The 144,179-nt window shown below is 42.7% G+C and overlaps 3 protein-coding genes across 9 annotated transcripts in view; 1 reads left to right on the top strand and 2 right to left on the bottom strand.

Moving 5' to 3' along the window:
* Positions 1 to 42,753, top strand: part of fam49al (family with sequence similarity 49 member A, like) — a 48,265-nt gene extending 5,512 nt beyond the window's left edge. The window contains exons 2-13 of one of the 5 annotated variants that reach the window (XM_085263481.1): positions 13,480 to 13,570; positions 17,708 to 17,787; positions 19,761 to 19,840; positions 23,501 to 23,622; positions 25,242 to 25,347; positions 28,043 to 28,179; positions 28,311 to 28,388; positions 28,678 to 28,794; positions 30,100 to 30,179; positions 30,474 to 30,600; positions 40,671 to 40,741; positions 40,842 to 42,753. In XM_085263481.1, the coding sequence (XP_085119607.1) occupies positions 19,768 to 19,840; positions 23,501 to 23,622; positions 25,242 to 25,347; positions 28,043 to 28,179; positions 28,311 to 28,388; positions 28,678 to 28,794; positions 30,100 to 30,179; positions 30,474 to 30,600; positions 40,671 to 40,741; positions 40,842 to 40,905 (975 nt within the window). In that variant the 5' untranslated portion in view covers positions 13,480 to 13,570; positions 17,708 to 17,787; positions 19,761 to 19,767 and the 3' untranslated portion in view covers positions 40,906 to 42,753. Of the gene's footprint in view, positions 1 to 13,479; positions 13,571 to 13,596; positions 14,922 to 17,707; positions 17,788 to 19,760; positions 19,841 to 23,500; positions 23,623 to 25,241; positions 25,348 to 28,042; positions 28,180 to 28,310; positions 28,389 to 28,677; positions 28,795 to 30,099; positions 30,180 to 30,473; positions 30,601 to 40,670; positions 40,742 to 40,841 lie in introns of those variants that run through there. The other 4 variants (XM_085263482.1, XM_085263485.1, XM_085263483.1 and 1 more) reach the window with 4 other exon arrangements.
* Positions 42,754 to 62,795: 20,042 nt separating this feature from the next.
* On the bottom strand, positions 62,796 to 111,651 carry trit1 (tRNA isopentenyltransferase 1). 2 transcript variants are annotated; one of them, XM_085262564.1, is made up of 11 exons: positions 111,334 to 111,650; positions 86,983 to 87,123; positions 81,212 to 81,310; positions 80,668 to 80,825; positions 80,010 to 80,152; positions 79,778 to 79,889; positions 75,031 to 75,143; positions 74,790 to 74,867; positions 64,891 to 65,000; positions 63,887 to 64,004; positions 62,796 to 63,545 (listed from the first exon to the last, which is right to left on the bottom strand). In XM_085262564.1, the coding sequence occupies exons 1-11, from the start codon at positions 111,490 to 111,492 to the stop codon at positions 63,340 to 63,342; spliced, it is 1,437 nt and encodes a 478-aa protein (XP_085118690.1). In that variant the 5' UTR covers positions 111,493 to 111,650; the 3' UTR covers positions 62,796 to 63,339. The 2 variants fall into 2 exon arrangements, with proteins under 2 accessions (XP_085118690.1, XP_085118691.1); XM_085262565.1 differs by lacking the exons at positions 81,212 to 81,310; positions 86,983 to 87,123 and having other exon boundaries at positions 111,334 to 111,651.
* An 885-nt stretch (positions 111,652 to 112,536) lies between these two features.
* On the bottom strand, positions 112,537 to 119,274 carry myclb (MYCL proto-oncogene, bHLH transcription factor b). 2 transcript variants are annotated; one of them, XM_085262659.1, is made up of 3 exons: positions 118,995 to 119,274; positions 117,406 to 118,090; positions 112,537 to 115,636 (listed from the first exon to the last, which is right to left on the bottom strand). In XM_085262659.1, the coding sequence occupies exons 2-3, from the start codon at positions 118,040 to 118,042 to the stop codon at positions 114,858 to 114,860; spliced, it is 1,416 nt and encodes a 471-aa protein (XP_085118785.1). In that variant the 5' UTR covers positions 118,043 to 118,090; positions 118,995 to 119,274; the 3' UTR covers positions 112,537 to 114,857. The 2 variants fall into 2 exon arrangements, with proteins under 2 accessions (XP_085118785.1, XP_085118786.1); XM_085262660.1 differs by having other exon boundaries at positions 117,406 to 118,087.
* Between the last annotated feature and the right edge of the window lie 24,905 nt (positions 119,275 to 144,179).

Genomic DNA, 144,179 nt, shown 5'->3' with positions numbered 1-144,179 from the left:
GAAATCAACGCGTTCAACTTGTTTTAGAGTAATTCAGGTGTTCTTCAGGAATTTTCTCACGACATTTTGAAACGAACAGGAGAAATTATAAGAACTTTAAGGCCCATTAGAGGGTAAAAAATCTCGACTAACAAGTTATCAAAAGGGCTAATGTAACACGTCCTGAATTCATCCACTAAATCAGTAAAAAACTAGATTCAAGAGCCAGTGAGATTTAATTCTTTGTGACTAGGGAGCCGGGATCTGATAGGTCATCGATATTGCTTTATTCTCAATGCTTGATTGCACTTCTGAAAACTGCTGCGAAGTCTTATTAAACTCTGTTATCATCCTTGTTATGGGTGTTCTGCTGAAACTCTTTGAAATTTGTGCTGTTAAATCCGGGAAGACACAGAGACGAGCCACAGTGAATCCTCTCCAGCTTCTAACTTCGACATGACTTGGCTTGTCAAACTCGTTTTCTTCTGTGGTAGCGAAAGATGATGTAATCAGATTACTTTAGTTACGCTCACCTTGGGTTTACAATAAGACCGTGGTCTGTTGTCTGTTGATGAGAACAGTGAGCCTCCACTAACACCAACGAAAAGTCCAATTGCTCACCCTCTGGTCATATTTAAGGTCAATAAATGAAAGGTGAAATCAATTTATGCTGGTGGGAGGCTAAAGAGAGCAGAGCGAGGGGAGAGGAAGCAATACTGTGTTGCAATTAGTGTGTAAAAAGTGAAAGACAAGTTATCTACTCTGCAATGGCTCTAACTTCCTTTATAAGGTCTGCTATAAGGCTGTATCCTAATGTTTGGTTCGAGGCTAAAGGTAAATATACTTACTGTGGAGTGGAACACTTTCCCTGTGAGAGAAGAATGACTCAGTGATTGTGTATTTACTTTAGCAGCCATTATGCGCAGCGTAATCGAGCATGTCTTTGATCGTTGCTTAAACCTCATCCCTTCGTTTACTCTTTCTTAATTGTTAGCATGTAGCCTACAGCTAGAAAGCAAATGGTTCTACTTCCAAAACCAAAAGACCTTTTCAGTACCAAACTACATTGTTGTGTAAGGGTACACGTTATGGTAAAAAGCATTTACTTACAGTTTGGAAATCCTTAGTGAAACTACATTGGAATTTAGGCTAACTTTAGGAGCTCTTTCCTGGGAAGGTTTACACTTCAGCAATGAGACAAGACACCATTACATTGCCACATCCGGCAATTACTTTTGTCAAAGACTTACAGTTTATAGCATAAACATAAAAATAATATAATTTAAAAAAACACAACAACATTAAAACTTGCCCAATATTGCACCAGTTTACCTTGTACTGCCAAAACAACTTTAGATCCATCTAGGCATGGATGTGGGGCCTCGGGGATGTACTAGGATGTAGGCAGCTGGACCTGAAGGTGGTACTGGAATTTGGAGGTCCGGTGAGTGTCCTGGATTCTCTATTGTGTTCCTCAGGCCATAGGACAGTGTTTGCATTGTGGTGTAGAGCATTCGAAAGGCTGTGCCATGACAGGGTTAATGGGTGGAGTTTGACCTAGTCCCAACAAAGCTTTTAATTCAGCTGCACTCAAGGTTCAAACCCCGATGGGAGAGTTTGGACTTCGTTAGTTTTTTCCAGAAAAAAGAAAGCATTTCCAAACCATGATTAACATTCTGAAAACTTTAACCCAACACATGACCTATCCCTAAACCGAGTACTACTGTTTCATAAAACCAGTAAAAACTGAAGATGAAGAAGAAAAAAAAATCCAGCTAAGCCTGGAAATTCACTTCCAAGGCATGATAAAATTTTGATTAGCAGGCAGCATGAACTAAGCTGGCTGTGACTACTTTTGGTTATGTACAGCATATTTCTGTTTCTTTTAATGCAGTCTTCACTCAGTTGATGATACTGTGTAGCCTCTGTTATCACTGTAAAGCTGGACAGGTGGGCAACAGTAACTATGGCAGATCTTAGTAAATGTCACTGCTGCTTGTGTGTGTGTGTGTGTGTGTGTCCTTCCATGGGCAAACTAAGATGCTGGCAGCCATACTTTTATACTGTGTTTGATCAGGCTTGCCAGATTGTACACAGAAACTCCCCCCCCCCCCCCCCCCCCCGCCCCTCCGCCAATATGCACATAGACACTGAGATATCCTCACTAATTAGTTTAGCAAGGATTTGTACGACTGTATATATCACTCTTTTTTAATACATCAAACAGCACTGAAAGAAGCTTTTAAGTCCAAAATAAATCACCGGACAGAAATAAACCAGGAAAACAGCCAAGAGCTCAAACTTTCACACCAGGGATCCACCAACATGTCCCAAATGTGCTCTCTTTTTTGTCTGTTCTTATCCTCTTCCATCAGTTTCTCCTTTTTTCCATTCTTTGTGTCAGCTTGAGCCCATACCTCAGACTGCAGCCAGTCTCCTACATTTAAGAGCCTCTGCCCCTCCCAGTGGGACGGGGAATGGTGAAACACCCACCGCATCCTCTGCCATGTGAGACACACTGCAGCACGGTGTGCACAGCAGAGGTGTCAAGGTCTGCTGGCAGACTTTGATGCTAAATATAGATTGGCTCTGTGTACATAAAGGTCAAATTGGGGTTAGAGGTCACCTTGTTCATTTATTCTCTGTGGCCATGTTCCAATGGAGTGAGACACATAATATCTCCCAATTCCAAGCATCACTATTACTGTCAGTTTACCATCAGCACGAGCTCTGGCCTCTTCTCACTCTCCTTCTTGGTCTCTGCATTATGCAGTCTGACATCAAGGTGCATTCATGTTAGCTGTTTTTTTAGCAATAAGTGATGCATTTGCTACACTAATGTCATTTTCAGTTAACAGAGAATTTATATTTATAGAGAATTTATATCCAGATTTAAAGCCTGCTTAGGGGCTCTGTGTCATTTAGGTTGGAGTTTAAGGAGCTTTTATTTGTAAAGTTTCACTTTCAGGTATGTGCACTGCTCCTTCCATCCGCTTCATGTTGCCTTCATTTGCCATTTGGAGCAATTTTTCTTTTACTATTTTTATGCACTTGCACAGGAGGATGACGTTTCCATTTTTAGGCACCTCTAATGGGCTCAGTCGCTTTTGCAAACGCAGCACAACTGCCAGTAGACACCAGATCTGCTGGAATCTGCTTTGCTGTTTTGTGCTAAGGAAAAATTGGGCAAGATGTGCATCCGTGGAAATCACTTACCCGGAACTCAACATCAAAGATGGCGCTGAACTCTTCTCTAATTTCCTCTACTTAAGCAAACAGCAAAAATTGTGCAATCAGAAGCATTTTTATCAGGCATGCAGACTTCATGAAATTTACTGTACTGTCAATTTCTCAGTATTTATTTGTCAATAGGGCATCCTTCTGCCCATGCCATAGCTTCTGTTTGATGAAGGTGAATAAGACAATAGATACTGCTTATATACTGGAGCTGGATCACAACTACAGAGTTTGGAGTTTGAGGCTCAAGATAAGGAAGAGTTTTGGTGCTCGAGTGCTACTTGAAAACAATTATTGTTAAAGAACAGAACAGTGGCTAGTGGGTGCAGGCAAAGAGGGAAGTGGACTAAAATATACAGCCAGACGTGGAATGAGTGGAATGAAAGAGTGAAGGAGAGTTGAAGGGGAGGGGAGTATCACAAGACAGCGAGACTCCAGGGACTTGACTTCAAACTGCCTTTACGTACCGTTTTATAGTAGTCCTCGTCCTTGTGACATTCACTCTCTGTGTTTTACACACACTGTGTCTCTCGCTGCCTCTCTCACTTAAATCCCCTGACTTGACTACACAAGTCAACAATGATAAAGAAATTATACAAAAACAAATTAAATATTTAAAAAGAGATTAAGTTATTTAAGGTATTAAGTGGAGAAGATAGTGACAGAATTTTTTTGTGTTAAAAAAGGAAGCTCTGTTAAAAGCTTTGACCAAATCACATTTACGCCCATAAGCAAAGACAGTTTTTGTTTGGCAGGATTTTTGTCTATAGCCAGTCTTGAGCATCAGTATTATGGGATATTTCATTTTAATATTAAACACAAAATCTCTGTGTGTTTGTTTCTTTGTCTACAAACTCCTGCTTGACCACCAGGAGTCCAGTAAACAAACTTTGCACACAGATAGAGCTTAGGCCCCTGAAGGTTCTCATCTACATCACGCATTAGGATGTCAATATGCTGCCTAGCAACCACCTAGTAACAGGCTAAAATAACCCATTTTTAGCATATAAAGAACATCTACTGCTTGTAGTTTTTCATTTTTGTCAGTGAGGCTTAGTATTGTCAGTTTGCCAACTGCACAAACAGGCCTAACAATGGTTGGGTACATTTTTAGAGTCATATTAGAATATTGTATTGATGACTTACAAAAACAGGTTGAAGCATGTGATGATCTCCTTTTTAACTACATTTTAAAACCATGCTCATCTTCTACCCATGCTTCCTTACTGGTCAAAACAATTTTCAAATACAGTCATATTTTAGCACCTGTGAAGCTGAAATTTTTAATCTAGTTATAACAATGCAATTACGATAAAGCACGCCTCATTTGGTCCAGATAGGGTGGACAGAGGTCAGCTGAACAGGTAAAACAAAGCATTCGACTGGTTCTTACAACCAAAATTTTAGGTCCATAAGATACATTATTACTCAGTGTAATTAAAGTCCATCCTGACTGATGTAGATGATGTTGATTCAGCCAAATGCACGCTCACTGCATGTGGAGGCATCTGCTCTAATGCTCACGCTGTTCACGTCTATCCTTGCAGTTATCGTCACATGTAAAAACACAAACATACACACTCTCCTCTGACCTATATAAAACACAGTGCAAGCAGTCCATCAAGAACAAAGAGCGCCAGCATGCACGCACGCATATTCTGTCTGTCTTTGTTTACAGGTAGTGGGTGGTGGGGAGTTCTAGAAAAGGGGGTTCAATGGGGGAGGGGGACCACAATAACTAACTACCACACACACACACACACACACACACACACACACACACACACACACACACACACACGAGCCCCCCTGCGAGTGCATGTAGAACCCTAAAAGCCTATCCTGTTCTCTTTGATGGCAGCTAATTGGCATCCCGCAACACAAATACAGATAACAAGAGCTCGCAGATACATTCCTTTATGTCCTCTGACAGCCGAAGCACAGAGACAAAACCGCTATTAAAACTGATATATAAAGCTGTAATTTTTCCAGATCTGCTTTGCCAAGTTTGAAAATGCCCCGGAGCCAAGTCATGGTATTCAAATATTAATGACCACATTAAATATAAGGCATATATTAATCTGTGCTGAGAAAGAAAAGAGAAAGAAACTACAGAGGAGAACTCAATTTAATTCCCAAGATTTTCCCATGTTCAACGCTTCAGCAAAACGAGCTGCCGCAGCAAAGGCAAATACACATCAGGTGTTTTTTTTATCCACCTCTGAACAAATAAGCTATGAAATCCCCCAGTCGCTGCCCCACTTCTTTATTTCACTTGAGAAAAGATCACACTGAAGGATGTTCCACTGTAGAAACGGATTCAAGTGCAACTTAAACGAGCCGCACATCTGCCTGCCTGCCATTTTTTTCTGCCTCTCATTATATCCTCTTTTCTTTGTCAGCAGCGCAGACTCACAATGCTCATTTGCAATCGGCCTTTCACGAGGCACCGTGCTCTCCTCCGGACTGGTGTGTGTGAAAGAGAGCGAGAGAAGGGGGAGGGGTAGCGGTGGAGAATCGTAACCTCCTCCTTTGATTTCCATCCCTCCTTTGCACTCCATCTTTTGCTCTCACACTCAGCCTCTCTCTTCTTTTCATTCTCCATCCCACCTCACTTCAAGGAGGGACAGCGGTATCTATTATTGTATATGAATGTGGATGGGGAGGGCCTGAGGCAAATTGGCTGTAACATTCCTTCAGTGGTCAATCTTTGGTGATGGTCTGGCCTTGTCTGATGCTGCTACCTCCCATTCTGCTCCTGGAAAAGTCTCTTTGTCTCCTCTCGTGTCCTCACACACTGCTTGGGCTCTCAGCAGGGTTCAGCGGCCATAGCCAGAGCTGTACCTGTTTCTCTCCAAACCTTAACTTTGAAGCGTTAATAGATCTTTAAAGCTTCATCTAAACACGCTGCCTGACTGTTAAACACACACCTCACTTGTGCACTTGAATGCAAAGTGTTTCCTTACTGAGGCGTGTAAGTTATTTTGAAAGAATTCACACACACAACATCAACTATTCAGCCATTTTTGCCCTTCCTTCCTGCTTGTAGGTGCATGACGGGTTTCTGTGGGCTGTATGAGAAGTTGACATGCCACGCAGTGGTCAAAGTTCAACCAATCTGACAGTGTGAGGAGCTCCCAGAGCACTTCAACATACAAGAGCTCCACGAGGATGATGCAAGCCCAGCATCACTCTGGTTGTCTCAGTAAAATAGCTAGCGGTATTTTTTTGACAGGCTTTTTGGATTCTTGGAGAAAACAGGCGTTTTACTGAGAAAGATAATCTCCATGAAGTGACGCCACTTTTGATCTTCAAAGCTTGAATGCAATCAGCACTGAGACTAACGAACTACTTGAGCGTCATCGTCGCTAAGCTGCTGTGCTCACTGTCACGGTGTTTAATATCGCTTGCGGTCATGTTTAGCCACTTGTTAGCAAACTCCTTTCTGGGACACATAACACCTTTGAAATTTACAGGTCAATTATTTACCTACATATTTAATGTTGTAGTGCAAAGCTTAAAAAAGTCACAGGTTTGAGGTCTTCTCTTTCTAGATGAAGAGAACTGGAAGTACAAAATGCCAAATTTCTTGGTTTTAGGATTTTGAGACACATGCTCCGTTACTTTTTGCGCGAGATCGAAATTAGCAGCCATGATCATAGAGACTACTTACAATTAATGTTAGTATAAAAAAAACAGATGTATCCTGTGATACCACACTTATCTGCATCTGGCAAGAAAGGACAAACGAGAAAGTGAACAAGTCAAAATTGCAGGTGGTGAGAAGTGAATGATTGGCTGCATAAAAAAGAAGGTTGCAGAAAAAGTGGAATCTGTGAATCTTCTAATCTGTGTCTTCTCCTGCCCCACCTATAATCCTCTAGTCTGAGTCTCTACATATCAGCTGTCAGGTTGCTGAAAAAAGCAGCTAGAGTGCATTTAAACACTGTCCCCTCCAGCTGGCTCGTCTAACAGTGTCTGCCATCTGGAGACGGCAGAGTAGTCTGATATTTGATTAACATGACACTGATTCACGATGAGGCTCATGAAGGGCAAAAAGACGAGTATTCATTGATTTGTTTTGACCGTTTCCAAATGAGGACGGAATGATTAGCACTTCATAAAAATTTGTTCCCAAATTGTGTTAAACAGAAACACAAATTTTTCAAATAGCTTTTCCTAACCTCATTTTTTGGGGGATGCTTACATTATTTTACTTTGAACATAGAAACGAAATTATTTCACAAAAACCAAAATCTACCAGGGTCAAAATTATTAGCTTATTGCTAATATACAGTTGTGTATCCTTTTTGCTGGATAACATCCTGCAGTTGTTTGTTGTAGTTTTTATTTGTAGTCTCACAAATGTTTCCTGAGCAATCCCAGCCCAGTCTTCTTTGGTGAATCTCTCAGGCTCCTCCAGATGTGCTGGTCTTCTGGCATGACCTTGGTCTTCAGTTCACCCCACAGATTTTTAATGATTCAAGTCAGGGACTTTGTGCAGGCCAGTCCAGAACATTTACTTTAATCTTCTGCAGGTAGCTCTTCACCAATAGCATGTTTTGGGTCATTATCGTGCTGGAAGGCAAAGTGACGACCCAGAACCAGTTTTCCTGCTGACAGCTTGAGGATTTCTTTTAAAATCTTCACGTCCTTTTTTCTTTATGATTCCTTCCACTTTGTCGAGATTTCCAGTTACAGAAATCCTAAAGCGTTTCATTGTAGGGATGCTGCTCTTTAGCTTGTACACCTCTCCCTTCTTTCTCTAAACTTAAGCAGCACCTCCCTGGCAAAAAAAAAAAAAAGCTTTATGAGCATCAACAGTTCTCAATTTTAAACTAATTTATGTTGTTTTTGCCGTGATGCTTTCTCAAGCTTCAGCCCAAACCCTTGCTGAAGTTTTTATACTGTGTGTAAATAGTAGATAACGCTCAGTTTGACCTTGATTTCACGAGCTTTGAGCATTACAAAGTTAAAGCACATCATTGCACAGTGCTGGTTCATGCTATTGCTCAATAAAAAGGTCTGTTTTTTCAGGTGGCTAATTATAATGACCCTGGTAGTTTTTGTTTCTGTGTCCAAATATAAACAAGTTATGCTTTCTAAAGAAAACTAGTACGATTAGAAAACAAATGTGGCCAATAATTTTGTCCTCTGTATATATATTAACACTGTAATAACACAGATCAGATTTGTGTAAGTAAATTCATCCATAAAGTTAATCATATGAATTATTTGCTCAAATCTTGAAACAGTTTTACGAAATTTTGTGCGTGACATGCTAGATAGCATCCTCATCTTACTGAGTCCCTGAGACCATTTTTCCTTCATTTTTACTCATCTGTATAAAAAAATAAACTAAATGTATTTACTTAAATGTTAATCAAGCACATTAGTCATGAGGACCATTTTTACGCCTCCTGTAACACTGCAGTATTACTCACTTAGTGGTGATTGGATTTTGAAATGAAAAGTTGTGCACTATAAAGGTGGATGCATCTTAAACCCTCGAGCTGTAAATATAAACATGTATGCTGGAAGTAGAGATGAAAACTGAAGTTTGTGCATGGTGAGAAAGCAAACAAGTGGCATGTAGCTTTAATGGAAAAGTGGACCATTTGATTAGCAATTAGCAGATTTAAAAAAATAGTTCTCCATCAAAGTGTGTACTTGAGGCCCTCAAGCAGGGGTAAAATTAGATATCTATTCTTGTCTGGTAAAGGCTCAAATAGTTACAGCTGCAACAAAAAGGGCTCGTGTGAGAGCTCCACAGTTAGGAGCAAGAATAAAGTTCACAATAAGTCTGCAAACTTAAACTGCGCTTGTTAAGTGGATAAATGTGTAAAGGCTACTCACTGAGTTTTCTGTCTGCACCGAGCTGCAAACTCACCAGATGTGACTTTGCATATTAAATTCTTCTACAGTAAAGACGACAGTTTAATACAGATGAACACTAAACACTGCCACAACACATTTAATCTGTGGTTTTTACATATAGCGCCTGTGGATTGGGCTTTAGTCTCTTGGGTTTAGTCTCCTTTGAAAGGCTTGACCTTTGCCCTTTCACTGACAGAATAAACATTAGACTCCTGAATTAGTCCATGACTCCCCGATAAGGTAGAAGACGCGATTCCATGATTGCACAGCACTTTAACACTGCTACAGGAAAGTAAATGCTTTGGTGTCCCCTCGTGCTCCAGATATTGAGCGAAGTCCATCTATCCATCCCACCTCATTGATAACACCAAACTGTGCGTTGCCATGAGAATAAGAGGCTGTGTTTCCCTGGCAACTATTCTGCAAATATCCTGCCTTCCTCCTGTCTGCACTCTCCCCTGATTCAATTCAATTCAATTTTATTTATATAGCTCCAAATCACAATGACAGTCACCTCAAGGCGCTTTATATTGTACAGTAGATTGTACAATAATAGATACAGAGGAAAACCCAACAACCATGTGACCCCCTATGAGCAAGCACTTTGGTGACAGTGGGAAGGAAAAACTCCCTTTTAACAGGAAGAAACCTCCGGCAGAACCAGGGTCAGGGAGGGGCGGGGCCATCTGCTGCGACCGGTTGGGGTGAGAGAAGGAAGACAGGATAAAAGACATGCTGTGGAAGAGAGACAGAGGTTAATAACAGATATGATTCAATGCAGCGAGGTCTATTAACACATAGTGAGTGAGAAAGGTGACTGGAAAGGAAAAACTCAATGCATCATGGGAATCCCCCGGCAGCCTACATCTATTGCAGCATAACTAAGGGAGGATTCAGGGTCACCTGGTCCAGCCCTAACTATATGCTTTAGCAAAAAGGAAAGTTTTAAGCCTAATCTTGAAAGTAGAGATAGTGTCTGTCTCCTGAATCCAAACTGGAAGCTGGTTCCACAGAAGAGGGGCCTGAAAACTGAAGGCTCTCCCTCCCATTCTACTTTTAAATACTCTAGAAACAACAAGTAGGCCTGCAGAGCGAGAGCGAAGTGCTCTAATAGGGTGATATGGTACTACAAGGTCATTAAGATAAGATGGGGCCTGATTATTTAAGACCTTGTATGTGAGGAGCAGGATTTTGAATTAAATTCTGGATTTAACAGGAAGCCAATGAAGGGAAGCCAAAACAGGAGAAATATGCTCTCTCTTTCTATTCCCTGTCAGTACTCTTGCTGCAGCATTTTGGATTAGCTGAAGGCTTTTCAGTGAGTTTTTTGGACATCCTGATAATAATGAATTACAGTCGTCCAGCCTGGAAGTAATAAATGCATGAACTAGTTTTTCAGCGTCACTCTGAGACAGGATATTTCTAACTTTAGAGATGTTGCGCAAATGGAAGAACGCATTCTTACATATTTGTTTAATATGTGCGTTGAAGGACATGTCCTGGCCAAAAATGACTCCAAGGTTCCTCACAGCGTTACTGGAGGCCAAGGTAATGCCATCCAGAGTAAGAATCTGGTTAGATACCATATTTCTAGGCTTTTCAGGGCCGAGTACAATAACCTCAGTTTTATCTGAATTAAGAAGCAGAAAGTTAGCGGCCATCCAGGTCTTTATGTCTTTAAGACATTCCTGCAGTTTAACTAATTGGTGTGTGTTATCTGGCTTCATGGACAGATAGAGCTGGGTGTCATCTGCATAGCAGTGAAAATGTATGCTATGTCTTCTAATGATGCTGCCTAAGGGAAGCATGTATAATGTAAACAGAATTGGTCCTAGCACCGAACCCTGTAGAACTCCATAATTAACCTCAGTGTGTGAAGAGGACTCTCCATTTACATGCACAAACTGGAGTCTGTTAGATAGATATGATACAAACCACGGCAGCGCAGTACCTGTAATACCTACAGCATGTTCTAATCGCTCTAATAGAATATCATAGTCAACAGTATCGAACGCTGCACTGAGGTCTAGCAGGACAAGCACAGAGACGAGTCCACTGTCAGAGGCCATAAGAAGATCATTTGTAACCTTCACTAAAGCTGTTTCTGTGCTGTGATGAGCTCTGAAACCTGACTGAAACTCTTCAAATAAGCTATTCCTCTGGAGATGATCTGTTAGCTGTTTGACAACTACTCTTTCAAGGATTTTTGATATGAAAGGAAGGTTGGAGATTGGCCTATAATTAGCTAAGACTGCTGGGTCTAGAGATGGCTTTTTAAGTAAAGGTTTAACTACAGCCAGCTTGAAGGCCTGTGGTACAAATCTCTGATGAGATTCGATGATGCAATGGCAGCAGCAGCAGTGTTAATAGTTACACCAGTCAGCGGGTAAGAGTGCTGGAGGTGTGCAAGACGCTCAGTCAGTAAGATGAGCTTAACAAGCTTAAATGAAGACATAAAAATGGAAAGAAGAAAGCAAGAAGCACCATTCACGGGCTCCCAGACTGAACAGATTGTTAAGCGTCTGTATTTTAAATGGTATTACTCCATCAAAACCACCCTGGGACATAGAAAACGTCTATAATCCACAACTGTGTGTGGATTACAGCTGCTTTTAGTGTATGGTCTAAATATGTGAATCAAATATATATAATGCTGTGCAGTTGCTTATGGTAAAAAGAATTGTTACCCGACTCTGCAGATGCTCATTAAGGCAGCTGGAGTAGATTGTCTACCAGTCAGAAGGCTGGTGGTTTGACTCCTCCATGTCTGAATATCCTGAACCCCAAGTTGCCCCTGATGCATCTATTGGAGTGTGAATGTTAGATTAGGTGCTTATGTAACAGAGGTGAAGGTAATTTTTGCACAAGTGTTACTAAAGGAGGGAAACCCTCCTCAAAAACGGACGGTGCAGTGGAGCAGCCAAGGGAATGCACTGAATTAAAGACTGTATAATTAAAATATAATTTATTATATTTAAACAGTTAAAAATGTAAAATGAATTAAAACAACCCTGGCCAGGGAACAACACAATAAACATTAATAAAACACAACCTTAAAAACCCAGTGGCGTCTGCCACGGTATAAAAGTCACTCAAAATTAAAATTCCAGGCAAGCAGTGTGCAAGGGGGAAACCCGGCGGCGTCCTCGCCTTCCTGTCCGTGTTCTCCACTCGGGCCGAGCTCTTAACTCTGCCCGCCGCTTCCTTGTAACACGCCAATCGGCACCGGCCTGTCTCGCCGCGGAAGGTAGAGCACTGTCTCACCGCCTATAGTTCCCCGCAACAGCGTGATCTGGCCTCCAGTTACTCCAGCAGCCGGAGCGCTCTCTCCGATCCCTGCTCGCTGGCGTCGTCTCCTCGTTCACAGCCCACGCCAACCTTTACCAGCCCTCTGGGCTTGCAGGTGCCACCGCCTGACACCATTCACTCCACCACTGTTGCCTGTCTCTCAAGCCTCCCCTCAAGCCTCCTTCTCTGTGGTCTGCCAGGCCCTCTTATTGACCTCTGGGACCTCCCAGGTGTGATCAGGTTCATAATCAGGTAGGGGCGGAGTCTTTCCAGGACAAGTCACCAATAAATACCATAAAAACATGCAATAAAACTCATAAAAATAAACCAGTGTACAATATTAAAACATTAAAAAGGTAAAACACAGCAAAACATGCATAGTAAAAACCCCTAGATAACTTGTCCCTTTTCCACCCCGTGACACAAAAAGCACCTGTATGAATATGTGTTTGGGTAAAAATCTAGTAAAAAGTGCTGTGAGTGCTCAGTTAATGTAGAAAAGAAATATACAAGGCCAGCTATTTATTCTGCCTTAGCCTGCCAACAGCAGTATGCTCTGCAAGCCATTTTGCAACCCACCCCTAACCGAGCTCCATGTTAATGCTTTATCTGACTCACTCAGGCAGTTTAAATAAATACAGATTAAATTAACAATCTTCTTTGACTGTCGTGGTCTTGACTGACCTGTTTTCAGTTTCTGGTCAAACCAAGGTAGCCTTCATCAGTTAAAAACAACTAGATACAAAGTTACTGGCTATCTAAAGAAACAAGCATGGTTAAGATAAAGAACAGAGCTGAAGGAGAGTGAGTGTGTGGCGAAAAATCTGTTATTTGTAGGTTTAAACAAAGGCTTGAACATTTTTTGGATGACGTCACATGTTCAGTCTGGCCAATTATAATCATATCACAGTCATATTTGTTCCTAATTTGTTGCCGTTACCAACTCTTAACATCTTGATATCCAAATAAACAACACACTACATTCCTGTTTTTCCCCACATTGTCTCCACATGTAGTTGAAATTTACGCCGACTCCCCTCCCTCTGCTTTTTTCTTCTTCTTGTTACCCTCCTTAATCTGTTTCTCTGTCTTTGTCAGGTTGTGGGTGCTGATGCTGTAACCACTGTTTGGAGCTGACAAGCCCTGGTTGATGCAGTGAAGTGTTCCAGTGGGATAAACACAAGCAAAGGTAGGAATGCAAGCAGATAACTCGGAGAAAGAAAAACAGAAGCATACAAAACACCATTCGGGGAAAGAGGAGAGGCAGATTTTCTGAATAAAGATTGGTGAAGATGAGAGCTGAACGAGTGCAGTCGCTGCATCCGTTGCATACAGTACAGCTGCTAAAGGGTTTGATTCACAGACCACTGAATACTCAGTTAGTGACAGAAAGATTGTGGTTAGAGACAGAGAGGGAGAAAGACAGAATAGAAAGGGAATGCGGATGGTATTATTGGTGAGTTAATAGAGGTTAGGCTTGGCAGTGCCATTCCTGTGCTCACTAAATCCACACTGATGAAGCTCCTGGGCTGTAACAGGAGGAATCTTTCAGTGAGAGCTGAAAGGAGGCTGGGAGGCTTAGCGCTGACGCTTGGCTTCCAGTCTGGACCAGATTTGCTTTTCAGGCCCATGTGGGAGCCGGGCTGCGTCTTTATTAAGGCTCGAGGAGCCCCTCGCTTTGGTGTCTCTTGCCGGACTACAGATGAGAGCTGTGTGTGCTGTGCGGTTGCATAAGAGAGGCACTTTCATCCACTCAAACGCCGGCAGACTGCAAACACTGTGCGTGTGAGAGGAGCTGCAACCGGTGGCCACCAAAGACACACTTCCTAATTCCACAGAGTGCTGCGTCTCAGCGCCCAGAGAGTCCATCTGTGATGCATCCAGTGGCTTCGTGGAAAGTTTTAATAGCAAACGTGTGTTTGCGCTACCCTATCACCATTTCCATTCTGCCACTTGGATTTGTTTGCGCCCGAGGGCCACCAGTGAGGCCGAATGGCACCTTGACAGAGATGTGCTGCGACAAGACAAGGCCAAAGAAGCCGGGAGAGTGCTGCTGAGTGGTGAAATAGGGAAGTGAAGCAGAAAGGAGAGCTGAAGGGGATATTTTTGAGGAACCCATTCTGACGTCAGAAACAAAAAAAGAGAGAAGAGACTTTTCTCTATTTGAGTAGAAATGATATAAACGCACACACAAAAAAAGAGAGAGAGAGACATCTTATGTTCTGTAGACTCACAAGCTTACAACAGCAAAAACAAAACAAAAAAAAGCCCATAGAGCAAATAGAAAAGGAAAAAAAACCCACAGGCCTTTAAATAGGTGTCTAAAAAAAAGAGAAGTGTGAAGTGGACAGACTGAGGGAGAAAGAGCGAGAGCAGAAGTTTACATCAGTCTCTAAGACAAGCCGAGAGTGGAAACTGGTGGAAACCATCGTGGGACTCCCGTTGTCACTCTGGGATTTACATACAGGAGGCGAGGACGTGCGAGAAGAAGCTGAGGACCAAAGACAAACGAAAAGGCCACACACTCATAGGAAAGCAGGGTAAGAGGAGAGAGGCTGGCTTTAAAGCTTAATGAATCGCGTTTACCATCCGTGCCACAAAATAAAGACCAATCTCATGAGTAGTAACAAGTGAAGCATCGGATCGCTGTTGTGAGCGATTGACCCGGTGTGCGAGTGAGCTGGATGCTGTTTTTTTTTTTTTTTTCCTTTTTTCTTCTTCATCTTCAGCTGAGAAGATATTACCAGGCCAACAGTATCCTGGCAACCATCAGCCCAGCTCTGCTCTCGGCACGGACCACATGCTGCTCCAGACTCAGTGTGTGTTAATGTGTGCGTGTGTGGCTGTTGTGAGGCTGACACGCACCAACACTTCAGAGAAATCTTTCTTTGCTTTATGCGAGGTTGTGACGTGGATCTCAGCTTGATTTCGCCTTTGTAGTCACCTTGTCAGGCCGAAGATGAGGATCGGTTATTCATATATTCACGGTGTCGGCTCAGTTTGCATCTCTCGGAGCAGGTGGTGGAAAAGTCAGGTCGGAGACGAGGTGCGTTTTGGGCCAACGCTCACAGGTTACAGCCGTGACTCAGCACACAGCCGCGTTTAAGCAATTTACCTGCAGATGGAGCAGACACAGAGTACGGCAGGTAACTGCAGTCCTCGTGTGAAACTGTCTCAGCGACCGGACAGTGTAACCCCATCCCTTCCTCTGTGCTGCAGTGCAACACCCGTTCTTGCTGAGTAACAGGGAAAAGACTGTTGATACATTTAATTTATTTTCTGCAAGATGGCATCTAGAGAACATGCAAATGCCGGCTGTAGCTTATTCTTGAAGCCGGAAACTGATAGACCTCAGCTGTGAGCTAACACAGCACATGCACAAACACAAAGGGCACGGCAGAGGAAGTGAAACTTGGCAGCCGCTTACCTTCTGCTACCAAAGCGAGCAAGAAGCAGGAAGACGATTAAAGGCGACCTGTTATGCTCATTTCCAGCTCCATGCTTTTACTGTAAGAGCAGATGCATGAGTTAAAAATAATCGTTATTTAACTTATATTGGTTATGAGGACAGATGTCTTGTGATTGGATGCCCCTCCCAGTTAAGGTTTGAACTGGGAGGGGCATCCAATGCACATCAATACGTGCCATTGCCAAAAGGTTTGTGGTTCCTCCCAGCACAGTCTCAATCAGACCTGATCTGACCAAACAATCATGAGGGTGGCTCCTGAAGCCAGGTTTGCATTTGCCATAGAATACCAGGATTAGCAGGTCCATCACTGGCGCTCTGTGATTTTCACAGATGAGTGCAGGTTCACCCTGAGCACATGAAATAGACATGAAAGGAAGTGGAGAAGCTGTGGAGAACATAATGCTGCCTTTAACATCATTCAGCATGACCGATTAAGTGGTGGGTCAGTGATGGTCTGGGAAAGCATATCCATGGAGGAACACACAGACCTCTACAGGTTAGGCACTCCCATTAGGTATCAGGATGAAACCCTTACTCCCATTCCCAGACTTTATGCTGGTGCAATGGGTGGTGAATGACAATCTCCAACTTCATGTGGCACGAGTATGGAGGCAGTTCTTGGAGAATGAAGGACCTGACACCACTGACTGCCCCCCTTGCTGTTATAGGCAAAATAGAGTAATCTGCTCTATAATTTACTTGGATAATTTACTTTGATTTTCAGGGTGTCTTTGAATTCAGCTCTCTGTAAGATGATCATTTTCATTTCCATCAAACAATGTGGGATGCTTTCATGCCTAACACACTACAGAGTCAACATCAGCATAGAAACATCTGATGTGTTTTTTAAGTGTTCACTTAATTTTCTTGAGCGGTGTATATACAAAAATAAGGAGCTTCCTTAACGGCATAACAGGTCCCCTTTAAGGAGGATGACTTTTTTTGGTGTCTTTTGCTCTAAACTTCCTGTTTAAGCAGTTTTAACATTTTAAAAATCTTCTTGTTCCACAGTATGAAATGTTTTGTGCACGTGTTACTGAAGCTGTGTGTGATTCAGTCAGAGGTAAATCATCAGCATCATTTCAGACACAGAAATAAAATTCAGCTGGCACATCTGATATTTTCATTGAGATGTGGACAACTTAATGCATATGTACTTACTAGTAGTTTGGAGCATAGACGCTCCTGTTAGTGTGATAAGTGGCAGAAAAAGAGCCTCACCAGTTGCCAAATTGATCTTAAATGGGCCAGACCAGTAAAGCCGTTAAACACCTTGAAATTATTATTTTTTAATTCTATGAAATCATTCTGAAAACCTCTGTATTTCATGGAGAAATAAGCTGAAAAGCCCGAGACTTTATAACGTACCTGTCTGACCACAAATTTTATCTCTTGAGCTTGGATCCTTGGGTTCACGCTCTGGCATCTGGCCCTGTGGTCTGAAGAAGTATCTATAGACTGCTGTATATAAAGAGCATTAGAGGGGAGCAGTCTGCACATGGCAGGCTTTTAGTGGGTTACTATAGTAATGTAAATGGATTAAAACCACCGCTCAGCTCGAGCGACTCCCAATGAGTGAGCTAAATGATTCATGGCTGGATTTGGGCCGTGCTGTAATTGAATACAGCATATGCGTATCGGACACAAACTGCGATCGGTGTCATCTGTGACTGGACGTCCGGCTTCGCTCTGCACATATTGCTTAGACAGAAGGATGCAGAGGGGAAAATTAGACAAGTGCAGATGGGTAAGAAACTAAAGTGCGTCTGCTGCGTCCTCCATGTGCCGGTTGTGTATTTTGATGCAGGTTGCCAGATCCAGGGTACTGTATGCATTTTGTTGTTTCCTCCCGTCCAGGTCGCCAGCCATGGGGAACCTCATTAAGGTCCTTGGCAAGGATTTAGAGAACTGTCCACATTTTTTCCTGGACTTTGAAAGTAAGTGGGCGCCAGGGTTGCGTGCGTGTGTCCGTGTGGTTGAATTGTGAGTGTGTGGAGTGGAAGTGTGTGGCGGGGAGGGGGTGGGGCCAGCTGGTGGTGATTTGATGGAGTGTTGTTGAGGGTGTGGTTTGTCATTAACAGACACTCTTTAGTCCCACTCTCCACACGAGGAAACCTTTGTTTCATGAACTTGTCAGCCGTCCACAGAAATCAGATATGATAAGAAGCCAATAAACAGAAACAAACCAAACCAACAACCTCAGAGACTTGACCGTAAAATAGAGAACAGTGACCACAGGTAATTGAAAGCAGCACATGGGGTTTTTGTCTCATAGAAACTCACCTTTTAAAAATAAATCTGTTTCACTGCTCCAGTTTTGAGTCACATACATGACGCGCAGCTTTCATAAAGCGGATGCAAACACTCCGAGCTGCACCAGTGCTACGCAACCAGCTGTACTTTGCATCAAATTATACCAAACTAGAAACAATCTGTTTTTATTACACAGTAAACAAACACAGTCATATCCTAATTACACTGCAGTTATGGGCTAATTAGAACCTGTGCATAATGTTTCTGGATCCAAAAGTATTAAACCTAATTACATCAGGTTTGGCCTTTATTACAATGGGATGAAACACAGAGCAAGACTTTATTCTTTCACTTCATTTTACCGCACGGTTCTCTTGTAATGTGTTTCATTCACACTCTGGATGGGTCCAGTGTTCAGACAACAGAATTATGATAGTTTGGCATTTAAAAAACTGTTGTTTCATTCTCAATTTTCTTTGTATCAGTTTAGTTTTAGTTAGTTTCCAGAGTGGGCAGGGTGAACATTTGTTTTAACACTTTACAAAGGCCCTCGCAGTACTGCAGACATCACAGGCTCAACAAAGCCTCATCAGGCAAGCTGTTAGTGGTTTATCAATGAGTGTATTCCTGTTTTACAGTTTATTTGTATTTTAAAATAACTGATTTTTTTAATCACCTAGTTTTAGCTTTTAGTTTAGTTTTAGTTAACTATAATAACATTGCCTGACTAGTTTTAGGCCAGTGTTAGGCTGTTGGAGGTAATCCTATAACACCAAGGGCAGCATATTTTATACACGAATGTTTGAGATCAATAAATTGCATGTGGAGGCAGAATGCAGGAAAACTGATACGAGCTCACTAACTCAACAGGACTTGAACGCATCAAGATGCATGTGAAGCAGTTATAATGAGCAACAAATGGCCTTGTAATAAAGTAAAAACATGGTCAACAAAGGCCCAGTAAATGTCCTCTGAGTGCAGTGTTTTCAGTGTCAACCAGTAGAACTGGATACTCTGGATCTGACAGTATATGGAGTTTCTAACTAGATCATAATTAAGGTATTGTGTCTAATCAGAACATATTATTCCTAGTGTTTGTCTAATTTGATAAAAGGAAGCACAGCTGATTAAGTGTTATTAATGCAACAAAAATAAAGTGCGCCCCTGAAGTATTTTTTAAGTTGTTATCTTTATATTTCATGACTTTATTGCAACTTTTGATTTAAATTTTCTGCACCAGACTCAGGTAGTTTCTTGTATTTGAGTCTTAATGAGTTTCCTGTCTTCCAAAATAAATAAATTCAAACTGTTCTTGTGACAAACTGTCTTGAGTTTGAGGCTAGTAGCGCATTCCTGCGACCTTTGATCTTTAAGTTTGATTGCTTTTGGAGTCGGCACCTCCTCATGAAGGACTATTTTATCTCAGAGGAAACAGTGAGAGTGGGATTAAAGACGTTCTGCGTCCACGTTGTCACGCTCCACCCAGGACATACTCCCATCATGCCATTCCAACAACGTCCTCTCATCCACCTCGACACCCTCACCTCTCGCACAACGCACACCCGCCTACACCTCACAGGCACGCACACGCGCGCACAACCCCTCCCAACACCCATCCCCTCATCACCCACAGACTTCTCCCCTCTCTCTGTTCCAGGGGGCTCATGGGAAACCTCCTGAAAGTGCTGGCTTGCACCGAACTTGAGCATGGCCCAATAGTTTTCCTTGACTTTGAACGTGAGACCATCCGCTTCTTATTTTTTTGAGTTATCCCTTTCTCTCTGTTGCTTCCCCCCTCCTCCCTTTTATTTTTTGGTCATATCATCCATCTTAGCTGACCATTGTGTCATCTTTAGGTCCTTAGTTATATTTTATTTCCTCCTCAGCTCTCCCCCTCCTCACCCCTCCTCCTTTTCTTTATCTTTTTGATTTCTGCTCTGGGGACCGGCATTTGAAAGGCATCTGGCTTTTTTCTGAAGGGTCTTACTCACGCACGCTGCATCCTATTAGACGCAGACAGATGCACAATAGCAGGGTGGCACTGCAGCAAAAAGAAAATAAATTCATTAATGTTAAAAACTGACAACAATAACACTTTGCTCTCCAAAGCTACAAAGAGCTGAGGAGAAACAAACAGAGAATGCCAGTCCTGTGTGGGTTTCTGTTGCTCGGGGATGACGATGGCTAACAAAAAGTCTATCGTCATCCCTCCACCTCCTCATCTCCTCATCCCCTATTGTACGTCTAATCTATTTGTGAGTGTGAGTGTGCGTTAGGAGAGTGAGACTGATAAAGAGAAGCTGAAGTATGACTGCGAAGAAAGGCTAATGATTTCACCTCTGTCCCCTCTTTTCTAATTTACCCAGTCAGTGAAGTATGAACTTTGCAAAGCATCCATCCTAACAAATCTTTTTTTTTACTTCATTACTCAGTGTTAAAATCTTTTTGTAGTTCATGTCAATTTATAATTTACTTTGTTAGCAGGCTCGGCATTTAACACGAAGTTCAGTAAGCGAGCTGACATGTTTAGAGGTTTTCTTGAATTGTTGGGTATCTTTGAGATTCAGATTTTTTTGTTCCTCTTTTGATGAGTTTAAAAAGCTGTGAAAAAACATCTCCAGTGAAGATCTTAACACTGATTATGAATTTTTAAGATGTAGATGTTTTGCACTGTATCCCCAACATGCTCTGCACCTCCTCAAACATCCCCTTCTCCCTTTTAACAGCTGCCTTCCTCCCCCCTCTTTCTTTACCCGCTGTTACAGTGGGAGTGGGAGAGCTCACTGCTGGCGAGAGACGTCAGCCGTCAAATAGGTTGAATTTCCCCTTCGTGTGTCGGGCCTGTGATTCACTTTACTTCAAAAGCGAGTTGGGATGAGTCAGACTTGGGAATGGCAGCTTTGGGAGCGTCTCTCCCCCTCCTCATCCACCCCCCTGTGCCATCTGTGAGCTCTCCTTCTCCACCTGGAGACACACACTCACCTCTGTCACACAGCTTCAAGTTTGGTTTCTCGTTAAACTATTTATAGCTCGGCGCTGATCGCACCTCCCTAACACCCTTTGAAGGATAAGATGCAATTCTGACCACTGACAAAAAGATTATCAGGATGGATGTCTGGACTGAGCTGCTGTCTGTGAAAATCATCAGTCAGCTTGAAGTCATCCTCAGACTGAATTATAGCAACCTCTGTGTCTTAAAACATCTGAGGGAAATGGTTTGAGAATCAGGGAAGATACTGCTCTCACCGTGAAGCTGTAATCAGCCAACCTCGGAGAGAGAAACAAACTTGCACACATTGTAAAAATCCCCCTGGGAGCACGACTAAATACAAAAATCAACAAGTGAAGCTTGAGGTTTATCAGAGTTGTGTAATACTGTGATAGTTATGGCCAGATTTCCCATATCCATAATGAGACTTCTGTCACAAACAGTGTGTGCGAATCACTCACTGCACTGTGTATTATAGTTAGGGTCGTCCATTTTATTCAATTATCTAAATTTTGTGTCATTAAATTTATATCGACGACTCCCCGCAGTAATTCCATCCACTGCATGAGCTTTATATATGCAAAGTAATAAAATTAAGTAATTTAGCTCAATTCATTTTAATTTTTATGTTGCTAAATTACAACAACGAATGAACCATAAAAGTGAAGTCGAAACCTTAGACCCTATCCCTGGCTTTTTTCGTTATACTAGCGCATGCTAACACATTCTCTGCTCCGGGTTCATATCATTAACTGTATATTAAAAATGGACATCACAACTGTAATGCAACCAATTGTTTTCTGGAAAATAATTTTTTTAATGCCTCTAATTTGGCATTTTGACTGTCAACCTTCTCTGCTGATCAGCTAATACTGACTGCTAGCTAGCTAGCTTAGCTAATGAGGTGCATCTGTTATTTACTTAGCCGTACTTGGGATGCTAATTTGGCTAATTTGGCTAGCAAAAGACAGGGTTAAAACAAAATAAAGAAAACTACACAGCAACGCCTTTTAGTAGAACCAAAAGTGTGGGCTGGATATGAATGAGAAAACTATATGATCACAATGTAGCCTTGCCTGAAGTATACTATGCTGTATTGTTTGAACTACAGCTTACAAAATGAAATCATTCTGTATTAAGGAAGACTTTAAATTTGCAACTCAGACCATAAATAGTTCTTTAGCTAATAAATCAAATTAGCAGCAGGATAATTGTCTGTAAAGATCTATAATTGATTAATTTTTTCCAACCAAAGGCGTCCCCCCTGCTGGCCAGTATAAAGAATGCAGGTTTAAGGCAGTTCAAGACTGATACCTGAATATGTCCATCTTTTATATAGAACTAATTTAGCTTACAAATATGAGGGCGTTATCAATCACAAGATCTTGGCATAATAACTGTATTTAATACAAAGCAATTATGCTATACTTAATTAATACCAAGTAAACATAATGTGTTTTTTACCAGAATAATGAAGGGGGGCATTAGAGAGAATTCACTAATGTTGCACTGCTTGCTGTGCTTATAATGGCAGCTGGTGTGCACGCAGGACAGCAAATATACCTTGATTACTATTTCTCCGCAGGGAAGCAGCGCCTCGGGGTGCAAAAATAATCAGCAGAGCTACCACATGTAGCGAGCTGCCTGGGCACACTCCCACTCTTTATACCTGAGTCAGAGGCAAGAAAAACCAAACACATCGCTGACTCAAGAGAACCCCTCCTAATTGTGTCCCTGTAAGCACTTCATCTGTCCTGCGTGCATACATGAACGAAGCAAAAACTATGACTGGAAAAAAACTGAGATAAAGACTGAGCATGCCCAGAGGTTTCCCTCTCTGCTGCTTATTTTTTCTCACAATTAAACTTAACAGTCATTAAAAAAATCATTTCACAGACGTGTAAAGGGAAAAGGAGAGTGAGAAAAATCTATAAGACTATTACATCAGTCTGATTCTGCTGTTACACCTACCCAGGCTTTGGTACATTTATGCTGAATGGGCAGTGGACATGAATGGTTGCTTTTACAGCGACTGCAGCCCATCAAAATGCAAAACTCTGTTCCCTGACACGAAGCCGACTTGTTATATGAGTAACCACAAACCTCGCTGTGTGACAGAGCGCTCTATGAGTGTCCTGTTATTGTTCTACCTGTAGGTTGTTTATTGGCCAGATTTTAACCTTAGATATTTACACATGCAATGATTACTCGTTGTCTTTCTAATTCTTTGCTAATCTCAGGTTTCTATCTGGCCTTCTAGGACATCATCATCTAAGCTCCTCACTAATACTCGCTCTCCCTTTCCTCCCTCCTCTCTGTATCCCATCACCTCTGCTCTTGATATTTTCATCCCGTCATGACACTTTCACTTCCCACTCCCCGTCCTTCTTCCCTCCCTGCCCTCACAGATGCCCAGCCCACAGAGGCAGAGACGGCCGTGTGGAACCAGGTCAGCGCCGTGCTGGAGGAGGCTCACGGGATCTTGGCCGAGCTGCAGTCCTACAACGGAGCGGGCCAGGAGATACGAGAAGTGAGCATGAATCAGTCGAGCCCCCACTGCAGCATGGGGAAACTAGCGCTCATGTGTGATGCCAGGGTTGGAATTCTGCCGTGCAGCAGGCACCGAATCTAAATCCAAGCAGAAACACCAGAAACATTTCATGCAATATGTCGTTTCCATAAATATAATCAGCTACAAAGCTGGTACACTGGTCCTGATGATCACATGGCACACAATTAACTGTCTTCAGAAACATTAATGAGAACCACTGCTGATAGCTTAGCTGTCAGGATAACTACATTTATAAGTGCTGAATCATTTCCTTTCCTTGCATCCTAACTCTGAGGACACAGATACTGTATGCCGGGGGCTATAGAGAAGATAATGTATTATTAATTCCACAGCAGAGAGAAACTGAGGAGAGTATTATTACCAAACCTGAGTAAAGATAACTAGAAATATATCTTTAGTGATAACATGCAACCAACAGATATCCTGCTCTGCATTTTTTTTACACTGAGGCATTTGTGAAATATTAATCTTGACTAAATATGTGTCAGTTTGCACACTTTTCCAGGACAGAAATGGGAACATTTAGATGATCCGGGTTCAAAAAGTCTTCTTTCATATTGTTGGCAAATTGGAGTAAAAGGGGTTTTTTTGCAGGAGGGATTTTGGAAATCTGTGTTTATCACTCCATAACAGCCATTAAAAAGTCAATTTTCACTGTGTTTTAGCAATGAAAGGGGCCATAAATCAGGCTTTGAAGGGCTATATGAACAGCTGATTGTGTAAAAACCATCAGGATAGAGACAGAACAGTAAAGCTGTTCGAGTGGCGCTTTTTGGCTCAGAGAATTAGAAAAACTCATAGTTCTTTCTTTTTAAAAAAAATTGGGGATATCTGCTGGCAAAAGAAAGTGCCGTCACAACAGGATTATATGTCTTATATATTCAATAGAATAATTTACAGGAAAACAAATAATGACAGTCATAAGGGCTTATTATGGAGCTGATATGTATTGATTTGCTGCTGAAAATAGCTCTGAGCAAATGCACCAATTTCCTCTTGTTTAAACAGCTTTAAGCACTGAGTTAGCCTCTGCAAAATGTTTTTGTGCCCTATTTAAAGATTTACACCAAAAGTAGGCGCAAAACGAATATATATATCCACACAATGCTGACTTTGACAAATTTGATTACATGTAAATTTTACCTCTAATTTTTTTTATAGGAGTACAACATAGAAGGCACATTGGCTTTAATGAAACTCGAGGAATGACTAATTAAAAATGAATAATAATTTGAAGAAATAAATGCTTGATTTTATACATTTCAGTTACATTTTACCCAAAATAATTATTTAATGTTTATGAGGGCAAATAATTGTTGTTGTTTTCTTTCAGTGTAAAGAAATTGAGAGTTGGGATTAACATGTTTTGATTTGATTTATTTATTGATTGTTATTTGTTGATGCAAAGAAATATAAACCATTTATACTTTTTCTTATCATATTGATCAGGTGAGATTATTTGAGGCCAATTTGAGTGTGTGATACTGTGTGTGAGATCACTGGTCAGAGGAAAGGACAGGGAACAAAAAAGATGGCAAGGTTTTTAAAAGTAACATCTGTCTGTTACTGGGCTGCAGGCCATCCAGAACCCGGGCGACCTCGCTCTTCAGGAGAAGGCCTGGAACGCAGTGTGCCCTCTGGTGGCCAAGCTGAAGCGGTTCTACGAGTTCTCCCTCCGACTGGGTGAGTGTGGCCGTTGCAGTCTATGAAAGCATTTCAGAGAGTGATGTAACCCCATCTCTGGTGGCCATGTTGGAGCTGAAAGCATCTGTAACATGAACCTAAAATCTAAAGAGACGGCATTTGCTGTCAGCTGCTCATTTATGAGCGAAGCAGGGTTGTCAGCTGGGTGGATGTGCTGCAGAGCCAGAAGAAGGCAGGAAAATGAGTGGAGATGAGGTGATGGGTGCACCCCTCAGATTAAAGTCTCTGTCCTCTGTTTATCTCAGTTTGAAACAGCTGTTTTGGTATTTAGCATCTGTGCTTCATTGCACAGGCTAGAGCTGATCGTACTACAGCACTAGCTATTATACTGCTTTTTCTTTTGTTGTTTTTTTAAAATTGGCATCTTTTCAGCAATTTCAGGATGTGATAAATCCTGTTAAGACTGACTGATGAATGCAGTCAAAAGTGTCCACACCGCATATGTTACCTTAAACAGGAAGGAGGTCCGTTTAAAGTGATAAAAACGGGCCTTGGCATTGCTGAGAGCTCCATCAGCATTGTGCCTTTCCAGGCTTGACAGCATTCCTCAACAAACACACACACACTCACATTCATACTCCATGATGTCCTCTCAGCCATCTCTGCAGCATCCTGACCCAGCAGCAGCCAGGCAGCCGTTGCTACGGAAACAGTGGTCCACAGTGGTCCAGCGCAGAGAGAAAGAGAGAGAGTAGAGAGAGGAGTATGAGCAGAGAAATAGAGTTCAGCTGCCGCCTCTGCGCTGCCTTCCAATAATACTTTCAGTCTCAGGGACATTGTGTTCTCAGATTACCATACAATGGGAGCTGGCCAATAATTGATGATAATGTCTGGCGGCTAATGTAGCTATGAGATTCAGTACAATAGAGATCACATACTTCCATCATGCTGAAGAGAAAGGGTGGCAGTATGTCCCAGCACCACCTTTTGCTTTATAGTTATTTGATCAAAGGGGGAAGTAAGGGGTGGAGAGGTCCAGTTTAACATTAACAGCTGCTGCATCTCTATAAGCTGTCAGAGGATGGAGATCGTGCACTCTGTGCTCTCGGCAGGAGCGAGACTGGGGTATCAGCCCAGGGCCTCAGATGAAACAATTCCATGTTGTATTTATAGAAGGCACTCGTGCATTTTTAATGCAGAGGAAGGGATGGAGCCCCAGGAGCTTTTGCTTCTGAGGCATCAACACCACTGTACGTACAGCCTCTGGAGTCCGGCTATGGAGTGTGATTTGTTGCAGACTTAGTTTAACATCATGGATGACACGGGTGGGATAACCATGGCCACTGCCTCTGCAGTCACAGCCACACTCAGGCTGTGTGAGCAGCTGTAGCTTGATCTGTGAACATGCAACATGCAGTCTTTGTTTTAGCAAGGAGCGCTCTGTTAAGCCTGTGGTCACTGAGGGCAAATAAAATCCTGCTGAGAGCCTTAATGAAAGTGAAACTAGCAAGACAATAGCAAGGAGAGCATGCAAGTGGGTATTTTGGATTTCATGCTAAGCAGAAAAACATTCATCATGTTCACCATCACGACCGATGTCTGTTTACCAGTTCAGGGAGGTACTACTGCATTTGCTTCCAAAAAAATAAATACATAAAATGTTGGACTGATCTGCCTCTAATCATCTCACTCACGACCTACAAACTGAAACTGCTCCCTGAGAGCTCTGCCTCGAAGTGTAGCTAAATATGCAACATTAAAAATGCAACAGACATGCTGTTTCAAATAAAAGATGGAAATTGCCACTGTGACGAAACCTGTTGGTTTGTTGAATTCAATTTTGGAACTTTATGCAAAGAGTAAAAGTATGGAACATAAAACTTCTTGCATGTCCTCTTAGGTCACGAGACTGCAAATAGTATAGATCTGTCAAATTGTGTATAGCATATAGTGTTTGTGGGAGCTGCCAGCCACAAGTGGCCTGTCTGCTGAACCGCAGTCTTCAAACGTTCTTTCTGCTGTGATAAAGCCATTTTGGTGTTTATACCGTGATAAACTTGACCCCTTGTCCCAGGTGCCCACGCTGAGCTGTTGCATAAAGAAATAAATAAAGAAATTCTTTCCTTTGCTGTCAAAAATGATTTCAGTGTAGAGGCAGCAGTCCTTTACTAAATTTACACCTTTGTGCATCCTAACGGGACACACATCAGAGAAAGACTTTTAAGGCTCATGCAAAATGTAGAAGACACGCTGGTAATGATTTCCTTTTAGGAAAGCAGCTTTTCCGTTCGCATACTTTCACTTCCTCTCAAGCTTTATTTCTCAGACCAACTGTTTGGCTCCAATTCTAAATTTTTGGACACCTGAATAATACAATAATACAGAGAAAACATCCAACAATCAAACAACCCCCCTTTGAGCAAGCACTTGGCGAAAGTGGGAAGGAAAAACTCCCTTTTAACAGGAAGAAACCTCTAGAAAAACAAGGCTCAGGGAGGGGCGGCCATGTGGTGTGACTGGTTGGGGTTGAGGGGAGGTAGATAAGACAAAAGACACGTTGTGGAAGAGATTGATGACAACGATGATTAATTGTATGTATTTTAGAGAAAGAAAAAAGAAGAAACACTCAGATCCTGGCTAGATTAGAGAGGATTACATAAATCTGACCAAACTAAGATAAAACAGCCAGGTCCTAGCTGGACTGGATGAATTTCTGACTTGGATCCATTTGCAGAGAACGCCTTGCGCAGCCTGCTGGAGGCGCTGACGAGCCCGCCGTATGCTCCCATGCAGCACCTGGAGAGAGAGCAGGCCTTGGCCAAGCAGTTTGCCGAGATCCTCCATTTCACCCTCAGCTTCGATGAACTAAAGGTGAAGGAAATCTTTGTTGTTGTTGTTCTAATTACAGCCCTCAGATGCTGACCTTTACTGTACTGAAACATCAATACGGTCGTTGAGCAGCCTTTGTGAAACTAAATGCCACCTTCTCTCTCGCCGTGCAGATGACAAATCCAGCCATTCAGAATGACTTCAGCTACTACAGGAGGACCATAAGCAGGAACAGGCTGAACAACCAGCAGGTGAGGCAGGCCTGGCTCCGGCTGTTTGCACTGCATACATGATCAAATGGTTCAGCGCGGCTTCAGTTCCCCTCTTTAATCATTAATGAAGTGGGGGTGTCCGTTTCCTTCCAACGACGCAAAGACGTGTACAATCAATATTTCATCTAACTTTCGAGTTATACAAATTAACACCAGGGTTGCCTCCATCATTACGCTCTCCTTTCACCAGCTGTGTGACATGATTATCGGATCGTCTGAAAACAAACGTTTGTTTTAAGTGTGACATCTGTTTTGTTTCGGCGCGCAGCTGGAAGCGGAGAACGAGGTTAACAACGAGATGGCAAACAGGATGTCGCTGTTCTACGCCGAAGCAACACCAATGCTGAAGACTCTGAGTAACGCCACCACCAAGTTTGTCTCAGAGGTACACGTCATCCACTCACTGCTTACATGTGTTTATGGCTTAGTCCACATTTCCAAGAACAACATTCCAATCAATAATATTGAATAAAGTAGTGGTGACACAATTCATCCTCAACAATGAGTAAAAGACCAAAAGTATTCAATGCAGACAAGGTTTCTGGTAGTATTACCCCATTTTTTGGATAAAAGTCAAATGTAGCTCTTTGGAGGATAATTCTACCAGCTGTAATTCAGTGAGTGAATCTGATCAGCATCATCCCTTTAAATTTAACTCGATGTCTTTAGTGTAACCTAACACTGACCAGGAACACCACAGCTGCTCTGCACCAGTCAGCCATGTCAACACAGCACTGTAGACCAGGGGTAGGCAACTCCAGGCCTCGAGTGCCGGTGTCCTGCAGATTTTAGATGACTCCTTGATCCAACACAGCTGATTTAAATGGCTAAATTACTTCCTCGACATGTCTTGAAGTTCTCCAGAGGCCTGGTAATCAACTAATCATTTGATTCAGGTGTGTTGACCCAGGGTGAGATCTAAAACCTGCAGGACACCGGCCCTTGAGGCCTGGAGTTGCCCACCCCTGCTGTAGACTAACCACTTTAGCAAGTTTCTTGAATTCTACTGTATTAATTTGCAGTGAAACTTTCATATATGACAGTAAGCAGGCCCCAGCTGATGGGGGATAGAGCTGCTCCAAGTGTGGGGCGACCAAGCAAAAAACAAAAAAATAAAATAATGATTTTTATTTAGAGAAATTAAAGAAACAAGAGTACTAGATGTCTCCTGCTAACCTGAGAGCAAATGAAAGGACTGGGTTGTTAACTGCTTTTGGGTTCTAAAGAGGGGCTAACCCAAGTTACAATGACCAGTATAAAAGGGAGTCCTGTTTCCCTCACTGTGGGGGTCTTAGTCGTAGACGTGGTCATTGTCAAGACATCTGGGTGTAACTAAAGTAGAGTCAGTAGAGTAAAGTAGAGTCTGTCAGCACAGAAGTGAAGCTCAATAAAGCGAATAGAAGAACAGAGCCCTCTATATAGATTAGATCCGAATTACTGTGTGTCTCTATGTACAGTCTGTTTTTGCAGAGGTTCGTGCCATATGTAGAGGGCGTGCTGGGGATGAACGCCTTCCAGCATAGCAGCTGCACAGTCCTCATGCTTTTTGCCCTGCTTTGTCGCCACCTTGTGGCAGAACATTTTGGCGCAGGCAGTGCAGTAAAGTGTAGAGGACTTTCTCACATTGTCCGCTCATCCAAATGGAAGCCATTTTTACATCTTCTTTCATTTCCCTTTTGTCTTTCATCAGAATAAGACCTTGCCCATAGAGGACACCACAGACTGCCTGAGCACCATGGCCTGCGTGTGTCGCGTCATGCTGGAGACTCCGTAAGTGCTTCTTGTCTCCCCATCTTCTTTCGCTCAGTCCATCTCCTTGAATGTCAGAATCCTAAATTCGAATTAACAGGCTCTTTCACTGTGCCGTATAATATGTCAGTAGTTCAATAGATCGACGCTCAGAGTCCTTCATGCTAAATGTGAAATGTTTAATCTTTATTCTGTGTGTCTTTGTGTGAAGAAACTCTCATCTATAACTTGTTCACTGGTATTTGGTGGACACCCCCAACCCCCGCCGTGCCCTCTGTTAAACAGAGCAAATATTAACTCCCGTTTTTGTCCCAGGGAGTACCGCTGTCGGTTCACCAACACAGACACTATGCTGTTCTGCATGAGGGTGATGGTGGGCGTCATCATCCTGTATGACCACGTTCACCCCGTCGGGGCTTTCGCCAAGACCTCCAAAATTGATGTGAGTACAGCAAATACTTGCATACTTTGAAAATAATGGCCCTCTGTTGCATGTGTAAAGCAAAGGAGGTTAATCTAGTGTACCTGAGGGGTCCTGCTAAGCCAACAGTTTGGTTAGGCTGGTCATCAATCACAAAGCTTTAGTTGACCAGTTGCATTCATTTCAATCTCCATATTTTTATTACTGAGCTCCACCAGAGAAGATCTGCACGACTCAAAGCTCAGAATAATCTTTTTATGTCATAACAGCTCAGATTATCTGCTCTCTGGAGCATGTTTGTAAAGAAGTGTGATGAATGTTGAGTAACAGACCTAGAAAAAAATGAAAATATTTAAATTTTGCATAAGATGGATGGAGTTGTTAATAGCTGGGTATTGTGAGCATGAATGTAATGTGGGCTTTGTTATGATTGATGCAAATCCATTAGCTTCAAATCCCCAAGTTTCATACCAAGATGAATGCCTCTCTTAAATGTTTTTGTCTTTTTCTATCCATTTATTACCAGGACAAACTGATAATAAGGAATTACAAATAGACGAGCACAGAACTGATACACGCTGTCCTTTATCAGTGACCCACATCTTCAGCTTCAGTTAATTGACGTTGGTGGGCATTTGTTCATGCACAGCTCTCTTTAACTCCTGTTGCACTTTGATTGCAGCACATTTTCTTTTTCAGACCTTTTGTTGTAGAGTTGCTGCTGTGCTTGGGAACCAGCTGTTTTGACAGATGGCCTCACATTTGACTGTAGAGTACTTCAATATACAGAGGAGCTCATGGTTGACTTAATGACAGCAAGGTGTCATTAAGGGCTGCAAAACAAGCCCAAGTCATCACCCCTCCACCACTGTTCTTGACAGTTGGTTATGGGGTGTTTGTAGTGATATGCAACGTTTGGTTTTCTCCTTTCTGCGCATTACGTAGTGCTCTCCACCAAAGTAGAGATATCAAACATCTCCACTTTGGCCCTGTCTGTCCAAAGGGCATTGTTCCAGAAGTCTTGTGGTTTATTTGGATGCAACTTTGCAAACACAAGACATGCTGAGAGCAGAAGCTTTCTCATGGCAAACCTTCCAGTCAAGCCGTACATGTTTAATCTTTTTCTAACTGTACTGAATTTTAATGAATGCTAAAATTTAACATTCTAGCCGAGGCCTGTAGAGTCTGAGTTGTCAGTCTCAGTTTCATTTATTTGCTGCATTTCATTATAGTTCATCTGAGTGTGTTTACAGTAGATAAAAAAACCACCAAATCCTGTGTAGGTTTAAGATGAAAATAAAAGCTAACACACACACACTCGTAACTGCAAGCCTGCGAGAACTTAGTCTGTTTTTAAATGCATGCAAGGATTTGACTGACCTCACATCAGCAGGACAAGATGTTCTGGGGAGCTAAAAGGTTCATGAGAAGGAATTCAAAGGTAATTCTGTAGTCAACTGGGAACCCGTGAAGTCACTTCAATAATGGGATAACATGTTCACATTTCTATGTACATGTTAGGAGTCCAGACAAGTTAAAGTTGTCCTACTGATGATTTGGATAATCCCAGTAGTCGAACCTGCTCGTGCTCGATATGAAAGCTTGGATCAGTTTCCCAGAGTTGGTTTGAGAATTTTTAACTTGCGGGATATTTTTTTTTTTTTTTTTTTTTTTTTTTTTTTTTTTTTAAATGACATCAGAAACAGCAGTATGCGACATTACGTGATGGCAGAGCTTCAGTTCATCCTTTGTCATTTTTTTTTTTTTTTTTTTTTTTTTTTTTTTTTTAATAAATAGGACAGGGGGAATGAATGAGAGAGAGAGGGGGAGAGAAAGAAAGAAAACCCAAGGGGAGAAGAGACGGTGAGAAGGGGGGGGAAGAGAGACAAAAAAAAAAAAAAACTCCTGGGTCACCTGTATGGAGAAAAAACAAACAAACAAACAAACAAACAAACAGAGGAGACAGCAAACAACAAAGAGCAACATAATAATAGAGAAAACAAAGCACCATCACAATAAACTAGCTAGTCATAGATATCAGTATTTACTAAGTAATAAACGATATTGTGCAGCACGCAAGATAGACAGCGCACAGTGTGCTTTGAGGCAGCAGCCAAGAAAGCTTTAGTCCGCGTCTGTGAATACCCATGTGTGCATACCTGTGTGGATCAGCATGCTTGCATTCCAAAGGTTTCTCCATGTAATGATCTGCTAGGGAGTGTGGGGGGGCCACAGCCCCATCCTCCAGGGTGTGAAGCGGGTATGGAGGAGATCAAAACTCCAGACATCCAGAGGCCCCCAGAACACAAGAGACCATGGAAGACCAACAGAGGGGCAGCCGCGCCACTGTTCCAGTAAGAGCTGAGGAGAGTCCCAGATGAGGGCTCACTCAGCAGCCGCGGAGCAGAAGCCAGGGGGGGTTGCAGTGACGCGCCCGTGAGCTCCGCCGGCCCCCAGCTGCGCCTGAGTGACCGAGCCCTAGGCCGAGAGGCCGGGGGCACCCCACCTCCAAAGGGGCCCGAGCGAGCCCCAGGCCCCAGGCCCCGACAAGCGGCCGCCAAGGAGTGAGCCGGTGTGTACCCGGACGCCCACCCCCAGACACAAAGAACCACCAACACACCGACACCTGAGGGAGTCCGCCACCGGCAGGGGAAGTGGTGGTGGGTGGAGATAGGCCTCCAAACCTTGGAGGGCCTGAGGTGTCCCCAGAGAGGTGGCGTCTGATACCCAACCTGACATATAGACACAGACATACAGGCACACACAGACACAAACATCCATTCCCACCCTCATGCTCTCATATGCACTCACTCCACACTCAACCAACGTGGAGACAGACATAAAGAGACGCTGTACACACAATCACACTCCCCAAGCGTACTCTACAAACCGGGTCTAGGTACCCTTGCCCCTGGAGGGGGGAATTGCACCCAGACCCAGGTGGTGTTACCCTTTTCCCTGCGGTGGGGAGAGGCAGACCACCCCGACTCCGCAGCAGCAGGGAGGCCCCACACCCCAGACCGCAGTCGGACGGCCAACTCCTCCTACTAGCCCCCCCGCTCCAGCAGGCCGCAGAGAATGGGGGTGGGAGAAGACTCCAAACCTCCCTCCACCCGCTCATTGTAGTGTTGATGCATATGTGTTCTAAGGTGCAATTAAAACCCAGGAGGGCATGGAGCTACCTGCCAAGGAGCAGCAGGTAAGCGCATGGTCCCTCCTGCTAGCCCTCAATGACTAAGTGTATTTAAAATTGAGAGGTGGGCAACGACGTCAGGGGTGAGGTATACACCCTGATGGTGATTTGGACTCCGTGATTGTGCCCACCCCCAAGATCCTATATGTATGTGTAATGAGAGTGTGAATAATGTGAATGTCTAAGTTGTGGGATAAAATTGAGGCAGAGGCAGCCAGAAGGGGACGGGGGGGGGGGGTAGCCTCCTCTGCACCCTGGTGACATACCCCCACTCCAAGGCCCTGCATGTGTGGGTGGTTGTGGAGGAGCGGGAAGAGGGAGGCAGCTGGAGATGGGGAGGGAAGGAAGGGAGGGGCAGGTAACCCCTCCCTGGGGCCAGCTCCCCCGCTGACCCCAGTAGGCACTCCCACCCTCCGCGACCCGCCAGGGAAGGGGGGCCCAGGCCCATCAGACCGGGGCCCAGTGCAGTAGCGCCCCCCGGCTCCACAGAGCCCTGGACAGTCCACCCAACCCCACCACAGAGAAAACTGCACCCACCCCACCAACCACACATCTTCCAGACTACATAAGACGGTAAACGCCCAGGCTGAGATCTTCCTCCACCTCTCCTGTATCTCCCCCTCCTGCAGAGAGTTCCTGAGAGAAGAAAGCTCCTGCCAGATGTGACCATCCCCCCCACCAGTTGAAGAGCCCCCCAGGCGGCTCGATGCACCGGCGGCACCCTGCTCCAGGGCCGGGCCCCCATGCACCCACCCGCCCACAACCCCGGCAACACACCAACCAGGACCCGAGCCCCCGAGGCCCGGCCCGGGCCCCCGCCCAGAGACGGAGCACCCCCAGAACCTCACGCCCATCCCGGACCCACCCAGGGGCAGCCAGGTTGCCAGGTCAGTAACCCACGTCCGTCAGCACAGACCCTCCCCTAGCCCTGCTGCACGCAGCCGCGAGGAAACAGTCACCTGAGAGCCAACAGAGCCCTCAACTGGACGTGACCGCTACCCCGGGTTGAGCCCCCAAGGAAGATGCCTCAGGGGAACCCCCCGACGCCCTAAGCCTGTCCCTACCCCCTCACCAATCACAACAGTGAAGGCGGGACCAAACTATGACCCCCCACCCCCACTAGGTGATGGAGCTGATAAAAGGGGCCCAGAGCAATTGATCTGATGTGGTGGCAGAGGCTGTGTCAAGACTAATGTAATCTAATAGATAATTTCTATATTGGTTAGAATTAAGATTATTTTTATTTTTCCAGTTCATGAGGACTGTTTTCTTGGCTATGCATAGGGCAGTGAAGATCATATGGGCTATATTCTTTTCTGAAGTGACATTATCTAAGCTGCCCAACAAACACACTAAGGGGGAAGTTGGAATGTTACATTTCAGACATTTTGATAAGTCTTCACATATCTCGCGCCAAAACTTTTGCACTGGTGGACAGAACCAAAGAGCGTGGATGTAATTGTCTGGTGTATTGCCTTGACAGTGTGAGCAGTTGTTGGAAGATGTAAAGCCCATCTTAAACATCCGATGACCTGTATAGTGCACTCTATGAAGTATTTTGTATTGTATTAATTGCAGACTGGGATTTTTAATTAATTTAAAAGTTTTTAAGCAAATCTGAGACCAGAAGTTTTGGTCTAGGTTGACTGATAAATCTGCTTCCCACTTTGCAGTAGGAAGGGATATTGATTCATCTAATTTAGAAAGTGTTCTGTATATTTTAGATAATAATTTGGGGGATTTAAGAGTAAGAAAATGTGCCGCACTTAGTGGTGTTTGTAATTCAACTTGACTGAGGTTAAATTTCTTTTTTACTATGGATTTAATTTGTTGATATTCTAAAAACCTTGTCTTGTTGATCCCATATTGTTCAACTAGTCTGTCAAATGGAATAAATTCTGTTCCCTCTAATATATGTTCTAAGTATTTAATTCCTTTACAACTCCATTCTGGGAAATTAATCATATTATTGTTTTGTAATATGTCAGGGTTATTCCAGATAGGTGTACGTTTGCATGGGATTAATGAAGACTCCGTTATTTTTAGAAACTCCCACCATGCTGTTAGAGAAAAGCTGATGTTGATACTTTTAAAGCATTCATGTCTTTTGATGTTTGAGCTAATAAATGGTAGGTCTGAAATCTCTAGATCCTTGCATAGTGCCTGTTCAACATCTAGCCAGGGCTCAACTAAGAAGGTATGTTTTAACCATTCTGAGATGAACTGAAGCCTGTTGGCTAAGAAGTATTGGTGAAAATTAGGCAGATCTAATCCTCCTCTATCCTTGGTTCTTTGTAGCGTTTTTAAGCTAATACGCGGGGGTTTATCTTTCCAAAGGAATTTGGAAATATATGAATCCAGAGATCTGAACCAATCTTGTGATGGTTTGTTAGGGATCATCAAAAATAAGTAATTTATTTTTGGCAAGATCATCATTTTTATAGTGGCGACCCTTCCCATGAGTGATATGGGTAAAGATTTCCATCTAGTCAGATCGCCTTCTACTTTCTTTAGAAGTGGGATGTGGTTTAGTTTAGTTAAGTCTGAAAGCTTAGGAGAGACATTAATACCTAAATATTTAATATTTCCGGATTGCAGTGGGGCAGAGGAAGAATTATGGAAGGAGCAGTTAATGGGGAGAACTGTAGATTTTGGCCAGTTAATTGAATAATCTGAAACTCTTGAAAACCAGTTTATTAAAGTAATTACCTCAGAGAGGTTGGTTTGTGTGTTTTGCAGAAAAAGCAACACATCATCCGCATAGAGACTGATTTTATGTTCTATGTTCTTACATTTTATGCCCTTAATTGTTGTAGCCTGTCTAAATGCTGCTGCTAGAGGTTCGATAAAAATTGCAAAAAGTGAGGGGGAGAGTGGGCATCCCTGTCTGGTGCCCCTCAGGAGATAGAAGCTGGAGGATGTCTGGTCATTTGTTCTGATACGAGCCGTTGGGGAATTGTATAATATTCTTATCCAGTTTATGAAAGAGTTTCCAAAACCAAATTTGTGTAAAGTTGCGAATAAAAATTTCCAATTAACTCTGTCAAATGCTTTTTCTGCATCTAGAGATAATATTATGGCTTCGATGTTTTTATCGTATGAGTAGTCTATTAAATTAAGTAATCTACGAGTGTTTGTTGAGGAGTGCCGACCTTTTATGAAACCAGTTTGGTCAGGATGAATTAAGAGGGGGGTCATTTTCTCTAATCTCTTTGAGAGAGCTTTGCAGATTATTTTAAGGTCTACATTTAAAAGAGAAATTGGACGATAGCTTGAGGGAAATAAAGGGTCTTTGCCTGGTTTTAGCAGGAGACTAATGTTGGCAGAATTCATATTTGGTGGTAGTCTGCCATTTTCCTCGATTTCCTGCAACATGCTGTGGAATACTGGTGCCAAAATTGTCCAGAATTCTTTGTAGAATTCTGCAGGGAAGCCGTCTGGACCTGGAGCCTTATTATTGGGCATACTTATCAGGGCTTCCTGGAGTTCACTTGGCGTCAGTGGCGAATCCAATTCCATTGCTTGACTGTCTAGTAATTTTGGAAGAGTTACGTTGTCAAGAAACAGATCAATTTCATTTTTAGATGGGTTTATTTGTGGTGAGTATAAAGTTTCATAGAAATCCCTAAAAATGTTGTTTATTCTTCCAGGATCATATATTGTGTTCCCCGATAAATCTTTAGCAGCACATATAGTTGTTTTTTCTTTATTTATTTTTAGCTGGTTAGCTAGAAATCGACCTGATTTGTTACTGTGTTCAAAATTCTGCAAGCGAAGTCTTTGTATAAGGAATTGTGTTTTTTTATTAATAATTTCATTTAATTCTAGTTTTGTTTTGCATATTTTGTTCAATGTTTCCTGATCTTGGTCGCACGCGTAGGCTTCTTCTAGTGATTTGATGTTTTTTTCTAATTCCTGAATATTTTTGTTTTCTTCTTTCTTTTTGTGTGATGAGAAAGAAATTATTTTACCTCTCATCACAGCTTTCCCTGCTTCCCATAGAACAGAAGCAGATATTCCGGGAGTGTCATTAAAGTCTAAATATGAAGTCCATTCCTTTTTAAAGTATTTAATAAAGTCTTCATCTTTAAGTAGTGATATATTAAATCTCCAGTTTTTACTTGGCGTAGTATTATTCTTGTGCATTAGTGTTAAAGATACAGGAGCATGATCACTGACAGCTATAGGATGAATCTCAGTGTCTGAAATGTCACACAGCAGTGAGCTGCTGACCAAAAAATAATCCAGACGAGAGTAAGAGTGATGAACATGCGAGAAAAAAGTATATTCCTTACTGGTGGGGTGAAGAGAGCGCCATGCATCGCAAAGACCAAAGTCGTTCATATACTGTTTGATTATATTTGTGGACTGCCAATTACGCTGAGTTCCTGTTGTGTTGAGCCTATCCATTTCTTCATTTAGTCCAAGGTTGAGGTCACCGCCAAGAATGAGTGTGCAATCAAGGTGTTCAGAGAGTGCACTAAAAAAACCGTGGAAGAATGAGGGTTCATCAACATTTGGACCATATATACTAACAATACATAGTTTTTTGTTCAATATTGATAGTTTAATAATTAGAAATCTACCCTCTGGATCTATAACTGTATCGAGTACTGTAAAATTAACATTTTTATGTATTAAAATTGCTACTCCCCGTTGTCTAGAATTATAACCGGCTGCAAACGCGTTAGGAAACTCAGGTGTTTTAAGTTCATTTAAACCTGTGACAGGTTTGTGAGTTTCTTGTAATAAAACAACATCTGCCTGTAGTTTTTTAAGCTGGTTAAATATTTTTAACCTCTTTCCTCTGGTGCCAGCTCCATTTACATTCCATGTGACAAACCTCAGCATGCCCTTAATTGTGCGTGTATGTTTAATGATGTATGCTGGGTGTTTCGTTTAGACAGGTGGAGAGAATATGGAAACATCCCTTGTTTGTAAATAGAAAGAGAAAAAGAAGTGTGGTGAGAGACTCCATAAGTCTGACTATGTGTGTGAATATTCACTAATATGAACAAGCGTGGCTTGCTTATGTGTCCTGCAAGTCTGTGCGTGCTGTGAGGCTGTTGTGAATGTGCTGCCGTTGAGCTGATGTGTTTGCGTGATCGTGTTGTGAAAATATGGAGAAATAGAGGGTGTTGTTTGTAGGTGAGTGGGGAAGTAGGTGATCACAGCAGTGAAAGACAAGAGAAAGAAAGAAACCACATGAACTGTGAGCGACAACAAAAAAAAGGAAACGAAACGGAAACATTCCAATTAAAGCAATGACGGAGGGTGACGGTATTATATCTGCTATGACATCCTACTGATATTACTAGGTTAAACACATTTTAAAGGAGAAAGTGTGAATGAATAAGAAAAGAGTGTAGCGGGTTCTTATCTGGAGTGCAGTCAGTATAACCACGGTGTGGTGCCGGGGTCGCGGTACAGCTGTCCGTCCACGTAGAGCCGGTCCACAGCGATGACAGCACGGGAGCCTTTCTGGATAAAGCTACGTCGAACTGGGAACAGGACCTTGCGTCGTTCCAGGATCTCTTTGGGGAACTGGTCGTTCACGCTGAAGTCCGTTCCTTTCAGCTCTCTGCCGCGACTCTTCACCTGTTCCTTTTGTTTGAATTGGCTGAATTTGGCCACAATAGGCCGTGGTCTCCCGGTCCGCGACCTCACGCCCCCCAAGCGATGTACTCTATCGAAGTCGATGTTCTTTACGGTGTCCTCCGGCAGCTTCAGGTGGATTTTAATGAAGCTTTTCACCGTTGCCTCTGCGTCCTCTCCGGCGGTTTCTGGAATACCAGAAAACACAAGATTATCTCTCATGCTACGGGCTTGTAAATCGATAACGGACTCTTTTATTTTTTTATTTTCAATGTTTAGCTGGGTCACGTTATCGGTGAGAGATTTAACCGACTCCCGTAGCGTGGCATTTTCAGCGGCAAGCGTTTCCACCTGCCGCTGGCTGAATTCCAGGGATTCTCTCAGAGATTTAAATTCCCGGTGTAAGATCTCCACCAGGGACAGCCTCGCATCGAAACTGGACAATCGCTTGTCGATGGACTCCAGGATTTCTGCGATGTCTTTGCCGGCAGGCGATGTTGTACCGGGGGAGTCTGCCTGGCGACTTCTCTTCGATGACGGCGTCTCGATTTTGGCCGGGGAAGATGCACTCTGGGCCTTATGCATTACTAAATCTTGAAAACAGCGGTCGATGTAATCTTGGAGAGCGTCTAAACTCTCCCCGTTGTCCTCCAGGGTGTTAGAGATGATAAAACAGATGTTGTTAGTTATATGACAATTGATTAGTATATTTGGAAAATATTTGGAAATACTGAAGCTTGGAAAACCTTTGTTAAACTCTATGCTACCATTTGCTTTTTCTCCGCCAAAATCTCCGGCGTCTGACGTCACCTACAACATCACTTCCGTCACTTACCTCTCCTTCCGTCACTTACCTTGCGGGATATTAAGTTCCTGAATATGATACAAAAAGCTGTGATCACTGTCCGAAAACGACGCCATGGTTCATGGTTCATGGTTCCTGACCTGCTCACCGAGTTTCAGAGAAAAGGATGATGCATTTAAGACGTAGCTCTTGGGTTTCTGTGCAGTTTCTCTGGGCACAGGATGGTCTGATCTGGGGTGAATTTAGCTTTTATAGAGGTGTTCACACTTCCTGTTGATCAGTTAGTCAAGTGCATTTGATTGGCGGCGCCTGGCTGCTACTTGCCCTCGTAACTCCTAAGAAAGCAGTGAGGGTGTACTGAGACAGGAGGCTCTTGACAACATTTCATAAATGTGTGCACGTGAGTTTGGGTTTTTTGCAGCAGCAGTACCAGGACATGATGTGATGTGAGCCCGCTGACCTTTCTCTAATGCCCTGTGTTGTCTTTGTGGTGGGCAGATGAAGGGCTGCATCAAGGTGCTGAAAGAGCAACCGTCTAACAGTGTGGAGGGACTCCTGAACGCACTGAGGTGAGTATGAATGTAGAAGAGTAGAAAGGTACAAATCTCCTCCTCCTTCCTCGCTCTGAATAAATGTGAAAGTGACATGAATGTGCTTCTGCTTCTTCAGATACACGACACGGCATCTACACGATGACAGCACCTCCAAACAAATCAGGGCCCTCCTGCAATGAAACAAAGAAGAAAAAGAAGCGACCAGGAGGGGAGGAGGAGGGGAAACGAAGGAGCGCACTTGAAGGAGGAGGAAACAAACGCTGATAAACCTGTTTGTTTACAACGAACAAAGAGAAAAATCATCTCCGGGGTTAAGTGCGACCTGATGACAATAAGAAGAGGAAAATAATTATATATATTGTCAGCTGTCCATCATTCTGTCTCTCATTTTGTAAAGTAAGAAAAGAAGAAAAAAAAAGAAGCCAGAAAAGAAGATATAGATATATATTAAGAAAAGTGAAACACTGAGCAGCAGGTGAAGAATAGGTAGGATTAAAGAGGAAGCTATATTGGAAGATTTAAGGTCAGAACCAACTGAAAGTGTACGAAACAAAAAAGGAAGAAAAAAAAAAAAGAGGGTTAATGTTCCAGAAGTAGTCTGACGAGTATTTTTGCACACACTTTGAAAACATCTCCTTCCCCAATGAAATCTGATCCCAAACTGGTTCCCATTGCTTGAACTGGAGGGGCTCTCCTTCAGCTGCACTGGTCTCCACCGACGGGTGAATCATAAAGCAATGTGATGGATACACTCCGGAGATTTGCTTTTACCCGTTTCACTTTCTTTCTGGTGCAGCTGGAGGAAAGCAGGCAGGCGGAGACGGGACGCCTCTGTTTTTGCCCCGATTTCTTCCTCATCATCCATCTATCAAGTATATGCTTTTTTTCCCTTTAAATTTCTCCTCATCACCAACAAAAATGTAAAAAAAATATAAATAAATAAAGAGCCGCCCGTGTCGTGTGCCCCAATGCCGTTTATGTTCCTGCACACAAAAACCATCTTGCCAGCTGTCTGGCTTTACTTGAACTACGTCCTTCACTCTCTCCATGGTGCTAATGTGGTTTATCGCAGCTTCTTATCTGATATCGTTTGGCTGTGATGTGGGACATACAGTGATTTTGTCATCCTCTTCTTTTGTGCACAAGTTAGCCACGATGGCGAGTGAGCCTTCAGCATCTCAGTGCGTAAAAAAAAGGGGGTCAAATCTGAGAGGGCGTTTTTAGGGAAACCGCAGCACACTTTTAGTTCTTCACCCAGTGCCAAAGCTTATTCTGTTATTACATCGCACGTGAGTCAGGCTTGAGGGTTTGATGGTATTATTATATCACTCATCTTTCTTTTCTTTTTGTAAAAGAGGATTAAAAAGCCGAGACACACGTGAAAAACAAGTGGGAAGGTGGTCCGATTTACATACATTTTAAGGGCGATCTGAGTGTTCCGGTGTAAATACGTGAAGCTTTTCACAGCGGGCATCCACATGTTCCCCGTCGGGGAATATGAAAAAACCACCATCACAAACTCACACATAAAAACTCGAGTGCTTTCTTTTAGAGTGAGGTTTAAAAAGTCCATCAATAAGTGGGAAATAAAAATGAAACTAAAAATGATCCAAAAGGAGATTCAAAAGAAGTGCTGTAATGTCTAGAGCCCTTAGTTACTTATTTAATTTGACCTTATAATATATTTTCTATACAGGGGTATGTGCGCGAGCATATTCTGTATAAATACATAGATGGCATGTTGCAAAAGTTCTGACAGAAATGTGTAAATAAGGTGTTTTTATTCATTTTTAATCGTTCAGTGATGCTGAAATTGGGTATGTGTTGTCTCTCAGAATTACCATGCGTTTGGCTTGGACCATCGGACTTGCCGTAGTCATAGGTTTCAGAAATTCAGCTTCATTAATGGCGAATGAACCGGAGGGAGGGGAGGGACGCCAAGTGGGGAGGGGGCCGGGGCTGTCCATTTGCTTGTTATTTTGTATATTTTGTGCAACAATAAACTTGTCATTTATTACATTCAACAACAGCCGTCCTGTGTCTGTTCAGTCATGTGTAGGAGTAATGGTGCTGGGGGTGTGATGTCAAAAACTGCAAGTGAAAATCACATTTTTCTATAACAGGGCTGTCAAACATAAGGCCCGCGGGCCAGAATCAGTCCGGCAAAAGCTCCAATCTGACCCATTAAACAGAAGATTGGAAAATGTAAAGAAGGATGTAAATTCGAAAATTTTTACTATGTTTTTAAGTTTTACGTATTTTCCACTTCCCCCTTGGCTAGTCGTACTGCATCACACCAAACTAAATAAGTAAAAGATAAACAATGAAATGACAGAAAGTTCCTGTTTTTTCACCACTATAGAAATGTAGGATTTTCATCACGAGCTTGCTGTAAAAACAAACAAAAGAATAAGAGGACATCATGTCAATTAACAAAACAAATGTTCAATTTATAATTTAGGTACATCCTGTATGATGAATTAACAGAACTTTTTCTGTCATTTTAAACATCTTTTTCTTACAATTTAATCCCAAAGCAGCATGTCTTTCGCATGTAGAAAAACTGAGATATGTTGCTGAAATTGCACTTCTTCTTTTTTTTATATTAAAAATGTGTAGTTAGATTTCTTCACACTGACAGGAAGAGAAGCTTCACTGCTCCAGCCCACTTAAGATCATAGCAGCCTGTACTCTGCACACAATGTAAAATAAACGTGACGTCCCCGCTCTAAGGTAAACTCTCAGTAACAGTGGTGTAGTCTGCGGCTTTAAATTACAGGAAATATTTGACTGGAAAGCAATTAAATGATTATATTCAAAGTCATTACAAATTTGGAATAAATCATAAAGTGTTAGTTACTTTTCAGTGTTTCCTTTGGTTTAACTCAGTCCAATGAAGACACCTAGTTACATGTGTGAGTGTTTAATGTAAAGAAACAGTTTCACAGTGTGTAATATTGCGTAGGTCACAGTGGTTTTGCAATAGTACCCACAGTGGGAGGGCAGGTGACTTTAATGGTGCAGGAATTGGTCTGTAACTGCAGGATGTAAACTCCAAATTTTGCACAAGAATGTAAAACTTTTTTTTTTTTTTTTTTTAACTAGAATTATTTGCCATCAATCCCCATAAATCTGTTAAAAAACTCTCAGAGTCAAGCTACTGCTCCTCCCAGTTGAAAGGAGTTGGGTGAGGCGTTTCAGGCATGTCCTACGCCGAGGAGGCCCTGCGCCAGACCCAGGACACGCTGGAGGTTACATCTCTTGGTTGGCTTGGAAAAGCCTCGATGTCTCCCTGGAAGAGCAGAAACTGGATGGACTGATAAAGAACACAATCCACTGCATAAAAAATATAAAAATGTTAAAATTGGATTTAAACATTTTAAATAAACCAATAAAAATTTTATTTTCATGACTAAAACAATCCACTGTTGCAGGCTGCAAGAATACAAATGGAAAAATCTAAAGTTTTAAACTTTAATGAACTTCAAATAAAAATAAAATATAATTTACTCGATATGCTGACCAAACCACGGTGCATCCTGAATTTGAAAAAAACAAAAAAAAACAAACAAGGCAAAGTAATGGAGGCTGAAATGTAACATTTAGACTCAATTCATACACTTAGCCCAACATAACTCAATGCCAAGCAAGAAGGTATCTGATGTAATGTTGCAAATGCAAAATCTTCAATCGGCACATGAATTTTTAGTTTTGCTTTAGCCACGGTCAGCTTGTCAGAAGGAGACACACCTGAGTCCTGAATTAATGATTTGTATTAAGTATTCATTAATGAACATTACTGTGTTGTAGCATATCAGTCTCCCCACCGAGAGCTACTGCAGGATGTATTCCAGTCACTCACCACAAGGGGGCAGCAAACGTCTTTATGAAAGACTACAAACCAACTCAAACTGCGCCTTCTCTGCTTGTTCCCATCAAAACGGCAGAAATGTAATTCACCTCAGCACAAGAGCCCTACCAACACTCACTTTGGCAGCGTGATGAACATCAAACAGTTCACGAGGTAATTCATGCGGTGCTCCAAATAAGCAGTGCTGTTGAGCAATTAAACTTCAGGTATGGTGCGGCACCTGTTATGATGAATAAGCTGCAGGAACATTCAGCTGAGAGGTCAGTCTGACTGAGCTGTGCTGTAAGGTGTGATTGTTGGAGGGTGTAAAGTAGGGCAGGAGATAGGAGAGCTTGTCAGAAGTTATATGGAAATGAGAGCAGCGGGCTGCAGACACTGAACCATGTTATGGGATCAAATTCAACAACAGCTTGAACAGAAAAGAAAGCGGCTCTAAGAAAATATTATAGGCTGTAAATATCAAAGTGGGCTTATCAGCTCATCCTACTGTTTTCTAGATCGCACCTTTTGAAGCCTCGGCGTGAGTCGACTGAGTTATAAGAAAAACTCCACAAAGACCAAAACCCACTTTGTGTACTGAACTGTAAACGTGATTATTTCATGGCTGAAGTTGAGCACTTTATCACAGGAGTCTGCAAAGATTTACTCAGTCGTGGAGCATACTTGCCAACCTTGAGACCTCAGAATTACAGAGACATTCAAAAGGGCTGTGGGGGAGGGGTTGTATACATATACATATACATATATATACAAAAAACTTGAATTTTACAATGTTGTTTTTATCGGCTAAAATAAGTTAAATGTCGCAGTTATTATTGTCTGGCCGGAAACAGCGGGGGTGTCCACATTCAGAAGCTGTGTCCACCTGAGGACCTTGCCTTTAAGTGACTTATATATATCATGTTTAACCTGAGTAGCGAAAGACCGCGGGGGTTTGAAAACGATGTGCCAGGAGTTTGCTGTTCCATCGGCTCAGATATTTGAAGTTTACGCAGCTACATTCTCGCCTGAAAATACACTCAACAAAAATATAAACGCAACACCTTTGTTACTGCTCCCATTCCCCATGGGATGGACGTAGAGACCTAAAATTCATTCCAGATACACAATATAACCATCCCTCCCAAACAGTGGTCACAAATCAGTCCAAATGTGTGGTAGTGGGCACATCTGCTATATTGATAATCCATCCCACCTCACAGGTGTGCCACATCAGGATGCTGATCTGACATCATGAGTAGTGCACAGGTGTACCTCAGACTGCCCACAACAAAAGGCCACCCTGGAATGTGCAGTTTTTTGCGCTATTGGGGGTCTGGGGACCCAGAACCGGTCAGTATCTGGTGTGACCACCATTTGCCTCATGCAGTGCAACACATCGTCGCATGGAGTCTATCAGATTGTCAATTGTGGCCTGTGGAATGTTGGTCCACTCCACTTCAATGGCTGTGCGAGGTTGTTGGATATTCGTGGGAACTGGTACACGCTGTCGTATACGCCGGTCAAGCACATCCCGAACATGCTCAATGGGTGACATGTCCGGTGAGTATGCTGGGCATGCAAGAACTGGGACATTCTCAGCTGCCATCTGCCCTGAACAATGTGAACCATGATTCATCCGTGAAGCGCACACCTCTCCAACGTGCCAGACGCCATCGAATGTGAGCATTTGCCCACACAAGTCTGTTACGGCGACGAGCTGGAGTCAGGTCAAGACCCCGATGAGGACGACGGGCATGCAGTTGAGCGTCCCTGAGACGGTTTCTGACAGTTTGTGCAGAAATTGTTTGGTTGTGCAAACCAATTGTTCCAGCAGCTGTCTGGGTGGCTGGTCTCAGACGATCTTGGAGGTGAACCTGCTGGATGTGGAGGTCCTGGGCTGGTGTGGTTACACGAGGTCTGCGGTTGTGAGGCCGGTGGGATGTGCTGCCATATTCTCTGAAACGCCTGCGGAGACGGCTTATGGTTGAGAAATGAACATTCAATGCACGGGCGACAGATCTGGTTGACATTCCTGCTGTCAGCATGCCAATTGCACGCTCCCTCATTGCTTGTGGCATCTGTGGCATTTTGCTGTGAGACAAAACTGCACATTCCAGGGTGGCCTTTTGTTGTGGGCAGTCTGAGGTACACCTGTGCACTACTCATGATGTCAGATCAGCATCCTGATGTGGCACACCTGTGAGGTGGGATGGATTATCTCAATATAGCAGATGTGCCCACTACCACACATTTGGACTGATTTGTGACCACTGTTTGGGAGGGATGGTTATATTGTGTATCTGGAATGAATTTTAGGTCTCTACGTCCATCCCATGGGGAATGGGAGCAGTAACAAAGGTGTTGCGTTTATATTTTTGTTGAGTGTACGTTAAAAGTTTATTTTGCAACCCAGAAAGAGTAATAAGAGTAATATTAAAACTAAGTAGCTGCAGTAGTAGTAGCCATTGTTGGAAACTGGAATTGGATGGGCCAATCTGGGATATGGTTTTTCAATTTTGTTATCCGGGTGGAAAATCGGGAGAAATTCGAGAGAAATCCGGGAGAATGGTGGCTCCGGGAGATTTTCGGGAGGGGCATGGAAAAATTGGGAGGGTTGGCATGTATGCTCGTGGAGTCAGCCTCAAGTGGACATTTCAGGAACTGCAGAATTACAGTTTGTTTAATTTTTCAGCTCTGGCAGCTGCTGCTTAAGAAATACAGACAAAATGATGGAAATGTGTCTCATGCATAGCCATGCATTTCCCTGAGTAAATTCGGCAAATTCTAGGAAGAAATTATTAAACGTCAGATACAAAGTTTTCTTTATTTCTGGTAAATGTACTTTTCTGCTATACGATGGAAATATCAAAACACAAAAACCAGGAACCAAATATACTGGTAGTTCCCAAAAAGTTAAACCCTTTGCTTCTTTCATAGTAGGGGAAATACATTTCTGATCCCCTCCTGAATTCACAAGTTTGCTCACTTACTAAGAAATTGAACAGTCTCTCATTTTTTTGGATGTCAATGGAGAGCAACAGAATATCAACCAAAAATCTAGAAAAAAAACCCAAAACACAGTACTGGGAAAAACATTGCTCTTCTTCTACCCTGAAATCTATAGCATTTCTCTTCAAACCACACAGTTTGAAGAGAAATGCTGTGTGTGTGTGTGTGTGTGTGTGTGTGTGTGTGTGTGTGTGTGTGTGTGTACGTACTTCTATCCATGGGTCTGGCTTTGGCTTCGTGCCCTAACTGCCATGTAATAAATAAAGAACCAGTGTCTCAGTTTACTTCCCTAATGTCAAATGTATTCAAATTTAGAGGTTAATGAATCCTTCGCAGCTACTTACTGTCTTTCAACAGACCATGCAAATAACAACAATTTAAGAGAAAGTCACATCAGATACTTGAGTGAGCACCAAACTGTAGTTGTATGTTAATTAATTGCTGTTAGTAGTCTGGGATACACTGGATTCATCCATAAAGACATCTTTGATAACACAATTTATAATAACACAAATTATTAAAACATGTAAATAAATACTTTTCTGGGTTTTTTGCTTATTTATTTAAACGATGTCTCCGTTTGACATAAACCAGCAGAGCTTACAGAGTCATCTCAGATATGGAAATGTCCTTTTCTGTTAGATTCTTTAAACAAAGTTATCTCAGATAACTCAAAAAGTTCCCCTGAAATGTTTTGCAAATTCCCCTATTACTTTGTTGTTTTGCTCTCTTCCCTTCCGCACGACGGCCCGGCCCCCGACAGATCAAGTACTAACCGTTAACTGTCCTCAAGGCGAGAGCACCTTATCAGCATAAATGAGCGCGATACACGTTCAACAGTGGTTTCCCTCCTCTGGGTTCACACGCGGCCTTTCACTGAACTTGGACTCACACACGCACACACACGCACACACACACACACACACACACACACACCAGTAAGCATTTTTCCCGCCCACTCTGTCGTTCCCTCTCTAACTAGTCCTGGCATGGCTTACTTCATATCAGCAGACAGTCATTGTCCTCGCGGGCCACAATGTAAATCAGCCTGAGCGGCGTCGGAGTGGTTAGCAACTGCTCTGTTGTACAAATGTGCTGACCAACTGTGCTGAGCAACAGTTCTCTCTGCTCTTTAACAAGCCCGTACATGCCTGAATGTGCAAGCGCGACATGAGGACAACCGTTCTGTGGCAACTTAACATAAAAGATTCAGCGATAATTTAATGCATTCATACTTCAAATTTGCAGCTTTTAGTAAAGCAGGACAAATACATTTAACACAATGTTTGTCCTGCACATGGCAGCCTATAGTCACACAATATCCTTTTGAAGAGGAAGTTAAAACTCCTTTCAAACTTCACTGTACATGTTTAAGCTTGTGATCTTAGCGCAATCTGTAAGAGCAGCTTTGCGTTATTCAAAATTACTACTACTACTTGTACTACTAATGAATCTTATACGTGGCCTTCTGTCTGAAACAACCCATTTAAGCGCTCTTCCATCTCTCCTCAAGCCAGCTTTGTAAAAAACGCTCAGTAAAAGTAAAAAAGCATTACTTGACACCACTTTACTTTGTTCTGATTGGCTGTCCCTTGTAAATACAAAGTGGGAGGGGCTATGTACCTAAAATGACTATATTTGGGATATCCACTCTCACTGATGTCATACGGAACCAACACTTGAAAAAAACTAAACGAAGTGATTAAAGCGGTCTGCTTTTTTGTAGATTACTTTTACATTCACTGACATCATTATTTGCACTGAACAATTGCACCAGTGTACCAAATATAAGATCTAAATAAGGAAAAGTTTAATAGCCTTTTTAAAGAAAACAGCTGTGACAGAGCTCACTGCTGTGCATGTGTGGAGCTGAGCTGCAGTATCGCCATCATCTGGTCTGTATCGACACAAATGCGTGTCTATAGCTAACAATGCTCACGTTATTAAAAGACATTTGAGCACCGAGTATGAAACCACGTGAAAATCTTATACTGCAGAAGAAACAACCCAACAGTGTTCCAAATTGACCGAGATGTCATTTCGATCCAGCGACAGGGTAACGGGCTGTCGAGGATCCCTGATGCACAAGGGGAGCAAAGGCTGGCAGCGGTGGTCCAATCCAACATTTTCAACTGTAGCTGAAATTTAAAAAAAAGACATTTATGCTGGTTCTGATAGAAAGATGTCAGAATACACAGAGCATCACAGTTAGTTGCAAATGGGCCTGCATAGCTGTCAGGGTGCCCATTCTGATCCCTGCTGAAACGGTTAAAAGCACCAACAATGGGCACGTGAGCATCAGAACTGGACCTTGGAGCAAAGGAAGAAGGTGGCCTGCTTTGATGAATCAGTGTTTTCTTTTACATTGTTTTTATGGCCATCAGAGGCAGCGTGATGGTTTGGACAATATTCTGCTAGGATCTTGGGTTCTGCCATCCATGTGGATGTTACTTTGACATGTACCACCTACCCTAAACAGTATTGCAGACCAAGTACACCTTTTCATGGAAACAGTATTGCCTGAATGCTTGGGCCTCTTTCAGCAGGATAGCACGTCCTCCTACAAAGTAAACATGATTTAGGGAAGGTTTGAGGAGCACCACAACGTGTTTGAAGTGTTGACTTGGCCTCAACACCTCAAACTCACCTGATTGTTGTAAAACAGAAACATGCATTCAAAATTTATACACCTGGCACATAGAAAACGTTGTAACTGAATCCGTGAGGTACAAAAACTAATGCACAACTGTACTTGTTTATAATCAGCAGGGCACACTGCACAACTTATCTTCCTTGGATCAAATATCACACATTACCAGAGATGGGCAGTAACGCGTTACTTGTAACGCGTTACTGTAATCGGATTACTTTTTTCAAGTAACGAGTAATGTAAGGGATTACTATTGCAAAAACGGTAATTAGATTACCTTTACTTTCCCGTAGGAACGCTGCGTTACTGCGTTACTAAAACCGTGAACTTTTTGCGAGAATGTCTCATGACAATGACGCAAGCGAGTGCGACGGCTATGGTAGCTCGTGTGTCAACAATAGAAAACATGGAGCGAGGGATAGAGTACGATCGTGCAGCATTTAATACTTGGAAATACCGACATTATTTTGAATTTGACTCTTTAAAAAGCGACAAAAACATAAGCGTACGTTGTACACTCTGCATCGGAAGAAAACTTCTTTCTACGTCGAAAAATTCCACTTCCAACCTGAGCAAGCACCTAGCACGCTGCCACAAGAATGTTAAATTGACAGAAAACCCCCAGGATCCCCTCACTGACGTGACCGCTGTGGCTACCACATCTACTTCCACCGGGCAAACCTCAGATGGACCCACTCCTGCTAAACAGGTTAAACTAGACGTAAGAGCGACAGGACTTAGTGCCGCTGAACTGAAGAAGCTTGTCGCTGCCTATATCGTCGAGGACATGTTGCCGATTTCCACTGTTGACTCTGAATCATTCCGACGCATCGTAGAAAAAATACCAACTAAAAGTGGTGTCAAGCTGCCCCAGAGAAAGTCATTTGTAGGATACCTTGAGAGAGAATATGACAAAATGAACTCTAACTTGAAGGCTACACTCGAAGAGGCAGAGTTTGTTTCCACCACTGCTGACATCTGGACGGTAAATAATAAAAGTTTTATGGGTGTAACAGTTCACTGGATTAATTCCACATTACAACACAACAAGGCCGCTCTAGCATGCAAGAGAATTAGAGGCAGCCATACCTATGATGTAATTGGAGCAGAGATTGAAGAAATCCATTCATCATATGGACTACAAGGCAAAGTTATTGCCACTGTAACGGATAATGCATCCAATTTTGCCAAAGCATTCAGAGTATGTCAGCCCTGTCATTTGGAGTCTGAATCTGAAAATGAAGAAGGTGATGACGAGGAACCGACCTTTACTGATGTCATAGAAGCTCTTTCAGCTGCATCTGGTGATGCACAGTTCAGCCTCCCTCCACACTACAGATGTGCATCGCACACAATTAACTTGATTTCAACAAGCGATGTTGACAAACATCTAAATTCCTGTGCAGACACCAAGGCTGTATATAGGAGTAGCATTGCAAAATGTTCTGCTCTTTGGACTAAAGCAAGTCGATCAACATTAGCCTCTGAACAGGTGGAGGAAGTCAGTCGGAGGAAACTAATGGTACCGACATCCACAAGGTGGAATTCCCTGTATGAGGCCATTTCTAGAATCATCACAATTCCCTTGAATGAACTTAATCCCCTGTGTGTAAAACTGGGAATCAAGTGCCTTAATGAAAGGGAGTACCAGTTCTTGAAAGAGTACTGTACTGTGATGAAGCCCCTGACAGTGGCTCTGGACATCTTACAAGGGGATGAGTGCACCTACGGGGCTTTACTGCCAACACTCACAAGCCTGATGTCAAAGACCCTTGCCCTGAAAGATGACCTCTCTAGAATGACAGCCAGCCTTCCAGATGTCATTGTAAAGGTAAGATTATTATTAATTGCTTTGGGTGGATTTGTTAAATTTATTATACCATTCACAGTGGGTGGATGTTATACTTTGTTTTAAGCAGTGGGTACAATTATTAAAATGATAGAATAAAAGACCAAGTATTCACCCCTTGTTAAATATCAGGGACATTGATCATCATTAATCATGAATATTAATCATAATATCAACAAAAGCCTCAGCCAAAATTAAATCTCATACAGTATTGATAATAGAAAATATAGATGGTTTAGAGCTGTAACGCCCACAAAATATTGACAATAGGTAATTATACAGTAAAATAATTTTATTCTTAGTTGCATCATATTGTATGTTACAGGCCATCAAGACTCGTTTTGATGCTGTTCTGGACAGCCAAGAAGGACTTCTCGCAGCGGCCACTTGTCCCAAGTTTAAACTTCGTTGGCTGAGAGATGAGCGTAGGAGAGAGTATGTGAAGGAGCTCCTGATAACAGAGTGTCGTAAAGCTGCTCCTGCAACTGAGAACACTAATGTGTCCCAAATCCCAGCCAGCCCAGCCGAAATGGACTTTTTTGAATTTCAGAATCAGCCCACAGAAAGCTTCTCAGCAGAAAAAGAAATAACTGACTTTTTAAGGTCAGGCTATGAGCTTGAGATTCTGAATCAGTTCCCAAATCTGAAAAAGATGTACATGAAATACAACAGTTCAACTCCATCCAGTGCACCAGTGGAACGGCTGTTCAGTTTAGGTGGATTGGTGCTTTCCCCAAAAAGGAACAGAATGTCTGATAGAAGGTTTGAGAAGCTTCTGCTGATGCGATATAACCACTGTTTCAGTCCAAAAGAAAACAATAAAACATAGGTCTTTTTCAGGGTTACCACAAACTGAGACTGGATTAACAGCCTGAATGTAGCATGCAATAGCATTTTCTGTTTTTGTAATCTCAATATTATGCCTCTCTGCACTTTACCAACTGTTAAAAGATGTTTTTGTTAATTTTATTTATTTATTTTTTGCTTTATTTATATGAAAAGATGTGTGTATACACAAAAATAATTTATGTTATATGCTGGAGTATGCAGAAATACAGTTTAAGCCTTTATTTTCTTAAAATATGGTGTAATGTGCAGAAATATGTTCAAATGTTAAACAAATTTATTAAAGTCAAAGACTGTTGAATTTAATTTAATTTTTGTTTGATGCACTGTTTATAAAGTTAAGATTAAAAGTAATAAACAATTTTTTAAAAAGACACTTTTCCATTTGATTCACTTTTATATGATGGATTATGCAGAAAAAAATAGCATTGGCCCAAAAGGTCTATTGCTTTATCAAGCATTCAGGTAGTGTATCATGTTTTTTAAAAGTAACTAACTAAGTAATTAATTACTTTTGAAAACAAGTAATCAGTAAAGTAACGGGATTACTTTTTTTGAGAAGTAATCAGTAATCAGTAACTAATTACTTTTTTCAAGTAACTTGACCAACACTGCACATTACTGTGTCTACTGTCCTCCGAGTACACAAATATTTCTCAAGCAACAGGCTGACAAATTGCACAACACCAATATCAAAGTCTAATGGGAAGAACAAAACAAAAAACAAAAATCTAAATATTTGTGCCTGGGTATGTCCACTGGAGGAAAAGGTCACTAGAAACCAATACAGAGGTGCTTCAAGTCATCACCTTTATCCTTTAATGAAGGACTCATCTCCTGAGGGGACTGATGTCTGTCAGGATAACACTGTCCCCATCTAAATGTAGAGTGTGCAAACTTTGACCCAGATAGGAGATTTTGGACCAATGTGTAAGTCAGTGCTCTCCACCACTGTCATCAAAAACCTAGAATCAGAGAAAATCTTTAGGAGACTGACCTCTGGAAAACATGCACGTCTTTGTGCTGAATCGCACCAAGAGCAACTCAGAAGCAGTATGCTGAATCTGCACAGGGTCTTTTATTTTGAAAATGCTGCCCTCGTGTCTGATTTTCCACCCTTCCCGCCTGCTCTGTGCAAAGCACACCTTCCAGGGATGCTTATAAAAATGCGCCGTGGTGCATTTGGTGGAACCGAAAGCAGCTGCAGTGACTGCATCAGGACCAGAATGCAATGCAGCTATGTTCATTGTATTCCTAGACGGATGTTTCATCCTGCCAAGAGACATCCTGAAACTCGGACAATCAATGCCAGGAGACATTTTTAAGCTGCGCTGGCCATGCACAGTCGGGGCGACTGTGCATGGCCAGTGCCTGTAGTCCTAGTAAGGTCCGACTACAGGCTGTATATACGAGTTACACATGGTGGTAGGGCTGCCACAAACGATTATTTTGATAGTCGACTAGTCACCGATTATTTTTGCGATTAGTCGACTAATCAGATCATCATCCATTGGACGTACAGCGTACAGCTTATTGCACCAGCAGCATCTGGTCTTATATAACTATCATTAGCTTACAGCTTGAAGTGTTTGTGCTAACTAAAAATAAAGACAAGATGGTAGTTTATTAATTTTTAATGAAATTTGCAGATTGTTTCGGTGAAGTTTAATAAACTCCTTGCTTTCTAAAATATAACAGGACACCGGAGTATATTATCCAGCGTCTCAAACTTCTGATGATCAGCTGTCTGCTTGAAGTTTATTTAGCTGTGCAAAAACTATAACTTTAATCTTAGCCAAACCGATTTACTCAGGAACAAATAAAATACTAAAGAAAGCCAAACAATAACATTTTAAGTTATCTAAGTGACTTATATATCATGTTTAACCTGAGTAGCGAAAGACAGTGGTGGGTTTGAAAACGATTTGCCGGGAGTCCGGTGTTCTCACGGCTCTAGTTAGCCTTGCCCCCGCCTAGCTAACGAGCTAGTGGGTAACAGACGTCTCCGAAAACGTCGGAGAGCTTTTGAAAATATGTGGTGTCTTGATAAACTGAGCAGATATTTGAGGTTTACACAGCTACATTCTCGCCTGAAAATATGTTAAACGTTTATTTTGTGACCCAGAAAGAATAATAAGAGTAAAGTTAAAACTAACTAGCTGCCGCCATTGTTGACAACTGCGCTGGGCTGCGCTATGAATTCTGGGACACAGCTTCTTCTTCTTCGGGGTTTAACGGCAGCTGGCATCCTTGTACATGCAGTGCTGCCATCTTCTGTTTCAGTCCGTTATTACACTCTTAAATCCTACTACTCATTCCTGCGTCTTTTGTGATCTTACAAAGCTTCAAACGATGCGTCGACTATTAAATTAGTCGTCGACGATTTTAATAGTCGACATAATCGTGACTAGTCGACTAATTGTGGCAGCCCTACATGGTGGGATGTAAAAGAAGTCAATGTTGAGTTGCATTAATGCTCAACTCTGTCTAACAGGCAGTAGGGGGAATCTAGAGAACTCTATGGGTAAAAGACCCCTCTGCTTCGTGCCCCCTGTAAACACTGACTCGATGACTTTATGATGTTAAAAAAAAAAAAAAAAAAACTAGATTCAAGTCCCAGTGATTTGTATCGTGCTAAGAAGATCATTTTGCAAATTATGGCTCTCATTAAAGTTAGTAGAGGTATTAGAATATCTGCTTATTGATACAGGTTGTAATGCAGAAACTTATATTTCAATGTACTGAAACAAAATATTTTGGAGTTGTGAAGTATGTGTGTGTTGTGCTTAATATGCTTAATGTCTTCATATAATAAGGCGCTTTGATAGGAACTGCATGAAGTGGCGTGTGAAGGAGCGCACGTGTGTGTGTGTACACGTGTACAACAGCTGTTATTGGCATACACGCCATCTAATGTTACACTGGGTTTTATAACACACTTACATAAAAGAGCCATGTGCTGTTACACACACGCACACACAGACATACAATAGCAGTTTTACAACATTTGTAAATTAATACTAGAGTTCCAACTCTTTAACTTATAAATAGCGCAGGTTTAAAAGTTTATATATTATTATTTGTATTTTAAATTTGCACCAATTTCAGATCAACAGCTACATGTTTATCTTTGTGGCCATGAGTGAATATGATCTCACCACTCTGACCACTTCACTGGTAAATCCGAAAGCGTGGCGATGTCAGTAAAATTAAAATAAAAAAGGATTCACACAGGAGTAAGTTGAGTAAATTAAATCATATTTACAAATGAACACAGAACACAAATCTTTAAATAAAGTTGCAAAATCAGAGATTAGACTTTCCAAACTCTAAGATCAACAAGCTTTAGCTGATGCTCCTCTTTGGAAGAGAGAACAATTGGCCTTGAATCCCCAAAAGCTTCGACTACACTGCTTGTCTGCTCATTGATGGTCAAGCTGTGCATGGTTGCAGTTGTACAATTAATGCTGTGTTTATGTCCTCCTAATGAACAACCAGGAAAGTCCACAAGTCCAATAAAGGGGAAAGTTGAGTGTATATATAAAGCCAGACAATATTCCAGCACAGAGACCTTTGATCACAATGGGTTAAATAACTTGTTGCATAGTATTCAGACTAAAAGTAAAGACTGTTCATTTAAGATAGTAGGTGCAGCCCTATGCTGTCACAGAGTCCTGGTGAGCAGAATAAGGACGATTTAATACAATGCACCGACTGACCTTCACCCTGGCAGTGAAAGCGTTAAGCTCTGCATTAGGGGAGGCTCCCAGCTCCGCCCACCTCACATCTATTTGCATATCAGGCGGGAAGCGGACGCTCTTTGTTGCTGCTGAGCGCAGCCAAAACCCCTCCCACAAAACACCGCACTGGCGGGAAAAAGCCGGCTACAGCGCTTAACTCACTGACAATGGCAATGTGCGCACACACACACCCTTTGTCTCACACTCTGTACACTGCAGAGAGTACATTGCTCCCAGTGCACAGATACGTCCAATGAAAATAAGCACACAAACACGCATGCTTACACATAACTGAGAATTAGGCTGCTTTGATAGTCCTTTATGAGCCAGCACACCCATTTCCTGCCTAAAAGTAAAGGTGAAAAGTAAGTGGACAGACACACAAAAGAGAGGAAAGATGGACAGCAGTGTGGAGAAGAGTGAGAGAGACACACACACAGACCCAAGAAGTGTGAGGACGGAGACATTTATGAGTCCAGCCAGACACAATACATCAAGTGCAAACAGCTTTATCTAAAAATAAGAGCACCATGCATACAATACGTAACAATAGAAAATGGGCAAGCACTGCCCTGGGAAAAAAAGAAAAGAGTTCACTGGGTTGCTGGAAAAACAGGAAGGCATGTCATGCTCTGCACTGGGGAGGGTAGAAGAAAAAGGAGAAGGAAAAAAGTACAGAGCAGCCCCCGCATTACATAACCAAGGCAGGAAATATGCAGCAGAGAGCGAGAGAGGACAGACAGAGAGACTATAGGGAGCCATGCATAAGCTGCACCTATGACACTTTCCTTAAAGGCTTTTCACCTCTTATCACATCTCCTCCTCTCCCTTTCCTTCTGTCTCTCTTTCGTGTACTGCGACCACTACAGGAACCAGACAGTGTGACACAGAGACGGAGAGAGAGAGAGCTGCATGAACTCAGTGAACCTAGTTCCTCCCTATAGAGACACACACACACACACACACACACACACACACACACACACACACACACACACACACACACACACACACACACATATAAATAAATGATGTCTGCACTTGGCTCTGGATGCATACATCACATTGAAATGTTATAAAACAGCATCTCAGGATTAGGCTGCAACAACACTCATCCCTCACTGAGTAGCTCTGGCCATGTGTGTGCAATTCATAATGCATACAGGTGCAAACACGCAATTATTACACCTATACTGCAGGAGCTACAAACACATGCAGTAGCCACAGAGGTAAGAAGCGACCGCCTTGCATTTTGTTGTGGTACTTGTAATAGAAAACAAGACTAACACATTCGTGCACGCACGCACACACACAGAACAACACAATACGCTTTTATCTTATCGAGTCACACCTTGCAGTGTTGTGTTTCTCACAGGTTTGTGAAACTCCCTTTGTCCTCATCCTTATATGCATGGAAACAGTGTGGCCCCAGCTCGCAAGCAGGGATTCACAAACACACACATACTGATCTTTATTGAGAAAAAAGATGTCAAAGGCTACAAATGTGAGCTCCTAGCATCTTCTCTGCTCGCACACTGAGCGGCTCACCGCCTGATAGTTGACCTTTTGCTGGTTTTAACCGTCTGCGCCTATAGTGTCAACAAAAGAGATACACATTCTCAGACAAGTCCTTCACACGCCACAAAACGAGATTAAAAAGGCTGTGTGGTATCTATTATTTTGCCCCCCCGGCAAAGACTCGGCCTTCTCTGGTATCTCCAAGAATTCTCCGCACAAGCAGAACTGATATTTCTCTTCATTTCAACAGTGACTTTGGCTACCACCTATCTGATTAGATGCTTGCATGTCTGCCTGTGTAGATACGTGCAAGCATTTTTTTTCGTCTCGCCAGAGCCAGATGGCAGAGAATGTTTAGTCAAACGGGATTAGAGATTAGGATTAGGTGGACTTCAAATTACCTAGATGCACAGTCACTGGGTGACACACTACTACAAGCAGAGCTCTGAGAAGCCCACAAAGCTCAAATACAGACGTCCATTGAGCTCAATTAGAGGACAAACTAGAGAAATTAATGAGGAGAATGATTAAAAATAAAGGTCTGACTGGTTAAAAAGACAGTATCACAGTTACTTTACAAGAAATCATCAAAGGAAAGTTTACTCAATTTCTTTTATTAGGAAGTTCCTTGAGAATAGTCACATAGCTATCTCTATGCTATGCTAATTAAACAGCTACTGCCTCAGCTAATCTTAGCATAAAGACTGAAAACAGGCCGCTTCTATTTATAGGTGAAAAGCACCAACAGAAAGTGCCGCAGGAATGAGCTGGGAAACCAATCTAACTCCAGTTGACCCACTGTTGGTCCTAAGCACTGGGCATTAGGCTAATTAGGTACCTTAGATAAAAGCTTTTACCTCTAAAAGCTTTTAGCTAAGGTACCTAATTAGCCTAATGCCCAATTTCGCCTAGCAACAACCAGCGACCACTCTTAAACCAGTTGGAGAATACTCATTTTTACCTTGTGACTGGCCAGTCACAAGGTGACTAGTCTCAAGGCTTGCGCAAGTGAGGCCTTGATGTTAGCAGTTCATCTACCACCATGTTGGTTTTGTAGAGCTATATTTTGACGTGAGGACCAGTGCTAAATTATCGGCTAATGCTAGCAAACTTGATTAACATCTGCATCCAGAAAGTACTGCAAAACACAGACACCTACTCATAGGGCTGCTCAATTAATTGAATTTTAATCTAAATTACGATCTGGGCTTTCAACGATCATTAAAAATGACTGAGCCGATTATTAGCACCTCCCTTGTGCTTTACTCTCGCACTGCTCCTGTAGCAAATCGAGCGCACCTCTCTGCGTTTCGAACACACGTCACAACAATTAAGAGGACCCGAGGGAAGCTCGGAAAGCTAAGCAGAAGTTATTTGGAGATGAGAGAGTGACTGTCGTTGGTTGAAAAGAGAGGTTAAAAAAAAAAAAACCTTCAGTGGTGTGGAAACATTATGGGTTCGCGGAGTCAGACGTGGATCAAGTACCGTAGACATAGTGTGTAAACGTTGCTACGGTGTCGTAGCTGCACCACAGAGCTACACTGAAAAGTTCACTAAACATAGATGTTTACATTTTTCATTTATTTTTTATATTGCAAACATTTGCACTGTTATCAGTATTTGCACACTATTTTATATTATTTTTGACAATCTTTAAAGCCATTATTCAATACATTGTTATTGTTAAATAAATATTGTCAAATAATCGAGATCTCAATTTCAGTGAAAATAATCGTGATTATCATTTTTGCCATAATCGAGCAGCCCTACCTGCTCATTACGGCTAACAGCCTAATGAAGTACAACATTTTCAGTCATCAAATCTGAAGCAGAATCCTTCTGCCTGTAGCGCTGATAAAGCCGGGTTATTTGTCAGATAATTCCAGTAATAATGCTCTAAAAGGCACTAGCAGCAAAAACACGGTTGAGAAGTCCAGTTCAATGACTTAAATGACTCCAATTAGTGGAGAGAGGCCTTGAAGAAACCCAAACATTGTATTTAAAGTTTCCTAGCCTTGTCTTTCCCTCCTTTAAATGGTCAGCAGCCTCCTTTCAGTGTCTTAACAGTACAGATGGAGTGCACCTTAATCGAAGAGTTTGGTTGGTCTAGAAACTGAAATTAACAGTACCTCAGCGGTAAAAATGCACTTACTGCTTGAAAGAAAAGTAGACCAATCAAAATGTTTTCATGGGTATTATTCGAGGTGGCCAATTGCAGGTGCTTATGAACAACTAGCATGGAAACATACTTAGCCTCCACCTTTGGTAAACTGTTTAGAATCTCTTTCTGTTGAGCTGTCAGGCAGGCTAATATCAGCTCTGCTCTGGAGAGTCAGGCTACCAATGCGTGAGGTTGTGTGAAGTCTGGTTTATACTGTTGATTTACAGCCCACGCAGGAGGCAGTATATGGAGTACTAAAGGCCAAGGCCCCAAGGTGAACAGGCCAGACCAATGGACATCTTTAGGCTACCGCATGTACAGTTCCCCTATACTGGGCCTCATGTATGGGGCGGTATGTGCTCAGAGCATTTAAAAATACTGACTGGCTATGGTGAGGACTGGACAGAGAGAGGGAGAAGCAGAAAAGTGCTGAAACTGGGAGAATCATTGTATGGCTCACTAACTGATGCAGCTATGCATGCAAACACATGCACATGCACATACATAGGGTAGATTTAGAAGAAGAGTGGCAGCTGCAGCTGCAGTACACCACCCCAGCCTGTTTCAAAGCTTTATTCATTCAGTGCGTGCATCGATGACACGTTGCTTCACAGTGTGCACATCGCTAATTAGCCTTGTGACTGTGGATACTGGCATTCCAGTCAAGGTGCTTTATGTCACCGAATTGCGCAAGCTTGGCTCTTAAATGTGAGCTGATTCAGTGGTGCTTGGAGGTGCCAAGCCAGACTCGCTGAGCCACTCAAGATAACTACACACCATGTGTAAAGTTACTAAAGAAAATGCGAGGCATTCAACAGCACGTTGGATGCCTGACAGTAACGCTTTTTCCTCATTCAAAGATCCCTCTCGTTGGTTTTTTGTCATTACAGAGATCACCAAGATGAAAAAAGTACTGCAGTGGAAAAAAATAGAGCCGTAGCTGATTCGAAATGGACAACAGAAGGAAAGAAAAACAAACCATCCAAACAGAGGAGTGGTTATAAAAACCAGACACGAGCCGTACAGTGACCTTTGCTATCACTGTGACTCCCGTACTGTATGGTAATACCCCAGTAAGCTGGAGGCCTGACCCAGTTTGGAAAGAGAGAGAATGTGGAACACAACTCACGCAGACAGACGCACACTTCCAGCTATTATGCTGCTGGAAATATTTTTAGCCATGTGGATGAGGTCAACTTCTGGGAGCCTGTGAACTAAACTCTGTAATTCCTCAGACTGTAAGACCGCAACTGAAAACTTAAAGACAGAGAGCGTTAACGCAGGAGCAAGGTGAGGAGACGGAAAAGCACCGCCAAAGAAAGCCTCTGGAGCGATGCCAGGTATTGTGGCTTTACAGCGGGGGGAAGACACGCCTCGGGTTGAAAGCGGTACGGCACGCTGCCGGATAAACAAAGACCTGCAATCACCGCTGTGAAAACACACTCCTCTCACAGCCTGACCTGCTGGTGGTTTACACCGTCGTCAGGGCTGAAATGAGCTCGGCTGGGCTCCACTCAGGAGATAAACCACGCCAATCAGGTGACTAGTGAACAAAAGACCAGAAACAACATATTTCATGAGTGTAAAATGAGGTGGCAGCCGGCAAACAAAGGACCAAGCTCAGTGCTGTGTCAGCAGGCCAATGAGAGCTCAATGAGACCAAGGTTAAACTGCTGCTGTCACATCGAGAGACCCCTGAAATCCAATTTTGTGCTTTCTACTTCTCGTTTGAGTGGCATAAAAGCACCGTCACTTGGATAAATACAATTTAGACTTCCTAGGATTATGAAAACAACATAATTGGGATCCAAATGCTTCTTTCCCAAAAGTCCAAACTCGAGCCAAGATGAGAGAAGGAGAGCGTCCGATCACCTAAAGAAGTTATCGTCAGGTAAACCTGGGGAAGGACTCGTTATGTCATCGAGGGTCTCTCACCTGACCACATGGGGTGACGTGTGAGTTGGTTGGCAGTCCATCAGGGTCTCTGCATGGCTGCAGTCTCCTAAAAGACCCGAGTCTGCTGCAGCTTGGCTCTGTCTTCCACAGTGGGTGGAGGCTGGAGGTCCACAGCTGTCTTTACTGTCAATGCTATAGCGTTAAGTCCGTGTCCCCCCGATTTCGCCCCCTAAATGTGTATGTAATTAGTTCTGTTTGTCTGTAACGGTGTAGCATCCACAGTTTTCAAGATATCATCTTCAAGTTTTGCGTGATGGTAGACCCCAAAACCAGCACGAGCTGTTCAGTAAATCAGCAAAAACTTCATATTACCCACAATCTTTTTTATGGATCATTTACCAACTTCACAACAATACACTAGGCCTCAGCAGACAACAGTATCTATGTTGGCTAAGCATTTGACCTTGACCTTCATTGTTAGTGCGCGCTCTGAGTGCTCATTTCATTTGAATTCTCTATAAAGTTTTGGGAAATTCCAAAAAGAGACTTTTTTTTTCCAGTTTAATAAAAATATGTTTAATAATAAAATATTTTATGTCACAAGATTACATGTTCGGAGCATGAGCTGAGAAAACTTTGGGAGTTTATTTGAAATAAAGGTGACCGGGCCTAATACTAACAATCTGTCCTGAAGCCTGAAATGCTGACAAACTAGAGAGTCCATAGCAGTGGTATATACAGCACAGTCTTAAAAAATAGAAAAATAAACCTCTCTTAAAATTTACATTAGATTTTCAGGCAGTGTTAAAAAATAAATTATGATTTGTTTTTTTTATTCTTTGCCTGCACACGCCATAAATCATGTACTTCATTCACTTCGGTCTGTGTTGCTACTGGAAAGAAAAAGAAAAAAAAAAATGCTGCAAGAACCTGAAGCTCGAGGGCTTCAGCATCTATGAAGGAGGGATTTTTTGTTGGAATTCAGGAATTAATAAATAAATTCGATCCTATGGAAACCAGGAATTAATCATATAAGTACTGGATGGAGACCTGAGTGAAGATGGATGTGGATCAGAGTCAGTGCAGGCTTTTTAAAGAGTCACTGGTACTTCCTCATGTGTCGTCCCAGAAGAGTCCTGATCACCGCTGCCCGGAGCAACAGTATCACAAGAGTCTTTTAAAAGAGTCTCTGCTGCAGAGTCGGAAGGTGCGCTGGTCCTCTGCGACTGGTCACAGGATGGATCGCACTTCCTCTTCTTCCTCACATGATAGTGATGCTTCTTGGATTTCAGGTGAGCTGTGGGTACAGAGGATAAACGACACGCCTTGGATATATTTAGCAAGACAGACAGAGAAACAGACCAAGTCACCAAGAGGCCAAGTCACAAGACTTGGTGCAACAGGGCCCAGAGGTGATCAGGTGAGCATGTAGAGAAAAGAAATCTGTTTTTGGCACTGGGCATGAATCTCCACAGAATCTTAAGGCAGCGCTAAACAGTCAAATACATAACATGGTACGACTTCTTTAGTACTTCTCAGTTTGCTTGTCCTCGGTGCTTTGATGAACATGTTAGTATCGTTAGCAAACGTCTATATTCACATTCAGCTTTTTTCCCCCCCCACATGCTTATGCCTCACCTGTCCACTCCAGGTCACCGATGATCACTTTGTCACACAGGTCACACGTGTGGTGGCTCCGCTTGTTTCTCTGCTCCGTCCCCTGCGCTCTGACTGGTGCAATAGCTGGCTCCTCATGCTGAGAAGTGGAGCGAAAAAAGTCTGGTTTTTTTAAGGTTTTAAATCTGAAAAAAATATTTATGATGTGCTAAAACAAACTTTTAGGGAACAAAAAAGGGAACGGAAGCAGAACATCGGATAGGCAGCAGAGTAAAGCATGATTTATGGTCCCATAAATGTGCCCGATTGTGTGATCCTCCAAGATCTTGTAATGGAGAGACGTATGAGTCTACGGAATGCTGAATGGTTGACAAGTGGAGTTCACTGGGATGGGTGAACCGTGGAAAAACAAGCAGTTTGGTAATGCTAAATATCACAAGCAAACAAGTAACCTAAATTCGGCTAACAGCAAACGTGTTGCAGAAGACAATTTTATACAAACAAAGGCCTTTTTTCCTTTTTCAACCAAAGAACAAACTAGACTTTGACATCGAGGTCACTGAGATTCAAACATTTTTAATAGTTTCATCCGTGATGTCAATTTTAAAATTCTACGTTGCCTCGTTCTCAAATTATATTATTCACAAACTCGGGTGTCCACACCACCCGCCTGGCGGTGTGGCAACAACACGCCATCGCCCTTTGACAACTGAAGGACAAAAAAGAATTAGGAAATCGCAGAAAGGAAAAATTAATAAAAATGGGACAAAAAAAGCCCAAATAAGGCAAATCCAAGGAAGAAGGGCATATGCTCAAAAGGAGGAATAAATAAGAGCAAACAAGGAGAGGAACACACTAATGGCAAAAGGATGAAAGGAAGGAAATGTAAAACCACAAAGTACGCAATGAAAAGATAAAGAATGATAAAGAGTAGCGAAAGGAACTGAAGTAAAAGAGAAAGATTCCACAGCACCAGATGAAAGCAGCCAACAGGAAGCTGCCACTTTAGACTGCTGAGGCCCCACCTTACTGAGGCTGTCCAGTATCTGCAGTGCAGGGTCCAGCACCGTCTCCTCCCACCGTGACACGTCCGTCACATCCAGGCCATACACTGCAGGGATGTTGTCCCCTGGTCCTGTACACACATACACACAGAAAGGTCAAAAACACACACTTATACATTTGACAAGGACAACGAGGACTTGATTTGATATTGGATTCAGTGTTTCCAACGATTTATTTTTAATAAACAGGTGGAGGGGAAAAAAGCCTTGACAAAAAAACTTTCAGACCTCTGACCGTGACAGTGCTCATTGTACACAAATAAATAAATAAATAAATATATAAATAAAACAATGAAGCTCCGGAGGGTCTGTCTGCAAACTACAACGGCTGAGACAGGCCAGTTCAAACTGGGTAACGCACAGGAGCGGCGATGTGCTGGAGCCGCACCCTGAAGCTCCATCAACCTGCTGACTCACACTGGCTCGATAATGTCTCCCCCCTCCTTCCTCCCACCCTCGTGTCTTGTGCGCCGTCTCTCTTTCTCTCCCGCCATCAGTCTCGCTTCAGCTTTCACTCACTGTCTCACCCTCAAACTCTTCCACCCCCGTGTTTCTATTTTGCATCAGTCAGCAGTCTCCGGGCCAGGCCTCGGGAACGCAACGGCAGCACCAGACCTTGCCCCGCTCCTGTCTCTGTCTATCCCAGCGCTCGCCTGCATCCAGAGCCGCTGCCCTTCAAGGCGTACCGTGGAAATTTAGATCGGTGCAACTTGCAGAGAGTGACTTCTAACAGATGCAACTTTTTAATGATTAAATAAATGAGCAGGAAAACAGAAAAAAAGAAAAAGAGTCTGAGCTCCATTTTTTGACTCTTTCAGTGCACACTACGACACATTGTCACACAAGTTGTCTTCACTTTTTCCTTTTATTGTACTAAAGAGTTTTTCCTCCAGATGGTTAGAAAATACAAACAGACAGGGTTTTAAATGACATTCAAAGCTAGCTAGATGGTTATCTTTTCAAGGAATCAAGGTTACGACTGCGGTCTGAATGCACGAGAGAAGCGCAAACTCTGAGGCTGTACTCAGACACGACGCAGCGAAAAGAAACCAACCTGACTCCAGATGAGACAGCAGCAACCATGACTGAACAAACGTGCAGGTGCAGCAGAACCTTATTTCAAACCTTCTTCATGCTAAAAACTGGAGCCTACATTACCCAGAATACAACTCGACAGCTTACAGCTCGGGGATTTGGTTGTGCTTTTGCGCCTTCATGTTCGGTTCGGTTGGCTGAGAGGGAAAATTTGCGAAAATGCCCGGAACGACAAGTCGGAAAGCCGGAGAACATTTTTGTCTATAAGTTGCCAAGCTTACAGAAAAACATGGTGGATGGCGGTAAATGTTAATGAATGGGTCAAATGTACAGTACTGTGCAAAATCCTTCCATTAAAAATAAATAAATAAAAAAAATCTGCTTCCAAGGAGCCAGACATTCGTGTAATTGTTTAAAGTGGTTTCGAGGAAATGGTTCTCCAGGCTTTCTGGAGCTCTCTCTCAACACTTCTTTGGACAATGTTTGCTTTTCACCTCAACCACTGGCAACCTCTGATTTTGCCTCATATACTGCATTACCCTGCATGTTTGCAGGTCACAGTCACTGCAGCCGTTTCCCTTTTTTCCATCAAAACACAACAAAACCACATTGCATACTTCTGCATGCAATGCATATAATTTTTACATTGAATGCAATTTTAAAAAAATAAACGTTAGACTGTCGACACCTTAAACACAAAGGAATAATATATAACACATCATCTCTGTAGCCACTCCATTATGTCCCCAGTTAGTTAGAGGTTAGAAAAACTCATTCTAAATTAGGCAAACTGGACAATCTACAGAACGCGTGAATCTGGGGTTGTTCTGGTTTTCCAACTTTGGTAACTCAAAGTCTGATTAGAATATATGTGTGTTAAGCTCACACTCTCAGGTAAGCGAATCCCATTAACCTATAAAGCGCTGTTTGCCAACTCAATTATGTCTTAATCCTTTCTACACAAAGTCAACTGTGGATTTGAGGGCAGCAGACATCCTATAGACTGAACTCCACTGGGAGCCGTCTGGGCCTCCATTATCACAGAGAGACACAGAGTCCTGACTGTATGACTAACAGTGTTGACTTTGTCAGAGGACTGACTGTGGCGCTGTGTGTGTGTGTGTGTGTGTGGGAACAATGAGTCCCCATACAGCCACACCCGGCAGCTCTACACTTACAATTCACTCTTGGTACAAACTGCAGTTCAACTGCCACTGGGTGAAATTTGCATATTGTAGGCTTAATCTGCAGTCAGCGATTTAAACACGTGACATATTTTATTCTTTCATGCTGAGACCAGCTGTGCTTAAATTAATCTGACACAAGGTTCAAATGCAAAAACAAACAAAAGGCTCCTTAATAGCAGAATCTCACCCTGCACTTGCATCATTTGGCTTCACAGCATGTGTTTTTTTCCCCTCCTCTTATCTGTGTGCACCACTTATCCTCAAAACTTTGTCCTCAACTCAGTCGGGCTTGTCTGTGTGTTGTCAAACAGCAGTTACTGTTAATCAAAGCCTCTGATTCTATTTGCATGGTTCCTGCATGTGAGTGTGGAGGTAAGTCTTTTGTGTTGGCGGCACAATACCAGGCAGGTGGCGGCGGCAGCAAGTGTCACCTGGCGTACCTGCACCAGATGCAGAGTTGGCGATCTCGCCTTCAGGTTCTCTAATATTTACTTCACCTCAGCAGTGGGCATTCTGCGCCCTCCTGTTGACACTATCTGTTTCCTTACTTTGTGTTTTTATCTCTCTCAGCACCCTCCTACAATTCCCTTCTGCAGTCGCTAACCTCCCCCCTGGGCAGAGTGGAGCGGTGGTAAATAAAAGGGGAGATACTGTACGGTGGGCTGCCAGATGCTCCACAATGATTCTCGTTTGGGATCTGGTGAAATTTAACCCCGCTAATCCGCAACATCTCGAATGAGAGTTGATAAGAAATGCCGAAGGGACAAAGGGCGGGGTGGTCGGTGTGGGCGCGCGCACGCACACTTGGAGAAAACACAAAGCGTGAGCGCTGCCTTTCGAGTGCACAGGGGAGATGGCCTTGTCAACAATAAGGAGCAGAATCTGTCGCTGGGCAGCTGCCTGCCAGCGCCGGGTGTGTGCGCGCGTGTTGAAACAGTCGTCCACCTGTTGCAACAAGCGGGCGAGAAGTCATTTGCTGTGTTATCCTTGTGTTTGCTGAGTGAGGATGTGCGGCTGTGTGTGCTTTGCTATAAAAGCTCCGCTACCAGCCTCAGCGCGATGTCCCCTGGCCCAGCTGTGCTTCTTTGGCTGCCACCCACACTGGAACACCGCAGCTGCCGCTATTGACTCAACAGCCTCCTTCCCCTTTCCTAAAGTTCCTCTTCCACTTCTCGTCTCACTCAGCTCCGTCGTTTAACTGTTGTTTGTGATCGAATTTCTGAAGCAGGTTGAGTACGGCTGGTTCAAGTTTCCTTTGGGAGGTAGGGATCTGTAAAGAGTGGACTTAATTTCTGGGGATTTTTTGTGGAATGAGGGAATCTAAAATCTAAGCTCTTTATACATTAAGCTGCATCCTCACACAGGAAGCATTCACAGTGACATGGTAACCTCAGATCACAGAAAGTAGGAGCAGAACATAATCTATTACTGATGAGAAGTAAGCAGATTTTGAGAAAAATTTATCTCAGCCTCAAGGTGAGCAGTTGAAACCGCTACCAATGAGAGCGCAGTATACTGGTGATTAATGCAGCTTATTTGCACACTCTTAAAGAGATAAACATTCTCTAAAGAAGTATTAGGTCCCCACATTTCCGGCTACCACAGACTGACTACAATCATATCGATCAATCGGTTACAAATGATCATGAGAAACATGGTGGATCAGCCCAACACTACACGGGAGAACCTTGTTAATGATCTGCAGGCAGTTGGGACCACAGCACCAAAAACACCAAATACTGAGTCGTGTTTTGCTTGGGGGTTTTTTCCACTCAGTGACACGCAAATTAATTTATAACTTTTACGTAATGTGTTTTTTCCCCCAGATTTCTGGTTGATATTCTGGCTGTAACTATCATAAGAATTAAAGCCTGCAGCAGGATGAACACGTCATGTAGATTCACAAAGCTGAAACTGATCATCAAACTACACCGAATCATTCAGGACGTTCACCAACACTGGACACACCTCAGAGTCCAAGTGCAAAGTACAGTAGTGTGTTTCAAAGAGAAGAGAGGAGAAGCGTGGCAAGCAAATCTGTAAATGCAGTTGGATCTTCCTAAAAGTTCTTTGACACATCGCTCAACAGCAAACAGCAGCCTCACAAATTAAAGTGTGCGAGAGAAGCTGCCGCATTAACCGAAAAGTGCAGCGGAAGTCGCTTTGCTTTAATTAGCTGTGAAGTGTGAAGATGAGCTAAGAGTGCAGGCTAGCAGTTCCTGGACTTTGCATAAACAAGAGATCAACTTCTCGTAAGTGGAAAAAAACAACAAGTGGCACCAATTGTTTATACGGAAGACTTTAGCATCCTTCACCTACTTTTTTTTTTTTTTTTTTTAAATGGGCAAACTATTTTGGGTCAGCATTACTGCTCTCACAGTTCATAGACCAGGAGTGGGGAAGTCCAAGCCTCAAGGGCTGGTTACCTGCAGGTTTTCGATATCACCCTGGGTCAGCACACCTGAATCAAATGATCAGTTCATTACCAGGCCTCTGGAGAACTTCAGGACATGTTGAGGAGGTCATTTAGCCATTTAAACCAGCTGTGTTGGATCAAGGACACATCTAAAACCTGCAGGACACCGGCCCTTGAGGCCTGGAGCTGGACACCCCTGACATAGACAGTGAACTGCCCAGATAGTTTTGAGGCTCAGACAATGGGACTGTGAATACAAATGGATGGAATTCATAAACCATTAAACCCCATAAAGGAGGCAAAATTACAAAAAAAAAACCCCAAAAACCTGGCAATGTCCAAATACTTACAGACACAACTATAAGTCACTCTATGTTTTTCACAATGGCAGATGTGTTTTGTAATGAATGACTGTCTCTCCTGATTCACATGTACCCTGTGGCATTTGTATGAGCCACTGCGGCGTAGCGGTTGAATCCTCTATGACAAGCCAGTTATATTTGTTCTGAGGAGTAGAGACGAGTCTTTTTCTTATTACACCATCTCTTCCCCACCTCACCTCAGCAAAATAAGATTTTAGATTTCTCGTCAGCGTTTGACGTTTCCGCCTAAACATATCTTGCCCGTCTGCTGAGCAGAGGTCACAGAGAGGTCTCTTTGGCAACAACAACACAGTCTTGTTTTTATCCATGGTATGAGATTGCATTTATTTATTTGTGTGTGTGTGTGTGTGTGTGTGTGTGTGTGTGTGTGTGTGTGTGTGCGCGTGTGTGTGCGAGAGAGAGAGAAAGAGTTCATGAAGGTTTCACACTTGCTAGTGGACAAGGGTGTAAACTCACCCCACACCTGTTGCCTCAGCTGGATCAAATTACTCTCCCTTCTTTAACCAACCCAGCCGTCCATGTGCCATTCCTCTCAGTCGCCCTCCATCCATCCTTCACTCACTCATTTACTCCTGGGACTGAAAGACACCTATCCCCCTGTTACTTAACGCTCACGAGGCCTTGGTCAAACTACACCTGCGTAACCTGGTTACAAGGTGCTGTTTGCACTTGTATGCCTGCCTTGTGGGAGTTTTACTAAACAGAGGGAGCTGCCTCATCCGCATTAGATTCAGCACCTGATAAAAGGAATATAACCTCAGATTACTATGTAGTTTAAGGGTAATTAAATCAACTAATTAACTCCACCCCCCTCGCCACGCACACACTATAGGTGTACACCCACACACAGCCCCAAATAAAGGCAAGTCAAATTAAGCTTGATTTCTTCTAAGCTGGCTGACCTGGTGCTTAAATCCTCACAGCAACCAGAGCTGAGTCCATCAACAACCACGTATCCTGCTGAGAAGTATTTAAAGCACTGAACGCCCACCAACTCTCGCTCTGACATTTGCTACTAAACGTGAACCGTAAAACTGGGTTAAACTTGTGCCTTCGAGGCATGTGATTCAGCCTACATATAAAGTCAGCATTCAGATTATGTTCTAGCTTCTTTAATCTACTTCATTGTTAGCCTGACTGAGGCTCTGTCGTTTTCAATTTGTCTTTCCCTTTGACCCACTAGTTTCTGCATGCCTGGGTTGGTCTGCGCAGACCCCAGCGACCCTGTTGCCCGTGTTTGTGTGGTCGGGGCACATTCCCAGCAGCTCTGTAACGCTTCAAGAGATTAGCCTGCTCAGCTGAGGCCTGCCGGCATCTGTGCGGGCATGTGTGGGACTCGGGCGAAACAGAAAAGGAGGTCAGCAGTCAGAGCAAGACAGAGAGGTCAACGGAGATGATGCAGAACAGAAAGGTGGATGAGAGCAAAACTTTGGTTAGGGGCATCCCCCAACCAGGGGTAGCATTACAGGGCTGTCCTTGGGCAAATCTTTAATTAATCTAATATGTGTGTTTTTACTATCTGAGCAGATGTGACTAACTCAGACCTTCCCCAACTCTCTTGGTTGGCTCCAACAGCCTGTAGATTGATTTATTTTCAAAGGAACTGGGTCAGATTTTACAATAAACGCCCCGCTGCCCTACAGCCAACAGTATTCTGCTAGTTACTGACACTGAGAATTGACTGGATCCCAATGATACAAAAACTCCAGCTGTAAACAAAAGCTGATGCGCGTTACCTTTGTAATGCTCAGTGTGTAAAATCAAGTTAAAACTAAGAGTTATTTTACAATTTAAACAGTCTAAAAACTTCAGCATGTCTTTGAACTGTCACTTGGGAAAGCATCGTGCCAAAAATAGACTTTTTGGCATTTTTGGGCTTTAGAAAAAGAAGAAGTGATGCTCAAAAAGTAGGACATATACAAAACATTATTACAGCGTTTCCACGTGTCAGGAACAGGAGTCAAAGTATCATCAAGAAATTCAAAGTGAGCCACACAGGACAGAACAAGCCTAGGAGAGGCAGGAAGTGAAAGATTTCAAAGAATCTGGAAAGGAAACTAGTGAGAGATATGCCTAAAGACTCCAGAACCAATGCCAAACACAAGTGAATGACTTAATCTAGCTGGGAATTGTAGTCTCAAAAAAGACAGTCACTAGAAGCCAGCACAGGAATGGACTGTGAGGCTACAGAAGAAGAAAAACTTCCCTTCTCAGAAGCGACACCTTCAAGCCAGACTGAAATAGCTAAGGCAGCCTGGAGAAAGATTATGCAATACTGGAATATTGCACATCCTTTGGTCAGATGAGACGAAACTAGAACTAGACGCTGCTTATGTTTACAGAAAGAAGGCAATCAACCCAAAGAACACCACCCCCCTTAGTGAAACACGGTGCTGGAAGTATTATGCAGTGAGGACGCTTCAGTGCGTGTGGAACTGTAAATCTCGCCAAATAATTCTGTCCTGATCTGTAACAATGAAACACTTTACCATCTCTGCACAGACACCGACAAAAACAACGTCAATGGAGTCAACAGCAAGAACAACATGTTTCCAGAACCACACAAACAGAGAAGGTCATCCGGCAACACAGTCCCTCATGACTCAGCTTTTGCAGCAAAGCCACCCTACAAGGCTGGTGCATTGGGTAATTAAATATGAGCTTGTACATTCTTATCTAGTAACACGAAGGCCTTCTTCAAGCCATTTATCTGGTGCCTGTCAAAAAGGCTGTCCTTCAAATTCTTCCTTGTGATAACTTAACTGTGCAGTGTTTTGGTATTTGCAGCAAAAATCCTTCAAATGACTGATGTGTTTCTTCAAATGGACTTCCTGGTAAATTTGTGTGTATTACCAGAAGAAACACGACGCCAGGGATGGTTTATCTTCACAACAAAGATACTTTCTTAGTATATCCGTTTGTCTAGTCACCCTTAAAATTGAGACCAATATCTTTATACTTTAAAAACTTTAGAAAGTTCTTGTTATCTGCTGTAACTTGTACACTCAACTCTTTGAAACAAAAAGAATAAATAAATAAAGCAAGCAAAAATGCAGTCCTCAGTAAATGCTACAGTAGACTACTGCTGCACATATTTCCAAGGGACTACTTTTTATAGCTACTCTTGGTCTGACTCAAAGAGATGTTTGCCTGATTGACGCTGTTCTTGCTCTGGTTTATATTTCTCTAATCCAGTGAATAAAAACGATCATGGTCCATAAATTAAAAAAGAAAAAAATACCAACAAAATTCTGATCATAACATCCACAAATTTAACAAAGCAAAAGTATTTCCTCTGAGACTTCATTGGATGGGAGGTTGAGGTCTTTGAGGAGAGCTAATCTCCTCTGCTGCCACCTGCATTTTCAGGCCTGATGCAGCAGACAGAGCACAGTCTAAGCAGGGTCTGTGTGTGTGTGTGTGTGTGTGTGTGTGTGTGTGTGTGTGTGTGTGTGTAAGAGGGGGGCAGTGTTATATGGATTGTCTAAAGGCAGGACACACTTAAAAGCACACACGTGAACACAAGTAGACAATCTTAGACAGATTACTGCATGTTTCTATGATTATAGCTGCAACACAGACAGACGCGTGCACACATGTGATGTAGTCCATATGGCGTGTGCAGCGGGTAGGCAGGCGGTCAGAAAGAGGGGTATTGAGGTTTAGGGCCTGGCGTGGCCTTAAGCCACTTGGGCCTAACAGGATTAGGAGGCAGGGTTACTGCAGGGCATGCTGCCGGTGGGACCAGGTTTCCTTTTCAAGGGAAGAGAGACGCACTACACACTCTGCTCTTACGCACTCTCTACACTTTAAACTGACTCACGGTGGCAAATCACCACTTTCCAATCTCAGGTTGATTTTGGCTGCGGTGGGCAGTCTTGTCCGTTCTGCAGTGGCAGCTGCTCTGGCAGGTAACCAAACACTGAAGTTCATTTCTATGCATTTGGAAGCACAGGGGGTTGAAGCTTTCACAGGTCTTAGCTGCAGGTGTGCGCTGGGGATGGATCTTGAAACATTATCCAATCACTACGTCACAGTAGTGCGCACATGCTGTATAAAATCAAATCTAACTTTGTCCCAGTGATTAAATGAATGCTGTGGTTTTCCCTGCTGAGCTACACGGGATGTTTTCAAACCGTAAAATCATTTTGCAAAAATAAAACTTGGATTTAGATGTTCACCAAATAAGGAAACTGAAGCCACAGTTTATGGTTTCCATCGAGGCTTTTGTTTTTTAAAACAGAAATCAATGAGTTGATTGTGCTTACATGTGATTTATTTGTGAAAGACGTCAGAGTGGTGTCAGCCTTTCTACAGCTGTTTGAAAGGAACCACAAAACAGCTCCTTGGGGAGGGAAGACTGTGATGAACTGTGATGAACATTAACATTAATTTTGCCTTTTTGCATTAAAATTGTTATGAATATACCAGCATATCAGTCGAATATCCCGATCAGGCAACAATGGCAACTGAGGTGGAATTAATTAACGTTCACTCAGGTTTCTCTGCTGTGTCGCATAAATTTTCAGCTTACTAAACATTCAAAAACTGTATGATGAGGAGCCGAAAGACTTTAAAACAGGTCGCAAACATGTCTCTGTTTGCCTGGAAGGGGCAATAACAATAACTGAAACAAAAGCTTTAAAAAGGTGGCGCACGCACACGCCATCTCTGTACCCAGGAACACAGTATAGTGGGCTGAGAGGCTTATTGTGTCTCTAATAGAGTGCACGAATCTCATCTTGTTACAGAGTGCTGATTGCTAAGGATCTGTCTGCAGCACCAATACACCCCCCACACCCGACTCACACACTCACTGCATGGGTGAATGGTACTCACGTCTGAGGAAGCGGTTGCGGACCCATTTATTCTGTTTGCGGGCGTAACGCCTTGTAGCTATCTTCAAAGCTTCTATACCTGAGTGAGTGAAAAACAAGCTGGTCGTTAGATGAAGCACAAAATGAAGGGAGGACAAAAAAAACAAACAAAAAACAAAACCTGATTGTTGTGGTTGATCAGCAGTCCACCAGCCAGTGCATCCAACTCCATCTGAGTGACTTTGATCAGGTGTTTCTCTAACCTTTGTCTCGTAGAGAGTCTTTCTCCTGCTGGGTGCTGCTTTCCGGAGCCGTCAGGTAGTCGTGAAACTCCTTAAAACCGATCGACTGGAAAATCCCATGTTGATAGTCTTGACTGAGAGGAGAGGAGAGGAGAGGAGGAAACATTATCCATCAACATAAAAGCTTTCGGCCTTCAACTTGACATTTATACACTCGCTGGTGACTCATTTCATCCTTTCCTCCTCCATCTCTCTGTTGCTTCCTAAACTCTTAGCGAACAGATGTGAAGCCCTTCAAGAGAGAAAGTGACAGAATGACACGAGCAGACGGAGGGACCCCTGGCTACTAAAAATCCAGTATGGTGACCAGGGCTGACACAAGGCTGGGGCAGAATCCTCTGGTGAACTTGCCAGACGGAGCATTTTAGTAAATGTCAGAGCACACCACCCCAATTTGAGCACTGCAGCCAGTTCAAGGCTAAATCAGGCTTTTCCAGGTGCTAGCAGTAGCAGAATAACTGCTGTGACAATATCTGTAAAATGCATTCTCATCTGATTATTTTCCAGTTTTCCTTTATTTAGACAAGGCAGCCTGAAACTGACCGGAAATACTTTAGCTTTTGTAAAGCAGTACAAAATAGGCCGCCGATTGTAGCGTTTGTAACGCTACAATCTTACTTCTTGTGACTGCAGTCAGCACTAAAAATCGTTCCTCTGTGAGACCGATTCCTGTTAAAAGGGCGTTCTTCATTCCCACCATCGCCAAGTGTGAGGGGATGAATTTGTGCCTGTCTGAACAAAACAGTGATGTGTCAAACTTTTATGACCTTGTTTTTGTGATAATCAGAAATAGGGCTGCTCGATTATGGCAAAAATGATAATCACGATTATTTTCACTGAAATTGAGATCACGATTATTTGACGATATTTATTTAACCCTTTAAGACCTACCATAGAACCAAGTCCACCAGAGCTTATATTATTTTTTTTACATGCTATAGTGCCATTTGTGGGAGCATTTCAAGTTGCTATACATCAATACAACTGTTATAGCCCATATTTTAATAATATGTATGCATTAAGTCCATAGTAATTACATAAATTGCAAAAAAGTGCAATAAACTACAAAAAAAATTGAAAATCGCTTTTGTTTTGTTTACATATATTTCTACTTGGAGAAATTTAAGAGGCTTATCCCTCAAAACTTTAAATACAATAAAGTTGCAAAAAATAGTTTACAACAACAGGAAATTTATTTTGAGTGTCTTCATAGTTTTATTTTGGAGATACAGCAATTTTTATATACTGCAGGAAAAACAAAAAACAATCCTATGATGCAGATTTGCAAAGAAAACAGCATGTGCATCATTTCACTGTGGGAAGTGTTACGAACAGCTGATAGGAACGGCAAAGCGTGTTTCTGGAATATTATGTTTTTGTTCCTGCAAGCGCTTTTTATGCAATTTTTGCAAAGCTATATGTGGAACGAAACCGTGACCGAGGACAAGCTGATGGCATCAGATGTAAGTACAACTCCTCCGGTTTCATATGCAAAACAAATTATTGCGCTAGCTTACATGGTTCAGGTTCTACAGGGATTTAACAATAGTTACGCAAAACGGAGCGTGCAGCTCTGACCGGCTTTAAAGGGTTAACAATGACTTTAAAAAAATAATATAAAATAGTGTGCAACACCACTGAAGTTTTTTTTTTTTTTAAACTCTCTTTTCAACCAACGGCAGTCACTCTCCAAATAACTTCTGCTTAGCTTTCCGAGCTTCCCTCGGGTCCTCTTAATCAGCGGTCTCCAACCTTTTTTGCGCCACGGACCGGTTTATGCCCGACAATATTTTCACGGACCGGCCTTTAAGGTGTCGCGGATAAATTAGGGAGGGGCTAATAATCGGCTCAGTCATTTTTAATGATCGTTGAAAGCCCAGATCGTAATCGTGATTAAAATTCGATTAATTGAGCAGCCCTAATCAGAAATCCTATAGAAAATAGAAAACATTCCCTGAGACATCCCTCCAGCTTCAATACATAATCAAGAAGTGCAAACAAGTGGAGTGGAGCTTTATGCTTCACTGCAGGACAAATTCTTGATACGAAGTGATGACGGAGTTGCCAAGTATGAAACAAATGTCTGATTATTGCTTAGAAATGCTCCATATGTGCAGTCTGGGCTTAGATTCTAGCAAATCCACATAGCGAAAGAGCATCCTACTTTGGCGACTACCTGTTATGGGAATTTTCACCTTCACTAGCTGATGTCTGAAGATGTAAGAAGTGCTTAACTGAGTATCCACCCATATTTGTACCAGATATCAGAACTAATAACTGAATAATAACATTTTGCACTTTGTGTCCTTTTACTTGTTATTTGCAGGTAAGGTTTCTACATTGAAATGCAAATAAGATATCTTTATAATAAAACACACACACACACACACACACACACACACACACACACACACACACACAAAATTGCTTTTATCTAATTCTCTTCCTCAAATACACTGCACAGCAAATATTAGAATAAAAAGGATTATTTCAGGTCCCTAATTTCTAGGCTTGTAAGAGAAACAACAAGAGGAAATAACAAAAATAAATCTGGCTAGACAGGCAGAGACAGAAATTTGAGAATAGTGTCTGAGCACAGGAAATGTAGAGTCAATGGAGGGAGGAAAAGAAAGACAGAGGAAGAGAGGGAGGCAGGGAAGGGGGTGGAGATCTGACCTTGATGTCTGGCCACAGCAGCCAGCTGGGGATGGAGACATGAGGGCAAAGCAGAGAAAGACAGACAGAAAGAGAGAGAGAGAGGGTGGGGGGGGGGGGGGGGGGGGGGGGTAAAGTGCATGGATGATCAGATTGCTCAGAGGGCAATAGAGGCAGAGATGGAGGGACAGGGAGGAGGACGAGGGAGGTGAGATAGGGTGATGAAATAAACGAAAGGGAGGGGAACCGGAAGGTTCCTGGGCAACGTTCCACCAGTGCATCAACTCCCTGCAGCCACACCCCATCATACACTATCAATATCGACTGCCAACAGAGACACACAGCAGTGTTCACATCTCTCTTTCTTTTTGGTCTTCACATTTCATGTCACACACAGGACATGGAAAGACAAAGTTAACAAAAATGTAATGTAGTGATGTAGATACAAAATAAAGACAACGAATGTTAAATCTCAGAATAGCATGAATCGTTTTTTACCTGCCTACTTGGAAACAATATATAAAAAATCCGAATACCATATGGAAACTGAATACAATAAATAAAATGCAGGTTATCTTGTGTATTGCAGCATATGGTGAGTAGGTAGCTGCTAGAGCTAAATCTAAAAATGTCCTGGTAGAGATAGTGGGGAATAGTTGCTGCCAAAGAAAGTGTTGCTGAACATAAAAATAAACCCTGAAGAATCTGTCTTGTCAATTAAGCAAGGTTAGTGCTTTTACCTGAGAACACTGCAAGGCAATCCCCCCCAAAAAAGAAACAAACAAAAAAAACAGAAGCACAACTCCAAAGAAAAAAATAAAGCCAAATGTCAAAAACTGCTGTCCTTAGAATCTGATGTTTTTATAACTTGGCCAACTAGTATGCTAATTTTCTATCAGCTCTGACTTATAGCCCGGAGCTAGCCTGGAGCAAGCCATGAGCTACCTAGCTAATACTAGTGTTAGCTAATGATGCACAAGCTGTACTAAACAAAATGGTGAAAACTATGAAAGGCTTAAAAAAATGACAACTCTTAATTTTCAGTTTCATAATTTAATTTCCTTTTTCCCCTCCCAAAATTAACATCTCAATTGATTTAACAGTGCTAGCTGCAAGCTAACTTTTAATTTACAGTATACTGTAAACTAGCAACCCCTTGTAGTGTTGACTCCCATGCGCTACCATTTTACCATCTTTTCCAAATATGGTAACATATTTTGTTTTCTACCTCTTAACAAGCCTCAGCTAAAGTTAGCATCAAATGAACTTACACTGAAACCTAGCTAACCTGCGCTAATATTAACAGATCGCTCGAGAATTCTACACTCTACTCCACATTAATTTTTGTTTATCAGATGGAAATTATCTTCAGCATGCCTTAATTTATTCAGGGTTAATTCGGCATTGTTTCTGACAGAGAATGTTGTTTTAAGCTAATTTCAAGAAAACATATTTTTGTATAGGGCCAGTTGAGTTTAACTTATTGAAGATGGTTATTGAATTATGATGTCAATGAGAGCACATATCATTAATATAGTCATCTCAGGATTATGGACATCTGTAGCACTAGCTGTGGGAACAGAAGCCCCACCAATCTATAACTTTCTGTTTGTGAGAGGTAGCCAATCACAAAAGGGGAAAAGGGGGCAAGTGAGAAAGGAACCAATCCAAAGCTTGTATAAAAAAAGGATTATTTTGAGCTGTTAATCATAAAAATTCTTCTAGTACAATCCAAGAATACAATTATAGAGTTATCTTCAGCATGGAATTAAAATTCTTGGAGGCACTAAAGTAATTAGCAGAAAATACTAGACTCCCCTGGTAGCGTCAGACATAAATAGGCTTATCCCTTATTATTAATAATTACTGGACATTCTAGAATAATATTAGTCCCACAAGAACAGAAGTCTAAACACTGTGGGCTTTATCTAGAACAGCATATTTCTTTGACAGGAGAAAAAACAAACAAATAACCTAAAAAACCATCAGGATGAACAGGATCTGGTTGGTTGCGTTCATTCAGGTGAGCGGACACCTCACCTTATTTCCTTACCTGTTGTCCTGGATTTTCTGTCGATTGTATCGGATGTGGAAGTCTCTAAGCTCCTGTATCACTCCTGCAGACAACATATCTTCTACACGAGCATCCAGCCGCTTGTCTAGAGCTGAAGGACAGAAAGAAGTAGATATGACAAATGTAGCATGGAAATAAAGACACTTTCCACATTTCAAAGCTTGTTTTATTCCCCCACACAAAGAGCACATCTACAAGTCTCCCTCCTTACCCTCCATGTCAGCATGCAGCCAGAAGATGCAGGGGTCTTTGTACCTTAGCGGCCCCCCAAGACCATCACCGCCTTCCTGCCCCCTCTGCTCCTCCAGCAAGCGGCTATGTGGAATCCCCGTCTCTTTGTGGATTTGCAGACTCCTGTGTAAGTTTTAAGTTCAAATCAAACACTTGAAATCCACATGTACTATGAAGTTTTATTGAACTCCTTGTTTATAAGGCCTGGGAGGGTAAACTGAAATTACATAACAATCCGGTCAAATGAAGAATACAATTTAAAAGTGGTGAGAATGTTCATTATTGCTGCACCAGGGGCATATCCTTCAGAAAAATGAAGACATAAAACAAGAAAAAATACAAATAATTATGAAGAACAAACAATCTCTCAATCCTTTTCTCACCAGGATACTTTCAAAGTGAGCTTCAAAAACCAACACACCAAAACTCTCGACCTGTTGAGATTTAAATCGAAACCAAACTTGTGGCTGTGTGCTCAGGTTAAGAGGAAAAGATCATCCTTACCAGCTCATATTAAAGAACTGGGTAACTTAACCTGAGGCCAGAGTGCATGCTACACATCATGGAGCACAACACATGCCCCAACACAACATCCACATCACTAAAACTGACAGATTACCCTTCACCAGCTGTATCACCTGGCTATCTTGCGCTTGTCATTTGGGTGCAACATGGCAGCCATATCGGGGTCCACCTCGGCCAGTCGTTTATGCAACTCAGCTCCTCCCAGTTTCTCGAGCTCGAGCTTCCTGTTCGGAGACCCATCCCCTCCGTCCCCCGGCTCCTCGTTCTCCTGCTGCGAGACAAGTTGTATTTGCAAAACCTGCCCTCGAACACTGCCATTAAGCTCCTGCTTCCAAATCTTTAACACATTACAAGGTCCGTTTAGAGCGGTGCCTAGAGTCAGAAGTAATGTGCAATGAAAACAGAGATTAAGATGAGAAAAAGCACCCGTGGCAGTTTTATTAACAGTAAATGACTATGCAGCATGAAGAAATGAAACTAAAGTGAAATATTACATTATCTTCAAGCTGCGAAAGCTTAAGCACTCTGGCTTAATGTTGTTATCAAAAGTAAAATGGGTAAAGATAATAAGACATTTATACATTTAAGAGATTAACAGTACAAAAGACAGAAAGGACAGAGAGCGGTGTATTCAAGTTGAGCATCTATGACACTTACGCCAGTGTCCAACAGGACTTTCCACAGCAGAGACTCAATGTAATAGTTTGTTCCTCCAACAATGATTGGCAGTTTGTTCCTCTTGTGCATGTCATCTATGTTGGAATGTGTCAAGGAAGAAGTTTATCCCAGCGTATTTTGCATGGCTTAACAATTCCAGGACATTGTTGTGCATTCATGTACAATCTAAAGTAATTAAAAATATCATTATTGTTTAATTGAGGTAGAAAGAGTGAATACATCATATTCCTAATGAAAACTTTATGAACCAGTATTTCAGGAATTCTGGGTTTTCCCTTTATGCTACTGTTGAAGTTAACAGCATCAGTAGTATTTCAAAACACTCAAATATTATTGGACTTAATGGATGGATACATGAAATTTGTTTGTATTTTTATTTGTGCTGCCAAATATTAACGCGTTATCACAGATTACGCCATCATCACGATTAACGTGATTTAAAAAAATAATAATAATAACACAATTAACGCATCTGGAGTGCAGAATGGCTCAAAATCCCTGAAATGTTTCCGTCAACGCATTTCGGGCAGTTTGTCCAAGTAGAGTTACCTTCGAACATGCGCAAATGAGCAGTTGATCTGGTAGTGACGGGCAGCTGAACCAGTCAGCTCAATAGTAGACGTAATTACATATTAAAAGATTTCCAAAGGGAAGAAATTGAAAAAATAAGAACTGATTATATCACCTTCCCTATCCCTTCTAAAGGGAAAGAAGTCCAATTTAAAATTTTGAATAAAATTTACCCGACAAATAGACTCCTTGGTGATAGATTCAAAATAGAAACTGGTAATTGTGTATTTTGTGAAACAGAAGAGGAGGATTTGGACAATCTATTCTTTTTGTGCAATTTCATACAAATATTTTGGTTGGATTTTCATACCTGGCTTTATTCCAGTGGGATTCAAATTACCCCATTTACCTTAAATATGATAATGTTTGGAGTGTTTTTGAAAGAAAAGAAAGCTAATTATGGTGTTAATGTGTTATTAATCTTGTGCAAGCAATTTATAAATAAATGTCGTTTTTTTAAGACCAAACCAACGCTAGCGTACTGGAAAAATGACTTAAACCTGTTGGTTAAATCTTTGACTTTAGTTAAAAAGAAAAAGGCTGCTTTTTTTGTTTTCTTTGTGGAAGATTTTGATTTAGTGAGTTAATATTCTGTTAAATTAAGTGACCCCATCTTTATATTTTCTTTTCACTATGTATGAAAGTTGCTAATATGTAAGGAATGTTTATTCTCTAAATGTGTAATATATGGTGCATTTTGTCTGTATGTTAATTTTACTAATAAAAAAAAAAAAAAAAAAAAAAAAAAGTCAGCTCAATAGACTATGTGCACGTTAGCATATGCTACTTCCGGTGCGGAAACTCCTGTGGGGAGCTTTGTTTCCGGTGTCCTATTCGCGCCTGGTTTACGGTCCAAAACAAGTTTAGCAAATGAATGAATCAAGCGGCGATTTACATTTCTATAGATGTCTTGGGCATTTACCCAATATATCTGTAAATGATGTTCATCGACTTGTCGATATTTTTTCCCCCGCACCTCCGAGCAAAAGAGAAAAGGGATTCAAATGTTATATTTCTCAGTATCTGTAAACAGCTGTCCCTCGTTTATTGTGGGTGTTATGTTCTAAAAATAACCAGCGATAGGTGAAATCAAGTAGCCAATTTTATTTTTTGACGGTGCAAAACGTTTCGTGGACATCGTGGACATACAGCACTGCACTTCAGAGTCACACTGCTAGTGATCGATGCAGCGATTCTGTACTGTACAGGAGAGACGTCACGGAGGAGATCGTCTGCAGCGATCAGGACACAGGACACAGGACACCATGTGACATAAAAAAAAAAAAAAGCATGCAAACTTGCACTAAAAAAAAAACCGCGAAACAGCGAGGTGAAAGGTGAACCGCATTATAGCGAGGGACCACTGTAATTTTGAAGGTAAGTCACAACATACCCTTCGTAAATACTAATGTATAGAAACCCTTACCAGCAATGATTCATTTTTTGTGTGGCTTTTTTTCACGGTTTGTTAACATGTTGTGTAGGTGTGTACTTGACTAGCTGATATCGACTTAACGGGAAACATCTGGTTTGACTATTCTTCACCTGTAGTTTGAATGCTGAACATTTGCCTGTTTAAATCATAAGACCAGTCACTATACAGAGATGTGCTTCTGAATGTGGACGATGTGTCTTCTGCTGCAGTGATGCAGTTCTGCTTGTGTTGAGTGACGTAATCAACTGATCGATCTAAACTCTTTAAACGTCAAAATTGATCATTAGATTTTTTTCATGACACAACAGCAGTGAGTGTTCCCACCTTCTGCTCTTTGTAACTTAACGCGATCTTTCTGTTTTCGAGTTTTGGACATGATTTTGGAGTAAATCTTCGCAGTAGCGATTGACTGCAAAGTAAAGCTACCGGAAATGCACAACCCCACATCCGGTCTCAAACCAGGAAATTAGCATTTTCTCGTGCACAGGGTCTGGTAGATGATAAACGCACACTGGCCCCCTCGATGGGAAATTTGAGTATTAACAGACTAACAAGACGGAACAGTCGACCGACATAAAGTATTATGCACATTGTGCAAGAAGGAATTTTCTTTTTACCGAACACTTCCAGCTTAAAATATCACATTAACGCGAAGCACACGTTAGTCGGGGATGCTGCTAGCACTTTGGCTAACGTGTCACCCAGCTTGCGACAAACCACTCACGGAGCTTTGGGGGCTCATTAGTCTACCTCGGACATATTGACTGACACAGTTACCAAGTGGATTGCACCAAACTGCAGACCTGTTAATGTAGTTGAGAACACGAGCTTTACATAGATTTGGTTCCTTGTTTCAAGGACATGAAGTGCCTCTCCAAGAGTGACGGAGAGAGAGGATAAATGTCTACAGAGTTTTTTGTTAACATATTTATTGAAAATCTTGAACATTCATGTTAAGTGCGTATATTTTCCCTTTTTTCTCCAGTCTGTTTGCTCATGCAAAATGATTAATGTAGAATAAAAATGAATGATATTTAATCGTGATTAATCAAAATTAATCCACAGTAACCCTGTGATGAATTTGATTAAACATTTTAATTGTTTGAGAGCACTAATATATATTATATATTAGTGAATACTTAAACTTTCTAAAAAGTTGTATTTCAGAGGAGAGAACCTGTGCTAAAAGACTGAAGAAAACTATTGAAATTCTCTTTGAATTTAAGCATACATCCTCTGTGTTGTTTCTGCATTTACTTCATTATATTGCATAAATGTCAGTTACAAGCTTAAATATAAAGTTGAAAAAATTTAATTGCAGTCAGGCTATTGATCAAATAATTGCGATTAATTACAGAAAATTGTGCGATAGTAGTTAATTTTTTTTAATCTATTGACAGCACTGATTTTTATGGTTAATATTGACAACAAATCTGAATAAAAACCTGACTTGTATCTATGTTGCTATTTTGACTCTGAACATTTGTAGCCATTATTCAGAGGAGGTTTATGTGAGAATCAAACAATCTGGTGTCTTAGCTCAACACAAAATACTCTTAAATCAGCCAGCTCCTGAGTACAAAGGTCGTGCCCAATTTGATGTCCAATTGCCCCCATGAAGGAACAGTGCAGGTAATAGTCCAGTAAATTCAGAGAAAGCAACTGGGCTCAGGTTTCCTGTCTCCTGCACGCTCCAGGCCTGGACGATTCTCCTGACATCTGGAGTGTGAAATCTGGCTATGTCAGCTTTAAACTTCTTGTACTGTGTCATTTGAATAAATGTCCTCAGCCTAAAGATGTGGAGCTTTCCAATAAGGAAAAAAAAAAAGAGCAAAAAATATGGTTATGTCTCGGAAAGAATTTAAAATCTGTGTTGCAGAACTTTGATTCTGGTCTTTCTTACCCCAGTAGGCCTCTCATGTCATGACCCATTACACCTCCTGACCCCCGGCTTAAGACTATTTATGGTCTGCCGAATGTATTTCAGACTGTTGTGGAGAAAATATAAGCAATAGAAATGCTTCCACCTGGGCAACCTGAAACTTTTGAAAGACCAAAAAGTAGACAGCTTTGAAACAAATGTCAGAGGTGTAAACTTAATATTAGCAATTTAGTTCAGCTTAATCAGAATTATAGTGTCTCCTTTAATTTCCACCACTTGGGCAACAAAAGGCTGGAGGAATACTTTGGAACGTAAGAGGTTAATTGGCAACAGGTCCATAACATGATTGGGTGTAAAATGACTGTTTTAGAGAGGCAGAAGTAACAAGATTATTTACAAATTGTGGAATAATTTCAGAATAATAATCCTCAATGTAAAATTGTGACATTGTATATCTCATTTACCTTGCACAAAATCATCAAAACATTATGAAAATCTGGAGAAGTCTCTGTGAGCAAGGGTCAAGGCCAAACTAACTAAATAAATAAATACATTGGATGCCTGTGATCTGCAGGCCTTCAGGTGATGCTGCGTAAAAAAATCGGCATGAATCTGTCCTGGAAATCACTGCATAGGCTCAGTGACTCACTGTCACTGTGAACACAGCTCACTGTGCTATCCACAACTGCAGGTTAAAGCTCCATCGTGCAAAGAAGAAACCGCATGTGAACATGATCCTGCACCATCATCATCTTCTTTGGGGCAAAGCTTGTTTAAAATGGACTGAGGCGAAGAGGATCATTGCATTCTGTTTTTATTTAAATTCGTCCCACCTCTTTTGTAATTGTAATTGTAAAATAGAAAAGCATAACAGGTCCCCTTTCAAAAAAACCTGCAGGTCACACAGACAGAGCCTGTGTGCCACACCTTATTCCTTCTCCCTCTTTTTCTGTCGCATCTTCTCTCATCTTGCACCTTGCCTTCTCTCCCCTCCTCCCTCCCTCTGGTCGCCTACTTTCTCCACTCTGGGATGATTAAATAAATACCCGACCAAACAAGATAAAGGCCCATCAGCCATCGTCACTCATCACTTGCAGAGGAGTGAGGGCGACTGCCGGCAAACAGCGAGGAAAATTAAGGGAGGAGAAAACAGAAAGAGGGATGGAAAACTGAGCAAACAGAGCCACAGAGGAGGAGGTCCAGAAGGAGAGAGTTTATGTGAACGGCATGTAGAGAGAAGGCTTGATGGCTGATGAAGAGTCATTACACCCATTAGGCGTCTTAACCATCTTGCACACTCCTTCCTCTTTTTCCTGATTTTCAGTTAAAATCCTCCAGCTCTACTAATCTGTATTCATCTCTTCCCGTTTCTCCCTCTTTCCCACCAGCAGGCTCGCGGTGCACTGAGCCTATTCTTGGAGCTACCGCATCCCCTCGCTGCGCTGGTGAGGGTGAGAGAGAGAAAAGCGAGTGTCTGTGTGTGTGCGTGCACCCCATCCTGATCTATTAATACCCTCTCTCTAGTTATCGCCTCCTCTCTCCACATCTGTGTGACGGCCAGTGTCTGCAGGAGGGTGTGACTGCCCAGACCGTGTGTAGATTTACCACAGAGACTCCTCTATAAATACAGTCTCTAGAGATCTCTCGCTTTTCATCTTCACTGCAACATCTGCAGCAAGACACAATGACAAAACAAGGATGCGTGCACACTTACAAAAATCAATTACTAAGAGTGAAATCAGTTCTTTCTCTGCAGTTACTACCGGTACTTGATAATTGGGGTGGGGCATTGTTGTAACATGCGGTAAGAGGTGTTATGGAAAACACTGCTCCCATGCTTTCACATGGCTCCAAAAAGGATATCAGTGCCACCGCTTTGTTCCTGAAGTCTACCACCGTGTAGGTGCTCACTAATGGGTCCACAAAGCCGATCATGTGATGTGTGCATTGGTTGCGCTCCTCAGCTGTCACCTTATTAGTGACAATGTCCAGGCCCTGGTACACCTGAAGGCACACAAAGAAAGGAATCAACAGGCAGGAAAAACTACCACATAAAATAAAAATATAAATAATTAGCCATTACAAAAACCATTACAGGAGCTATTACAGGATAATTCAAAAGGGGAAGTTAAAATTCCTGGAAGATAATTAGTACTGCAACATAATTAGCATGATTGAGGTTTCTTGTTTAGCGTCATGTGCACATTGCTCATGCACATACAACCACCGGTCTTGAGGGAAAAATGTGTGTTCCCTGACCAGTTGGCTGGTGGTTGCTGGAGGTTCTTAGGTGAAATAGGCTGTACCAAAAACCTCCTTGCGATAGCTTTAGTTACTATCAGACTGCTGCGATCACCTGCAGTTTGCATGGAAGACACCAACATCTCCACAAACACTGACTACTAACCTACCCTCAGTAAAGCTTGAAAAAGTGCAACACAAACTGGAAACTGAGAATGCAGCCAAAGTCATTCAAAAGGAACAACCTTGTACTCTGAAGGGAACAGTCTCCGTTTGCAGACAAGTAATCCCCCATGGAAACTACGATCAAATAGGGTAATCTGCCTGCGACCAAAACAAAGCACTGTATACCAGCAGTCCCCAACCCCCGGGCCATGGACCGGTACCAGTCAATGAGTCATTTGGTACTGGGCCACGAGAGTTGAGGCTCGGGTGTGAAATGTAGGGTTTACGGGGTTTTATCTGTTTATATCATTATTTTTTATTGTTTTTATCGTTAACTCTGTTTCTCTGGGTCTTTTCGTGCGTTATGGTAAATGGTAAATGGCCTGTATTTATATAGCGCTTTACTAGTGCCTAAGGACCCCAAAGCGCTTTACACATCCAGTCATCCACCCATTCACACACACATTCACACACTGGTGATGGCAAGCTACATTGTAGCCACAGCCGCCCTGGGGCGCACTGACAGAGACGAGGCTGCCGGACACTGGCGCCACCGGGCCCTCTGACCACCACCAGTAGGCAACGGGTGAAGTGTCTTGCCCAAGGACACAACGACCGAGACTGTCCAAGCCAGGGCTCGAACCAGCAACCTTCCGATTACAAGGCGAACTCCCAACTCTTGAGCCACGATTGCCCCTATGAATAAAGCTTCTTTTTTTGGGTACCGGTACTGGTTTTATTTTGTTGTATTTATCAGCGACACCCTAAAGGCCGGTCTGTGAAAATATTGTTGGACATAAACTGGTCCGTGGTGCAAAAAAAGGTTGGGGACCGCTGCTGTAAACCACTTTGCTACCAAGTTTGCTTTCATTGTTGGAGACAACGACTCTATAAAAAGACAAACTTTTCTACATTCATTAGATAGAAAACATACTTTTGTTCTTCATGAAGGTACCCATTTCAGATACTTGCTGTCTAGCTAAGTTACAGCTAGCCAGCTGACAGCATCCTTGTTGAGCAATAAATGTAACTCTGATTTTATATCTGACCTAGTGCAAAAAAGACATTTGAGGGTAGCTTGGGGTGAAAGACTATTTTTGAATATGGTCGAATAGTTTCACGTAATTACAGAGTAGTATTATGTTTAAAAACCCTAGGTAATAACTCCTAATGCTAAGAAATTGCTTGATAACCAATGCAGCAACTAGCTGGCTAACTTTAGCCTGCTTGCCCGCTGACATAATTAGCAAAATAGTACATGACGCATAAGTGTTTGGTGGGGGGGGTCTTCTCCTAATTTGGAGTTTGTGTTATGGTCTGCATTGGGTACCAGTTGGTAATTAGTGGACTCCATTTCAAAGCTAACATTTGCTAGCATTGGTCACAGCTGACTTAAGGAGCAGGAGAAAGGCAATGAGGCAAAGCACTGAAAAGCACCACATCACCACAGCCAAAGTCTCTCCCACAGAAATTAGTCCACAGGGTGTCAGAAGTCACAGTGAGAGTCTGGAAAGGTTTCTCTTTTTTTTAAAGTTACTTTACAATCTAGTCAGACATTTACAATAAAAGGGTGTGTTATGTAAAAGTTACATAGAGCATGCTGAAAACAGTATTTCAGGCTATATTATGTGCTGTAAGACCGCATGTTTATTGAATGTTCTCAATCTGAGAAATTATAAAACCCAGGGCAACACAGCAAAAATAGCTTCTATAAAACAAATAGGGTCGGGGATTGAAATCTGGGCTAGTATGAGACTGTGCGTGTGTCTTTCAATGTCAGAAGCTGGTCACAGAGCTATTAAGGGAAAGGAAGGATGAGTGCTGTCCGTCTTCCATGTCAAATTGCTCTGGCCATCCCTGCAAATTATGACACGCATCTCCCGTCAGCTTTACATCACCCAGCGATGGAGCTCCCTCTTGGAATGTGACAGCTGGGTGTCACACAGTTGTCCGTCATGATTTTCACACTCGAACAGAGTTGAGAGTTTTAGAAAGGGATATCTTGGGATACAGAGCACATTTCTTGCTAGGCTTCTCTTGTTAGAAGCTGTGTTCAGCCTTTTAAACTTCAAAGTCGTTTTCTCCAGCATTAAAATGTCTGAGATGATCACACACATCAAAAGCTGATACGCTCCCTTTCGGTGTTCATGTGCACTCCATCTGCAGTTACTTTTTACATGAACTGAGATGTTTTTAATTTGCACTGAATATGTTCACCTTCACATATGTTTGTACAAACCAATTATTTCCCCCCATTTCCAATTACAGTTCAGTTACAGAAGTCATTTGATGACATAATATCTAATATTTTCTGGATCACAGAATAAGGAAACAAAGAAACTTGAATTCATCCATTGCACAAGTGGGAGGGAAATTGGAGTGTATCATTAAGCTCGGTAATAATCAGACACAAAAAAGAGACAAAAGATCAAGAGATCATTACAACCGGATCAAGTCATAAAATGCCCTGAAAGAAAAGTAACTCATGATATTTATCGTTCAGCAGAGTTGGAGCTCCTGAATGATGCAGTTTGGTTTGCTGTTCGTTAGAGAGTTGTCAGGTCTAATAGTATTTAACATTTTAAAGTTTTCTTGGAGAATTACTTTAAGTGAAGGAAATTTGTCCTGTCCTGGCTGACTGTGCTGCAAGCCCAGACACGGTTAAAAATGTCATTTTAATGGGTTTTCAATTGAGCTAATGTCCATTTAGGTTCTCAGTCATCTAGGTCATGGTAGTCTGAGTCCTTGAAAAGAGCAACCTTCAGGTTAGAGAAGATGTTTAACCTCTTATTATCCAAGGAGTTTCTTAAGCTCCAAAACAACTGATGGAACCTGAAGTCCCAGGTACTTAACCCCTAGTGTGGTTGTCTCCTTGGAGGTCGTCCTGGGGGCCAAGGTGTTAAACGCTAACGCTGCCCAACCTCACCATCACACACCCCACCATTATCTTCATGCACCTGGAAAGGAATCTCAAGACTGCGCTATAGGTGGGTGATAGCTGGTGCTCGACAATCTGTGTTGAATGATGGTCATTCACAGTGGGCGTACATGACCTCCTTTACGCTTGAGTAGAATTACGGGGAAGGCATTCGGCATCTACCTGCAGCGAGTATTTGTTGTCAGATTGGGGCAGTGGCAAAAACATCTGACAACCGGTCTAGCTTACAAACAGCTAAAGTTAAACCGAATGTCAAAAACAATAAAGCGTCTACTGCGGCCACTGTTTTTGCTTTTCATTTTTGATATTTGATGATTTTTTTAATGCTTCTCTGGTCCCCGATGAATGCCGCTGGCGCGCCCCTTCTTTATTACGACCTACTTATCACACAACCAGCATTCAACCAATGCATAGGCCATCTGCATCCAACAACATGTGGTTGGAATTTTGGACGACTACACGGTAGCACGTTTGTGGAGGGTGAAAACCCCCTTTCTGCACGCTGTCCCAACAAAAACCTGAACGCAGATGGACCACAAATTGCATTCAGGAGTGCTTGGTGGGACAAAGAGTACTCCTTGACTGCCACTGGAAGGTAAACTTGGGGTGATCAGGGCAGATATTCCCTCTAAAGCAGAGGGGAAAGAGAAGAAAAAGAATAAAGAATGCATAGGCTGGTGTATGGATGATTGATGAACTCTTGAAAGATACATTGACTTTTCACATAAGTTTCCACATACTTCTGAGCTGTCTCATCTTTTCTTCTCTTTTCTCTTTTTCTTACTACTCCGACTCGTTCAACAGCGAATCTTTGGTTTTGTAACGTTCATCATTTTTCACGGCAGGAAAAAACTGCTCCCAAGTGAACGTAAAGAGTGACTTTATCCATTTGTCCATTCATGCTAAACAAATAACACTTGTGTGTCCATTTGGGAGGGTGCTTTAGTCTTAATAGCTGGCTGTCTGCTTTGATTAAAGGCTGCATTTTCCTATGCTGAAATACTGAATAATAGTGTGTTTCACCAAGATTTTATTTATATATTTTTTTTTGAACTCAGCCTTCTGGTTTTATGTGGACAGGATTTAGGTCCACTGGTAATTTTTGACTTGAAAGGGTTTCACAAAGTTTTCCTGGCATCTTCAGGGGGATTCACTTTCTGAGCTACAATCACATACTCTGAATGGATGACAGTAGACTACACACAGATGCTGTGCAGAACGTGGCCTCAGGGCTGTATTTATATGATAAAGTGGTGATGGCGTGTGGGAGGAATGATATTAGCCACCACTGCCTCTGTCTTACGTGAAAGCTTGTTTGCCATATATGTACTGTTCATCATCAGCAGACATATACACCACTACTGGTATACCAACGTGTGGCAACGTAAAGGCAAAGCCAACTCTGAGTATCTGAACATCTCCAATGTGTGTTAGGCAACCACATCTTAAAGTCTTTGGAAATCTGCTATAGGGTCGGAATACCATTTTTCCCCAAAGCTATTCCAATATTATAATAATAATAATAATAATAATAATGGATTGGATTTATATAGCGCTTTTCAAGGCACCCAAAGCGCTTTACAATACCACTATTCATTCACTCTCACAATCACACACTGGTGGAGGCAGCTACAGTTGTAGCCACAGCTGCTCTGGGGCAGACTGACAGAAGCGAGGCTGCCATATCGCGCCATCGGCCCCTCTGGCCAACACCAGTACGACGACCAGGACAGAGAGCCCAGGGATCGAACCGGCGACCTTCCGGTTACAGATGCGATTCCCAACCCCCCTGAGCCACGGTCGCCCCAAATACATATTAGCCGTTTTCCGATGTATCAGTGTCTGGATTTATAACAACCGATAAACCAAAATTTAAAAAGTAAAGAAGAGATGGGAGAAACACCCCCAATCCAAGTTTTGAGTGTTGGCACACCACAGTTTGCCCACCAGAGGGAACCAAGCAAGAATCAGGCAAAGTGTAAACAAGTTAAAAAAAACAAAAAACCCTACACATTACAAATGTTCTCGAGTTCTTGTAACTGGACACACTCATTAAATAAGGTAGAAATAAAGAAGTGAAACAACTACATTCTAACTTCCTTACCTTTGCAATTTTTAGAGTTTTGGGGCTGTTTCTGTTTCCATTTAACTGCATCTGTAAGCTGTATTCATGAGCGTGTCTCAATAACTAGCTTATTGCATGATGCTGCTTCCAATCGTTCTGCATTAATTTGGGGTAAAATATTCCAAATCTACTCGTCTTATATTGTGATTTTCACCCAGTCAGATTAAGCTCAGAATGATTAAGTCAGCACAAACCAAAGATTGCTGTTTTGTAATATCTCAAAGTTGTTTTTCTTTTTAGGAAGTATTTTGTGGTGCACGCCTTGCCCACATCCTCTTGAAACCTGCCTGACATTGCTACTAAGCATCTTTTTGTATTCCTGTAGCATTCAAAGTCAGCAACAAAATACAACTGTTTATAATTTGACATACACTACACGTGTTAATCAATAGAGCTGTGCAGGCTATTGATCAAATCCTCTGTCAGAGCCTGTGTGGATTGCGTGTACCTCTCAAAATGTTCTTCATCCAAAAGAGGGGAGCAGTGCAGGGCAGAACAACCAAGGCAGATAAATTATTTACGGCTTCTCTGCACGACACCACCCTCAGCCAAGCGAGAGTTGGATGCAAGAACGGATGGAAGGATGGATGGATAGATGGATGAAGGATATGAAGAGCAAATCAAGGAGGATGAAGATTTAAAGGGGTTTCTCTTTTTTTTGGAAGGACAACAGCTTTAGAGAGATGAAAGGAGATGAACGGGCAGAAGAGGAGACAGAACAGCGCTGTGTACTTGTTACAGAGAACAGGATGCTCCCTCACAAATTTGCACACATTATCTACCAGCAGCCTTCCTGCTCTGTCTCTGACAGACACTCTCACACAGATTGTACCGAGAGGAGACAGGATGATGGTTAGAAGGATGGCAGCATGAATGGTGAAAGAAAGACCGATAGATGCTCAGAGAGACAGCTGGTATTTCTCTGTGTGTATAGTAGATAGAATTATAGAGAAAGACATACAGGGATGGCTGTGTGTCTCATTTTGAGCCACCCCACCTAGCATATTAACACAACTTTGTTAGTCACATGGTGAAAAAACCAAAGACAACTTTGAAACAGCTCTGTATGGTCAATTTAGCATCCCCCCCTGCTTTAACTAACATCACAATACAATACAAAGTTTAATTTATTTTATCAACTTTTATTCTGACGATGCTGTCTGTGTTGAGCGCTCAGTGGATCTGTGTTCGACTACTCCGCCTAGGCTGCACTGTGAGCGCAGATCCACTGAGCGCAGCACAAGCTAGCAAGACAGAAGTTAAGCTCGTTGCAACATGGCAAATTGAACCTCCCCCACCCTCATTCAGATCTGGCCTTTGGAACTATTTTGGTCTTCATGTGAAGTATGACCCTGAAGGTAAGCGCGTCATGGACAAAGGTAAAACAGTATGTTGGATGTGCCACGCAATGCTCAATTACATGGGTGGGAACTACTGCGTTAGCGCAGTTAGCTCGTTAACGTGTTGGCCGTCCAGCCCCACGCACGGGGCAATCGGCGGTAGCTCGTTAACGGAGATTTGCCGTGTTGTGGCATTAACGTCATTTCAGATTAACGCTGACAGCACTAGTGGGAACAAAATGAATATGACTGCACATTGCCAACATCGTCCTAGTGCAAAGACAAGTGGAAGCAGACAAAAACAACAAGCATGCATGCTACAAACTTTACCCGAGTCATTTAGACAGCCGTTAGCACATGATTCTCCTTATGGGGACCTGATATGTTTAATATGCTGCTGAGAATATAGCCCAGAAGAAGCGTATAGTATAGCTTTTATTTTGGAAAGAGCCATTTCTCTGTAATAAACTCTCTTTTCCAAAGATGAGTGATTTCTCGATCAGATAGATTTATTTTTTTATTACTTTGTTTCAGCAACACTAAATTTAAAAACTGTACTTTTGAGTTAAAATATATATTTATAATTTTAATAAATGACAAATTAAAAAAGCATGAACATTTTTTGTATCGAAAAAATATCGAGCTGTGACACCAAAGTATCGAACCGAACCAAACCGTGAATTTTGTGTATCGTTGCACCCCTAATAAATAAATATATATATATATATATATATATTCATATATATGTATGTATGAAGTGAGTTTGTGCCATTCATTCATTCAAAAGCAGGTGATGATTCTAATTTCGCCTTAAAGAGGACAAAGACACCCAGAGAGCAAGAGCTGGCAGACGTGTAGAAGTGTAAACAAGAAAAAAGAGAAAAGAACTGCTTGAATGGAAGATATGAACAGAAGGAAAAACAATTTGAGGGGGAGCTGCAAATGAGAGGAAATAAAATCAGAAATAAATTAAGACTTCCAGTCGAGGCGGTGGAAATGAACTACAAATTGGAGCGATGCTCAAGCTCAGAGTCATAAAGGAATCAAAGATAAAAATCAACACGCCTAATCGTGTTTACACGTCTTCTGGAGGAAACTGGAAGAAGATGTCACAATAAAATTGAGATTGGGTGACTAGCACAATCGGGCGCCTTCTTTAAGAAAGCATCTGAAATGATGTGGGGAGAAAAAAAAATTCCTTTCTCAGCTGGCTTGGAGAGAGAAAAGAAGAGGCCGCTGTTAGAGAAACAAAAGGCTGACAAAAGGTAAAGGATAGATTTGAGGTGAGCAAATTGTTTGCCTGCAGCTAATGCTGGTCACATCTCACACCAGCTGAAGACCACACCAGAAAATCCTCTTTGGAGTTTTAAACTGAAGTCCAGCATCTTCATAGAAACGACCACATGCACACTTTACAGCTACTTATAAAGAGACCACTGTGATTTTTACTCCAAACCATCCCAGTGTTAGATCACCCCGCACACACTGTAAAGGGCATTTTCTGAGAAGTTGCTGATGAAATGTTTCACATATTGCACTCCTCACTTTCAGCTTTTTCCAATTTCAGATGTCATAATTCACGCTGATGCACTTCAATGGAAACCCAGCTAATGTGGGTTCAGCTGCCTACTCCTTCCTGCCTCGATTTTAAATGGATGTGAGCATGTGGCTTGTGTGTGAGTAGGACAGGGGAGTGTGTGTGCGAGCTTGTATGTGAGACAATGAGCTCAGTGTTTGAGCTCTGCGGAGCCTGCAGCCGGACTGCCTGGCCAACCTTATGCCCTGCACGAGACAGCTGTTCCTCTGCCACATAAAGGCAAAGGGGAGGCGCACGGGCAAATGAAAGAGGGCAAAAAGAAAACAGAGAAGGGTGAGGAAAGAATAAAGAAACACACACACAATCACTCGGTGAGACACAAAATAAGACACACAAAGAGCAAGAAAAGGGTGAAGGGAAATGAAACAGACCTTTCAAACTACTGTTGGACCAATGTAATGACTGTAAAGTATTGGCATTTCAATAATGTGCTCTCAGAATTTCACTCTGTAATGATAGCTGCCGGAAAAATGAAAATACAGACATTTTCCAAATTTCCCGGGAACGCACAACTCGGATCCACTGAATTTGTTTCTGTGGCAGGAATTAATCTAAATTAGATGAGTCCATTTAGGAGCAAATGATGGATAAAGCTCATCTTGGTAGTTAAAAGTCTAATTTTCACTGTGCAGCATGGCCCGACTCCGCTCACTCTTTTTCTCTTTTTTTTGGAAGCACCTCACTTAAAGTTTGAGGCAAGCATAAAACAATACTAAAAAAGCTTACATGAAAACACTCCAGACTGCTGACTGGCAAGTGAGAGCAATCAAAAAGCAATGTGCAGCACTGGACATCAAACCCTGCTTCTGTAATTATTCATAAATATAAAGAATTGATCCATTTAAATACTCAGGATTGAGCCCCAGTTTGTGGAAGCTGTCATGTTGCCTGCTGTATTGAATACAGTGGCCGAGATGAACATCACTGTTCCACCAATCATGTTTTATGTAGAGAGTGGCCACAGACAAAGTATGTCACAAAGGCATGACATACTATGTATGACACACTATGTACCACCATGGTACAAATTTGTATCTGCAGCTTCACATTCTGGATATGAAAGATAATAGCTATGTTTTATTATCTTTCACCAAAGAAGTGAAAACCTGAGAGAGCACAACCAGCATCTGGATAAAACGTCATCCTCTTCCTCCTCATCTCAAACCTCATCTCCTGAAATGAAGTTAAGGCTCTAACAAATGGGCATGAACATCAAGATAATGTTGCACTTACATATTGTCAGCACATTAAACATGTGACCCTCCCGTCTCCTAACAACAGACAAGCGCTGAATAATCAACAAGAGCAGAGGATCATAAGCTAACATTATGCCAGTTAATGTTAGGCTTGACCTGTGGCATTCCATCACGAGAAGCTAAATACAGACATAAGTTAATGTACCAAAGTAAATCGGTCTCTCTCCTTTCCTTCTTGTGGCCACAATCTGATTTGTTGCTGAAAGCTACGCTTACTTTTTGCTTATAGGATGCTGTAGCTGTCTCTGTTATAAAGGCATGTCCATCTCCCACTAACAATGACTGGAGCTGCGCAAGTTGAGAGGCCCGCGGCTTTTATCTGGTGAATGCGAGCCACAGATACAGAAAATGTATACTCCACAAAGCAAAAGCATATGAATCACACCTTAAATTACTATCTGATGATGTGCCAATCACAGCTGTTCCATACAACCCGCTGCTTAAAATTTCCCGGATGTAGTCTCAATGTAAAAAATTCCTTTAAAAGCCAGACATACCAGAGATAACAGACCATAAAATTCAAAAGCCTGACGCAGTAGAGGGCAAAGAGCTCGTCACTCAAATCATCATCATTCCCTGTATTAGATTAGATAGAACTTTATTAATCCCTCGGGTGGGTTCCTCTGGGAAATTCGATTTCCAAAAAAGCACAGCACCGACAGAAGTTACAGAGTTACAGAATATTATATATATATATATATATATATATATATATATATATATATATATATATATATATATATATATATATATATAAATACAAGTGAATGAATTGCACATTTCAAGTATTGAGGTCTATTGCACTGTTGACTATTTACAAAAGTATTGCACAAAAGGTATTGTACAGTGAGGTGAAGAGGCACTACAGCTTAGTTGTTCCCCCCTCCTTTGTCCTCCTGTTTCCCCTCCCTCTCCCCTCCAGAGAGGAGTTAAACAGTCTGATGGCGTGTGGGACAAAGGAGTTTTTAAGTCTGTTAGTTCTTGTCTTTGGGAGAAGCAACCTGTCACTGAACAGACTCTTCTGGTTGTTAATGGCCGTGTGCAGAGGATGCCTGGCATTGTCCATAATGTCCATCAGTTTCTTTAATGTCCTTTTCTCTGCCACTGTCACAAGAGTGTCCAGCTTCATGCCGACCACAGAGCTAGCCCTCCTGATCAGTTTTTCCAGCCTGGATGAGTCCTTCTTTGCTGTGCTGCTCCCCCAGCACACCACAGCATAGAAAAGTACTCCAGCAACCACCGACTGGTAAAACATCCTCAGGAGCTTCCTGCAGATGTTAAAAGACCTCAGCCTCCTGAGGAAGTACAGTCGGCTTTGGGCTTTTTTATACAGGTGCTCTGTGTTGCATGACCAGTCCAGTTTATTGTCCACCCACAGCCCGAGGTACTTGTACTTGTTGACCACCTCCACCTCCTCCCCCTCTATCTGAACCGGCAGTGGACCTGCTCTAGACCTCCCGAAGTCCACAACCAGTTCCTTAGTCTTTGAGGTGTTGAGTTGCAGGTGGTTTGTGTGACTCCATGCGACAAAGTTCCTCACCAGACTTCTGTACTCCTCTTCCTGATCATCCCAGATACACCCCATGATGGCTGTGTCGTCTGCAAACTTCTGAATGTGGCATAATTCAGAGTTGTAGCAAAAGTCAGAGGTGTACAGGGTGAAGAGAAGAGGGGACAGCACAGTTCCCTGTGGTGCTCCTGTGCTGCTGACCACTGTGTCAGACGTGATGTCCTTCAGCCTGACGTACTGTGGTCTGTCGGTGAGGTAGTCGGAGATCCAAGCGACCAGGCAGGGGTCCACCTCCATCCTGTTCAGTTTTTCCTGAAGCATACAGGGCCGGATGGTATTAAAGGCACTGGAAAAGTCAAGAAACAGGATCCTGACCGTTCCTTTTCCCCCATCCAGGTGTGAGTGGGCTCTGTGTAGGAGGTACAGGATGGCATCCTCCACTCCGACACCCGCCTTGTATGCAAACTGTAGTGGGTCCTGGGCATGTTGTACCTGTGGTCGGAGGAGGTTGAGGAAGAGCCGCTCTAGAGTCTTCATAAGATGTGACGTCAGTGCCACCGGTCGGAAGTCATTCAGCTCATTGGGCCGGTTCTTTTTGGGGACCGGGACGATGCAGGATGTCTTCCATAGGGCGGGCACTCTCCCCAGTCGCAGACTGAGGTTGTGCTTTGGATGTGCTTTGGATTTATGGTAAATGCTGTTAATTGACAGCGCCATATGTGTGTGTCACAACTAAACTACCAAACTGCCTGAAAGACACCAATAATGCAATTTGTATGTTTTCATTTCCAATCCTAGTTGTGAGATGACACAAGCAGTTTTTAACCATGGCACTGTTTCTGCAACAATTTGCTGCCCGGTTCCAAATTTTCTGAACTATGTTGCTACCACTGAATTCAAAGCAAGCACATATTTTTCAAACAGCAGTCAAACTTCTCAGTTTAAACTTTTAATCTGTTATTTTCATCCCGTTTTCAATTAAACGGAAGCTTTAAGTAATAGAAGATGTATTTTATTCTGCACCTGGCTCCAAAACAAAGTAAAGTCCACTCAAAAAAAAACATGTCCAAGAACGGCTGAAGGAATATGACCAACATGCCCCACCCCACAACCCACAGGGTACTACCATGAGTCCAGATCTCTTCTAGGCACATTAAGGGGACCTGCACTACTGTGCAAGGTAGGCGTGGATTTTAATGTTGTGGCTGATTGGTGTAATCTCATAATCCTTAGGCTATAATTAAAGTTCGCAAAAGTCTAAATGACATTTAAGTGATGCACGTTCATGCTCATAGTCCCAGTGAGAGGCTAATAAATGTTACATTTTACGAAAAAAGAAAATGATAACTCGTCACATTAATACCATATGTTGCTTAAAAAAAAAAAAAAAAAACTATTGGACACCGTCTGATCAACACATGTTACTTAGTAACACACGAGTGTTTTTGCAAATCAAACGCAGATCTAATCTGTGTTTGTGCTGCAGTTTGTATTTCATGAGCTCCGATTTCAGCGAGCCCACGATGATGATTTAAATCACACTGCAGCGCTCAAACAGCAAAGCGACAGCGTGCTAAACATTTAATACTAAAATACCGAAAGCTTTGATCAAAAACCAACAGCGTGGTCAGAGGGAAGCTGTCGATAATGGCACGGTTCAGCCTCCCCGAGGCCGCGGCACATGCTCCGGCACATAGACTGTAAGCTCTGTCTCCAGGAATCCTTTCCTCGGTTACGCTCACAAATGAATACTGCCCATTCTCTTTCTACCCCTTCTTTCCTTCCTTCCCCTCAAGGCACCATCCTTCAACAATTTATCCCTCCATCTTCCTCTCCTCTGTCTCTCTGTGGGGAATGGCCCAGTAATGCCAGACTAATAAATCATTCATGGCGTAGCCCCACCGCCCCCTCTCTTCCTCTTCCTCCATCCTGCTATCCTCCTCTCCCATGCTGCCTGACTGTGCCTGACCGCATCACCACACCCGCAGACTGCAATTCACTTACACACACACAGAGACACACAAAATAGGAGTTTGTCAGTTTTGTGTTGTTTTTCTAGAGCTCTGCTACACTGGCTTAGATTACTTCTAAAGGTACATAATAAACTGGATGTGGGAGGAAGCATTGCCTAAGTTCCAATGCACACCGATCTGTCAAAGCCCAGACAGGTCACAGGCTCGGCAGACACACAGAGAGAGACACGCACAATGAGAGCGAAGGAGGGGGAGGAAGGGATGACTGCTTGAGAATTAGAGGGATATAAGAGTGTAGGATGTGTCTGATGTGTAGACAAGCACCATGCCTCTGTGCGTAGCATGCATGTGTAGCGTGTGTGTGAGTGTAACAAGCTCTGGCCGGTAATAAGCATAGCCTGTGAACGAGCAAGCTGCCTCACAGGAGTGAAATCACAGCGACACAACCATCACGTTCTAAATTTACAACTTAAAAAGGCAAATAAGCCCTTTGGTGTTTTTCACTACAAAAGACCCCCCCCCCTCCTCCTCCACTTTCATAGGAGTATAAGAGCCACGATGACACAAGGCAGCTTTCCCGCTGCTCGGGCCCATTTTTCGCATTCGGCAGCAGATGAGTAAGCCTGACAAATCATCCACCCATTCGCCGCTCATGCAGTCCTTAAGAGAAACACAGGGGCACCTTCTTTCAGACGCGAATAAAGCGAAGGGTCACAAGATATACGGCGCGCATGTGCACGACCTGTTGTAAATCGACCCCATCCCCACCCCTGCGAGGCACGCCTTTCACACAGTCCAGCGCTGTGCTTTTACGCTGTTCCTGGAGATGAATATGTTGTTAGTAAATCCATTCAACGTGCGACTGTGAGTAAGCGAGAAAAATCTGTTCACACAAACAAAAAACAATCTGATCTAATCTGAGCGGATGCAACCGCTGCTGACTGATCTTCATATTTACCCGTGTGCAGGGCTTGGCATTTAACTATTGCGTCATCTGTTCCATTTTGCTAGCGTGTGACGAAGAGCCGAAAGCCTTTCAAACAGGTCGGTCATTATAACTTTTGTTTCGTTTTTTTTTTTTTTTTTTTAATTGAGTGGAGTTCTTGGTCTCCTTGGCACAAAAAAGTGGGAAATAAACAAAAGCATGAGAAAATATCGCAAGATGTGCACAAACTTTGAATTTGAAGTATTAACAAAACTGTATTGCTGGTTTTGCATGTTTGTACTTAGGTGGTCTTCTTCTACTACTACCAATACTTCTGTCAGCTACTAGCTTCAGGGGCTGCTACAGCAGATCATCTGCCTCCATCGCGCCCTAACCCTACCATCTTCTTTTGGAACAACAACCATCCGCATGCCCTCATTCACTGCATCCATCCGGACTTCTGCTTCCTGAGTGGACAACTCTTAATACCCAACAAAGACAGCACTTAACTACAGCTTTATGACAACAACGAGCTGCTCTACCTGCCACCAGTCTTTTGAAACTGTCTTGACCTGTTTCCCTACTATCTGCATGTGTCTGCAAAAACAACACAACAGGCTCATACGTTTCTTAGTTTGGATCCTTGTTGGGTCTTTACAGACACGCTCATCCACAATTTTCCACTTATGTCTCAGATGTCTCTTAAAATTTGCTGATGTCCTGAAATTTTCTTGGGAAAACAAAATATCCCATGTGTTTGTTGTACAAGAAGCCCAAACTATCAGATATCACAAACCTGAATCACAACTGAAAATATGGGCAGTGGCAAATAAAGTGAGGGATCCACAGAGTACCTTTCAACAGTTTGTTATTAACAATAATGTCTTGCAAAGCACTGTCAGTAAGTAAGCGATGCCCTGACAAATCATCCTCTCTCTCAAGGTGATGCTTGATTAACAAATGTCCGTCTGTCGCAGCTCATCAAAAGCTCGTCTGAGCCAACCAAATTCTGCATCATGTCCAATCAGCGCGGCGGCAGTGCGTGAACACATCTCTCCTCTCTAGAGGGAAACGTCTGCACAGTCTGCCTTTTCACAATCTCATTCATACACCGAAGACTAGAGCAACATTATTACCTAAACTCTTACTCAGAGCACGACGCTGCCTGGATGTGTATTCGAAGGAATCAAGGGCAGTTGGCGACAATCTGCTACTCAACCATCTGTGGACGCCACTATTTACAAGGAGGCTGCTGTTAAGTTGGAACCAGTCAACCCCACAAAGGAACAAAGGCCTTCGGTTCAATCCCCTTAAACAGCTGTACACACAAACATCCACAAATCACAGAACAATGAGAACACACAAAACAATGAGATTCGAAAAACCTTGACAAAACATCAAACTGCAGGCTGCCTTTTTCAACTCAAACTGATGCCAGCTGAGTCCAAAAATTCTCAATGAAATCTGAGTTCAGGACTTAAATCTGGTCAAACGGTGCTTCGGATTTATTTGGGAGTCATCCCTCCCTCAAAGAGAATCTTTGTGTGACAGTTTTCCCCCATGACCACCTCCGTTAAGTCGCATCCTTCAGCAGCCTCCCGAGAATGTACAACTGATCAAAGATTTGCCGTTTGCGTCACCAGTAACAGCAGCCTGAGTGGATCTGTCACTCTGGCTGCTCATTTATGCATTTTTATTTTCCATTTTCCCCCAGTCAGAGAGAAGGACGCCATTCGTGACAAATTTACTAGTGAACAATCCGCTGTATTGAGAGTGTATCGTCTCAATGTGGGACGAGCTCCAGCTCCACTGCTTTGTACTGCAGCTACTGACGACTTCAGTTCTGGAGACTTGCTCCAACTGGAGGACATGCAAGTGGAACCAGACATAACATCAGCTGGGGAACTGGTTCATGTGTGGCTGAACAAAAGCTCACCTGGCACTGCAGAGAAGAATAAAGACTACCAGCCAGCACTGCATCACCATTTATTTATCACAAATTACCTGATAAATAAAGAATTTGCAGATAAAGGTTCTGTTATAAAGAGCTTTTTTTTTTTTTCAAATTTAATTTAGGAAACCATGTGTGCACACATACACATCCCCTTGCCACAGTGGATCAATGATCAAATTAAAACAGCCAAACTTAAGTCCCCCCCAAAGACCTTTTTAATTGAACCTTTACTTGAATCAAAGGTCAATGAAACCTGTAAATTGGAGAGAAAAGGAAAAGGAGAAAAATGGTACAATCTAATCTCTGCAACCAGTACAAGAAAAGGAATTACAGAAAATTAAACGCAAAAGGGCATCAAGTCCAGTTAAATTTAGCTAAAGATATGCTGTAATGCAACTACTAACCCAGTTCCGGAATAATCTAATAGTGAACATGTGCACCTGAGGTTCTCTCTCTGTGCACCATCAGGAGCTTTAAATAACTGCCTATTTAACACAGCTCAGACTTGCAGACACCCGGTGCGATGACAGGAACAATGAAGGCTGTGAAACTTAAAATCAGTTGTTCCAATTCCAAATGCTCTTACTGAAGGACCTCTGCTGGTCCCTGGACCCCACTTTGGGAACCGAGGGTTTACGCTGCTCGTCAGAGCCTCATTCAGTGACAGTACAGCGAGCCACTTGTGCGTTTGCCATGGATAGCATGTTCGTTTAATGAGTGAATAATATCCCCCTGCATGTCCAATGAACTGTGGGCTGGGGGCCGGGGCTGTGGTCGGGAGGGAAGGAGAGGGGGGGTGAAGGAACACAATAGGAGTGTTAGGGAGTGTGGGAACCGATTCTCCACGGGACAATAGGCACTTCCCAGTGGCCACAGCGTGCCCATTCACTCTCAGCTGCCGGGCCCGGCGTAGCACGGCGCTGAATATGCACCAGCTCAGCACAATGCTGCTTTCTCCCAAACAAGCCCAGACTGTTTCCTATCCCAAAGACAACACAGGCCAGCTCTAGCCTATACACAGCCCCATTCTCACATAAGCAGCCACTTTCTCACTCGCTCCGTGTCTGCGTGTCTCTCCGGCTTTCTCTCGCTGTCACACACACTGACAGGAGGCAACAAGGCCAGATACTGTAAGGAGGCTGCGGACGGGGCTGCCGTGCTGTAACTAGGCCACAATTTCTCTCCAACCAGGGCCGCTGGTTGCCGAGATATTCTGGGCTGAAATGTTATTAGTGTAACCCAGTTTGCCCAATACCAGGTGACTGCTGGAAGAGGCAACTCCCCACAGGGACAGACGCTCTCAAGGACAATGCACATCAAGAAGCAGGTAGACGGGGGTTGGGGAAGGAAGGTGATGGAAGATGTGATTAGTTACCAAATAAGAGAAAGCCCCGCAGGACACCGGCATCTGTGGATAGCTGGATTTTTTTTTCCCCCCTCTGTGCATTTCTGTTCTATAACATGAACCAGACTCAAACCAGCACCCAGCTTTCTCTGTGAGAAGTGAATGTGCCTTTCTGGTTGCTGTGGTAACAGAGCCTGGGAACCAAACGGCAGGGTGGGGCTGAGAGAGAGGTGAGGGGATGACACAAGTGTGAGAGATTTTAAATGTCACTGCTTTGACACAGAGACACGCACAAAGAGGCGTGCCTCCATCGCTGCAGAGAACATTGCACTCATTTACATTCATTTCCCTAAAACTGACACAGCCTGTAACCTCTACCTGACCCCTACCTCCACCAAACCTTTACTCTGCTTGAAGTTTAACAACTCGAGTGAACAGGTATATCTGTGTAGTATACAATGCTGTGATACTGACTGTATTAACCATGAAAGACACCAACAGAACAACAGTCTTAAAGCCACGTTGGAGAAAGGCTGGCAAACTCATGAGACTCACACCAGCACTGCAACAGACTGGTGACCTTTCCAGGGAGTGCCTCGCCTCTCGCCCTATGACAGCTGGGATAGGGTCCAGTCCCCTCCTTCCCTACGACCCTGATAAGCAATTAAGAAAATGGATGGATGACTAACTGAATCAGAGGTTGGCATAAAACAACTTTCTGACACGCTTCAATTTTCCTGAAAATGCAAATCCGGCTCAGTCTACTCACGTACAATGCAGTCCACATAAAGGTTAAAGCAGTCAGCAAAAACAGCTGCTTTTCCACGACGCCACCAAGTCAATAAAATGCATGCAATGCGATTACAGTTCTGCAAGTAGGCTGCCACCTGGACATATAAGCCTGAACACGACAGCCACTCATAGTGTGTGTGGAGCATTTCCTGATGTAAAAGAATAACAGTCACTCTTTAATTGTGTCCTTGCACTCATTTCTACAAATCTCCATTCAACCTTAAGATTAAACAAACTTCAAAATCACTAGAAAATAATAAACTTGCAATATCACCCTTTAATTTTCTCAAAAATCAACAGTGCGCCTTATAATCTGGTGCACTAGATTATAAGGCAAATTCGCATTCTGGTTGTACTTACTGACCTCAAACCGATTTTATGTGGTACACGGCGCTCAAAAATCTGTCAAAAATGTTTTAGTAGAACTTGGGTAAGCTAGGAAGCTGTACCGTGACGGTTCCCGAGGGTTATGGACAAATGCAATCGCATGGCAGGATGCTGTAAATGGCCCAAACTTCAGTCAGGAGAACAACTGAGATACAGTGGGGCAAAAAAGTATTTAGTCAGCCACCGATTGTGCAAGTTCCCCCACTTAAAATGATGACAGAGGTCAGTAGTTTGCACCAGAGGTACACTTCAATTGTGAGAGACAGAATGTGAAAAAAAAATCCATGAATCCACATGGTAGGATTTGTAAAGAATTTATTCGTAAATTAGGGTGGAAAATAAGTATTTGGTCACCTCAAACAAGGAAAATCTCTGGCTCTCACAGACCTGTAACGTCTTCTGTAAGAAGCTTTTCTGTCCCCCACTCGTTACCTGTATGAATGGCACCTGTTTGAACTCATCATCTGTATAAAAGACACCTGTCCACAGCCTCAAACAGTCAGACTCCAAACTCCGCCATGGCCAAGACCAAAGAGCTTTCGAAGGACACCAGGAAAAGTATTGTAGACCTGCACCAGACTGGGAAGAGTGAATCTACAATAGGCAAGCAGCTTGGTGTGAAAAAATCAACTGTGGGAGCAATCATCAGAAAATGGAAGACATACAAGACCACTGATAATCTCCCTCGATCTGGGGCTCCACGCAAGATCTCATCCCATGGGGTCAAAATGATCATGAGAACGGCGAGCAAAGATCCCAGAACCACACGGGGGGACCTGGTGAATGACCTGCAGAGAGCTGGGACCAAAGTAACAAAGGTCACCATCAGTAACACACTACAACGGCAGGGAATCAAATCCCGCAGTGCCAGACGTGTTCCGCTGCTGAAGCCAGTGCATGTCCAGGCCCGTCTGAAGTTTGCCAGAGAGCACATGGATGATACAGCAGAGGATTGGGAGAATGTCATGTGGTCAGATGAAACCAAAGTAGAACTTTTTGGTATAAACTCAACTCGTCGTGTTTGGAGGAAGAAGAATACTGAGTTGCATCCCAAGAACACCATACCTACTGTGAAGCATGGGGGTGGAAACATCATGCTATGGGGCTGTTTTTCTGCCAAGGGGACAGGACGACTGATCCGTGTTAAGGACAGAATGAATGGGGCCATGTATCGTGAGATTTTGAGCCAAAACCTCCTTCCATCAGTGAGAACTTTGAAGATGAAACGAGGCTGGGTCTTCCAACATGACAATGATCCAAAACACACCGCCCGGGCAACAAAGGAGTGGCTCCGTAAGAAGCATTTGAAAGTCCTGGAGTGGCCTAGCCAGTCTCCAGACCTCAACCCCATAGAAAATCTGTGGCGGGAGTTGAAAGTCCGTGTTGCTCGGCGACAGCCCCAAAACATCACTGCTCTCGAGAAGATCTGCATGGAGGAATGGGCCAAAATACCAGCTACTGTGTGTGCAAACCTGGTAAAGACCTATAGTAAACGTTTGACCTCTGTTATTGCCAACAAAGGTTATGTTACAAAGTATTGAGTTGTATTTTTGTTATTGACCAAATACTTATTTTCCACCCTGATTTACGAATAAATTCTTCACAAATCCTACCATGTGGATTCATGGATTTTTTTTTCACATTCTGTCTCTCACAGTTGAAGTGTACCTCTGGTGCAAATTACTGACCTCTGTCATCATTTTAGGTGGGGGAACTTGCACAATCGGTGGCTGACTAAATACTTTTTTGCCCCACTGTAATCCATCCACATTACAAGGTTAGTTATTAACATACTGCAACCACACGGGAATAGAGCAGCTGCGAGAGAATTCAACATTAATGAATCAATGGTACGGAAGTGGAGGAAGCAAGAAGAATGAGCTGAGTAAATTTTGACTTATCTGACTGTTATGTAGGGCTGGGTATCGTTTAGAGATGGACCGATCCAATATTACGTATCGGTATCGGTCCGATACTGACCTAAATTACTGGATCGGATATCGGAGAAAAATAAAAAAAATGTAATCCGATCCATTAAATATAACGAAAGCACCTCACAAAACTTGCAACACGCCGTAACTCACCTCAGAACGTTAGCACGTCGGAGCAGTATGCATCACGTGATAGAGCGGCTGTGGCATGCGGGACCTGTCGGTGGTCTGGATAGCATGTGGAGCTTCGCTAGCAACCCGGCATTTCATCTCCGACAAAGTTATCCCGAGAGAAGTAAAGCAAGTGTGTAAGTCCATCTCTGAATGTTTGTAAAGCATTCCTGCGTTAAGCTTAACAAGCGACTGCCTCTCCTGCTGCTACTTCAATGGTGAAACTGCTTAACGATCAGCTGATCGGCTTTTCTGTCGCGAGTCCGTGTCTCTAGTTTGCTTTTGGCCCACTTTGCACCAGAAAGAGGAAACCAGCGGCTGAACAACAGCAGCACATTTAAGCTTGATAAGCTGTTGTTAGAATTTATTTATTATTACTTTCTACTCGAGGATCTTTTTCTACGTAGCTGACGCTGGTAACTGTGCAGGGGCGGATCTAGCAAAGTTTAGCCAGGGGGGCCGATAGGGCATTAACAGGGAAAAGGGGGCACAAAGACATACTTTTCTTTCTTATTCTCATTTAAAATGTCGAGCTTTTAATAAATAATTATCTGACACCCAAAGTTTTAATTTGATGTAAAATGAATAGAAGTCAATTACTGTATATAGTAACTATTAAGTCTAATATATATACCCTAGTAAGCTATAGTACTTTTTCCTTTGGGAAGGTACCATCTGTGCAGTCTGCAATTTTGTTGAAGAAAGATGTTGAATCTATTTAATATTTCTTGAAAAATAATTGATTTCAGTGCATTTTTTTTCACACTGCATCAAATTAAGGTTGATTACGTCGATTAAGCATCATGAGGTGGAGCGTGAGGGGTGGTTCCCTATTTTTTATTTATTTATTTTTGTTGTTGCTGGGAGTTGGAACCCTATTAGTTAGGTTGCTTAATATTTATGCTAAGTACTCTTTAAAATACCAGAATAGGGAGGATGGTGTAGGTTTAAGTTTATTAGATTGATCAGTATTGCTGAACTATGAAAAAATTTTTTTTGCATACAGGTATAACAGAATAGCTTTAGTGTAGTTGTTTTAAACTTCAGTATGAACTTATACAGTTTTGTTGATTAAAAAACACTATATCGGATTCATATCGGTATCGGCAGATATCCAAATTTATGATATCGGTATCGGTATCGGACATAAAAAAGTGGTATCGTGCCATCTCTAGTATCGTTTAGGTTTTATCTGATACCGGTGCCAAACCGGTACTTTTGAAACGGTGCCGGTGCTTAAACGGTGCTCAAACCGGTGCTTAAAGAATGGAGAACACAAAATTGGTCCAAAAACCTCTCATGTTCAGCTGTTTTTTGTAAAAAGATAACAATGTTAGCCTTTTCTGCAGCTATGGGGCATATATGGCATCACTCTTGGCTGGAAGCAGTGCTTAAACAATGGAAAAAACACAAACTTTGTCCAAAAACCTCTCATGTTTAACTGTTTTCCACTTTTTCTTTGGTCATTTTAGCCTTTTTGGCCAGGGTGAAGGGAGTATCTGCCATCAAACAAGAAGACAGCCGCATGTAACTACAACGGTGTTTGCTAGTTCACCTTACATGCGTTAATGTAATAACGTGGTTAGCCTACTCAACGTAAATTACACACGAACAACATTAAGCTACTCACGCAGAGAAGAACGGCTGCTGCTGCCATCATCATCCGTCATCATTTCTGCTACACTAGCAGGACTAGGGGCCAGGACTGTACTCTTCGGGTTCTTGGGGGATGTTGCTAACTCTGGGTCCGATAACAGGGACCACACCCGCAGTAGATGTGCTTGGTGTGAGGTCTCACAGCAAGCTATCAAATATGGTGCATTTCTCGGCTTTTAAAAAAAACGCTATGCGTAGCCAGGTGTCTCATCAGATTTGAGGTGTTACCTCCTTTGACAGTATCACAGTATCAGCTTAAAGCACTTGTTGCAGGCTGCTGAGTTTGCATATTTTGCTGTGAAGTACAGCCAGACTTTTGACCGCTTCGCCTTGGACATTTTTAATCTGTAGCTCTGCTCTTATAAATAATATTTGTTTTTACTTTTTTTAGTTATAATTACGTAACATTGATTAGTCTATATTGAGGTCACATCAGATTAAAATGAATTCAGTAAATAACCAGATGATATTTAAGTGTTACCTTAACCTATCGTCTCCACTTCAAATGACACACTTTGTACAAGTTCCGCTTTAAACTCCTCACTCCTTAGCTACACCAATAACTTTTTATGGGTGCTGGTGTGTATTCCAAATGATGAAACAAACTACTCTGTCTCCCAACTCTCTTAAGGTTGACTGCCTCCATTAGCATTTTTCATTTTTGATGTTATCCTCTGATAGCTAGCTTGTTAGCTTGAAGGTGCAGTAAAGTTGCTGCTGCAGCAAGGAGGGACAAAACTTTCTGGTGCCTGGTCAGAAATTTGGCCAGATTTGGCTTGCAGGTGTGACTCATCTATATTCATGCTTACGCTGTGCAACACTGCACAGGTTCCAACCAAAGATATCACTCTGACAAGTCTTTCTCTACCATAGTCTTCACTGCTACACAAGTATGATTTTTATTTTTACTTATTTATTGCAAATAAATGAGTAAAAATGAACACCTCACTAAAAATGGTGATAGTTGAGTGAAGTCCTGACATCTATTAAGCACTTCCTATATGTATTTTTCATGCTTGATAATACAGAGATCCATATGTATATGTATTTTATGTTACTGAATAATACCATCCAACAACCAAGAGCTAACCTCAGAAAACTACAGCTCCTCTAATGATCTAAAGTTGGCTCCAAAACCAACTCATTCTCAAATTCAGCTACAAAATTGTGACAGTGGCTATGAAGAAACTTTTGGTTTCTCTGTAGACAATCTCAACTTTCAGAGCAACTTCAGAGGAGGTATGTGAGGCAGAAAAGAACTGACAGATTTGCACCTAGCTTTGGTGAAATGCTACTACCTGCTAATAAGCTTGAATTAGCAGGTTTTTGTGTTTGCACCTGCACAGTTTATGCTAACTACGCTTGCTAGCTTTAGCTGATGACAGTGCACTTCAGCCATAGAAGAATAAATACGGTCAAGTTTGCCTCCAAAAAGGGCCAAAGTACCAACACTGATGTTTTAAAATGCAACCAGAAACCAACATCAAGGTGGTTGCGTCCATCTTTTATATACAGTCTGTGGGTGCTACAAACCAAAGCTAAAGCAGATCAGACAAATTTTGAAACACTTACCCCTCCGCTGCTCGAAGACCTCTAAGGTAAGCGTTACATCTGTTAAACTATGCTATAATGACCGTCTGACGAAGTTTCATATTTTACGTCTTGACGTTTTATTTTCCTATTGTCTGCTATCTGGCGCACTGATCTGGCCTTCTACGTCTTCTCTATTAGTCAGCACCACCTTACATGACGTGCTGCTTCTCTGAATTCGGATCTACCTTATTTATTTATTTATTTATTTTCACGTTTTGCTCTCCCTTTCTCCAAATATTTCAACAACCGGAGGGTCATGTAAAGCATAATGGCTGCCATGTCAAGGACTCCCTGCGCATTCCCTCGTGTTCCTACCTGCATGGAGTCGGCGCTGATTATTTCCCCCTGAAGCCGTTTTCCGATCTCGATCGCTAGCTTAGACTTGCCGGTGCCGGTAGCTCCCAAAATCACTACTAAAGACGGGACCATTGCTCTCCGCAGAGCACCCTGCACGCTCAGAGTGGAAGCCGCCATGATGCTGCGTCATCGGCGCCCAGCTGACGACCGCGCGCATGCGCTGTGAGCACAGGAGACAGGAGGAGGGTTCTGTTGCCGAGCAACGGGGAGCCGTTACTGCTGTAACATTATTATTATTATTATTATTACTACTACTATACTGGTTCAGTCTTGTCGCTGGTATAAATTAAATTGACTGGATTAAACGGTTTTACTGGCAGTAACCGGTTCCGTCCAGTTCCGAATTAACCAGCAACCAAGTTATCATAACGGTAGATGGCTTTGATGCTGTATTTTTGCACCAATCAGATCGCTCGTTGCTACATTCAGGGTACCCGTGCGATGCTTTTTGCAGATACATTTAACCGCATAGTTGGCACTGTTTCTATGGAAACTGCCAGCGCTCTGCAGTAGTGAGCAAAGATGTTTATTGCCATGGTGAAGATGCTACCAAGAGTTACCCTGGAGACCGCATAGAAGAAACACTGGATGAGGAGTGGGGGGGATTGTGTTCACTCATTCACAGTGTCTGTGTGTAATAGAATTGGATGCTGCACATGTCGAGCTCATATTGTGGGTTCACAAATTACCCTAGGATCTTTTATCTCTGCTTAAGTGCAAATCTGCACTTTAATTGAATCCTTGTTTCATTTTAAGCCTGTTGTGGTGGTGTAGAAGTCCAAAATTATGAAAACTGCAATGCTGTTTGTACCTCACAAAAGGAAAAGCTTTTCAAAAATTTTACAGCTTTACCCCCAGAATAAAACTTTAAAGAAAGGGTGTCAAATACAAGGCCTGAGGGCCAGAATTGGCCCACTAGACAGCTTTGGAAAATGTGAAGGATGTCATAAATTTTGGACTTTTAATTCTATTTTTCTCAAATTTTGCAGCTTTTCCTGCTGATAAGACCTCCCCATGGCCATTCAGGGTTTTTTTTTCCCCAGCTGACTATGTTGTGAAGCGCTACTGTGTGCGCATACGTCAGTGCAACAACACTGACTGGCAAATAGGTTTCCCGTTTCTGCTGTTGATTGTCTGATTTCTGTGATATACTCAAGAAAGAGAGACAAATGATTGATTTATGAAGTCAAACCATGGAATTTATTTACTTTTCTGACTTACTCTTCATACACTGAGGCTTATGAGGTACAGGAAAAAGAAAAGTGCTGAGACAAGGTCCCAAAAAAAAAAACAAAAAAACAAAACAAAACAAAAAAAAAAACGAATTCACTGCTACTATGACTGTGCTACAGCAGAAACCAGTGACCATCACACAAGGGGGGGGGGGGGGGGGGAAGAGACAAGCAAACAAACAAACAAACAAACAAACGAAACAAAAGCAACAACAACAACAACTACTACTATGTAAACCACTGTCATGGGTGTACCCTGCTGGGGGAAAAACCTGACTGGGTTTACTGGTGGTTTGTGCTGAATTAATGAGCATTAAGGAGGAAGCGGGGGGGAAAGCACACAATTCTTCAACCAAATCCATTCATCTCCTGCTCTTAAAGCTCACTTTCTCCCATCTGTGGTGGCTCCTGAGGTTGTTACAAACAGCATAATAACAGGTTACCCCCCCTTCCAAAAGCACAGTCTACAGCCATGATACGAAAGCTGCAGTCTACATGGATTTTCCTGAGAGCGAGTGAAGCTGGAAATAAAACTCATCGTTTACAGTACTCGATCCGGGGCTACAGTGTCCTATTGCATGGCTTACAGGACAACAGGCACCACCAGGCTTGCACAAAAAAGAAAAAGAAAAAGCAGAAAGCATCGACATCAAGGCTACACACAGCCGAAAGTTTCATCAGTAGATCCTCTTAAGTCCACACACCATCCATAACACCTGCACTAGATCTAAGAGCGTTACAGCTATAGTGATTGAATTGTTTGTGGTGGGGTATCCAATCAAGATACACAACTTTCAGCACATAAACCACCAATAAAGCCCAGTCCACTGCGATTAACCAAAAAACAGTCATTAGCTCACACTGAAACACAACTTGGTAGGAAAATATAGTATAAAAACTTCTGACTGGTCTGATTTATTATTTAAACAAATGAAGAAACCCCAGAAACACACAAGTATGAAAACAAGGAGGCTCTGAAAACAGTAACAAATGAAAAACATTGTGACAAAGTGACTAGTGTGATCAACGTTCAAAGTGTTTTATTTTTACTTTTTTTTCCTTTTAATAATCATTTTATTAACAAAAATAGAAGCTTTGAGTGGTCTCTGAAAAGCCAGCAAGCTTGAGCCAAAAAACAAAAAACCAACTAGGGCGAGTATAGTAGACAGCTCTGGTTTTGGTTTGGAAGGGACTGTACAGGAAGTGTACTATATACATAACATCCAACTGGACAGTCTACATACACTGAAAGGCTTCTAAAGGCATTACATCAATGCAAAAAACAGGAAAAAAAAAAAAAAAAGACTTCATGAGACAGCAAGATGAAAAAACATACAGCTGAACCTCAGTGGGCTTCATCTACAGGCATTTTTTGAGGGGGGGGGACAAAGATTTCAAATCAGGTCCTAAAAGATTCTCTTAGTTAACTAAGGGATGCTGACATTCATCTTCTGGCTGGTCTCCATGGCACAATACGAAAAGACAGGCGGGAACATTCTTGGGATTTTTGCTAAATTTGTATCTTCTCCAAATAACGCAACGAAACAGAAGGGCAAAGCCGATGCTTTTGAAACGTCTGACGATTGAGGGGGTAAGACACCGAAAGCTGCAATCTGGAACCTGCAGGCAGAGGAGTCGGGACTTCATCTGCTCGAGACGGACATGATAACACTGCTCCGCGTCTCTGGCTGGCCAGAGGTTAGAAGTAGTGTGAAGAAAACAAGAAAGGGAAAGAGATTTGAGGACAATGACAGATAAAAAGAAAAACAAAGGGTCAACATGTTGGATATCAAGAACTTGGAGGCCATGTGATGGAAAGTACACAAAGACATTTCAGGGGGGGATGTCGCAGCTGTGCAAGCGCAACAAGAGTCTGTCATAATCGAGGAGGTGGTGCAGCAGTTAACGACACAGTCGCGGCAGTTTCGTCAAACAAACGCGGCAGGCCGTAACAAGCGACAGTGTGGGCTTGGGGGGGGGGGGGCTGGACAAACCTAAAACTGAAAGCCCACGCATACACCAATCCACAGATACCCCCGTGTGATCACCAGTCCCTAAGCTTGCTGTCATGACTGCTTGTGGCCTCGTCAGTCACTCAGAAGCTAATGTGCAAACCACAAAACAAACAAAAGAAAAGGAAAAAAAAAAATGAAATCCACCCGCACTATTCCAAGTGAACATTAGTGTTTTTTCATCCTCACAGAGTCCCGTTCAGTCCTGTGAGTGTACGTGTGAGGTGCCGGGTCAGATTCAGGAGCGCTTAAGCTGCGCCAGCCTCTGCAGCAGCTGCAGCTGCCGGGCTTTCAGCTGCTTCCTCTCCTGAGCCTTCTGCCGGTCGCTGGCGTGCAGCTGCTGCAGGTACTCAGTGGCTCGGGTCAGGATGGCCACCTTGGGAGTCTTGGGGCAGTCCGCCAAGCCCGGGATCTCGTCCCGCAACGACAGAAAACGTGAGCGCAGGTCGTTCCGCCGCTTGCGCTCGAGAAAGTTGTGCGCCTTGCGCTTGTCGGTGTCCTCGCAGTCGGACGACTGCGGGCTGGAGAGGTGCAAGAAGGAGGGGGGCTTTGAAGGGGATCTCTGGGGGTGAGATGAGGAGGATGAAGGAGATGACGGCGAGGCGGAGGAGGTAGGAGAGGAGGCGCTGAGGTTAGGTGACTCCGACCTGGCCACGGTCATGTGAGGGTTTCTGCTGTCCAAATTCACTGGTGCGTGGCCGGGCCGGGGCTGGTGGGAACTAGAGTTCTGGGGAGGCGGCGGCGTCACCTGAGCCGATGCGTTCTCCTGCCGAACCCTCTTCCGCGGCGGCTCGGGTGCTGTCGGCAGAGTGTCCGGGGAGGGAGCGGCGTAGTTGTGCTGCTGTTGGTGGATTGAGATGTGGAAACGCTTCATGCCGGGGTCGAAGGGGTCAGCTCGTACTGTGATGGTCACTGGCTTGCGGGTGTTGACCAGTCGGCGAGGTTTACGCTGCTGCTTGTGCTCCACCGTGACCACATCAATCTCCTCTTCATCCTCATCTTTGTCATCATCATCATCTGAAGGGGAAAATAAACAGGTAAGAAACTGGATAAATGTGTGTCCAAAGAGAAGAAAGACACAGAGTGAAGCGTTTAAGACTTAAAATGCCAGCTGAGGTGAGCAGCCTGACTGACACGCTCGCTCTAGCCTCCCGCCTCCTCAGGCCAATTAAATGCTTCTGCGAAAAAGATATTCACAGAGCCTCGCGAAACCTGCATGATCTCCCTCACTCACACACTCTCACCAAGGCTCTGAATCATCACTGCATTAGTTCAGCTCCCTGAGTGGAAATTCCCCCTCTTCATTCATGTGCACAGAGTGAGCATGAGAGGGAGAGACAGGTTAGGCTGTGAAGCACTCAGGTGCTTCTTCAACTTGTTAAAATGAGCCGACTAATATCCAGCGCTGCGAAACCCATTTGTTCCTCTATTTACTAGAGTGGAAACAGGGTTTAAAAGAAATAAATAAATAAAATAAAATAAAAATTTTGACTCCATTCCCGCAAATCGAGTAGACTCCCAGGAGACTTTCAGCACTCTTATAGATTAAAACACACTCTTAAGTAACTAAGATCACAGCAAGAAGAGGGGACAGACACAAAGCTGGGAGTAAGGCGACCCCAGCTATTATCCTCAGCAGCACTCATGTGAAAAGCAAGTCTCAAGTCTCATATTACAAAAGCATACAGGACGGACTCTCCAGAGTAACCCTATAATAGCTCTTTACTGAAGCTTAAACACACATCTGTTTCCCGGGCTGGCTCATTCTCCTCCTCTCAGAGCTCCTGTCTCTCCATGAAATGCTCAACACTGTCAAAAAAAAAAAAAAAAAAAAAAAAAAAGGACTGTGCAGGCCCAGCCTGAACCCTCCTGAACGGGCTAATCCCCCACTGCTCCTATTCACAGCCCGGGCTGGCTCGGCCCAAATACACCCCCCAACACAATTGGCGCCGGAGCCTGTTGAGCGGAGGAATGCAGCAACAAGTTCCCTTTGTGGCATTCCACACACGCTCCGAGCTCGACATCACATGGCAGCCCACATACCAGACTCGATCACATGGGTTCGGGGGAGTGGGGAAAAAAAAAAAAATACAAAATTGGGAAAAAGTAGGTCTTGTCTCAGGGAAAATTTAGGCGAGACAGAATAACTAAGGTGTGTGTGTGTGTGTGTGTGTGGGGGGGGGGGGGGGGGGGGGCTTCTCAATCCCTCCCAGTTACATAAAGTTCCAATAATAAGTGTTCTTTATTGAATTCATGTCAAATTTGAGGTCAGGGAGAGCCGGCAGAGAGAATATTGTTATCATAAGTCAGACTGGAGGAGAGGAGCAGGGAGAAGTAGCAGCTGGTCTGCTGGATCCCTGCCAAGCAGCAGATGTTTGGATGGGTGTGTCGCTCTCTGGGCTTCAAGCATGTGTTGCATGCACCAAAGGTAACGCAATGCAGTCACCATCATGTGCCATGCCAGCCATTACTGCCAAGATGGCTGACCAAAGCAATAAAAATGTAATAAAAAAGACTAAGTTCAAAAACAAAATACCTAAAAGTCACTGATCCAAGCAAACAAATGAAGGAGACTTAAATAAAACATGACTGGGCGGGTCTGGAAGTTCCAGTGTGTTAAGTACTGTGTGTGTGTGTGTGTGTGTGTGCGCGACAGGGATGTGGTGGAAACAGAACAAGTAACTATGGCCACTGAACTACCTGTTCAACGTCACTGTGACACACAACTGCACAGAGAAAGAGCTACCATTCACGCTGTACATCAGTGCGCTTCACCTGTTACTGACCTGAAGAGTCGCTCTGTGATTCGGAACCAGAAGACACTTGTTTCTTGCATCCGCCTGTTATCGGGAACGTGAGAACCGCGGTGGGGTCCACGCAGTCCGCAGCCAAGCCGCCGAGGGCAACAGTGTCACCGGGGCCACTCTGCACCCTCCCGGGGGAGGTGACAGCGGACCCGGCTGCGACTTTAGCGGCCACTCCGGTCCCGGGACAGGCAGAGTACCGCTCCCCTACAACTCTCTCCAGCTGCTGTCCGGCCGAGAAGCCGCTCCACATGCAGTCCTGGATTATGATAGAGCTTAGGTTCCCGAACGAGTCGCCGGTCGTAGCCAGCTTGCACGGCACATCCTGCTGATGCTGCTGCTCATCCTCCTGCCCCAAGAACTGGGACACCCACTCCAGCTTGTCTCCGAGAGACGGGTAGAGCAGTCCGACCCTGCCCGACCCTTCCACCGCCCGGATAGGGGACATGGGCGGGGTCGGCACAAGCTCGAATTTCTTCCATATGTCCTCGCTGGGCGCAGTGGACTTGAAGAAATCCTCGTCCGGGTCGTGGTCGTCGTAGAAATAATGTTGGTAGTGGTCGAGGTGGTCCATGTCCCAGTTTTCATAACGAGGCGCGGTGGAGCTAATGCCCGGCATGGGTGGCTGGAGGCAGCGGGGTGAATCACTCCCTGTTCCCGCTGTCTGCTGAGACACACACACAGAGCCGACAGCTGGATCAGAACTGAGCCTCATTCGCATCAGAAATAATAACACCGCTGTGCGTATTTTGTTTTTAATCATTTGTTTATTTATTGGGGGGGGGGCGGGGGGTCCGACCCTGTGGTAAATGCATAATGCATCTATTTTCATGCATCGCTGCCTGTTAGATAATGATGCAGTTTATCCTCGTAAACAGCGACCTGCCTTTGAGGAAATAAACCTCCACCTTAAAAAAAAGAAGGTGTAACAGATTACTTAAATCACTAGAACCTTGTTTGCAAATCGGTAAAGACTTCATAAGACAGTATTTGGAGAGAGTGGTAGTGGAGGTGAAGACACTGACTTTCAGGCATAAAGATTCTCCGCTCACATGCCGCAAGGTTTAAACAACAAAAACAAACCAAAACCAGAACACCAGTCTTGCTGCAGCTGTTGAGAAGTTCAAAGTTTCGCAACTGTCTCATTACATAACACTGTTTTAGTAGTAGGATACTGAAGGGAGGGGCGGGGGTGTTCCGCTGACTGCTCAGCAGAAAACAAGGCGATTAAAATGGGACTGAAAATAGATTAATTGGACAGACAGGCAGCAGGTAGCAGCCCCGGTACTCCCGGTGAGGCTGCTCAGACCGGAGAGCCGCGCGTAAAGCACTTTATTTGGCTCCTCCTCGGCTCGACTCCTTATCAAGCTCAAGGAATTCAGCTGCGTCTAAAAAGCCGATCAGTTAATTAAGCAGCGGGCGCGCTGGAGATGCGGCTTTTCCATTCGTCAAACCCCCAGTACACACCCCTCTCCGAATAAAATTAAAATAAAAACTTTAAGCGGTTCACTTATTATCTAAACCATCCACGTGTGCGTTTGGGTGTCAGCTGTGAGGAGTTTTTTTTTTACCTGGTGCCCAAAGTGAAAAACCTGTCTGCGTCTTCATGGATCCGCTGTGCGTAATTACACCACTAAGAAAAAAAAAAACACACAGAAAAAGCAGCAACAGTGATTCCTTTACAAGCAATCTGCTCCCAAATTGAGCGTCCCTCCCTCCCTCTGCTGCTGCGCTCGGTGTCTCTCTCAGGTGGTAAACAGTCACCGAGGGTGAACGAGTCCGTTTGGTCGCGGTCCCACCGCTCAGAGGGCTGGATAGGCTTCGGCTGTGGTCACTTTCTTTGCAGACTGCTGCACTATATGATCCGGGGGAAGGACTCTTGGCTATTCTGCATAAGAGGCGGGTCGTAGTAGGAGAGCCACGCCCGCCGTTTAAAGGTGCAGCACACTGAAAAATAACAGCCCGGAGCGCAAAAGCGAGAGTGCGAGCTGAGTGTTATGACACAGATTTCGTAAGGTGACAGCGCGCTGCTTTTGCAATAATTACGCACACGTAATAAGAGCGTGTTTATTTGTGTCCGTGCACATGCACAAGCATTTGCATGTGCGTGGGAAGGAGAGCTTTAAGGGTTGATTTTCTGCATCATGTGTAAAAGAAAACAGAGAAAACACCATATGCTGGAGTGTAGTGCAGTGAGGCTCTCAGGCATTTTGCATAGCTTTAGAATTTTTAAATGCTATTGCCTGCTGAGTGAACACACACACGTAAACACACACAAGCACGATTTAGGCTGCTGTTTCCTCCTCTTTTGTTTGTTTGCTTGGCTCATGGAAGTTGGAGTCGAACAGGTTGACGGTCCTTTGCTAAGGTGTCTGTTTCTCTTTGGAAGTAACAGGTGGCAGCTGATCGTGTGGTTTATTGCAGTTAATAAACAGCTGTGTAATTGTTTGTTTGGCCAGGGTGTTCCCCACCTTTTGCCCTATATGGCAGCTGGGATAGGCTCCAGCTGTTGGATGGGGGGTGGATTTGTAACCCCCCAGCTCTTAGTGTTTCACTGAGCTTATGTTCAAAGCTTTCTGCACGTTGAAATCTGTGATGATTTCAAGGACTCATGTATATTTCAGTGTTCTTTTCATGTCTGACTGAAAACCTGACGGTCAGTAACACTTCCTATGACTGACAACAAATTAGCAACAACACTGCTTGAAAGATTTGGCTCACAAGGCACTTTGTGATAACCCTTTTCCATCTCTTCTCTTCTCCATGGTTATAGAACTGAGGGGTGAAGGAGATACTGTGCGTGTTTACTTTCGTGAACCACAAATCATTCAGTGGTGTATCAACTCATAATTCATCATCATATTTTGGGAGTCACTGTCGGTGGTTTTGTTGCCTCACTGAATAATGTCACAGCAGCTTTGGGTTGTTTTTTTTACCCCCCTAACTAATACCTCTGGTTCTAAATGTTTTTTGTTGTTGTGTATTTATGCATTTGTTCTAAATTCTGGGGGTCAGATTTAAACCAAGTAAACACATCCATCCATCCATCCAATTCAGTCTTGCTAATAAATGAAAATGTAAATAGTACAGAAGAGAGAAAGGAAACACCCTTCAGTGTTATGAGTGTTGAAGCTGCATAGTTTGTCCACCAGAGGGCACTCTGCAACTTCCTGTTGGTCGCACAACCAGCTGCTCTGAATTTAACTTTAAATTAAGTATTTTCATTACTTTGGTACTGTGGAAAAACAAAAAAGCTAGCATAATTTTGCTCTCCAATTTTGATGTTACTGTTTTCGAGGCAAAAGCTGTTTGTCCAATTTTACAGTATGGTTAAAGTAACAGAACACTTTTAAAGTCACAGCTTCCTTGGCTTTCAGACTTTTTGAGAAAAACTCTCCTTCTCCTTTTTTACTTCTGGCTTTGACTTGGTTACCAACCGGCCTGTCAGTGCACTGTGCCAGAGCAGATGCTGTACAGCTGCTATGTGAGATCACGAAACCGTGTGAATCACAACGTAAGATCGTATGGCTGTATGAAATCTTGATTCATGTGTTGGGATGTAAAAAAGATCCACTGGTTAAAAAAATAAAGGGCTATAATATGGATGGGCAAGTTCAGCAACAGTGAAGGGCAAGCAGTTATTGATGTGTGTGTGTGTGTGTGTGTGTGTGCGTCTGAGTGTGCACTTCCTTCATGTGGACATATGGCTGCAGTATCTGGTGTCGACCATGCATCTGACAGTCTGTGTAATCAATATCAAGCTTATGATGTAAAGCCCCCCCTCTGAGAGTGTCACACACACACACACACACACACACACACACACACACACACACACACACACACACACACACACACACGGACAACTGCTGACACTTGTTTTTCTTGCCATATGAAACCAACTCGCTAGTGCCATTTTGGAGTAAACCATCCCGCACACTCTCTCTTTAGCACGATGACTGAAGAACATCCTTCCCATAACTGCCCCTCTTCAGCTGCCCCTCCAGCTTGAAGCAGACAGCGTGAAATCCAAGTCTGTCCACCTCATCATCCCATCAAACACAGCAGACACCACCCTCCTCATTTTTCTTTTTTTTTTTTTTTATCTCAAACCCCATCTTCCGTCACTCATCCTCTATTTATCTGTCTTCAGTTCTTCCTGCCTACTTTTCACTATGACCTCCTTCATCCTTTTATTCCCAGTCACCTCTGATCAAAAGATTTTGACCCTACATGAAGCCGGGAGACTTTAGAGGGTTATATCTCCGTTTTCCCAGAAGATTCCCTACAAAGACGCAGTACTAACAGACTGGAGAAACAGAGGCCGCAATCTCTCAGTTTTCCCCATCTGCATCACTTTCTCTCTCTCTCTCTCTCTTAGCCCTGATATCTCCTTCTCTTGCCGCTTTCATCTCATTCCTCTCTGCCCTCTGCCTTGTTTCCTACTTTGAAATGTTTAATCTGCCTCCCCTCTTTGAATTAATCATCAAACGTGAATAAGAGCAAGAACCCGCTCCTTAAAGTGTACAAAGAAATGTCTTTTTAGATAAAATAAGTAAGTGAGTTTAAGGAGTCCCTGTGGTTCTCATCATTTACATGTACAAGAAATTGTCTTATTCAAAGACAACATTTAATCGCAGTATGTAAATTTGATTTGGGGAAAAGGCAGATCCCTACATGGATGTGTTGTGGTGAGGCTCAGTGGGAAAACACTCATTTGCACCAGTTCCCCTATGGATCTGTGAAGCTTTTTGCATGAAAATAGGAGGGGTAGTTTGTGATGCGCACTGATCTTACTGATACATATAGACAGTCTCATAGGATTACTGAAATGTTATTACTCACGAGGTCCCAATTAAGTGCTATCTTCTCCCAAAATAGGGACACTCATAGTGTTGCGATGCACTTTACATATTAATATAAAACAGCATGTTTTCTTGTACATAACCAAGCTGTTTTTGAGCCCAAAGCTATCTAAAGCCTGCACGGCCACTGATTCGGGATCAGTGCCTATGGCTTGCGTCAGCAGGGAAGAGACAAATCTACACTTTGGAGTAATTTGTGTTGGAGACTTATTGTATTAACAGCTTTGGAAAGTGCTCAAAAACAGTGTTTTTTTTAAGACAGTTCCTGAAGAAAATAAAATCAGGTTATTAAACATTAAAGTAAACAATGAGGAAACTTCCACTGTTATCGAGTACCCACCACCTAAAAACGTCATTTTAGCCTCTCCCCCCTAAAGCCATCTTTCTGGCTTCCCCTTGCACTCATAAATTTAAACAACAGGTGGGCGGGCCTTCTGCATTGACTTCTAATGAAGTATTACATCTATGTACTGTGGACTCATAAAGAATAGTGAAGTTACCCATTGCATCGCCTCCCGTAAGTCTTCATGCACATAACTAGTGCATATACATCTGATTCTTTTTCTTCAAACGCTCCCTGCAGCTTTTGTTATGGCATACTGTGCATAGAACAGGGTATTATTTCAATGTGATTTGGTTGCTTCTAATCATTAGATTAAATTGGATTAAATAAAGCCGCAACGATCCCCATGGGGTTGCTGGAGCAGCAGCAAACGATATGAGTTTATCATACAGAATATGCAGATTATTAAAACGATGACACTTAATATGCAAAGAGAGCGAGAAAATTTCTTTAGTAGAATATTAGTGGGATGTGAATAAATCAGCGTAGGCTACCTTAAATAAACTTGTGTTATTTGAACTTATTAGATTTACACATGGATACGTTTGCTGCAATATACTCAGTTTCCTAGCAGTTGGCAATGATGTATCAGAAAATAACACATTGGTTTGGGTTCTTTACTAAATACACCAATCAAGTCATCTTCTGTCATGAATACGATTATTTATGGAACAGATAATTATGTCAGTGGAAGGATTTATTGTATCGCAGAAAGAAAAGTAAAAGAAAAACACCCCAGTGAAAAAAATGAAATGGAGTTGGATAGCGAATGATGGCCAGGAATGTGAGCATAGAGACGGGAAAACAAGTCACCACCACCCCCTTTCTTGGGTCACCCTTCCCGTCATTTCTGTAACCACCCCCACTGCACTCGACTCTTTCCAGACTGATCAGTGAGCACCTAGTCTGGATTCCAACCATCAGTGTGTCTGTGGCGTCCGCAAATTCACTTAATGTAATCTGTGAGACAGGAGAGGAAAAGTGACAGCTGCTACCCACTGGATGGTGTTGACCTCCTGCTGAAACACACACAATACAGAGTGCGTGGATTGCCTTTTGGTCCAGATGCTCATTACATTGAACTACAGAGACATATGTCCATAAAGTGTATATACAGAAAATCTTCTCAAATCTTTAACCCTGGAGAACCCATTGGGTCAAATTTGACCCCATGGTTTCCCTAGTAAACCAATGGTGTTGGATCTGACCCCATGGGTTCTCCAGGGTTAATACTTTAATGCACAATTTTTCTGATTGTCTGTGAACTCCTCCTACAGGAGGAGGATGAGGAGCTGAGGAACCAAACCTGGCATGCAGATACATCTTAGACCACTGAAGGTTCTTATTTACTATATGTGTCCGGCAACCACCTACCAATGAGCTAAAATTACTCATTTGCAGTTTATCTAATGTGTAACACTTTACAAAAGCATGTTGTCAGTTCAGTTTTGCGACATGTAATTTTTAAGCACCTAGAAATATTTTATGCTTGATATATTATGAAGTCACTGTGGCTAGCAACAATCTAACTAAAACTACAGATCAAACAATATTCTGGCATGGTTATGTAATAATAATAATAATGATAATAATAAAAGTAATGATGCAACATTTAAATTGGCTTTTCATATCTGATGAAAGTCTGTTTGCTCAACTGGCCTAACTGTAAGCCAGGTGGCTAAGTGTGAATGCTAAAGTGGGCTACAGACTGCTAAAGGGAGAAGCAGCCCTTTTGGCATTGTGCAGATTTCCTATCCGGTCGTTAAGTGATGACGTGACAAATCCTACTTCTGGGCCTAAAGTAGTCTGCGTTTAATATGGCTTTTGTGTTGTTAACATGTTTAATGTTTTGTATTTTCTTCTATTTAATCTCAAAAAGCTCCTAAAACAGTCAGTGATCACTGTTGACCTCCCTCGGCTTTTATTACCGCTAATCATTTATTTAAGTTCAGTTTTTAAAACCTTAGGATGTAACTACAGCCCAGCCCATGCAGCAGTATATGAATGACTAATCTCGTATTGTGGATGGATTATCTCAGTTGTTCTCCTGGCTGAAGTTTGGTCCTTTTACAGCATCCTGCCATGCGATTACATTTGTTCCTGACCACCGACAACACTCACTTTAACTTTTATCGAGTGGAAAAAAAGTTAGCTTGTTTATATTATGCTAACATAGCTGTGTCGCTAGCGGTCACGTAGCACATCATTATATACCAGCTAGCCAAACTTCAGTAACCCTACAAACGTCACTGCTGTTTAGTTTTCTGTCTTCATTTATGTTGGAAGTGATAGCAGAGCTGTACGTTTTCATTTGTTTCCAAAACCCCGCAGTCAGGACATGCTATATTGTATTTAGATAGAAGCTAGCGAGCTAACTTCCTGCTAACTTCTAACTCCGTTAATTGTCATAAATTCCGTTTTCATGGATGCCTGGATGTTAAACTCAATTGTTACACCTGGTAGAGCAGAAAGCTGATCATTTTATTAAAGATGAAAGACTTTAGACAGTTTTTCAACTCTCAGTAATGCCATAGTGATCGTTTGATATATGGACCTGCAGTGGAGTTTAGGCCCAGACACGGCTTGTGACGTCAGACTTAACGACCAGATTTCCGTGTTTAACTTTTTAGCCTTTTTTTTTTTTTTTTTTTTTTTAAATTTCTTTTTAGTGTTGTCAGAGTTAACGAGCTAACCGCGCTAACACGTTGACGCCGTGCAGCCCCATGCACGGGGCGATCCGAGCTAACTCGCTAATGGAGATTTGCCGCATTAATCCAGTTATGGCATTAACGTCATTTTAACGAAATTAACATTGACAGCACTATTTTTTTCATGTAGTTCTGACTGTACTTGGTAAGGTGCTAACTTGCCAACTAACACTTCTTGGCCTGGTTAGCAATTAGCATCCATAAGCACATTGCACATACAGATGATTCTAACATAGAACTAAAGCTATGCAAGCATTTCACAGACTTCTTTAGTGCAATTTATATCGCAGCAGTCAGTTTTATTTATTTGAAAAATATGTATTTAAAAACATTGCAGAAGAGACGGATGCCACAAACACGCTTGAAATGGCTCTGCTGAAAGACTCAAAGCAGACAGCTAGCAGCACCAGCTGCTTGTGTTAGGGCCATAAACATATAAATACACAACCATTGGTTGGCCAGTGCAGCCACAGCTTTAATCATAGATAACTTAAGCCTTATTAATGCAGTTTGAATGAATGGCTGAGTTATAGAAATATTTTTAACGCTATGGGAGTGTGTGAGTCTTGAGTCACTTTTTGCAGTTTTAGCATTTCTGCATCAGGTTATGGGACTATTTTAGCTGCTAGATCAAAATCTGATTATAATTCCAGGGCTGCCTGTTCACACTGCTCAATGTGTCTATCATTCCTTATCAATCTACCACCACATTCATCTTGAATAGTTTCTGAGTGTTAAACTCCATAAAGGCCCATTAAGATTTTATTTTATGACCTTTATTTTTAGGTTGCTCATTCAGTTGTGAATACCTACAGTTACATTGAACGAGGATTTGGTACACTCACATGGCCTGTGTATTTGTGGACTTTCCAGCAGTGATTGCGAGAATGAATTCCTTTCAACTAGAAAATCGAAGCATCATATTTTCACTAACTGACAGAGTAAATTACACAACATCTTGTTTGTGTCTCATGCCCGTCACCATATAACCACAGCAGTGTGTAAAAAAACAGCAACTTTGCGTAAACAAATGAGAAATTGATTTTAATCACATGGCAGCACAGCTAATGATTATCAGTTACAGAAAAGGTATGGAGGTGACAGCAAATCCATACAACCTTGTGAGGCTATAATACAAATACCAAAGGTACTCTCAGGTGTAACGCGTGGACAGATAAATGAACTCTGCTCCTTACATTCGTCTGTTCCCTGCAAGCCATCCGCACTGATTGACAAGCAGTTGTTACTCAGCTGCTCCTCTTCTTTCTTCAGTGACTTTTATTGCATTCTTGGTCAAAATCAATTCTGGAGGAACAGCCTGTCAGCACAGACTGTACCCCGGGAAAGATACGCACACAGAAAAAACGCGAGAAGGCATGAGTGTTACAAAGAGAGTGGGGTATACGGGATGTGCCAGAAAGCAAGGGAATGAACAAGGGTCTGCAGGAGAAGAGTATAAAAGGAGTGGGGGGATGGAGGGGGAAGATGCTGTGCAAAATAAAGAGTTAGCAGGAGGGTGGGAGGAATGTAGACAGGACTGGGTGAAATGAGCGATCGGGTAAAAAAATTATTATCCATCAAGCGAGCGAGGAAAGGGAGAGAGGGGAGAGAAAATGAGAAATCAGGGATGCGATGTGATAGCAGTTCACAGGAAGAGAAAACAATGCAATTGCATAACTGATTTGGCAGGGCTGTGATTCTGAGCATTCTTGAAACGTTGCTCACACTCACAACTACACACACAACACTGGCATGCGCACGATCTTGCACACCCAGTCAGTCAATACAAGAGGACAGATTATATCGCATAGATGCACACAAAGTGAAGTAAACAAATACACGCTAATAGCCTGCGAGTGTTTTTGCTGATAAATCACCTTCTGTTTTTGTGTCTGTGCTACGTAACTGTTGTCAGGAATTTGTCAATGTGTGTGAGTGTGAAGTTCTTTCTGTGTTCTAATCAACACAGCTGATTGTTTTGAACGTTTCTGGCCTTCTGCTCCGATGCCCATCACGGTTTTGCCCGTTCATCACATGAATGCCTGGTTTTCTCAAATAACAGCTGGTTAATGCAAATTTGAAACAAAAATTTGAATTTGCGTACAGCGAAAAAAAGAAAGAGTAGAAAGGCAGAGGAAAGATAAACAGATATCAAACTAAAACTTGTACAGTTACTTTAGTAACTCAACCTTGTTTTAATATACCATACCAGATAGATCAGTTTTAAGATGCAGAAATGCTCAGTGTCAGTTGCTTATGTCAATAATACAAGTGCACTGCAATCAAGTGGCAACCTCTAGAGCTTCAGGCAACACAGAAGCTGAATAATCTTTCATTTCTCTGCAGACAAGTAAACATAAATACTGATTCAAAAAAACGAACATGGTGCCAGCCTAAATACTAATACTGAGGCTTGAAAATCCATCATCTAAGAATGAATGGCTGATGTCACTTTGTTGGTTATGTCCATCTTTTAGATACAGTCTACTGTGACCAGGGTTGTAATGCATTCCAAAGTAATCACAAGTGTTGGCAAAGAGTAAACAGTCACTATGAACATTATAGAAAAACTAAAAGCTACAGTGAACACAATATGCCAGACTTGTACACAGTTCATAATGCTAACATAAAGCTAGCAGCTGGAGATCCTCAGACTCAGAATGAGACTCAAGTGTGTGTGTATGTCAACTCCAGCAAAGCAGCTGTTTTTATTTCTTTCATTTATTTCTACACGTGGTTTTTCCTGACCTAGAATCACGGTCACAATAATGTTTTTCTGCTAAATGCTCTATCAGCTGTTTTCAACCAACTTTTCTGTCAGCTTTGTGGTAACACACAAATCATCTTCTGTATGCCCTCATTTCCATTTCTCTAACAAAACATAAAGAAACGAAGGGTGGATCGAGACTTTTGCAGAGTACAGTAAATGGGTAAAATGAGTTCATGTTAAACTTAGACACGTCATATATATCATTTCTGTGCCACTGCAGCTTTTTGTATGTGTCCTTTGGTTTGTTTCCTCTCTGCAGCGACTCACCACATAGTTTTCAGCACTCAGACATCTTGTGGTGAGAACTGATGTTCTGACTCGTGACTACCTGACTGGATCACTGGCCTTGAAGTTGAAAATGCAGAGAGACAGCAATTCTGTTTAGCCTACATGTCCCCCCCTCCCCAATGCATTCAGCTGCATTATCGTCCATTGCTCTGTGTTTTATAAGCCGTGTACAAAATATGGATAGCTCTAACCACAAAAGGCCAAACTGCTGTCAAGGCTAAAGAAAACACAGTTTTAACTATTGAATTAGCCTACGCACACTGCAACACAAGTACAATTTTATTGAAGAACTTACAGAGAAAAGCCTGAAAACTGAAGCTGAACCTGCGCTCCGCTCACTGACGGGGACAAGCACTTCATCTGGCTTTTGAACACAATGGAAGATGTAACCTTGACAACCTGATAAGGAGCTGTCAAAACAAAAGCCAGGACAAAAAACAAACAAAAATATCTGTCGAATATAAAAAAATACCACATAGTTGAGAGGTACCGGCTAGATATAGTCGGGCTCACCTCTACGCATGGCTTGGGCTCTGGAACCAGTCTCCTGGAGAGGGGCTGGACTCTGCCCCTGGTGAGAGGCGGCGGGCTGGGGTGGGTATCCTAATATCCCCTCGGCTTGCTGCCGGTACGTTGGGGTTTTTCCCGGTGGACGAGAGGGTTTGTTCCCTGCGCCTTAGGGTCGGGGAACGGGTCCTGACTGTCATCTGCGCTTATGCGCCGAGTGGCAGTTCAGAGTACCCAGCCTCCTTAGAGTCCCTGGGGGGGGGGGGGGGGGGTGCTGGAGGGTGCTCCACCTGGAGACTCTGTTGTCCTGCTGGGAGACTTCAATGCTCACGTGGGTAACGACAGCGAGACCTGGAGGGGCGTGATTGGGAGGAATCCAAGCGGTGCTTTGTTATTGGACTTCTGTGCTAATCACAGTTTGGCCATAACGAACACCCTGTTCGAACATAAGAGTGTCCATAAGTGCACGTGGCACCAGGACGCTCTAGACCGTAGGTCGATGATCGATTTTGTAATCGTATCACTAGACCTGCGACCATATGTTCTGGACACTCGGGTAAAGAGAGGGGCTGAGCTGTCAACTGATCACCACCTGGTGGTGAGTTGGATCAGGTGGCGGGGGAGGACGCTGGACAAACCTGGTGCACCTAAACGCGTAGTGAGGGTGTGCTGGGAACGTCTAGCAGAGGCCCCAGTCCGCGAGATCTTCAACGCACACCTCCGGCAGAGCTTCAACAGCATTCCGAGGGAGACTGGGGACATTGAGTCCGAATGGACCATGTTCAGCGTCTACATTGCCGAAGCTGCTGCATTGAGCTGTGGCCGCAAGGTGGTTGGTGCCTGCCGTGGTGGTAATCCCCGAACCAAATGGTGGACACCAGAGGTGAAGGGAGCCACCAGGCTGAAGAAGGAGTCCTATCGGGCTTGGTTAGCCTGTGGGACTCCGGAGGCAGCCGACAGGTATCGACAGGCCAAGCGGAATGCGGCTCGGGCAGTGGCTGAAGCAAAAACTCGGGTGTGGGAGGATGTCGGAGAGGCCATGGAAAAAGACTTTCGGACTACCTCGAAGAGATTCTGGCACGTCTTCCGAGGAGGAAGCAGAGTCTGGGGATGAGGGGAATGACCCGCCAATTTCCGGGGGCGAGGTCACTGAGGCAGTTAAACAACTCCTTGGTGGCAGAGCCCCTGGTGTTGATGAGGTCCGCCCCGAGTTCCTGAAGGCTCTGGACGTTGTAGGGCTGTCCTGGTTGACACGCCTCTGCAATGTTGCGTGGAGATCAGGGGCAGTACCTGTGGACTGGCAGACCGGGGTGGTGGTCCCCATTTTTAAGAAGGGGGACCGGAGGGTGTGTTCCAACTACAGGGGGATCACACTCCTCAGCCTCCCTGGGAAAGTCTATGCCAGGGTGCTGGAAAGGAGAGTTCCTACGCTAGTCGAACCTCGGATACAGGAGGAACAATGCGGTTTTCGTCCTGGTTGCGGAACACTGGACCAGCTCTTTATCCTCTCGAGGATACTTGAGGGTGCATGGGAGTTTGCCCAACCAGTCTACATGTGTTTTGTGGACTTGGAGAAGGCATTCGACCGTGTCCCTCGGGGTGTCCTGTGGGAGGTGTTGCGGGAATATGGGGTGTCTGGCCCATTGCTACGGGCCATTCGATCCCTATACAACCGTTGCAAGAGCTTGGTTCGCATTGCCGGCAATAAGTCGGACTCGTTCCCGGTGGGTGATGGGCTCCGCCAGGGCTGCCCTTTGTCTCCGGTTCTGTTCATAATTTTTATGGACAGGATTTCTAGGCGCAGCCAAGTGGCGGAGGGCTTTCGCTTTGGTGGCCTCAGAATCTCATCTCTGATTTTTGCAGATGATGTGGTTCTGTTGGCTTCATCGGGTGAGGGCCTCCAGCTCGCACTGCTGGTTCGCACTGCTGGTTCGCACTGCTGGTTCGCAGCCGAGTGTGAAGCAGCGGGAATGAGGATCAGCACCTCCAAATCTGAGGCCATGGTTCTCAGCCGGAAAAGGGTGGAGTGCCCACTCCAGGTCGGGGATGAGTTCCTGCCCCAAGTGGAGGAGTTCAAGTATCTCGGGGTCTTGTTCGCGAGTGATGGGAGAAGGCGTCTGACAAGGATGCCCCCTGGGCGCCTCCTGGGTGAGGTGTTCCAGGCATGTCCCACCGGGAGGAGGCCCTGGGGCAGACCCAGGACACGCTGGAGAGATTATATCTCTCGGCTGGCCTGGGAACGCCTTGGTATTCCCCCGGATAAGCTGGAGGAGGTGGCTGGGGAGAGGGAGGTCTGGGCCTCTTTGCTTAGGCTGCTGCCCCCGCGACCCGGCCCCGGATAAAGCGGATGAAGATGGATGGATGGATGGATGGATAAAAAAATACCTTCTTCACTGCTTTTTCAATTAACTGGAAGCAGTAAACGTCGTGTTTTTTTTCTTCTAAACAGCAGTGTAGCAACACTTGAAATCTCATTTTCTAGATCACCAGATCAAGTGAGATTTTTCCACAGGTTATGTCAGAAACTATAACCAGAGCTGGCTACACAGCAGAGGAAGATGGGCAGAGAAGAAAGGAACCGCTCCTCGTAATCATTTCTAATTAGGACTAATTGCATTTTGGAGAGGAATGGTGATGCCTATTTGCCCTGCAGCTGTGTTTTCCCACACAGCGATGATTCCAAATAAAACACGACTGTCAACACCAATCTCCTCCGTGTTTTCTCGTACTTCTCCGCCTAATTTATTTGAGCTCTGCAAGTCTTTTTTTAGCAGTCGTTCAATGGAAGCATATTTACAGATGTAAGGTAAGCAGCAACCAAGTGGCACAAATGTTTTATTTAATAATCAATATTTGTATATTACCAGTGGATACTGCTTGAGTCTTAAAAGCTTAGCTGTACAGCGCTGCAGCTGCCACACCTTTACTCTTTCAGTTACCTCCTTTACAGATGTCCCTGCTTTTTCTTAAAAGCAAAAAAGCTAATGTACATTCTTAATCAAATGCAGGGAAATTAAGTCAGGGACTACTAGATGTAGCTAAACAATATAGGCTTTTCCCCATATGCTTTTGACCGATGCATTTATGTGAGCCTACAGACGCTGTAGGCTCACATAAATGATTCAGATGCATGCAGACTTTTCTCTGTGTCTGCTGGATGAATAGAGCAACTGTTTGCTCACTGAACTGGCAGATCTGCAGGCTTCAATAACTTGGCTTTAACCCTGACAACATCATCAGGATCATTTTATTAGTCTGAAAGGTCATTCCAGATTATATGAGTTTGGACGGCCCTCTTTGAAGTATGAATTGTACTCACTGGGATCAAGCAGCAATCTTTGGGGCTAACTGCTCTCTGCTAGGTCTCATAACTGCAATTTTTACTCACATGAAGTTTACACTGTCTTTATTTTAAGTCCCCACTCACACAGAGACTGGTTGTGAGTGCTTGCTGCAGGTCAGTGGTCCCCAACCCCTAGGCCACGGACCGGTACCCATCCGTGACTCGTTTGGTACCGGGCGGCAAGAGTTGCGGCTCGGGTGTGAATTTCATGTTTGTAAGGGTTTTTATCGGTCGTTAGCGTTATTTTTTAATTGTTTCCCTGGGTCTTTTCCCATGTGTTATGAATAAATCTTCTTTTTTTTTGGTACCGGTACTGGTTTTATTTGGTTGTATTTATCTGCGACACCTTAAAGGCCTGCCTCTGAAAATATTGTCGGGCATAAAACAGTCTGTGGCACAAAAAAGGTTGGGGGTCGCTGCTGTAGGTGGCTGGCAGCTGCTGTGAAATCAGCTGCTAAAAACCTGGATTATACTGGCCTACAGACCAATCAGTGATCCCTTGTAGCCATTAGTCAGTTGGAAAATATTCTCCAACTAATTGACAAGTGGTTGTGAGAGGTTGGCTGCTGTTGCTAGGTGAAATTGGCTGAAAACAGGTATGTGGTGCTCCTTGGGATTGCTCTGGTAAATATCAGGCTGTTGCGATTACTAGTAGTTTGTATGAAAGACAGTGAGTTGCTTAACTGCTCGTTGAGTACTAATGAAACTGTGCGGACTATGACACAGACCGGAAATGGAGAGAGTTCCCCTTCAAAGTAAAAGTTTGCTCCTGTTTAAGTATGTTGGTTTGAGCCGTGAGGAAAACTTTCACTCGAAGGTTGCACGTTTTCAAGTTTCACTGCCATTATGTGGTTAGTTAATAAGTGTTTGCAGACAGGTCAGCGTCTTGGACGTTTGTGGTGCACCACTTGCAAACTAGTTGTGGAATAAAAAGTTTTGCCTATTGACTGGAAGTTTCCATGTGTGATGTCACGCTAGCTATAGCCATCTTTTAGGTACAGCCTTTAATCGGATTAAAATACGTATTTAAAATAGTTTAAAATCCTGCGTTTCTTGCTTCAGTGGTTTCATAAAGACGGTCCAAAAACCAAGAAAACTCCGGTGCACTTTTCTAAAACATAATACTACCCAGAAAAGAGGTCTATTATTTTGTATGATTTGCTCGGAGTCCATGATAACTCAAGTATGCATATGGTAAATGGTAAATGGCCTGTATTTGTATAGCGCTTTTCTAGTCCCTAAGGACCCCAAAGCGCTTTACACAACCTGTCATCCACCCATTCACACACTGGTGATGGCAAGCTACAATGTAGCCACAGCCAGGCCCTCTGACCACCACCAGTAGGCAACGGGTGAAGTGTCTTGCCCAAGGACACAACGACCGAGACTGTCCAAGCCGGGGCTCGAACCGGCAACCTTCCGATTACAAGGCGAACTCCCAACTCTTGAGCCACGATCGCCCCATATGAGGTAGTAGTACAGAGCAGACGGAGTTCCCGTTTTCATACGCTGGAAGACTAGAGGCCAGCTCAAATCAAAAAATTCCAATCTCTTTCAGCAAGCAGCCTGAGGAAAATCCAATTTTCTCTTTCAGTAATGGCAGCTGATCATTGAGAGGAGAATCCTTTTTACTTCCTCTTCTCGCCAACAAAACCGTGGCGTGAGTGTGATGGTAGTCCCCACAGTCAGTCAGAGAAGGTGTGCTGAGGGCGAGAACATCGTGTAGTTGAAACAGTAGCATATACGCAACAGTATATACTGTAATATTTGTGATGCTTTTTAAAAAATATACCACTCTTGATAAAAAGTCTTATATTTGGGGAGATTTTCTTCATTGTCCAAAATTTGCCTTAAAGCATCTTCTGAATGACACACTGTTCAGTCTTCTGTTTATATTCATTTAATCTGTTTGGCTCTTTACTTGCCTGCTCATCCTTCAACCCCCCCAAATCCTCCTCCACTCCCCCAGAAGCAACCCCAGAAGTAGCAATTGTCCCCCCCTCCCCCCTACACACACACACACACACCCCCGTTATCCCTGCTGAGGAAGACACAATAGTTAACATTAACAATACCTCCTTCAGGCAGCTCCTGCTACAATGTAACCAGGCAGCCACTTTGTCTGTGCGTGAATGTGTTTGTATCCTTGGCTCATTGTGTGTGGGGAGCATATGGCCTTCTGACATCACAGGCAGAAGGTCAGTGCCTAAAAGGAATTCAAATCATTCTGGGAATCTTCCTTTTTTTCTTTTTTCCCTTAACAAATTTAAAGTGCCCGTACTTGAAAGCGCAGGCACACAAGGGCATTCATTCAGATGGGATCTTTTTGGATTGTTTGATGCACTCAGATTTTAGCCATGTTAGCCTCAATCTCTTGGATTACAGCAGTGTTTAGGGTCATGATGCTTGCCCAGTTTTCACTCTTCTTTTAGCTTTGTTTTTTTCTCCAGTAAAATGAGAAAACAACTGGAAATGCTACACTATGTGTACCATCTAACATCTGTGCAGCTCAACCACGGGAAACTGGAAATATCACACATAAGAGGAGCGACACTGAGGCTGATTAAATATGACTAAAATTCAAAACAAACACATGAAATATAAGTCAATCTGAAATATGCTCTCAGGCTGTGGGAAACCCTAAAGTTAGAATATAATCTAGATAATTACATCCAGTAATTGAATCATTGCAGCTTTGAGTACAGCTCATAGACACAGGCTATTTCCATTTTCTGATACTTTATACTTGGCCCTGTTTTATGTTTATTTTCTTTCGTTAGTAGAATTTATTGTGAGCCAGCTTCGTGGTAATAGTGCTTAAAAGGACATGTATGGTGCTCACTTTTATTTGCCGCATTTCCGGTTTCTGCTGATGACTCAAGGTGCTTTTAACTGCAAGTCACATTTTCTAACCATACATTCATACTTCACTTTATTCTATACACTTCAGGCACTTTATCTACCTCACATTCACGGCCAGTTGAGAAGTACCAATTAATCTAACACGCATGTCTTCGCAAGATAGCCCGAGTTTCCAGGCTCCAGCTGACTCAAACAGGAGCCTTCTTGATGTGAGGCAACAATTTTATCCACACCACCAGCTTTATCTTTGCACAATTCAACGAGTTTAACTCTTTACCCATTGAAACCTGTCATGTTTTAGACCGGCCTATAGAGCAAAATGATTGGCTTTGTATCAGAAGTTACTGAGAGTGGTCTCCTTTGGAAAAACCAGGAACGTGTACTAACGGTTGTCAAACTACGTCTTTATTGAGGTGTCAGAATTTGTTGTTAAGTGTAGCAGTGAGGTCGTCAAATGTCGTGTTTATGGGGGGAAAGAGAGTTAAAATAATTGTTATCTTATGGTGGAACTAGCATTTAGGTGTGTGCATGACACAACCATATTACACATCAGGTGATTACATTTTTGCATGATGCTTTCTTTATTTGCTAACATAAAGCATCATGTGTTCTATGATGTGCTGCAATAGGCGTAGAGATGCACAGAAATTTGCTTTAATAAATACAACATTAGCTCAAATCTACTGGCTAAAACATAAAAAGCAGCCTTGACTTTGTTGAGCTCGAGCGGTGGAAAGCGTGGAGACTGTGCGAGCCTCTGTAAGCATGCTTTTTATTAAACTCATCAGGTTTAATTAAGTGGGAGGCATGTGTTACATCTTAACTGGAAAAACAGAAAAATTCTAAAGTGTCTGGCCAAATATATATATATCTGTGAAAATGTGACTGATGAGCAGAAACAAGTGAAAAGGCGGCAATAAAGAAATTCAGCAAGCTCGGAAAAAAGGAGACAAGGATGGATCAAAAGTGCTGAGTTTGGATAAAGTGACTAACGGGGGAAGGGGTCATCAGGCCCCCAGGGAGAGGCTCTCTGATGGTGGGCTCTCAGGTGGCAGGCTCTCGCCTCGGGGCTCTGGGTGGGATTCCATGTGTCAGTCCTAGCTAGTGACAGATGCTGCTCTCTGTCTCTGAAACAGGAAAACTAAAGCCACTAAACATCAGGCGATACTGTAACAGCAGGAGGAGGGGCGTTTACAACAGGAAGGAGAGATGAAAAGTGTGTAGGGGGGAAGGTCATTGTTGTTGCAAATTTTAATGTATCTTTTCTAAAATAAAATTTAAAAAAACGTGTGAGGCTATCATTTTTATCCGTGCACGTGTTTAGATGTGGTGATGGTAAATCCAGCATTGCAGTTTACATGGTTTCCCTTGAGTTCTCTTTAGCAATTCCACTCCCTTCTACCTACATGGAGCAACTACAGTCAGACTGTGTTGCTGACATAAAGAGAGTGTGTGTGTGTGTGTGTGTGTGTGTGTGTGTGTGTGTGTGTGTGTGAGAGATGGCAGTAAATCCACCCACGGTCAGGTTGTTATCATCCAGCCTGTACCTGGGAATATTTTTTACAGCCTTGACACTTTCTCAGCGAGGAGTTGGAGGTAGAAATGATAATCATGGGTGGGTCTGTGAGATTACAGCAGTTTGCTTGTATGTGCCTGAGTCTCTTTGTGTGCACTTTTGCATGTTTTTAAGTCAGCGCGTGCTGGCTGTGTGTAACTGTTCGCTTATGTCTATGCGAGGTTCCCAAGTGTGTGCCCCTGTTTGCATGTTTATGCCTCCCGCCTGACTTTGGTTGATGTAGTATCCTCCGGGGAGGCAGGTCCTCAGATCACGCCTGCCAATCATGGAGATTGATCAGTCTCGCGCCCCTCCCTCTCTCATTCCAATCCGATCCCCCTCGCCCTCTCCACCCACTGTGAGCCCCCTGGTGATTAATCACTCACTCACTCAGACAGGTAGCAGTGACATCATCCAATACTTCCCCTCCTCTGCTAAAAGAAACACAGTGAGGCCTGGTGGTCAGCTCAGCGATGAAAAGAGATCAGATAAAATAATCCTCTGCAGTGGTGCGTGAAGAAGTTGCACGTACTTTCTCTTGGATTCACTTTGCAATATTGAATTCAATTTTAATTAAAAAGCACTTCATCACAACAACACCTCAAGGCACTTTATATTATGAGGTATATGCCCCACAATAATGGAGAGAAACCCCAACAATCACAAGACCCCCTATGAGCAAGCACGTGGTGACAGTGAGAAGACAAAACTCCCTTTTAAATGAAGAAATCTCCAGTAGAACCAGGCTCAGGGATGGGTGGCCATCTGCCATGACCGGCTCGGGTGAGGGGAGTGGTGTATGAACACATAGTGAGTGAAAAAGCAACACAGTGCATCATGGGAAGCCCCCAGTAGCCTGGGCCTTTCACGGCATAACTAAGGGAGGACAAAGGAGTTTAGCAAGGTCTTAAAGACATAATTTGCTTTGCAGGCTGGGAATAAGATAGATGAACAAGATCATTCTCCATATTGTCCTGAATATGAACAAAAAAAGTACTTAAAGAGCGATCCAAAACAACACTCATCACATCTTGCCCATTTTATTCTTGTAAAATACAAACATTCTTTACATCAAAACACACCAGAATTTTAAGTTATGTTAAAGACTAATGAAATAAATAATGATTAAAATCACCCTAATAAATAAGAACTGCTTTACATGCTTGTACACAGAAGCTTAGCCATGAAAATATCTCACGAACTTTTGGCGACCTTTTCACACTTCAGCCCTGGTTTCGGGCTGAATTTTATATTTAGCATAAAATCTTCTTAAAATGTGACTCTGACCCTGAATCTATAGAAATAGGTGCCTATATGGTCACTGTTCATGAGTAAGCCATTCGGTGGTCAGCTGAATGCCTGTTTAATACATAGAAAAGGAAAAAGAGGAAAAAGTGGATCTGCCCGGGTATTATATCAGTGACATTCACAAAATTAATGCACACTTGTGTACTTTTTGCAGTATTAGGGTTGTCCGTTGCATATAGGTTGTTTCCTATTAATGACTATTTGTGGGCCTTTGATTTGCTTTTAGTCTGGACTATCTGGAGAAGGATGTTTATCTTGTATAGTCTCTGATTAACTGAAGTAGACGCCCATCACCACAACACGGACCTTTACTGCGCCCTACTGGCCGTGCTGTCTCCCTGCACACGTGATCAGTCAACAAGTATCACTGCAGTGTTCAGTGATTTATAGGCTCATCGAACATTCATTAGTTACAGCTGTCCAAACACGAATACCTAATCAGCTAATCACATAGAAACAGCCCAGTGCATTTAGGCCTGTAGACGACCTGCTAAAGTTCAGCCTGAGCATCAGAATAAGGAAGTAAGATGATTTAAATGACTTTGAACACATCACGGTTGTGGTCAGTTTTAATGAAGAAGCCATCAACAAGCTCTCTGTGGGTTAGTCCAGACTGAACCGATTTGTTCTTGTACTGTGGTTCCATGCTGCATTCACAGAACCTGTCATTGGACAAATACTCCAGTAGGCGGAACAAAAGGGACAAAAATGTAGACTGTGAGGAAACACTTCACCCTGACAGCATCCATCCACTGTTTTTAACAATTAGAAGTTTTAAAACAGACTGAGGTGACACTTTTTACGGTAAAAAAATATTTGATATAAAGAAGAAACTATTTAAGCTGAGGTTTATTGTGTTTGGTGCTGAGATCCAGCAAATCCTTTCTGACACAGCAGCTTAGGTAGGTTTGAGGTATGAACAAGGATATCTTACTTCAAAGTAGCAGAAGCTGAGGCAGTTCAGTGATTCAACTTAGTGACGCTTCACCTTATGGGATGAGTCACAAATATTCCAGCAGGTGGTAGCAAAGAGGCAAAAAACTAAAGAGTGAGGAAATAATTTCACCCAGTGTAAAGAGGTTTCACTGCACATTTAATCCCTCAGTACAAAAAAACGAAGCACAACTTCAACAGGAACTCCCAGTTTTACTACATGATAAACAAATGCTGCTGTAGTAAATGAAAGAAACCTGTCAGCACGACTCTTTGGGCTTAAACTAGAAGAAATACATGTGTAAAATCACAGAATAAGTTCTGGCAGCTCCAAGTACCCAGACTGCCCGGTGATTATAAAGGAGCAAGTTTTTTTTTTTTTAATTTAAAGACGGGATTTTGTTTTGTTTTTTAAGGTTGTGAAAAATAAAAAAAAGAAGAAGATTTTACCTGCTTATCTGTTACTTTATTACTTTGGTGTAGTATTAATGACCATGAGGGAGGTTTATATCAGGAAGAAACAAAACAAACACAGTCAAAAGTCCAATATGTATCTCTTCCTTGATTTTTTCCAAAGCCATCCAGTGAACCAGATTGGAGTCATTGGCAGGCCGATTTTGGCCCCCCGGGCCTTATGTTTTGACACCCCTGCTCTAGAATACATTGCTCTGTACTACTACATTAAGCAGATTTTGAACAGTGGTTAACAACTTTAGATGAGTGTCAGGCGCTTTTACAGTCACATGCTCGTAATGTCTGTAGCATTGTTAAAAGGCAGTGAGAGAGCGTTTTACTCCAGATTGATTGAACCTCTCCAGACTACCAGGAAATCAGAAAAATAAATAATTGTAAAAACAGCAAATCACACATGTGAATCATACATTCTCTATTCCTGTTAACAGTCCTGGAGAATGTATCCATAGATAATCATTTTAACATTTTAAAGACATGTAGAATCTTTAGATCGTCCTACAACTGCTCATTTAATCCATTAGTTGTGTTCACTCCCACTCACTCACTCACTGACTCTCTGCCTCTAACTGATGGCTGCACTTTACAGATGCTTGCTTCAGAAACACTGCTCCAGAGAAGATATATGGTCTTGGAGAGCAGGAAGTAATGGCTGAAATATCTCTAGAGTGATTAAAGAGATAATGGTTAATGATTTTAGATAATGCTTTTCTACTGGAGATAAGAAATACAGAGGTGTGTTCAAGGCCCTTTTGGAAATGAACCCGGTAATAAAAAACAGGTGATTAGTGACCTGTGTAGGGTTTGAGTTCTGTTAATATGTACGTTTTTCTATACACACAAACGCATGGTGCATTTACCTGCACTCAAAAAATGAAATTGGGTGGTTGTTACATTTACTAGAGTCTAACTTGTAATTTGAACAAAATAATTTCATGGATCCATGGTGAATTAAATCTTGTATGAAATTCAACAAATTAATTTAATCTTGTTGACATGGCCTGATTCAATCTAGCAAGAGTGGTTAGTTGCCTGGACTCACCAAATTCCCAAGACCACACGAGCTTTCAAACCACAGGAAAATCACTGGGGTTATAAGAGGCAGAAAAGCATACACACACACCACATGTATGCTATTGTTATTTATTGTGGTTAACCTGTCAAGGACAAAAATATCAAAAGAATTCTGTATCAAGCTTTGTTATCAAAGCTTTCCTGCTTTTTTGAAGCATGGATTGATGTGACGTGGTGGTGCTGCGGTTAGCACTGTTACCTCACAGCATGAAGGTCCGGAGTTCAAATCTAGAGACATGCAGCTATAGCTTACTTGGTAATTCTACCCATATGTATGAATGCTTGTCTGTCTCTCTATGTTAGCCCTGCAACAGACTGGCGACCACGTGTCCAGGGTGTAGCCTGCCTCTGGCCCTGTGACACCTGGGATACGATCCCCCACCCTGATGAAGATAAGAGGATGACAAGTATGTGAAACTTGTTATGAATCCATTAAACTTTTATGTTAACCAGACTCAATACTTTGTTGAACACTCCATAAATATTATTCTTTAAATCAACTTAAAATGATCATGGAAATGATTTCCACATTAATAAATTGCTTTCTATTAAAGTGAAAATCTGTGACTTCAGATCAGATTTGTTATGTTTCGATTAGGAACAGTTTTTCAGTGTTGTTCTATTACTGTTACTATGCTATTTTTTCTCAAGGATGGTTTCTATGGTGGGATGGTCTCCTGGAGATGGGCGAGTAAGATGTACTGCCAACACAAACACAGTGGCATCACACAACTAGGTTAAATTTCATGTTGTAATTAAGGCCTGACAACAGTGAGTAAAGTTCAGTGTTCTGTTGCTTCATTCAAAACATTTTCAGTTATCGTGTTTACAGACAGAAGGACACGCACGTATGCAAACGCCACCAAAAACACGGCCTCCTTGGTGGCGGTAATTAAACCATCAGCAATCCTATGTTATCCCAAAATGTAAAATGTCCTATTAAAGACATATTTGTCTCTGTGTGTGTTTATTCTTCAGCTTTACAAATTAGCTGACTTTCCACTTCATAGTGTACTAATCTCAGTCTTTAACAGATTCTGCATATGAATGTGTACGGACTGTGCAAAAGTCTTGAGCCTTCCCTCATTCTTTCCCAAACGGAGTATATCATCAGTTCTGTTTGGTTGCCTGTTTGTTTGTTAGCAGTCTAGCATCCACAATTTTCAAGATATCATGTTCAAATTTTGTGTGACAGTAGAGCCCAATAACCGCTCAAGTTGAGTTAATTTTGGTGAAAAACAGTAAAAACTTTATATTACCCACAATTTAAACTTTACATCAATATAGAAGAGATTGGGGGACACGCGTACCTGGGTTTGCTAATCGCCTGACCTTAACTTTCACTGTTAGTGTCCAAACTCAAAGCTGACCTTGAAAAAAAAAATCATATCAAGTAACATATCATATGAAAAGGCATGTACAACACACTTTATATTTTTTCAATACAAGGTCACAATGATGCCATAACAGGTTGACGGCAGCATGTTGTGATAAAAAAAATAAATCATAAAACACTGAAGTTTTAGTATAAGCCTTGCACTTTTTGGGTGGATGTGCTCTCTGAGTGCTCTTCTTTCTCCATATAAGTTTTTTTTTTTTTTTTTAGCCATTTACTGAAACATATTGCAATTATAGTTATATAATGGACATGGACATAATTGTAGACTCTCAGCTTTCATTTGAGGGTATCCACTTTTAAATTGGTTGGGTTTACAAGTTTCAGCTCTTTAACATGTGCCAGACTATTTTTAAAGGGATTGACTCAAAAGCTTTTTCATGGGCAGGTGTGGGCATTTCCTTCGTTATGTCATTATCAATTAAGCAGATAGAAGGCCTGGAGTTCATTGGAAGTGTGGTGCTTGTATTTGGAAGATTTTGCTGTGAATAGACAACATGCGGTCAAAGGAGCTCTACATGCAGGTGAAACAAGCCCTACTTAAGCTGTGAAAACAGAAAAAGCCCATCTGAGAAAATGCTGCAATATTAGGAGTGAGATTAACCAAACTCTCCAGTTTGGTAAATCATAAGAAAGTAAGACAGCACCGGTAAACTCAGCAACTCAAAGAGACCTGGACCACCATGCAAGACAACAGTGGTGGATGATCACAGATTTATTTCCATGGTAAAGACAAACCTGTTCACAGCAGCCAACCAAGTGAACAACAGTCTCCAGGAGTAAATGTGAATGCACAAAACCAATTACAGAAGGTTCACTGCAAGGTCCACTCATAAGCCTAAAAAATAGTAAGGATAGATTGGACTTTGCTATAAAAAAAAAAAAAACTAAACAAAAAAACCAAAACATTCAGCACAGTTCTGGAAAAACATTCTTTGGACAGAAGAAACCAAGTTCAACCTCTACCAGAATGATGGCAAGGAAAAAGTATGGAGATGCTGTGATATAGCTCATGATCAAAGCATAGAACCATATCGGCTGTAAAACACGAGACTGTGTGATGGTTTGAGCATGCATGGCAGCCAGTGGCACTGGGACACTATTGTTTATTGATGATGTGACTCAGGACAGAAGCAGCCGAATGAATTCTGAGGTGTTCAGAGACAAACTGTCTGCTCAAATCGAGCTAAATACAATCAAAGTGATTCGGCAGAGTTTCATAATACAGATAGAAACTGTTGCCGCACAGCAAGAAGGTCCTGAGTTCAATTCCACCATCAGGCCGGGGTCTTTCTGTGTGGAGTTTGCATGTTCTCCCCGTGTTTGCGTGGGTTCTCTCCGTGTACTCCGGCTTCCTCCCACCGTCCAAAGACATGCAGCTTGTGGGGATAGGTTAATTGATTAATCCAAATTGCCACTAGGTGTGAATGTGAGTGTGAATGGTTGTCTGTCCCTGTGTGTTAGCCCTGCGACAGACTGGCGACCTGTCCAGGGTGTACCCCGCCTTTCGCCCTATGACAGCTGGGATAGGCTCCAGCGCCCCCCGCGACCCTGAAAAGGATAAGCGGAAGCGAATGGATGGATGGAGATAGAAAAGTGACCCACAACATACAGCCAAAGCAACCCAGGAGTTTATTAAAGCAAAGAATGGGTGAGTCAGTCACCTGATCTTAACCCAAGTGAGCATGCGTTTCAGTTGTTGAAGAATAAACTTCAGACATAAGGACCCACAAAACATCAACTGAACCCCACTGCAGTAAAGGCCCAGCAGAGTATGTCCATGAGTGTTGTTCATGTGTTAATGGAACAGATTTGAGTCCTGAAAAAAGGTCCCGTTCATTCAGATTATTATGACTATTACTATGCTGTTTCTTTTCTCTGTTGGTGGGATGGTCTCCTGCCAACACAAACACAGTGGCATCACACAACTAGGTTAAATTTCATGTTGTAATTAAGGACATTCAAGCCTGATAACAGTGAGTAAAGTTCAGTGTTCTGTTGCTTCATTCAAAACATTTTCAGTTATCGTGTTTACAGACAGAAGGATATGCACGTATGCAAACGCCACCAAAAACATGGCCTCCGTGGTGGCGGTAATTAAACCATCAGCATGAAATCCCATGTGTGTATATAAATATATATAAACACAAAACAAGTTAATTTATGAATCTGTTTATAACTTTTGCCAGTTTGGTGCATTGAAAATGAACATATCAAGTGAAGGGTGGATTGTGCTGTTAAGACCAAGGGATTTTTAACTATTGACCAAACCTCAGATTATGCTCCTTTCTGACCATAATTTAACAAATGAGCTTTATCTTATATTCAGTTCA

Source organism: Mchenga conophoros, linkage group LG22, assembly GCF_057382185.1.
Source record: "Mchenga conophoros isolate Kocher_MC1m ecotype Shallow Benthic linkage group LG22, M_conophoros_male_GT1.1, whole genome shotgun sequence".
NCBI lineage: Eukaryota > Metazoa > Chordata > Actinopteri > Cichliformes > Cichlidae > Mchenga > Mchenga conophoros.
Note: the sequence above shows the minus strand (reverse complement) of the source record. Positions and strands in the feature narration are given on the sequence as shown.

Excerpts from the sequence above, each read along its gene's own strand:
- trit1 (XM_085262564.1), bottom strand. The coding sequence starts at position 111,492 with ATGGCGGCTTCCACTCTGAGCGTGCAGGGTGCTCTGCGGAGAGCAATG. Across the intron at positions 81,311-86,982 it reads GGAACAAAGCGGTGGCACTG|ATAGATGACATGCACAAGAG; the intron begins ATATCCTTTTTG and ends ACACATTCCAAC. Across the intron at positions 75,144-79,777 it reads CAGAAAATCCAGGACAACAG|TCAAGACTATCAACATGGGA; the intron begins GTAAGGAAATAA and ends CTCTCCTCTCAG.
- myclb (XM_085262659.1), bottom strand. The coding sequence starts at position 118,042 with ATGCCGGGCATTAGCTCCACCGCGCCTCGTTATGAAAACTGGGACATG. Across the intron at positions 115,637-117,405 it reads ATCACAGAGCGACTCTTCAG|ATGATGATGATGACAAAGAT; the intron begins GTCAGTAACAGG and ends TTTCCCCTTCAG.